General features: G+C 38.7%; 5 protein-coding genes, 1 long non-coding RNA gene and 1 pseudogene across 11 annotated transcripts in view; 5 read left to right on the top strand and 2 right to left on the bottom strand.

The window, feature by feature from the left end:
• LOC118800555 overlaps nucleotides 1-17332 on the top strand; it is a 24140-nt pseudogene extending 6808 nt beyond the window's left edge.
• Nucleotides 17333-23039: 5707 nt separating this feature from the next.
• Nucleotides 23040-24047, top strand: LOC118800562 (stonustoxin subunit alpha-like). Its single transcript, XM_036560827.1, has 2 exons — nucleotides 23040-23213; nucleotides 23413-24047. Exons 1-2 carry the CDS (start codon nucleotides 23138-23140, stop codon nucleotides 23946-23948), a joined length of 612 nt encoding a protein of 203 aa, XP_036416720.1. The 5' UTR covers nucleotides 23040-23137; the 3' UTR covers nucleotides 23949-24047.
• Nucleotides 24048-25935: 1888 nt separating this feature from the next.
• On the bottom strand, nucleotides 25936-28258 carry LOC118800563. 3 transcript variants are annotated; one of them, XR_005006251.1, is made up of 5 exons: nucleotides 28189-28258; nucleotides 27558-27595; nucleotides 26661-26836; nucleotides 26166-26347; nucleotides 25936-25965 (listed from the first exon to the last, which is right to left on the bottom strand). It is a non-coding gene; the product is annotated as an uncharacterized LOC118800563 (long non-coding RNA). The 3 variants fall into 3 exon arrangements; XR_005006250.1 differs by having other exon boundaries at nucleotides 25939-26347; XR_005006249.1 differs by lacking the exons at nucleotides 25936-25965; nucleotides 26166-26347 and having other exon boundaries at nucleotides 26408-26836.
• An 11104-nt stretch (nucleotides 28259-39362) lies between these two features.
• Nucleotides 39363-75175, top strand: LOC118800553 (NLR family CARD domain-containing protein 3-like). Of its 3 annotated transcripts, none has more exons than XM_036560817.1 (12): nucleotides 39363-39475; nucleotides 50705-50784; nucleotides 50885-51001; nucleotides 51209-51286; nucleotides 51643-51694; nucleotides 52195-52399; nucleotides 52627-54394; nucleotides 61364-61537; nucleotides 63308-63481; nucleotides 68939-69112; nucleotides 74372-74418; nucleotides 74601-75175. In XM_036560817.1, the coding sequence occupies exons 2-12, from the start codon at nucleotides 50732-50734 to the stop codon at nucleotides 75137-75139; spliced, it is 3381 nt and encodes a 1126-aa protein (XP_036416710.1). In that variant the 5' UTR covers nucleotides 39363-39475; nucleotides 50705-50731; the 3' UTR covers nucleotides 75140-75175. The 3 variants fall into 3 exon arrangements, with proteins under 3 accessions (XP_036416710.1, XP_036416712.1, XP_036416711.1); XM_036560818.1 differs by lacking the exon at nucleotides 39363-39475 and adding an exon at nucleotides 50348-50527; XM_036560819.1 differs by lacking the exon at nucleotides 63308-63481.
• A 16520-nt stretch (nucleotides 75176-91695) lies between these two features.
• Nucleotides 91696-117015, top strand: LOC118800558 (NADPH oxidase 4). 2 transcript variants are annotated; one of them, XM_036560821.1, is made up of 18 exons: nucleotides 91696-91966; nucleotides 93005-93100; nucleotides 100219-100329; nucleotides 100568-100652; nucleotides 102102-102199; nucleotides 102518-102545; nucleotides 102932-103004; nucleotides 105818-105898; nucleotides 106096-106282; nucleotides 106649-106813; nucleotides 107880-107942; nucleotides 108629-108689; nucleotides 111424-111502; nucleotides 113524-113643; nucleotides 115465-115573; nucleotides 116058-116126; nucleotides 116338-116438; nucleotides 116812-117015. In XM_036560821.1, the coding sequence occupies exons 1-18, from the start codon at nucleotides 91910-91912 to the stop codon at nucleotides 116930-116932; spliced, it is 1704 nt and encodes a 567-aa protein (XP_036416714.1). In that variant the 5' UTR covers nucleotides 91696-91909; the 3' UTR covers nucleotides 116933-117015. The 2 variants fall into 2 exon arrangements, with proteins under 2 accessions (XP_036416714.1, XP_036416715.1); XM_036560822.1 differs by having other exon boundaries at nucleotides 91790-91966; nucleotides 100223-100329.
• A 2463-nt stretch (nucleotides 117016-119478) lies between these two features.
• Nucleotides 119479-128853, bottom strand: tyr (tyrosinase). The gene is given in 6 exon segments (XM_036560823.1): nucleotides 119479-120192; nucleotides 120353-120534; nucleotides 122236-122348; nucleotides 122350-122384; nucleotides 123067-123283; nucleotides 127939-128853. Coding segments are annotated over 6 exon segments (1620 nt in total). The 5' UTR covers nucleotides 128773-128853; the 3' UTR covers nucleotides 119479-119953.
• Nucleotides 128854-143901: 15048 nt separating this feature from the next.
• The window catches only part of grm5b (glutamate receptor, metabotropic 5b), a 103591-nt gene continuing 103313 nt past the window's right edge, over nucleotides 143902-144179 (top strand). Inside the window, exon 1 of the mRNA XM_036560816.1 lies at nucleotides 143902-144002. The gene's annotated coding sequence lies outside the window, so the exon portion shown is untranslated. The remainder of the gene's footprint in view (nucleotides 144003-144179) is intronic.

The following is a 144179-nucleotide window of genomic DNA, read 5'->3' as shown; positions in this document are numbered from 1 at the left end:
AAAGCACAGTAACCAAGCTAGTGAGCACAAAGCTGCCAGAAGATGCTCAGAGTGATGCTTTACATCCCCAGAACATGATGTGGAGCAAACAAGTCATGACATAGAAAACACAGGATGCTGGAGAGGATGGCTGGTCATGGACTAGAACACTGAGCAAACTCTGAGTGGAGGAGGAAGACATGGACAGAGTGAACTGTACTGTTAATGCAGTGCCTGAATAAAAAAGAGACACACACACACACACAGACACACACACTCACACACACACACACACCTGCTTATACTGTGGGGCGTAACAAGTTATAAAGATATTATAGTACATATTACATTTAAATATATGTATGAAAAGTAATTACAGTGCTTTAGTTGTTAGTCGGTTAGAAAATAGTTAATAAATGAATCGTAGCTTTCATTAATGCACACGTAAAGCTGATATGATTATTACCTTTAATTAACTATTGATTATGTTGCTAATGATTAAATGGCTACTTATAGGGGCCTGTTATTATAAAGTGTTACCAAAATGCATCTTGTCTCCTGCCGCCTCAGTACGGAATCAAAATCAGAGCTAAATCAGGTATTTTTAATGGATTAGCTATTTACTATATTAAAGAAATAGATTTGAAAAAAAAAAAAAATTATGTCTTCAATGTAGTTTATCATCCAAGGTATGTCTGTTTAGTTTGTTATATCTTAGTGTATTTGATAAATTATATTGACTCCATATATACCAGATTTTTGTTTTTCAAAAACACTAGACATTGAGTACATCATACAAAGTTATAGATGTGATGTGTGCAAAGTGTGAGTTAGAACACAGGAGCTAAACTCGTCAGCAACATGATGAATAAAATTAATTTTTAATGACTTGTAAGGACACTTTTAGCATCAAACGAAATCATGTTACCAACATCCAGTGTATTATCAACATCCAGTGTGTCCAGTATTTCTAAATGTAAAGATGAAGTAACTTATGGAGAGTAACATCACTCCATTCAAATTCTCCTGATTTAAACTGTACAATATGCTGTATTTACTCTGTCTTTACAGACTAGCTGGCTGTAATCTCACGAAAGCATCTTGTGAAAAACTATCATCAGCTCTACGATCAGTAAACTCCTCCCTGAAAGAGCTGGACCTCAGTAACAATGACCTGCAGGATTCAGGAGTAGAGCTGCTGTCTGCTGCACAGAAGAGTTCACACTGTAAACTGGTGACACTCAGGTGAGCTTTCTGTAAATTAGATCTTTAATGAAACATTTTGTACATTCATTGTTGACTTTTGGCGAAATGTGCCTTTTTGAGTAATAAATGTGTGTTTCACTTGAATCATGTGCATTTGGAGATTTTCGAATTTGGGTGAGTACTCCTGCTGCCATCAGTGAGAATTCCATAATGCTTTATAGATCATTAATGTAGGCAATGAAATGGTATTATAGTAACAAGTTGTACTGACATAAAATGCATGCAATAAATTATTACTCACTAAGAAAAAGTGAATAAATAAAATTTGGCATTCATTAATTCACATGTAAAAGTAATGTAATTATTAACTTTAATTAACATAATGATTAATTTTCTATTTATTTGGGTCTGAAATTACAAAATGTCACCAACATGCATCTTGTCACCATGAATGTCACCATCCCTGCTACCTCACTAAGGAATCAAGATCACAGTGAAGTTTTATATATATATATACATATATATATATATATATATATATATATATGTATGTATATATATATATATATATACACACATATATATATATATATATAATGAGTTTGAAAAAAATCTAATTTACACATCATTTTACATATCTCAATGTAGTTGATCATCCAAGTTATGGATGGAGTTACATTTATTTACATTTTACACAGCATTTTTGCAATTGGGGTTGTAGTTGCTGAATTATTAACAGATAATTTAGTCACTTTAAAAATAATCATTCACGCTCATAACTGATTTATTACAAATTACATTAGTAAGAACATTAAGCATTGACTTAGTTACAAAAATGTCAATGGTCTATGCCCTGTTTTAATTTCCTGTTGCACAACCTTCTCATTAATGCTAGCTAGTCATTATTGCATGCATAATTTATACTCTTTGAACATTAAAGAAAATCTTTGGACCACTATTATAAAGTACTTCAAAATGTAGTTATAAATATTTTATAGCACATACCGCATTAAAATATATTCATGAAAATAAGTCAAAGTGCTTTAGTTATTACTCACTAGGTAAAAAGTGAATAATTAAATTGTGAGATTTATTGATGTACAAGAAAAAGAAATATAATTATTAATGTCAATTAATATTTTTTATATAATAATTAATTTGCTATTTATATGGGTCTGTTAATATAAAGTGTTACCAAAATGAATCTCAGCCCCTGCTGTCTCACTTCAGACTAAGATCACTGCCAATCCAGGTATTTTAATAAATTTTGTATCTGCTATATTAAGTCATTTTTTTTTTATTTAACTCAAAGTAATTTATCATCCAAAATTTGTTTCATTGTTTGTTTTCTTTATCATTTCACATCATAATCAATATCCAACATTGACTGCATATATACATAATTTTTGTTCTACAAAAATGCTGCAAACAAAGCACATTTTAGGTTAAACCAACAAAAAATTGTTTGCAGTACAAATCACTTTCATATTATTCAAAGTTATTGATGTGATGTTTGCAAGTTGTGAGACAGAACACAAGGACTGAACTCATCAACATCATGATGAATACATTTATATTTTAGTGATTTGTAATTGTAAAGTCACCTTTAGTGTTAGGAAAAGATCAGGCAACAAACATCTAGTGTACTAATTTGTAAATGTATAGATAAAGTAACACATTGAGAACAACATCAGTCCTTTTGAATTCTCCTGATTTAAACTGTACCATGTGCTGTATTACTGATTTTACAGGCTAGCTGGCTGTAATCTCAGGACAGCATCTTGTGAAAAACTATCATCAGCTCTACAATCAGTAAACTCCTCTCTGAAAGAGCTGGACCTCAGTAACAATGACCTGCAGGATTCAGGAGTGGAGCTGCTGTCTGCTGCACTGAAGAGTTCACACGGTAGACTGGTGACACTCAGGTGAGCTTTCTGTAAATTAGATCTTTAATGAAAAATTTTGTACATTCATTGTTGACTTTTGGTGAAATGTGCCTTTTTGAGTTATAAATGTGTGTTTCACTTGAATCATGTAAATTTGGAGATTTTCTCATTTGGGTGAGTACTCCTGCTGCCATCAGTGAGAATTCCATAATGCTTTATAGATCATTGATGTAGGCAATGAAATGGTATTATGGTAACAAGTTGTATTGACATAAAATGCATGCAGTAAATTATTACTCACTAAGAAAAAGTCAACAAATAAAATTTGGTATTTATTAATTCACAAGTAAAAGTAATATAATTATTAATTTTAATTAACATAATGATTAATTTTCTATTTATTTGGGTCTGAAATTATAAAATGTCACCAACATGCAGCTTGGCCCCTGCTACCTCACTAAGGAATCAAGATCACAATGAAGTTTTATATATATATATATATATATATGTATATATATATATATATATATATAATATATATATATATATATATAATGAGTTTGAAAAAAATCTAATTTACACATCATTTTACATATCTCAATGTAGTTTATCATCCAAGTTATGGTTGGATGTTCTTTTTTATAATGACACATCATAATCAGTAAATAACATTGACTACATAAATACACAATTTTTGTTCTTCAGACTGCTGCACACAAAGCATATCTTTAGGTTAAGCTGACAAAACATCATTTGCAGTACAAATCAATTTCATATTATTAATGTGAGGTGTGAAAAGCATGAGTAAGAACTCACGGGCTGAACTCATCAGCCATGTAATGAATGAAATAAATTTTCAATGTGATGCATAAATTTTTCAGTGTGTTTACAACACAGTATCTGTTTAATCAAGATAATGTATCAATTCTTTTACATCTTTATGGGTTTATAATATTAGGGTTATTATTCCAAAATAATAAGAGGTTCAGCTTAAATTGCAAAGTATCAGTGTTGTAAAATACAGTTCACTGGTTTCTACTTTGTGGTCAGATGCAGTGTGCTGTACAGACATAGTTGGGACGCTGAGTAAAGGGTAAACAAATGTAAATAAAAACAGAATGCAATGATTTGCAAATCTCATAGACAAATATTTTATTCACAACAGAACACGAACACATATTAGATGTTGACAGTGAGACATCTTACCATTTCATGAAAAATATTAATTCATTTAGAACTTAGCAGCAACGCATCTCCCAGAAGTTGGGACAGGGGCAACAAAAGGCTGGAAAAGTAAGTGGTACTAATAAAAAAACAGCTGCAGGAGCAATTTGCAACTACCTCACATGATTAGGTATAAAAAGAATATTTTAGAGTAGCAGAGTCTCTCAGAAGCAAAGAAAAATCTGCGAAAAACTGTGTCTAAATATTGCAGAACAATTTCAGAAAAATGTTTTTCAACATAAAATTGTGAAGGCTTTCGATATCCCACCATCTACAGTACATAATACCATCAAAAGATTCAGAGAATCTGGAGAAATCCCTGTACTTAAGGGACAAGGCTGACGGTCAATATTGGATGCTCGTGATCTTTGGGCCCTCAGGCAGCACTGCATTGAAAACAGACAGGATTCTGTACTGGAAATCACTGCATGGGCTCAGGAACACTTTCAGATATCATTGTCTATGAACACAGTTTGCCATGCAATCTGCAAATGCAAGTTAAAGCTGTATCATGAAAAGAAGAAACCATATATAAACAGGATCCAGAAATGCTGCCAACTTCTCTGGGCCAAGCTCATTTAAGACGGACTGAGGAATGGAAGAAATAATGGACACTGCGTCCTCCAGGCTAAATACCTCCCGGCCAGTTGTTAGCACACAGTTTAAAAGCCAGCATCCATGATGGTATGAGGGAGCATAAGTGCACATGGCATGGGTGTCTTGCATATCTGTGATGGCACCAATGCTGAATGAAATAAACAGGTTTTGGCAACATATGCTGCCGTCCAGACAGCATCGTTTTTTAGGCAAAGCCTTTTTTGCGTATTTTTTACATATTGCATATTTCAGCAAAACAATGCTAAACCATATACTGCATCCATCACAACAGCATGGCGTCACAGAAAAAGAGTCCAGGTGCTGAACTGGACTGCAGTCCAGACCTTTCACCAGTAGAACATTTGACGCATCATGAAACAAAAAATCTGGCAAAGAAGACCCAGGACTGTTGAACAGCTAGAATCCTACATCAGACAAGAATGGGACAACATTTCTCTCTGAAAATTCCAGCAATTGGTCTCCTCACTTCCCAGACATTTAAAGACTGTTGTTAAAGAAGAGGAGATGCTACACAATGGTAGAAATGGCGCTGTCCCAACTTTCTTGAGATGCATTGCTAACATCAAGTTGTAAATTAGTTAATATTTTTCATAATAAAATGTCTCACTTTCAACCTCTGATATGTGTTCTGTTGTGAATAAAATATGGGTATATGAGATTTGCAAATCATTGCATTCTGATTTTATTTACATTTATTTACATTTTACACAGCATTTTTGCAATTGGGATTGTAGTTGCTGAATTATTAACAGATAATTTAGTCACTTTAAAAATAATCATTCACGCTCATAACTGATTTATTACAAATTACATTAGTAAGAACATTAAGCATTGACTTAGTTACAAAAATGTCAATGGTCTATGCCCTGTTTTAATTTCCTGTTGCACAACCTTCTCATTAATGCTAGCTAGTCATTATTGCATGCATAATTTATACTCTTTGAACATTAAAGAAAATCTTTGGACCACTATTATAAAGTACTTCAAAATGTAGTTATAAATATTTTATAGCACATACCGCATTAAAATATATTCATGAAAATAAGTCAAAGTGCTTTAGTTATTACTCACTAGGTAAAAAGTGAATAATTAAATTGTGAGATTTATTGATGTACAAGAAAAAGAAATATAATTATTAATGTCAATTAATATTTTTTATATAATAATTAATTTGCTATTTATATGGGTCTGTTAATATAAAGTGTTACCAAAATGAATCTCAGCCCCTGCTGTCTCACTTCAGACTAAGATCACTGCCAATCCAGGTATTTTAATGAATTTTGTATCTGCTATATTAAGTCATTTTTTTTTTATTTAACTCAAAGTAATTTATCATCCAAAATTTGTTTCATTGTTTGTTTTCTTTATCATTTCACATCATAATCAATATCCAACATTGACTGCAAATATACATAATTTTTGTTCTACAAAAATGCTGCAAACAAAGTACATTTTAGGTTAAACCAACAAAAAATTGTTTGCAGTACAAATCACTTTCATATTATTCAAAGTTATTGATGTGATGTTTGCAAGTTGTGAGACAGAACACAAGGACTGAACTCATCAACATCATGATGAATACATTTATATTTTAGTGATTTGTAATTGTAAAGTCACCTTTAGTGTTAGGAAAAGATCAGGCAACAAACATCTAGTGTACTAATTTGTAAATGTATAGATAAAGTAACACATTGAGAACAACATCAGTCCTTTTGAATTCTCCTGATTTAAACTGTACCATGTGCTGTATTACTGATTTTACAGGCTAGCTGGCTGTAATCTCAGGACAGCATCTTGTGAAAAACTATCATCAGCTCTACAATCAGTAAACTCCTCTCTGAAAGAGCTGGACCTCAGTAACAATGACCTGCAGGATTCAGGAGTGGAGCTGCTGTCTGCTGCACTGAAGAGTTCACACGGTAGACTGGTGACACTCAGGTGAGCTTTCTGTAAATTAGATCTTTAATGAAAAATTTTGTACATTCATTGTTGACTTTTGGTGAAATGTGCCTTTTTGAGTTATAAATGTGTGTTTCACTTGAATCATGTAAATTTGGAGATTTTCTCATTTGGGTGAATACTCCTGCTGCCATCAGTGAGAATTCCATAATGCTTTATAGATCATTGATGTAGGCAATGAAATGGTATTATGGTAACAAGTTGTATTGACATAAAATGCATGCAGTAAATTATTACTCACTAAGAAAAAGTCAACAAATAAAATTTGGTATTTATTAATTCACAAGTAAAAGTAATATAATTATTAATTTTAATTAACATAATGATTAATTTTCTATTTATTTGGGTCTGAAATTATAAAATGTCACCAACATGCAGCTTGGCCCCTGCTACCTCACTAAGGAATCAAGATCACAATGAAGTTTTATATATATATATATATATATATATATATATATATATATATATATATATATATATATAATGAGTTTGAAAAAAATCTAATTTACACATCATTTTACATATCTCAATGTAGTTTATCATCCAAGTTATGGTTGGATGTTCTTTTTTATAATGACACATCATAATCAGTAAATAACATTGACTACATAAATACACAATTTTTGTTCTTCAGACTGCTGCACACAAAGCATATCTTTAGGTTAAGCTGACAAAACATCATTTGCAGTACAAATCAATTTCATATTATTAATGTGAGGTGTGAAAAGCATGAGTAAGAACTCACGGGCTGAACTCATCAGCCATGTAATGAATGAAATAAATTTTCAATGTGATGCATAAATTTTTCAGTGTGTTTACAACACAGTATCTGTTTAATCAAGATAATGTATCAATTCTTTTACATCTTTATGGGTTTATAATATTAGGGTTATTATTCCAAAATAATAAGAGGTTCAGCTTAAATTGCAAAGTATCAGTGTTGTAAAATACAGTTCACTGGTTTCTACTTTGTGGTCAGATGCAGTGTGCTGTACAGACATAGTTGGGACACTGAGTAAAGGGTAAACAAATGTAAATAAAAACAGAATGCAATGATTTGCAAATCTCATAGACAAATATTTTATTCACAACAGAACACGAACACATATTAGATGTTGACAGTGAGACATCTTACCATTTCATGAAAAATATTAATTCATTTAGAACTTAGCAGCAACGCATCTCCCAGAAGTTGGGACAGGGGCAACAAAAGGCTGGAAAAGTAAGTGGTACTAATAAAAAACAGCTGCAGGAGCAATTTGCAACTACCTCACATGATTAGGTATAAAAAGAATATTTTAGAGTAGCAGAGTCTCTCAGAAGCAAAGAAAAATCTGCGAAAAACTGTGTCTAAATATTGCAGAACAATTTCAGAAAAATGTTTTTCAACATAAAATTGTGAAGGCTTTCGATATCCCACCATCTACAGTACATAATACCATCAAAAGATTCAGAGAATCTGGAGAAATCCCTGTACTTAAGAGACAAGGCTGACGGTCAATATTGGATGCTCGTGATCTTTGGGCCCTCAGGCAGCACTGCATTGAAAACAGACAGGACTCTGTACTGGAAATCACTGCATGGGCTCAGGAACACTTTCAGATATCATTGTCTATGAACACAGTTTGCCATGCAATCTGCAAATGCAAGTTAAAGCTGTATCATGAAAAGAAGAAACCATATATAAACAGGATCCAGAAATGCTGCCAACTTCTCTGGGCCAAGCTCATTTAAGACGGACTGAGGAATGGAAGAAATAATGGACACTGCGTCCTCCAGGCTAAATACCTCCCGGCCAGTTGTTAGCACACAGTTTAAAAGCCAGCATCCATGATGGTATGAGGGAGCATAAGTGCACATGGCATGGGTGTCTTGCATATCTGTGATGGCACCAATGCTGAATGAAATAAACAGGTTTTGGCAACATATGCTGCCGTCCAGACAGCATCGTTTTTTAGGCAAAGCCTTTTTTGCGTATTTTTTACATATTGCATATTTCAGCAAAACAATGCTAAACCATATACTGCGTCCATCACAACAGCATGGCGTCACAGAAAAAGAGTCCAGGTGCTGAACTGGACTGCAGTCCAGACCTTTCACCAGTAGAACATTTGACGCATCATGAAACAAAAAATCTGGCAAAGAAGACCCAGGACTGTTGAACAGCTAGAATCCTACATCAGACAAGAATGGGACAACATTTCTCTCTGAAAATTCCAGCAATTGGTCTCCTCACTTCCCAGACATTTAAAGACTGTTGTTAAAGAAGAGGAGATGCTACACAATGGTAGAAATGGCGCTGTCCCAACTTTCTTGAGATGCATTGCTAACATCAAGTTGTAAATTAGTTAATATTTTTCATAATAAAATGTCTCACTTTCAACCTCTGATATGTGTTCTGTTGTGAATAAAATATGGGTATATGAGATTTGCAAATCATTGCATTCTGATTTTATTTACATTTATTTACATTTTACACAGCATTTTTGCAATTGGGGTTGTAGTTGCTGAATTATTAACAGATAATTTAGTCACTTTAAAAATAATCATTCACGCTCATAACTGATTTATTACAAATTACATTAGTAAGAACATTAAGCATTGACTTAGTTACAAAAATGTCAATGGTCTATGCCCTGTTTTAATTTTCTGTTGCACAACCTTCTCATTAATGCTAGCTAGTCATTATTGCATGCATAATTTATACTCTTTGAACATTAAAGAAAATCTTTGGACCACTATTATAAAGTACTTCAAAATGTAGTTATAAATATTTTATAGCACATACCGCATTAAAATATATTCATGAAAATAAGTCAAAGTGCTTTAGTTATTACTCACTAGGTAAAAAGTGAATAATTAAATTGTGAGATTTATTGATGTACAAGAAAAAGAAATATAATTATTAATGTCAATTAATATTTTTTATATAATAATTAATTTGCTATTTATATGGGTCTGTTAATATAAAGTGTTACCAAAATGAATCTCAGCCCCTGCTGTCTCACTTCAGACTAAGATCACTGCCAATCCAGGTATTTTGATAAATTTTGTATCTGCTATATTAAGTCATTTTTTTTATTTAACTCAAAGTAATTTATCATCCAAAATTTGTTTCATTGTTTGTTTTCTTTATCATTTCACATCATAATCAATATCCAACATTGACTGCATATATACATAATTTTTGTTCTACAAAAATGCTGCAAACAAAGTACATTTTAGGTTAAACCAACAAAAATTGTTTGCAGTACAAATCACTTTCATATTATTCAAAGCTATTGATGTGATGTTTGCAAGTTGTGAGACAGAACACAAGGACTAAACTCATCAACATCATGATGATTACATTTATATTTTAGTGATTTGTAATTGTAAAGTCACCTTTAGTGTTAGGAAAAAATCAGGCAACAAACATCTAGTGTACTAATTTGTAAATGTATAGATAAAGTAACACATTGAGAACAACATCAGTCCTTTTGAATTCTCCTGATTTAAACTGTACCATGTGCTGTATTACTGATTTTACAGGCTAGCTGGCTGTAATCTCAGGACAGCATCTTGTGAAAAACTATCATCAGCTCTACAATCAGTAAACTCCTCCCTGAAAGAGCTGGACCTCAGTAACAATGACCTGCAGGATTCAGGAGTGGAGCTGCTGTCTGCTGGACTGAAGAGTTCACACTGTAAACTGGAAACACTCAGGTGAGTTTTCTGTAAATTAGATGTTTAATCAAAATGTAACCTCTTATGTTTTATACATTTCTGATATCCTGGAATGGGCACTCATACATTCAATGCTGTCTTTTGGTGAAATATGGCTTTATGAATATTGTGGTTTTTACTTGACTTATGCAGATTTGGAGATTTAGGAGGTGGTCCTGCTCCCAGCAGAGAGAATTCAGTAACACTTTACAGATCTGTAGTAAGTGGGCAATGATATGATAGTATTATGGTAACAAGTTGTGCTAACCTAAAAAAATGCATGCTAATTTACTAGTGTTTAATACTGTAATGGCTCAGCCTGGGCTGGCAGCTGCCAGCAGGGGGTGACTGTGGAGAGCCACCCCCAGCCAGGGACGATGCCAATTCCCAGAAGCCAATGGGCTGATTAGCACCAATCAGGCACACCTGTGGGGCCTGCATTTAAGCTCATGGCAAATGGCAGTTCAGCCTTACACATTTGTAGGGTGTGACATCTTTGAGGGGTGACTGGTTTGGTTTCCAGAGTGTATTTTTCTAAATGAAAAGGACAGAGCAAAAGAGGACTATGAAAAGCCTCAAGAATATAAAAACATAAAAAGAGAGCCGGAACTAAAAATGGCTCTCCAAAACAAAAGAAAAGAGGAAAAAGAGCCAAAAAATACATAAATGAGAACAGGGGCTGAAACAGTAAACAGTTCCAAACCAAAAGAAAGGAGAAAAAGAGAGAGACAAAAAAATCTGCTCTGATCTACATAAACTGTCTTATGATATGTTTCCTGGTGGTGCAGTGGTAACGTATCGGGTCACCATTCATCATCAGAATCAGAATCAAGCTTTATTGGCCAGGTTTGCTGACATATACAAGGAATTTGGTTTTGGTTACAGTGCACAAGTGTATGACAAACATTTACATGTAGTAAATAAAATAACATAACATAAAATAAAATAAAACATGCATTCCTACCATCTCTCACTCACACATACACACAGTCATACCTGTAAACCTTACAATGTGCAAAGTATGTGTCTTATATTAAAGTGCTGAGTGCAGCAACAGTTAAAGGGTGTATAGTGGCAAAGAAAGGGATCAGTGAGATAACAGTCAGATAAGTGTTATAATAAATACCAATATATACGTATTTAGAAGTGCATTTTAGAAGCTGGAATATTTGTATGTGTAATATAATATAACTGTTCAAGAGAGTGATGGCTTGTGGGCAGAAGCTCCTCTGTAGCCTGGATGTCCTGATCCTCATCTTGCTGAAGCGCCGGCCTGATGGTAGGACCTGGAACAGGTGGTGTCCTGGGTGGGTTGAGTCAGCGGAGATTTTCTCTGCACGCCTTCTGGTTCTGGAGGCATGCAGTTCCAGCAATGTGGGTAACTTAGGCCCAATTGTCCTCTCTGCAGATCTGATGATGCACTGCAGTCTGTGGAGGTCATGCTTGGTGGCTGAGCTGCCCCACACTGTGATGGACGTGGTAATGACAGACTCTATGATGGCTGTGTAGAACCGCACCATCAGCTCTTGGGGCAAGTTGAACTTCCTCAGCTGACGCAGGAAGTACATCCTCTGCTGGGCTCTCTTGATGATGGCGCTGATGTGGCTGTCCCACTTCAGGTCTCTGGTGATTGTTGTGCCCAGGAACTTGCAGGACTCCACTGCCATCACAGTTCTGTCCAGGATGGTGGGTGCTGGCAGGGTTGGAGGGCTCCCCCTGAAATCTATGGTCATCTCCACTGTTTTCGCTATATTCAGCACCAGGTTGTTGTGGCTGCTCCACAGCCATCACGGATGACTCTAGTGTAGTCTGCATACTTCAATATTTTGACTGAGGGGTCTGTGGAGGTACAGTCATTCGTGTACAGTGAGAAGAGCAATGGTGAGCATACACAACCCTGTGGAGCTCCTGTTCTGATGATCTGGGTGTTTTGAGGTGAACTTTCCCAACCTCACCTGCTCCAGTGATATGTTAAAGAGCGCTGTAAAGACTGATGTGAGCTGATTGTACAGAGCCTGACCTTCACTCCTAAATGCTGATTCTTTAGACCGGCGCAAAAGTTTCAGTTTGGCATTAAAACAGGGCTTGTCGTTGTTATATTTAATGCGAGCCCTGGAGGGAACACAGGTGTCTTAATAAATGCTGATGTAGGATGTCAGAGTATCTGTATATTCATCCAGACTGCTTGTAGCATCCTCAAACACACTCCTATCTGTTAATTCCATGCAGCCCTGAAGCCTCTCTTTAGCCTCGGTGGTCCACTTCTTCACAGAGCTACAGGTTTGGCACACTTGAGCTTCTGCCTATAGGTTGGAAGGAGGTGGATTAGTGAGTGATCGGACAGGCCCAGAGCAGCATGCGGAACAGAGCAATAGGCCCCCTTTAACACAGTGTAGCAGTGATCTAAAATATTACTCTCCCTGGTGGGGCAGGTAACATGCTGTCTGTATTTAGGCAGTTCGCTGGTGAGTTGCGCTCTGTTGAAGTCCCCTAAAATGATAAAAACAGAGTCTGTGTGTTTGAGCTCCATGCTGGTGATCTGATCTGCGAGAGCGCGCAGCACCTGGTGCATGCATGCCTGGGGTGGAATATAGACTCCTGTGAGTACAATAGATGAAAACTCCCTCGGACAATAAAATGGTTTGCAGTTTATAAAAAGTGTTTCCAGGTTAGGGCTGCATGTTTTCGTTAACACTTTGACATCTGTACACCAGTCTTGGTTGATGTAAAGGCAGATTCCGCCGTCTTTCTTCTTGCCCGAGAGCTCCGTGGAGCGGTCTACTCTGTAGAGGTTAAAGCCGTGGAGCTGGTGCACGGAGATGCATGTCCGCCTGCGTCAATCATGTACAAGTCCATCCACCCTGTCTATGTCATTTATATTCTCAGTCAATGTATAATAACTATAATTATAATACACAACAAATCATTCATTCCTAGTTCCCCTAACCCCTTACAACTCGGCTATGTACTGTCAGAAATGTATAGTAAGTCATTAATTGTAGCAGTTATTAATTGGTAATTAAATGAAAAAAAAAACATACTCTAACAGTCCCTCGTCACAAGAAACAGAAATGCATAAACGCCGGGTAAAACAGGTTCCCCTGTTGCCTTATGGTCAGTTATTAACCTCAGAAATATAGGTGTTTGTATCACTTCAGCCACCACAGAAAGGTGTGTCACATTATCTCACATATTTGCCAAGACTGGATTTCAATGATTTGTCCAGAACACACAACAGTGTGGGAGTCCAAACTAAATAAAAGATATAATAAAGAATATAAATGCATGTAAAAATTCGTTCACAGCTATTAGAGTACAATAACATCAGCTCACATCCTCAGCGTAATAAATCAGGATAGGTGAAAATAACTGTAGCTAAAATGCTAGATAAGCTATGTTAGCTGGAGATGTTGAAACTGTTAGTTAACAATAAACCAGTTGGCACAAAGGTAAACATGCACACATGCCGTCAGGAAGGCCCGCCGGGTCGTCATGGCCCGTAACACCACTTCAGACATTTTCCTCAACCACCAGCTCCAGAGAACGAACATCTGCTCCCTGCTGATGACTGGCTCTGTAGATACTGTCAGCTTTTAAGGGAGAAACTGTTTCTTTGAAAGCGCCTGTTGCAGCTCTGTTGCAGGCTCTACTCATCTTTGTTGTTATTGTCATTGCTTTAACACAAGCCGGGCCTATTAAGGGCCTATTAACATTAATAAAATGTTATTTTCCAGTTGTACAAAATAATTATTAAAAATTACAGCTAAGCAAGTACATCATAATAATAACAACAACAACAACAACAACAACAATAATAATAATAATAATAATAATAACAAAACAACAAAATTTAATAATAAGTTCAACTTTTATAGTGCCTTTCTCAGACCTAAGGTACATAGGCAAAAACATAAGAAGTAGGTTTTAAGCTGATCTTTAAAGAAGTAAAGTAAGGGACAGTCACGGAGAGATTATGGGAATGTCTTCCATAGTTTGGCAGCCATGATGCTAAAAGATCTGCCCCAAACGTGGCCAGTCTAAATTTTGGGACAACTAGACGACCCGAGTCAGAGGAACTAAGTGTTCAGGGAGGGCAGTGAGGGTGCAGGAGCTCAGCTAAGTAAGCTGTTACTAGACTATGTAGAGATTTGTAAGTTAGCAGGAGGACTTTAAACTGGATACTAAGCGGGACGGGTAACCAGTATAACTCATACAGAATTGGGGTGATGGGAGCTGATTTTTTAGAGTGAGAGAGAATTCTTGCAGCTGAGTTTTGTAAATACTGAAGAGGGCAGATAGTTTTGTAAGGAACACCAATGAGAAGGGAGCTACAGTTGTCTAGGAGGGATGATTTGAAAGCATGGACCAGAGATCCAGTGTCTTTTATGGAGAGCAGGGGGCGAAGGCGAGTGATATTGCAGAGATGGAAACAATCTTTTGTAAATCTTCTTGTTTTTTACATTTATAGTGATAAAGTGTCCAGATCTCACATCATATTATCTGCTTCATCAGGATATCAGCCCAATATTACATCACTTTTTTACAACATTTTTTGTTACTTGTCAAGAAAATACTGTGACTCTTATGAACCACAGATCTAGAAAAGGGCTCAGATATTAGTTCAGTGATAGAAAAAACTCACACCAAACAACATGTTTATTTTTATTTATCTTTTTGTATCTTATTATTAATTACTAAAAAACAACATTTTTAGGTTTGTATAATTTGTTAGCATTATTTTATCATTAAAGACTTCTTACACTTGCAATTATTATTTTTTTGTTTATTAACAGCTGATCATATAATTGTTATAATGTAATTAGTGTAATGCTTAAAATAATGTAATAAATGTTATCTAATTTGTAGGTACATACAACTTACAATGGTGTTACCATATAATTTCACACTTTTACCAATCTACTACAGTCACAGTAATTCTGGATATTAAGATGGGAATAATCTCATAATCCCCTCAAACAGAAGCAGTTCATATCATTTTACTCAGCCAAACCACAGACAGTATTTTACTTTTATGTCTCTAGTAGTATAAAGATTTGCAATGATTTTGACAGACAGACTTTAATTTTAATTGTTATTTGCTAAGTGTAGTGTTCTTTGCTATTCTATAAATTGTTTTGTTAATTGGTGTTTGTCATTTCCTCCATTTCACCTTTATCTATAACTTCACTCTGTAATGCTTCCAAGAGAAAAATGGTTTCTGCTTTGGAGTCTTAGTTCTTAGTTCTAAATTTCTTCCTAATCGTCTCTCCTGAAGATCAAAATCTTACTGGTTGTGTTGGGTTGGTGAACTGGTTGTGTTGGGTTGGTGATGTAGTTCCTGATTTTTGAGATTGCTTTGTGGGAATGTTGCTGTTTTCCCTCATCTAATTTTTCTAATCTTTAGCTGTTTTTACATTTTTAATAAGTTGCTGCATATCACTCAAAAGATATTATTATCTCTGGCTTTCAGAGGCTATTTTTTTTTCTCACTGGGTCCTAAAGACATATTTGTCATCAGTAGTGACAGTAGCATTACCAGTTTTGTTTGTGAAAATGTAAATTAGTTTCTTGAGTGACAGAAAAGATTCTACAGTTAGAGGTGTGCATCTGAAAACTAGAATAGAGTAGAGAGACAGAGTTAGCCCTCCCTCATCTCCAGCAGCGGAGCCCTCAAAGTGGGGTGAATGGGTCTCATTTTGGCAGCATATTCACAAAGCCAAAGCTAATACTAAAGTTTCCCTACTCGATCACCACTCCTCTGACATTCACTTGTCCAACAGGTTTACCCCACTCAGTGAAACCCTCTGAGACACCTGTTGAAAGAGCATCTTTGAAATGCCACCTAGGTTCCCTTCAATTGAAACTGTGTCTGTTCCCTGAATCAAACAAATTCCACAAAGCCTTAAAAAGTCTATTCATTTAACAATTATTGGATTTGTTAAAAAATTACAATGACAGCACCTTTAGTCTAAAATCCGGACTGAATAATAATAGATTCCTTAAATCTAAGACCATTTTTCAAAATTAAATAATTATTGATTATGTTTTGATGCTCTACATAAATTTGGATTATCTACATAGTTCCTACTAGATTTCTTTTTTTCTTTTCCTTGATATTTAATGTTGTATATTAAGTATAAAATCTTATCCTTTGTTCATGTTGCTCCTTTTGTATTATTGTTTTCTTACCTGTGGTGGACATAAGAAGGATGGGTTTATCGATTGAATCTTGGTTCCTCTCAAGATTTCTTCCTTTTGCTCTTAGCGTGTTTCTTTTTGCCCCTGTCACCTTCAGTGATGCTCACTGGGGTTTGGACCCATGTTAACTCTCTTTGTAGTTTGTATTGTAAAAATCACTTTGTAAATTTTGACCACAGTTGACTTCAAATGTGAAGAAAAATGTGAAATGTAAAATATGACACTCTCAGTTTGCAGAGTTGTCATTGTATCCTGTTCATTATCAGAGTGTTGATGTATATTTTACAGAATTTGGAGCTTGCTGTGTTTGTTCTGTACTGCAGCTGGTTTATAGCTGTATGTAAATACCATCTGTCCCTCTTTTTTCTTCTTTCTGCAGGTTGTCTTTTTGTATGGTTACAGATAAAGGCTGTTCTTCTCTGGCTTCAGCTCTGACATCAAACCCCTCCCAACTAAGAGAACTGGATCTGACCTATAATCACCCAGGGGAGTCTGGAGTGAAGCTGCTCTCTGATCTACTGGAGGATCCACACTGCGCACTGGAGAAACTACAGTGAGTTACTGACTTACTGTGTCTATACACAGACTGATTTCTATTGTGTTTGTATGCATATATATATATATATATATATATATATATATAATATATATATATATATATATTACTGACTGGAATGTTTTCCTGTAGATGTGTTTGTCTTTATGTTGAGGTGGTGAATTTTTGTTACCCTGAGCATGACTATAACTAGCATTAGGACATTATTGGAAGATACCTCCCATAATGGTTTTAGCTGCAGTAGCTGCTCAATTTATGCTAAAAGCCTAATTAGCTATATTAGTGATCAAAATAAGATTAGTTAAAGTTGTTGTGTTTCCTGCTCATAACACATAAAATTAGCAAGAGGAAGTTCACTGTTAACTAAAACACTGATGGTAAAGTTACATGTAATATAATTAATAAATCAGCAGAAACATCAGGCTGTATTATGTATGTTTAACTGTATGAGTAGCTGACCTTCCTTTTAGCTGGAGTTTAGTACTGACAGACCTTTATAAGGTATTTTTAACATTCAACAACTTTTTCAGTTACCAGTGAGGACTGAGAACCAAGAGAGTCAAAGAGACAAGCGCAGATATATATATATATATAGTGATTGTGCAGCTGAAGCTTGTTTCTAGGCGGTTGCTAAGGTGTTTCTAGCCAGCTGCTGTGGTATGAGGGGTGTGTACTGAGGGTTGCCATATGGTCGGCTGTTGTTGTAAAACATGAATGGGAGTCTATGGGAGGAATGAGGGATGAAAAATCGACACACAGAGGAGTGCAGGTCAGTACAGCTGTGGATTAGAGCTTGGGGACCTGCCTTGAGTGAGCAAACATTCTGGTGGCTGTCAGGCAAAGGAAGGTATACGACTTATTTGTGGGCAAAACTGAATGGACGTAAAAGGAAGAAACAAGAGATGAGAAAAAAATAACAAATAGAGTCAGAACAACATTGAATTTGTGCTCAGGGGGCAGCCCTGAGATAGTGTATGTGAACGGTGTCTTTCAGTCGAGCAGAAGGACAGTAGCTGGACGTGCAGTTGTTCACCCCATTCATTCCTATGACGTAATTTAATGAAGATTGTAAGAAAACCAGTCAAAAAGTTGTACATAAGCACACCATTCCTGATCAGACTGAACATTGCAGAGTTAGACCGGTTGTGATGCCCTTAAGGCATTTAGTTAATCTTTTCATTTTTCCTTTTTCTTTCTTGTATTTAAAGATTTGTTGTTGCTTATTTTTGTCTTAAGTAAGAAAAAAGGGACCTTCATAATTAATCTTTAGTTTAATAAGCTTATTTGTAAAATTAATTTCTGGGAGCATTATGCGATGACATCACTTCCGGTTTTTACTTCCGGGGTTTTCCGGGGGTTCTGCAGCAAAACAAAATGAGGCAGACATGAGTTCATGTTCTGAAAGTCTCTTTGCATCAGTGTGAAGCATCAAAGAGGCAAAGTATAAGTTCATCTAGCGTTAAACACATTACAGTTCATATATTAGCAATGGTGATGTTAAAAACCATGTTTGTTAAGTTGGTTAAGAAAACAGAGAAACTGTTTGTTTACAGTTGTGTATAAGCTAACAGATATATTAGCAGCCATGGTAACTTCTACCTACAGTTCAGAACAGGAATGTATATGTCAATGTTTACAGCTATGCACAGTGTATAATTAAGAACTTAGACGCTGAACAAGTTTTGTATTGTTTATTTACAGTTTTCACCTGCATGCTAATGAGAAAGAGTGACAGTAAATGGTCAACCTTACTCTAACTCTGTCTTCATTGGATATGGTTTAGCTTGGTGTTTAGTCAGAGTTTCGACACACTGCACGAGAACACTACACCGGTTTCCATATTCTGAAAACTGCAGGACAAGTTAGATGAAAAATATCTGGTAGAGAAATAAGAAAAAAAAAGAATAATAATAAGTAGAAAAATATAAATGGAATAACAATAGTGTTGCGCATTATTATATCACTACTACTACTACTAATAATAAGAATAATAACACATTTTATAAATAATAATAAAAAATAATAAATTTCATAAATAATACTAAATATATTAATCAAATAAATGAATGCTAATATTTGTCTGAAATCTATAAAATGAAATAGTAAAATGCTAAATTTCTTTAAAATATTTCCATTTTTAATGAAAACCAAATTATTTTTGTCAAATGTCATTAATTTAAATGTCATTAACAGTAACTTTTTAAAATTATATTTCATTGCAGCATATTTATTTTAAAGTAGTAAATGTAAATAACTGTGTTCTCCAGCCTGTAGATCTGTTGATGGTGCTGAACATTCTCTACATCTGTAAGATCACAGAGATACTACAGCTTTACAGTTTGATCATTTCAGGGTAAAAACCTCCAGCCTGACAGACACATCTTACAGAGTTTACCTTCTTACAGAACGACTGAACTGAGCTGAATATTAACTGGCTTCACTGTTAAAAGTGGAACACAGCAGAAGTTGATCTGAACTGTTTTCCAGCTTTGAATTATACATATTAATTTTGGTCATTTGAAGTTTTATTTACTTTGAAATGTTTTGTTCATTGTATTTATTTGAGTTACATATTTAGCATATTTAAACTAATTTCATGTTAATAAATTGTGAAAAAATTTTATATATTCTTCTTTCATTGAATATGAACTTTGCGTCATGTTTCCAAATGACTTTTATAAAATCTAGGTTTTGTGTAGATTTTCTATCAAATCTATGCGTTATTTATAATGTTTATAGCGTTTTAAATCCATCATTTTATCAAAATGGACTAATTCATTACCTTCAAACTTTTACTTGAATAAAAGCAGCTTTGATTCATATGAAACCTGATAGATTAATATGGCTATGATTCTGAAAAAGATGTTTTTAATTATACACACACAATAAAAATAAACAATAAAACAGTAAAGAGTGAAAATATTACAGATTAATCTTTACGAAACTCCAGAAAGTCTCCATCCTTTATAAGGAGTAACATGTTCTGTTTCCTGTAGTTATGAATATACTGTGTTCAGATCTTCTTATAGTGAGTTCAGTATATTAACAGTAGAGGAAGGTGAGTGAAGTGCAGCGAAACTCCAGAGAAACTCAATTAAATGCTACTTTTATATCTTTAGTTGAAGATGTTTAACTTATTTAGGTTATATCCATTCTAATAATTTTGTGGAGTTAATTTTGCGCCAGAAATGTGAAATATAGTAATGAAATGTTAAATATTAATAGGGTTACAAAAGTTACAAAAACAACACAAAAAAAAGACTAAAACAAACTTCAGTTTTGAAAAGTGTTACTAATTATTTTCACTCATTTTCTTGTACATGTATTTTGCATTTTGCTAGTTTTGCTTCTACTTTTTCTGTTTTGCTGATGTACTTTTGCTTCTGAAATCCCTCTTTTGAATCTGAAATCTTTCTTTTATTTGTGAATTTTGGCACATTTTCATGGGGGATGGGTTTCAGAAAAGTGTTTACTAGACAAATGAGTTGGAGTGACAGGTCTTCTGAAACATAGCCACACCCACTATATGTCTTGTGTACCGCTCCAACATGGCATTGTATTGATTGCAACGTTGAACTGGAGTATTACTTTAAAATGAATAATGAAACACATAGTTAGGGTTTTGTTTATCTTTGTGTAAAAAGATATTATTGTTATTCTATTATGTTGTTGAATGAAGCTGTAGTTTTACTAATAAGCCTAGCAGTGTCATCTATAGATAACTAGCCTATCACTATGATCTGGGGTTACTGGACTACCAGTGTGATCTAGAGCTAACTAGCCTTGCAAAGTGATCGAGGGCTAATTAGGCAAGCGGTGTGATATAGAGTTAAATAGCGAAACAAAACTATCTATAGAGAAGTAAGCTGAAGTATGATGCAGCACTAATTAGCACAAAAAGTGATCAAGTGCTAACTGGGCTACTAACGCTAGTTAGTATAGATATAAATATCTAACGTCAGTTCACTGTATTAATGTGAAGACGGTGATTTGGAGCTGCAGTGTTCTGTAAACTGGTAATGGAGCTAAAGCTCTTAAATATCTAACGTTAGTTCAGTGTATTAATGTGAAGACGGTGATTTGGAGCTGCAGTGTTCTGTAAACTGGTAATGGAGCTAAAGCGCTTAAATATCTAAGATTAGTTCAATGTATTAATGTGAAGACGGTGATTTGGAGCTGCAGTGATCTGTAAACTGGTAATGGAGCTAAAGCTCTTAAATATCTAACGTTAGTTCAGTATATTAATGTGAAGATGGTGATTTGGAGCTGCAGTGTTCTGTAAACTGGTAATGGAGCTAAAGCGCTTAAATATCTAACATTAGTTCACTGTATTAATGTGAAGACGGTGATTTGGAGCTGCAGTGATCTGTAAACTGGTAATGGAGCTAAAGCTCTTAAATATCTAACGTTAGTAGAGCTAAAGCTCTTAAATATCTTAGTTATTAGTGGAGCTAAAGCTCTTAAATATCTAACGTTAGTTCAGTGTATTAATGTGAAGATGGTGATTTGGAGCTGCAGTGTTCTGTAAACAGGTAATGGAGCTAAAGCGCTTAAATATCTAACATTAGTTCACTGTATTAATGTGAAGACGGTGATTTGGAGCTGCAGTGATCTGTAAACTGGTAATGGAGCTAAAGCTCTTAAATATCTAACGTTATTTCACTGTATTATTGTGAAGAAGGTGATTTGGAGCTGCAGTGTTCTGTAAACTGGTAATGGAGCTAAAGCACTTAAATATCTAACGTTAGTTCACTGTATTAATGTAAAGACAGTGACCCGTGTTCTGTAAACTGGTAATGGAGCTAAAGCGCTTAAATATCTAACGATAGTTCACTGTGTTAATGTGAAGACGGTGATTTGGAGCAGTGCTATTCTGTAAACTCGTAATGGAGCTAAAGTGCTTAAATATCTAACGTTAGTTCACTGTAGTAATGTGAAGACAGTGACCCATGTTCTGTAAACTGGTAATGGAGTTAAAGCTCTTAAATATCTAACGTTAGTTCACTGTGTTAATGTGAAGATGGTGATTTGGAGCAGTGCTATTCTGTAAACTGGTAATGGAGCTAAAGCTCTTAAATTTCTAACATTAGTTCAGTGTATTAATGTGAAGACGGTGATTTGGAGCTGCAGTGTTCTGTAAACTGGTAACGGAGCTAAAGCGCTTAAACATCTAATGTTAGTTCACTGTATTAATGTGAAGACGGTGATTTGGAGCTGCAGTGATCTGTAAACTGGTAACGGAGCTAAAGCGCTTAAACATCTAATGTTAGTTCACTGTATTAATGTGAAGACGGTGATTTGGAGCTGCAGTGTTCTGTAAACTGGTAATGAAGCTAAAGCTCCATACTATCTAACGTTAGTTCACTGGATTAATGTGAAGACGGTGATTTGGAGCTGCAGTGCTCTGTAAACTGGTAATGGAGCTAAAGCTCCATACTATCTAACGTTAGTTCACTGGATTAATGTGAAGACGGTCATTTGGAGCAGCAGTGTTCTGTAAACCGGTAACGGACCAACCATGACATTCAACTTTATTCCCTTTTCTAGTGATTAAACATGACTGCCTATCAGCATCTCACGGCAGCAGCAGCTCCGAACTGCAGCTCTCAGTACAAACAGTCTGTATTACCAGCCTTAATAATAATAATAATAATAATAATAACAATAATAATAATAATAATAATAATAATTGATCTTATGACTTTAGTTTTATCTGGACTGTAAGGTCTGAAGGGTGTTTTATACTGTAATGATCTGTTTTAGTCTTTATTTTAGTTTAGTTTTGATTTGATATGAAGTTTAATGAATGTATAAATGTGTGTGTTTGTTCTTCAGGGTGGATCATGGAGGGAAGATCAGGATCAAACCAGGACCACAGAAATGTAACACAAACACACACTATACACACACACACACACACACACACACACACACACACACACTATACACACACACAGTATATAAACACACAAACTGTTTTTTGTGCTCCTCTGATCTCTGCGTGTGTGTATCTGTGTGTGCATGTATCTGTGTGTGTGTGTGCGTGTGTTTGTGTGTGTGTGTGTGTGTGTGTGTGTACAGATGCTGTTGATCTCACTCTGGATCCAAACACAGTGAACAGTCGTCTCTCTCTGTCTGAGAGGAACAGAAAGGTGAAGTGGGTGAGAGATCAGTCATATCCAGATCATCCAGACAGATTTGATCATTGTTCTCAGATTCTGAGTGTGGAGAGTCTGACTGGACGCTGTTACTGGGAGGTTCAGTGGAGCGGATGGGTTGATATATCAGTATCATACAGAGGAATCAGGAGGAAAGGAGACAGTAATCACTGTGGGTTTGGACTCAATAAACACTCCTGGAGTCTGAACTGCTCTAATAACAGATACTGTATCAGACACAATAATCAGAGAACTGTCCTACCTGCCCCCCCCTCCCCCTCTAACAGAGTAGGAGTGTTTCTGGACTGGGGGTCCGGCACTCTGTCCTTCTACACCATCTCACCTAACACACACACACTGACCCACCTACATACATTCACCACCACATTCATTGAACCACTCTACACTGGATTTAGAGTTTACTATCCCTCCTCAGTGAGTCTGTGTGAGATAGAATAACATCTACAGAGAGAGAGAGAGACAGAGAGAGAGAGACAGACAGAGGGAAAGACAGAGAAACAGTGAGAGAGAGACACAGAGAGATATAGAGAGATATAGAGAGAGAGACAGACAGACAGAGAGAGAGAGGCAGAGAGCGAGATAGAGCAAGAGAGAAAGATAAAGAGAGTGAAACAGTGAGAGAAAGAGAGAGAGACAGACAGAGAGTGAGAGAGACAGACAGAAAAGAGAGATAGAGGTAGGGAGACAGACAGAGAGAGAGAGACAGACAGAGACAGACCGAGGTAGAGAGAGACACAGACAGACAGAAAAAGAGAGAAATAGAGAGAGATAGACAGAGAGATAGTGAGCAGGTTGGTGAAAAATGTCTTTGATGTTTATCTTTTTGATCTCACTTTGTAAATATGAGAGAAATCAAATCTTTCAGTGTTTAAATTATTTAGATTAAATAAAAAGAGTACAAAATAACCTGGTTGTGGGAACGTTTTATTGGAATGTTCCCTCAACGTTATTTTGTCCAGTTTTCTTAGTGTTCTCAAAATGTTCTTTATAAGTTATGAGAACGTTCCCAGAACATCACCTCAACCTTGTTTGCAACAACAGTTTAACATTTAAGGTTGTCTTAGAACGTTCTGACAACGTTCAGAATGTTCTCTGAACTTTCCCCTAATGTTCCATTTTGGTTGTATGAACGTTTTCATACCCAGCCATCACCATGTCTTGAGATGTCTTAAGACATGTCTAAAGACACATTATGAAGACGTCTTAGGACATCTTGAGGCATGTCTTAAGACATGAAGACATGTCTTTAAGACATGTCTATAGACACGGATCTTAAGATGTCTTGGCAATAATAACATCTCAAGACGTCTCAAGATGTAGGATGTATAATACGTATTTTTAAATTTTACCTACATTTTTTTAAATAAATCTTTTACTTTTAAATATTTTAAGGGAATTTTAAAATGTAACATTATTTATAGTTAAAATTATAGTAATTATTTTTTTTGTTCATTTTTTTGTTCTATGTAGGATGCATAATGGTATCATTTATTTTAATATATTGCATATCATTTTATAAACAAACATTACATACATTAGTACATACTACATTTATACATTTCAGAACAAATTTAACAACAAAAGTAATAATACTAATAATAGGCACATGGTTCCCAGTCTGTAGCTTTCTCTACAATAAGCCATTTTATATGAAACCACTAAATGATTTTGTTTACATCGCAATGACAGAATTATGCCAAGTTTAGAAAAATGTGGAATTCTCCTTTAAATGTTTCTGTTGCATTAGAAAAGTTTATGGAATCAGTGATATGATAAAAGTTTATTTGTGAGTTCATACCATGCCTTAAACATGGTGGTAGTATGAGGGAAAACTCTTATGCAACTATTTTGTAATACAGTGTTGCAGCAAAATTTAAAAATTTAATTCAGTGCTTTTAAATACCTTTTTATAGTAATTAACCCTTAATGTTTTAAAAATGTGGTAAAATGTGTTAAATACATTTTTTACAGACTATTTTACAGTTGCTTCATTTTTTTAATGAAGGTATCATTTTATCAACTTTTAAAATAATAATAATAAGGAGAACAAGAACAATAATAAGTATGCATAAATTACAGTAAAGTAATTTAAAGGGGTATGGAAAATCACTATTTTACATTTTTGTATTTCCTTGTTAATCTGTTAAAAATTCAGAATACTTCTACATTCAAATTATCTACTCTGCAATCCAAAGCATAGCCCATGAAAAAGCACCCACATAGCTTTCAAAAAATATAATTACAGTTATTGTTTATTGTTTTTACAACTGTGTATATGCACAGTACAATAGCGTCATCACACTTGATATGTTCTACAGAAAGAGAAAAACATGTTAACTGACTTTGTGTAGAAATTTGAAATATACTGCAATAAATACACAGTTCTGACCAATGAATCTGATGTGTAACATTAGCAGTGTTGGTCTTCTTTGTCAGAGATATGAGGAAAATGCATCTGTTAAAAAATCAATTTTAAGACAATAAATTTGAAATTACTTTTGGATCTGCGTACACAAGCAGGCTGAATTTAAAGGGGACCTGTTATGCTAATTTCCAATGTTCATAAATTTATTTTTGGGGTCGACTATAATACATTTACATGCTTCAGTGTTCCAGAAACACATTATTTTTCTCATACTGTAATTGTCTACTCACCCTCTGTCTGAAACGCTCTGTTAGAGCTCCAGTGTCTTTAAGCCCCTCCTTCCTGATGAGCCCAGTATGCTCAGATTAGTTAGCTCGCTCACTTGGCTCTGACTGATCAAGCACCAGAGCGGTTCCGCCAATACACGGGCTCCGGTAGATGCGTTGCGTTGTGTGAGGGCATGCCAAGCTCGCTGGTAGGTGGGCAATAAGGATTGTGTTATGGGATTACATCATCTTGTAACAAAGGAAAAGGGCTGGGGAACTCCAGCCCTCAGGCAGCTGAGAAAAGTGGTTCCTGTGGGAGAGAGTTTCTCCCTCTGGCATATACTTTCAGCTTTGTATCTTACACGCACAAAAAGATACATAACACAGTAAATAAAAGGGAAAGCATTATATATTCCCTTTATAAGTAGAATATAATGTACAGTATACATAATTTTACTCATCTAAAATCAACTCAGGCATTTAGTACACAAAGAAATGTGACAAGGCTTTAAATAATACCTATGCATGAACTCCAGCGTGGCACCCAGCTCACACGCATAGCTGATGTTCAGACAATGATGTTCAGTGTAATGAAAGAAGCATCAGGATGAGGCCACTTGGGTAAGAGCACAGTTGAGTGTTGAAAATGATATGGACTGCCACCATACTGGATGAGGCCCAAAGAGAGGATGTTCCTTGGGAAGGATTGAAAACAACAAAGTTGATTAGATAATTCACAATTCTATTGTTTTCATCCTCTAACATGCCAAAGTCAACACGTGACAGAAATGATCATTTGCTATTGAGGCAGGTGTGAGCTTAGTACTGATATCTGTATCTGTTAAAAGCTGTGTTAAAGGAGAATTACATGATTTTTAAGCACAATTTCATCATTAAGATGCAAAAAAATAGTTTGATACAAAATGTTCCATTGTGGAAAAACTTACAGAGTCAGAGTTGTTCACAGTGGCAGTGACAAGAACCAGACGTTTCAAGAGTTCAATGCCTCTAATCTCTCACAGAGAATTATTACATGAAATGATTATTAATAAGAGTTGAACTCTATTAGATCGTGTTTACCACATGCTGTATGCTATAAATTGTAGGGCTCTGAGACTTGCAGAATTACACATTAAAGCACAGTGAAGAAGTAAATTCATAAATATTGATACAGTGTTGGTGATATTGCCATATTGATATTTTGAACACAGCTGTAATGGCAAATAACATATTAATAAATTGAATGAATAAAGTGCAGATATTTAAATACTGTAACCCAGCTTTACCTAAACATTCTGCTCTTCTGTATTACCATAAATACTTCATGAATTATATTTGTTTGAAACACCCACCAAATCTAAACATCTGTCTGACATTCTTATAGTTTCATTTAAAAAATTAAAACTTGAGTCTCACCAGTTGCTCAGCTTCAGATGATTTCTGATGAGAAACATCTAAAACAAAACAGACACATGAGGTAAATGCAGCAAAATAATAACAGCAAAGCATAGCGATGAAAAACACAAAACAAACTGGTCATTATATATTACTAATAAATGTAGCCGAGTAAAACATCTAAAGCACAGATAATACATTTTAAAAATACTCTAGAAAGTACAAATCCACCAAGACGTTACTAGAGTAAATGTAACTGAGCAAATTAAAATTATTACTACCCTCTCTGAACCACACAGACTGACGGACTATGTTCAGTTTCATTGTTGTATTGTTCAGTGTGCTGACCCTGCTGCGCTGTGATTAGTGTGCTGACCCTGCTGCGCTGTGATCAGTGTGCTGACCCTGCTGCACTGTGTTCAGTCTTAGGTTTATTTCTGAGGCAGTCTTTCATTTGGAGCGCGTGCTAAGCGAGATCTGACGCAGCCGCGAGGCGTAAACAGACACGCCGCTTAGCCGCTAGCTAGCTAACTACATACGCTACCCTACCGCTGGTGTCTTCACTCGGCAGATCAACCCAGAAATACAGAAACAAAAGTTTACTCCAGCTGACTGTCAGTGAGGCTGCTCATCTCATTCGGTCACTACTCACCTTTTAAAAGCAGACTCTGACCGCTGCAGTCGGGACTCCAGTCGTAAAACCAGTCTCCACTCCACTCGGTCCAGTTATCGTTAGTCATCTACGCAGCTGAAAATCCTCGTTTGTGGAGCTGAAAGCGTCACCCGGCAGGCGGCGCTGTCTTAGTAAGGAGTGTAAGAGAGTCTTATCAGGTTTAACACTCGCTAAACAAACTCGATAAACTGCCCGCGGTAGCGCCCTGAGAGACCCGCTCACTGTAAACGGCTGTAACGGTCGCGTTTGGCTTTAAACGGAGGAACGGCGGAGAGCGCTCGCGCTTCAAAACCGAACGTCCAAGCGGCGGAGTCCCGCGCTCTGATTGGTCTAAACTCCCGCCAGTCTTTTGTTTGTCCTCCCATAGATCTTTTTTTTCTGGTTCGCACGGCTCTGCTGTACTGAATGAACTGAGCTGTTCTGTTTTTGTTTGTTTGTTGTTTTAATCTAGACACAGAATAGAAAACTGCAAACCCTTGAAACACATAAGACAGCAGTACAGCATTATCATACAGCATCACTGGAGGCCATGTCTTAAAATATTAAAGTCGAAGTATGAAGTTTGACATTTAAACAAAAATCTGTTTATTATGTAATTTTACGTGGTGAAACAATACAGGTCTTTATATTACTACTCAAATACATTTGTTTATTATTGTTCGTGTTTTCCAAATACTGGAGATAATAATTTTGAAAGTTATACAAATTAAAAGTCTAACTTTGGGCAGCCCTGATCTGCTTAAGAGAATAAACAGAAGTGTAGATGTTGAAGAGAGTGAACCAAGTGCTTTTTTGCATTAAGTTTTGGTTGTATGTGATCTCTAAAGTACTCAGGTTAGCTGTTAAGTACATTTACTTCCTATTAGCTCAAAGTTGTTTTATCTTGGTTCCTAGCTTGTTGTCTCTGGTTACAATTGTACATTTGAAAATAGATCAATGTTGTTTTAATCATAGCATGTTTTCTGCAAATGAGCAAAAGGCTGTGACTGACTGTGATTGTAACATTTACCAATGGAGATAAATTAAAAGTTATTCTACCATGAACTTCAATGATATAAGGAAGAGAGTTTAAACATTTTAAGGTAAGGTAAATGGTTTAAGAATTGATTTTTTCTTTTGCTATTTTGCCACTGTAAACACATTTCTGCAATAATCAAAAAACAAAACATACAAAAAAAAAAAAGATTCACAAAAGTACAGCAAGTAAAACCTCAGTGAATGTTCTTTTAGTAATATCACACAAAAACCATAAGATTACAGCAGGCTGTTTCTTGAGGACATACTTATATTCTCTCTTATATTGTTATATTCTCATTATATTGTACATTAGGCAGTGCTGTGGTAATCCTCAGTAGTAATTTTCAGTTTGGCAGTATCACAGGAATACCACACTCATACCACAGGACCTTTTGTAATGGACCACTCTTTGGTCTCAACTGAACTGTCTTAAGACACAACATCTCTATGTCTTAAGACAAAGTGATGTCTTAAGTCATGCCTCGTCTTCAAGACACACAAAATAATTACTTCTTTGTCTTAAGACGTTAACTTTCATGTCTCAAGACAAAGACAGTGTCTTCACTCATACGTCTTAAGATGTTCTTGAGACGTCTTGGCATAAAAGAATGTCTCAAGACATCTTATAAATACTGTCAAGACATCTTAAGACATCTTAAGACACAGTGCCAGCTGAGTATGTTATTGGAATGTTCCCCCATGAATCTTTCCAGTTTTCCCAAAACATTCAAGTTACTAGATTGTTCCCTAAACATCAACCCAACCCCATCAGCAACATTCTAGGAATGTGGTCTTGCAATGTTCTGAGAACGTGACAACATCCCTATAATGTTCTATTAGGGTTGTGAGATTGTTGCTAAATTTAAAAAGGCCATTTTTATGTTTCCATAACATCTTTCTTAAAACCACTGCCCCAGATTATTACCTCAGCTTTATATACACTGACCACTGAACATTCCTGGAATGTTATCTTTAAACGTTCTTCAAACGTTTACAGTTCCAGTTTTCTTAACTTTTCTAGGACGTTCAGTGCAAGTTAGTAGAACATGCCCTAAAACATTTTCCCAATATTTCTGTGCAGCCAGCAGTGCTCAGCGTCAAAAGTTCAGATTTTTCAATGTTACTTTAACATTTCATTGACATTTCCTCAGTCTAGTTAATGTTAATCCCTCCCAGTCTTGACTTCCTTCCCTCCATCCACATTCCCACTCACTGCTGATAGTCTCATTCAAACAATCCCCACCGCTATGATAATACTGACATAAACTGAGGCAAAATCAATGAAAGCATAATGGATTTAATAAATGTTTATTATTATTACTAATATTATTAATCAATTCAAGTGACTGAACAAAAAATGAAAAAAGTGGTGAAGTCCATTAGGGCGTCTCTGTATTCTCCACCTGCAAAGTAAACAAATCGGTTTATTTTTTCACAATTATCAGTTCATGTAAAGCATTGTTACACTCTGTTCAAGCCATTCTGGGCAGCTAAACACAAAGCTTTCTTAAAGGTACGTTGCAGTCTTTGATTTATAAGTCAAATGTGCAGGAGGTGCCTGTGGCTCTTTTTTCATGGCTGACTTCCTCACATGTGATTGGAGGCACTGCACAGCAGATATTTAAATAATGTTGATCAGTACTGAGGGCCTTCTTAGCTTCAAGGTCTTTGATTGGCATGTATAGTGGCCTTAAAGTTGAGTATGAAATATGAGGATTGTGGAACAGTACGGAGCCCCTTAGGGGGAATGTTTAAAAATAAATAAATAAAAAACAGTACTGACATTTCGTTCCCCTGCAAATGTTTTGCGTTATTTTGTAAAAAAATTCCGAGCCTGGTCGCTCTCTACACTTGGATTTCATGTGCAGGACTCCAGCAGAACTGTACTGCAGTGACGTGGAAGTGTCTTCCTCCTTCTTTCAGTACGCGACTCTCTTTCAACACAGATTTTGAAGATTATTAGTCTTAAGTGTAATTAAACACTGCTTCAAACACAGCTACAATCCGCCTGTTGACAGTGTTCAGAGTTTGGTTTTCATGTTTTTTCCACAGTGAAAATCATGAAATATCACTGTTTCATGAGGTGAATGGCAGCATTTAATATGCCATAAAAATTAAACAGCCAACTCAAACACAACTCCAACAAAGGAAGGAAATTAACCTGTTATCAGAAACCTCCACTGCAGTGTTTAAAAACACTTTCTGACACACACGGGTTATAAACTACATTTTATTTTGCTATTTAAATTTTGAACAAGACGTCTGCAGTGCCTGGGAAAGTAAAATACATATATGCCCATGTTAAAAATTCTATAAACGGAAGGAATCAAACTGTTAGCAAAAGACTACCCTGCATTGTTGAAGACCTCGGGTACAAAGAGACTGAGATTCATGTAATCTCACAGTCTGAATGTGGTCCTGCAGTGGAGTTCCCTGTTAAAAGCTTGATTTGAATATTTAATGAAAACCTAAATACACTATGTAATAAAACCTGATTTATTCTGCCATTTGGGAAAATGTTATTCGAAACTGAAACAGTAAAACTAAACAAACTTATTCCATGTGTATCTGGAGAGGTGTTTTTCAACACTGCAGTGGAGTCCCTGATAACATCTTGATTTCAATGTTTTATAGAATTTTAAAAGCTGCCTTATTTTTAATGAAACTAGACTTTTTAAGAATTTTAAGCAAAGATTATTCAAAATGACCTAAATTCTTTGTAACACCCAGGGGTTTAATGTAACTACAGTCTGTAGTAGGGCTTCATCGATACCAATTACTTGTACTCTTACTCGTACAAATTTACAGATACCAGCTGATACCCTGTGACATAAGTATATGCTGCCATGCTAATGAAGAAATGACTCAGGCTGGCAGTGCAGAGAGTCTGATTACACAGTGAAATGTTATAGGCTACGTTCACTCAGCAGATTAAAGTAGCCCACATCCGTTCTTTTCCATCGTATATGACACAGATGTGTTATCTGTGTGGCAGTGTAAATGGTAAAAAAACAAAAAACATATTGAATCTGACACTGAAATCCGATGTGTATCCGAACTGTGCTAATGCGACTCCATCTGAACAACCAGATCAGAATTCATGCGATGCAAACATCAATCCAACTCCACTCTGAATGAGCTGTAGTGTTCTGTGATAGTCATAGTATGAGCTGTAAAACTGTGAGTCTTGTTTATCTTTCAGAGCTGGTTAAAAGCAGAAACCAGACTGATACGTTCCACTTTCACTGTCTTTCTAAAATAGCAACCTCTCAGATTTAAACCAGTTATAAAAGAAGAAAGCAGCACGATGAACTGGAGAAAGAGGTTAAGTGAGTGGCTGTTGCAGTTGACTCTGGATGAGCGTCATGTAAAGCGAGGCATTTTTTTTTTAAGGCATGCGCATCAGTTTAGGAGCTGAACTGTTCAGAGGAATGTCAGATATAGATCACATTAAAAAGATGATGTGCACAACCTAAAAAAAAAAAAATCGGATGTGAAAATCGGATTTGGGCCACTTTTACCTGCTGTGTGAACACGGCCTTAGTGTGTGTCACGCTAGCAAAAGTGGATCAGACACAACAGAGCTGCTGCAGCTTTTACACCTCAGAGTCACTGCTGGACTGAGAATAGTCCACCAACCAAAAACATCCAGCCAACAGCATCCTGTGGGCAGCGTCCTGTGACCACTGATGAAGGACTAGAGGATGACCAACACAAACTGTGCAGCAGCAGATGAGCTATCGTCTCTGACTTTACATCTACAAGGTGGACTGACAAGGTAGGAGTGTCTAATAGAGTGGACAGTGAGTGGACACAGTGTTTAAAATTCCAGCAGCACTGCTGTGTCTGATCCACTCGTACCAGCACAACACACACTAACCCACCACCACCACATCAGTGTTACTGCAGTGCTGAGAATGATCCACCACCCAAATAATACCTGCTCTGTGGTGGTCCTGAACATTGATGAACAAGGTAAAGGTGGGATAAATTATACAGAGATACAGATGGACAGTCTGTAACTGTAGAACATAAGGAGACCAGGACCAGAGTGCTTTACAGATTTAGGGACACCCTAGAGTGTAACATGTTTCTAGAGAAAAGGAAACAGCAAAGGTGACTTACCCTTGATCCCCTGTGTGGAGCACATTTTAAGGTGTCCCCAATACATTCTTTGAACACCTTGGACGCCACCTTGGGGTGCACAACCGGCAAGCCTCTAAAAAACAAACAGCAGACTGTACACAGATGTGCTTTTTCATAGAAAGTTCTTTTTTATTCCTTTTTTCTCTCAATATATTTGCTGACAATTCCGGTCATAATCCAGCTATCATTAATGGTACAGTACTTCAGTGAGGTGAAACAAGTATTCAGACTCCTTTGTTTTCGTTACTTAATATACTTATAGTGCATATATCTACTTTAAATTGATACACAATGCCTTTTGACACTGTACTTATAAATATGGACAGAAATCCTGTATTCATAGGCATTTAGACAAATCATAACTCATTTGGAACAGAAATAGAACTCAATAATTCAGCTGATGTTTGGAAAGAGAAGGGTTGAGCGTACGATCTCAAGAACACCCACAGTGAATTAGGAATGAGAGAGCATCAGGATATCGGGCTACTTCTCTGAGAACAATTCTGGAGCTTTAAACACCTTTGAAGAAAACACTGGGACATATTAGGAAAGAATTTACTGTAATCAGCCAATGAACTGAATCTGGGGGTAAAATGGATGTTTCAACAAAACGATTCCATTCATGAGTTAAATTACATTTTAATGATCGATTTGACACCATCAGTGAATTATCACATAAAGCATCAATATGCAGTTCTGGAAAAGCATTTTCACAAAATTTACAAAAGTCACAGCTTATCTTAAATCTATTATTGAATTAAATATTATATTAAATAAAAAAGTCCACAAATGATACTTTGGACCAACTTCTAAAAATTACTCTAATTTGTTACACCTAAATTTATTAGTTTTTCTCAAATTCTATTTATGATTCAGTTGAAGTCTTACATTTGATTTAGTATCAATCAAAATATTTCTTTCCACAACAACAAAAAAATACTTTCAAACAAAGTAAAAAGATTATTTGTTATAAAGAACATATACTGTTTTTTCACTTTGTTACAACTTTTTTTTTTTATTTTGGAAAAACCTAATATTTACTATTACAGCCAAGTATAGTTTTTACTTTAGAATAAAGTAATTAAAATACTCTAATTTTGTTACAGGTAATTTTATTAATTTTTTTTCAAGATAATTTTCTGATTTAGTATAAACTAAAATTTCTAATTATACAATAAATCAATATATTTTATTAAGTCACAAGCCTAAAATGTAAAGACAGGCCAATAATATAATTTTTTTTTCTTTCTTGCAACAGATTTTTCCACAAACAAAAGCTACATTTGCCTTGATTTGAAAGTAGAATTTTCACTTTAGATAAAACTAAAACAAGTTTGTTAGTCAATGTTTGATTTTCAACACATAGAGACTATAATATTCTCTTCAAAAGACTGTAATGTTTATTTTGATGTCTTTTGAAACAAGCCTTTTCTGTACGTACTAAAAAATAAAAACACCAAAAAAAAAACTAATAAATAAATAAAATATTAATACCATAATAAAAAATGAATATTTAAGCCAGTGTGTGTCTCATCAACACATAAAACAAAACACACTAAATATCAACAAACATCAACAAAACACACTAAATATAAGATGAAGTAAATTATGGCCATTTCAAGATGTTTTTTCTTTTAAACTTTTGCACCTTTCTGTAACCTTAACCATTTACACCAACTGGCCACGTCATTAACACCACCTCCTTGTTTCTACGCTCATTGTCCATTTTATCAGCTCCACTTACTACACTCAAAAAATGACTCTTTGAATTTACTTAATTTTTTTCCGTCAAAGTGTTACACGAAATTATCTACATTCAGATATATAATTTTAGTAACATTTACTCATTACCTATAAGCAATGTCAACTTAACTATATTTTGCAGGATTTACTTCAATAACTTCAGTAACTTTAACTAAAATGAATCATGTTCTTTCTACTTAAGCAAATTATGTAGATTGTAGATAACTTTTTTAGTTAAAACAACTCAAATTTGATGCCTTTCTGATGACATTTACTCACTGCTTTAAGTTTTGTCAGCGTAATTATATTTTGTAAAATTTCCTTAGTGTAATTTTAACTAAATTTAATCATGTTCATGCTATTTCATTAAATTATGTAGATTGTTAAATTACTTTTTAGTAAAACTACTACATTTTGATGTATTTCCAAATAGTTACTCATTGTTTATTATGTACAACAGCTTAATTATATCACAGAGCATTTATTAATGTACAATTTTAAATGTTAATTTTCACAAATTAAACTTCAACTACACTTATTAATATTCCATCTATTTAAACACCTGGTCAAGACAATGACCATCATGACAATAAAAAAATTTGTGACTTTATTAAGGTACATCAAATGCACATGCATATTAGGATCAACTAAAATATACATTTGCTTTACCACTATAGAAAAACACTGAATATTAAGTAATAAAACAAGACTGTAGACAAAATAAAGCAGAATAGTAAAAAAATAGACTAAATACTTCTCTGAAAGTGCACCGCTATCAATACATTATTGCTTGTCTTGTAGGCAACACAAGCTAAAATGCAACTTTACATACAACAATAAGCTTCAAACAGAACATTGCAATTATAAACACATTCACCTAAATGCGTGTGCCTTTCATCACAATTAATTAAGTCTTAAGTAATGGCCCAGAATTTGTGAAACAATGAAGTATCATTCAGTAATTATGTAATGATAACACTAACCTTAAGTGTAACTTTACAACAGCAGATATTTAAAATAGAACAGCACAATAACACAGTATTAATGTTATATGACTTTATACAATACCCAATTGTCATCAGTGATCAAAATAAAGCCCCAGAAATAGGTGCATACAGAGTACAGCCTTCTTGTCAAAGTACTGCCTCTAGTTAGCACAACCTTATTTTGCTTGTTAGACTATGCAAATTTGGGGTGAAAATTTATAGAGCTCAAATTGTTCAAAAGGCTACTTGACATGTTGTATAGAAAATCATTGAAATGTCACTGAATTTTAAAAGAGATGTTGACAAATACAGCTATTCTTGTTTCATTTGACTTAAGTGTTGTTCAAAAGCCCATTGCTTTTCAATCAAAGCAGAAGCTAGTGTGAAAAGTCCCATATATTTCCAGAATGGACAGCCTACTTTGACTGTCCCAAGATTTTGTTTTCCAAACCAAGAATATTAGGGGAGAGATTTGCACCATCCTTTGGCATGAGGAATGTACAAATTCATAGCAGCACTTCCGCCCATTGTGATGAGCCATATTCAGTGCATAGATTACTCCAAGCTTTACTGCAGTCTGGTGCAACTGATTTGATGTTTCCTACAATAACATTTCCATCAGCGTCAATGTCTTCAGAACCCAAATTCCTACTTACGCTGGGGTGAATGTAGAAAAACTACATTTCCCGAAATGCCTGGGTGGCTGTCTCCATGGTAACCGGCTGACTCCACCTTTATTCTGCGGAGGCTGTAAAGGTAGTGATTATACAGTGCGGTAGATTCAGTTTTAGTGATTATTAATGTGTTTATTCTGTGTTATTCAGTTTTTAGGGGAAATATTGCTCCTCAGTCGAAATGTTCTCTGCAGATCTGTTTGTCCTGTGAAACACATTCTGAGAGACACTCAGTAATGGACACTGTACATGTGGATGAAATATAGAGTCATAATAATCTATGATGCTCCAGCAGGTACTTTAGAACTGAGCAGATCAGAGTTAAATTATGGGCATTTAGAGAAGGTGAAAAGGTAAAAAGCTGTTCTCAGTCTGTTCCTTTGGCCCAAATACAGATACAAGCTCTAATATTTAAGAATAATTCACAGAATAATAATCCAGGTTTATCATTGTTTAAAATGACTGCATATTTTATCCAAAAAAATAATGTTCAGAACCGTTGGCTTCTAGAATTATTCTAGAATATTAATCCTCCATATTGGAGCTTCTCTTAGCTGTAATTAGGAGGGGAACAGATTTGGAAAAGACACTTTAACTGGTTATAAATGCTCCCCTTAATTAAACACTTAATAATAATAATAATAATTATAGTGTAGCTTTATTAAACCAGGTATGTAATGAACATGAATGACATTCATAATGGAGCTTCTCTCAGCAGAGCTGGACACATTATTCTGTCTATAATTGTTCTCTTTAATGGAGAACTGTCAGCTTAGTTTCAGAACACGTCTCTGAGCTGTTCATAGGAAGAGGAGCAGATTTGGGCCTTTTACCTGTCTGTATATGTTCCCCATCATTAAACACTGATCTGCTTAGTTCCAGATTGATCATTATAATGATTGATTATTAATAATTATAAAAATGTAAAACTGTTACACTTCTAACTAGTTATTTATCCACATTACTATGTCTATTATGGAGCTTATCTTTGCTGTTTCTGGAAGCACATAGAGAAACATCTCTGAAATACATACAGGATCAATCAGAAACAGTGTTGGATTTGGTCTTTCAGGCGTAGAGCGTCTGTCTGTCCAGCTGCCATGTTTTTGTTTTTGTTTTTGTTTATGATGAGATCAAAAAGAAAACATTCCAGCAAATGATTGAACAATACAGAGACAGAGTTGTGTAGTTTCCACATAAAACTGAGTGTGGTGATGTTCCTGCTTCTACAGAGCTAGAAAATCTGGAAGAAATGACCAGTGTACTGGACGTTTGGAATGAGGAGAATCCCCTTAATCCTGCCTTCTTCCTCACTGTCCACCAGGGTCCGGCACCCTTAATGTACCAGAGAACTCAGTGTAAAACAATAACAATGTTTAAAATCAGAGCTTCATTAAATACCCAGCTAAATCTGATAGATAGATCGATAGACAGATAGATAGATAGATATATAGATAGATAGATATATAGATAGAGAAAACTTTATTGATCCCAAAGGGTTACATATGCTATGCAGAAAATAAAACATAGAAATAAAAATATACATAAAGTTAAAGTATAAGAGGAATTAAATAAACAATTTACATGGTATATGAGACAGATTTGTTGTGTTTACATGACAGCAGGCACTGAGTGGTGTGAGGTAAACTAAAAGCACAATGAATATAGACATAACTAGGAGTTGCATCAATATTACAGTGTAAAGTGCAGTGTAAAGTGAGAGTCCTTACAGTAGCAGTAATGATATATTGCACAGTGTGTATTAATCAGAGAGGAGATACAGTGACGTGATTTCCCAGAACACAATAGCATAGAGTAAAGCTCTCGCTACAACAGACTGGTAGAATGTCCACAGGAGCTTAGTGCCACACCAAAAGACCTCAGTACAGACCTTTGTCCTCTCTTGTACACTGTTAGAGTGTTACAGCTCCAGTCCAGCATGTTGTTCCTCCCCGTCTCCTGCCATAAATGCTCTTTTCTTCTGGTTCAGCAGAGACTTAAAGTCACTGGTGATGCAGGGTTTGTTGTTGGGAAAGCATCGGACAGTCCTGGAGGGACTACAACACACAGTCCACACAGAAGTTGATGTAGTCAGTGATGCATGATGTTACTGCAGCAATGTCCTCACCATGTGGTTCACACAGGACATCCCATTGCGTAGCCTCCAGACAGCCCTCTGTGATTCTACAGCCTCAGGTGACCATTTCCTCTGAACCAGGTGTTTATACCACGAGTTGAGGTGAACCAGGGTATGGTCTGAACTACCCAGTGGGAGGAGAGCTGTGGATTTATATGCTTCTTTAACATTGGCACACAGCAGGTCCAAAGTCTTTTTCTCTCTCGTCTTGCAGTCCACAAACACGTAGCTACACACACAGTTCAATGTCCAGTTTAAAGATTACTTCTTTAACTGTGATGTGACCAGGATTACACACAGTGGTGAAACCATTCAGATGAACATGAGAGTCAGGTACGCACGGGCTCAGCCACGACTCCATGAAGCACAAAATGCTGCATTCCCAGAATTCCCATTGTGCCCGTGTTAGAGCAGACAGTTCATCCATTTTATTAGCCATGTGACCCATAATTATTGCAGGAAGATTTGGTTTGTATCTCCGCTTCTGTTCCCACTGTTTCTCTCCCACTCTGCGGCCCCGGTAAGGACGTCTCAGCTCCGCTGGAGTCACCAGCCACTGCGAGGTAAATAAAGCCGCCGGCTTTCTCAGCACGATCAGCTGATTCCTCATGTAGACAAAGCGAGGGCGCGCAGCGCAGTCGTAGTCTGAAAGTTCCGTTGATCCATTAAAAAGTCAATAAAAGTTTTAAAAAGTTGTATAACAATTTCAGACAAGACCTGCGCGTTTAGTGTACAATATTTTTCAGCTTTCATCATTTTCACACATATGTGTATCAAACTGTCAAGAACATTAACCATGATTTTGCCATAATCACTCAAAATAGAGAAAATAGAGAAAATGAAACATAATTTCAACATATTCAATATTATGAAATTGTTTTGATAAAAAGTCAGACTTTCAACATACTGCTGCCAGAAACTGTCCTCCTGATTGTCCTCTTGATTGTCCTCCTGATTGTCCTTTTGATTGTGATCAAACAGTCACACTTTTGTCGACAAGTCGTCACTGTGAGTTTACAAGCAGCCCCTGGATAAAGTGTAATTTAACTAACATTACCAGTTCATGGAGCTGCAGTAGCTCAGTGCTTGGACTGTTAAGAACACTGGGCCTCAATTTCCAATGTCTTCCTAAGTGTCTTATTAAATGTGTTTCTGAGAAAGGTTCTAAGTAAAATTCTACATCAGATTCATGACGTGTTCTTAAAGCACAGAACTGTTCTCACCTTTGTGCTCTTGAGTGTGTGTAGATTCTGTTCTTACGTAAGAACAAACCCCACATAAGAGAACATTGGTGAGTCAGAATCTTTGAGAAAACTGAGTTTTAAGAAGAAGTTTCTTAAGAACGGTTGGTGAATGAGGCTTAATGTTGGGTAATTTACCACAGCAGGACTGAAGAAAAGATTAAGGAAGGTATGAAAACATCAATTCATAGTTTTTATGATGCGATTTACACTAAAAACTGAAAAGGGAGAACCTCACATTGAATTTCAAATACAAAAAATCTTTTTTTTAGATTTTTTTTTTTAGATTTTTTTAGATTTTTTTTAGATTACTGGACCATAAAAAGAAAACATACTTAGAAAAAATATATAGGCAAAATATATAAAAACAACAGGTTATAATGATCACACAAACAAACTTAACCTCACACACTGAGGCCTGACTTAAAAAACAGGCTTAAAGCAAATTAGCAACTAAAACTCTGAGGAGAGAAACAGAGAGGTTCAGGGTAACTGTACTGCATGAACTCCAGTTATCTTAATGACCGAGTCATAAAGTCATAGAGTAAATAAAGAGATTGTGGTTTTAGTGTTCAAAGGTCGTACTTTAAAGACGGGGCAGAGAACGTCTTACTGACATCACACTTTATCACACTGTAAAAAAATATTTGTTCACTCAACTTAACTTAGTCAAGTAATCTTTTTGCTTTGACTCAGTTAAGTTGTAAAGATATAACATGTTAAGTTTATACAACTTAACTAAGCTTTGTTTACACAACAATCTGTTAATTTACTCAACTGTTTATTTAAAGTATTGTCAGCTTAAAGAATTTAGTTCAGACAACTCTAAACATAATTGGTAGAACTTATTTTTTTTCAGTTTTGACAACCATGCAGTAAGTTCATTTAACATGATATGGCTCATTTTCTCAATTTAAGTAAAATTAAAATTTTAAGTTGTATAGGTTTAATTAAGTTCATAAAATATTTTTCAAGTCATGATCTAAATCAACTAAACATAGTTCAAATCAGCCTACTAAAAGTTTATCTGAAATGACAAATGAGGAATACATTTTGTTTGGTATGCCTTTTTTTTTTATTAATAATTCACACTATTTCCATTCAGACCAATAATGTGGAAAGCTCAGAAGTCTACCGTAGAACACACCAGTGCCACTGACAGTAATCCACACTTACACAGTACAAGTACAGTTCCTGTTGATTGACAGTGTGGGTTCAAGAATGTCATCACATCACAACACACCACACCATATACCTTTTGAGCTCACATTAACTGGCTGAAACAGATAAAAGTGTGAAAACACAGAATGGTGGTACGATCCCCAACTACAACACAGAAAAAAAGAAAATTACTTTCTGAACAAAATTTTGAAAGTAAGGATCTTTGGCCATTGCATCCATGCACCCAACCCTGCAAGGTAATAGCAATGTGCTAGTGTGAACTGAAGAGCAAGTGCCAGAAAATAGGTAACATGCCTTTGTCACTAGTGATAAATCTGACGATTTAACCTTAAATGTTGACACAAATACAGTTTGGTGTGGCTACTAAATTGAAGATACAGACTGTGGTCTGGTTTGGAACACAAATATACAACAGCAATTCAGTTTCAGAACAGTTCAAGCTTGCCAGGTTGAAACAAAACACTCCTCTTAAACATTTTTAAATTTCCTCTCACTGACGTTTCTTAATGGCTCAAAAAAGTGCTGTTATTAAATTAAGCAACCATTGCCAGACTCAAATAACCATCACAAAGCTAATGATAACCAAGTATTTTATTAACGTGTGCAAAAGTATGCACAGGAAAATCACATTTCACATTATGAAGAATTTAGTATTTAGGAAACAATACTGGATGGGGAATTACTGTAGAATTTACAGGACAACATTACTTAAGGACAGAAGATCGATCTGTTACTGATAGATGATAAAGCATAGTTACTGTCGGACATCTCTCCCACATCCAACAGTAACAATGCGCTCCCGCGTCCGACAGCAACAGTGCACTGTCGGACGCGGGAGCGCATTGTTACTGTTGGATGTGGGAGAGCATTGCACATGCACAGACCATGTTAAACCAATTTCAATGATCAACAATGTAGTATTTGGGGAACTTGTTTTTTTTTAGACAAAAGCACTAAGAATAAATACACCATATTCTGCAAAAATAGTTGGAGGACAAGAAGACTGATTTTGCAGTCTTGGAAAACAATTTTTTACATAATGGACCAAGAAAAATCAATAAAATAATTTAAAACATAGAGCATTAAAGGTTAAGGCTGTAGAGAACTACACATTACACCCACAAAAAATTCTCTCTTTACCTCAGTAATTTATTCTTCAGTGTGTGGACTCTTGCAGTGCAGGAATCTACTCCAATGCCCATGAACAGACGCTGAATCACCTCAAAGGTGTATTTGAGTTCTTTGGGGTAGTTCATGTTCAATACATAGAGCAGCCCCATCAAGTTCATAAAAGCATTTGGTACATCACCAAGATTACGAAGGACAACTTGCTCTTCGATCACCAGGGCCACATCACTGTAGATCACTGTGAGTGGCTCCTTCACATCCTCTACAATGGCAAGGATTCCAATAGTCATTCTTTTGATGACATCCTCCTCACAATTAGTGGGCTTTATAAAAACAAAAACATAAACTGCGGACTTAGGTTTTAGAAGGTGCTTGCACACACAATACTCCAAAAGACAGCTTCATAAATAGTACCTCATTTTTAGTATAAATTTGTTTGAACTGTTCCTGTAGTTTTAGCATACCTCACATATCTTCATGAATTTAGCAGGATTCTCTCTCATGTACCAAGGCAGAGCCTGCAGCACCGCTGCCCTCTTCCTTTGGTTTGATGCCTACCAAAGCAAAAACCGCATAAAAACGATCTCTCTATCTATCTATCTATCTATCTGTATATATATATATATATATATATATATATATATACATATATATATATATATATATATATATATATATATATATGTGTATAATAGCTTAGATCAACTGTCAAGTTATTGGATCCTGCACCATATTGTTTGTAAATCACAGCTTCTGCAGGACATACAATAAAACTGACATTTGTTCTATTAAAAAGCTGTTTGAAAATATACATTAACTTACATCCTTGTCAAGGCTCTCCAGTATGGCAGTCATTTCTGTCATCCCTTCAAAACGTTTTGACCGGTACAACTGAAGAAGCTTCAGGAGATGGGAGTCAAGACCCCCATAAAAGGACTTGCTAAGGTCCATCGACACAAGCCTGGTGAATTCCATGCTGATCTACATGAAATATGAGATCACATTACATGCTTACTATAGCGTAGAGCTGGGCAATATGACAATATTTACAGTTATCCTGAAAATTCCCTCACAATATGCCTTTCGGAATGTGCCGTGGATGTTATCAGTACTTAAAATACACTTCCAGACAGCATATTTAATTGTAGAGAGAGCATAATCAGTTCTACTTAACTGGATTAACATAACGCAGTGTATAAAATGTTGAATAGTTCTGGATAGTATTTTTAAAAAAATGTGACACTACTGTTGAGAGTTTTCAGATGGGAGGAAAAAATATTGTCAACTACTGTAAATCGTAAAAAGTTCTGTAAGTATTATATTACATTTTTGCCATATCACCCACTTATACTACAGTATTTCTTTACAATCCAAGCATTTATATTTAAAGTAATAATAAACAAAAAAAGGAACCTGTCTCTCAGTGAAAAGTGCCAGCCATCTGACTTTCACTTCCGACACTGGAGGCTCATCTTCAACAATTTCCTGTCTTCTCAAAGAATATGTGCTGCTCATTCTTGCATCTACAAAAGCAAAGTCAGGGTTCCTTTTCTTCATTTCTTGAACGATTTGCTCTCGTTCCTCTTCCAGACTTTTCCGGTCTTTTCCCTGTGGGAGATCTGGAAGAAAGTTTGTTTCAGACCGTCTAGGCTTCTTCACTTGGTTTCGCTTTCCTCTGGCCTCGCCAGGACCTCTCTTCTCTGAATTCACTTTCAGTTCTTGACAACCTGCATCCCTTAACTTTTGTCTATAGTTCCCCATCTTAAATTTTAGACTTAGTTTCCACCCATACCACCCAGATGCGGAGCCTGGCTCTTTTAGACAAGGGTGTTTTTCAACAAGAGCAATCGCTACACTTTCAAATTCCTCATTCCCAGGATAGGCTTTGTATGAATATATTGCCTCAGCAAGTTTTTCTAGAATTTCAGACTTAATGTCTCTAGAAATGGTCAACAACGCACCATCTTTTCTATGAGCCTCATTGCCCTGTCTCAGCCTCAGCTCAACATCATACGAGAAGGTGGGAATAGTAAAGCAAGCTGGCCACAGCTGTGAACGACCTGAAGATGACTGTGAATGTTTGCTTGCTGAAGATGATGTAGACGGAGAGGAGACAGATAAGCTTGCAGTGTCTAAACTTGAGTCTGAAAAAGTATCTGCAGATGGATTGAAAAGGACCCTCAATGTCACTTTCTCCTCAGGCAGATCAGCTATATGTGTAAGGTTGCAAAAGTCATGGAAGTCTTCATCTTCATACTGAAGATCAAAGGACTCTTTTAGCTGCAGTTTGCTTTTTAGCACTAGTTTGAGGCCATCTACTGACTCAGGAACAGAATCAAGCTTAATTTTATGAATGTCCTGTTGCGAGATGATCACACGAAAAAGCATCTTGTTTGTAGACTGGAGCTTCCAGGGCTGTTAATAAAAGTTCAGAGAGGACCAAAAACAATTTAAAAATGTAGAAAACAACACAACTGAATGTATAATACATTGTAGATGAGCAGTTCACTACAAATGAAAAAATAATAGGCAAAATAAACAGCCCTTTTTAAAAACAAAAACAACAAAAAAAAGGTTCCTTTGAATAGTGTGAAAACAAAACTGGATTTTTGAACATATTGTAATGCAAGTAAATATTATAAATAATTATGTTTTTAAGCCCTACAATTATACCTTAATGAAGCAGGAAGGTTTTTGGTGTCACCATTACTTTGCCTGCTCGAATGTATGGGTACAGCGGATGATATCCATTTAGCTCATGTGGTTCCACAATCTTTAGCTCAGATGCGTGGTTTTTCATCAGTTCATAACTCCGCAAATGCTCTATGTACCATGCCGTGAAGGGTTCAATGATGAACGAAACACTGTTTGACACAATGATTATTTTCACTAACTTGCCAAAGTCAGGCAGGCCACTGGTGTGTCCCACAGACAAAAACATTCCTTCTGAATACTTGGTGCCATGGAGACATGCATGAGTTGCAAGAGATATAGTGGTAATGCTAGCATATTTGAGCTCTATAGCCTTCTTTATGGAGTGCTCTAGTGTCTCAGGTGAAACAACAGCAACATGCCCTACCTCCAGGTCAGGTCTGAAAAGACGTGGCAGGTCTAAATAGTAAGCTAATGAAAGTTGGTGTTTTGTAGCAAGAGTTAGCAAGATATTTTTGAAATTCTTAACATCATGCACTACTCTTTTAAAAAAGCTGTGTTTCGCTTCGAAACGAATAGTCCAGAAATCAATCAGTGGTCCAAATCTACGAATAACTTCGGGGTAGTGTTCTAAGAAGTGATGCTTGGGCAGCAAGTGGAAATCTGGAAAAACTTCTTTTAACAAAGATCTATGGTCTGAGATTTTGGACTCTAGGTAGCACAAGGTCTCATTTGAAAACTGCGAAGTAGCCAGAAGTTCAACAATGTCTTTCAAGTCTAATAAAATTTGCCATATTTTCTCTTTCTCAGGTATTTTGTCACCAATCATTAGTGGCAGTAATCGCAACAAAGTCCAGTTCTCATGGCAGTTACCACCAATGGAACCTTTCAATGCAAATGATTTTGGAATTTGTTGTGGTCTGTTTGTTTTATCAAGTAACTTGTAAGGAAAGGAATGGATGATTGCATTGAGATGATCTAATGTAAAATAATTCTTGGAAATCAAAGACTTCAGACATAAGCTCAACTCATTTGGTATTACGCCTTCCAGAAGGTCATGCATAAAATCTGGAGGAAATCCACGTATTGAGTGGAAATGAGAAAGTCTATTAAGAACACAGTCTCTTTTTACACCATCCAGTGGAAGCAAATGTGTACTCTTTTTCAATTCCAACAGGATGTGGTCATGAGCTTCAACTGTTCGGAGTGGGAAATGTCCCTCTCTTACTTCATGAACGTTTATGTCCGTGCGGCTAGCTAAACAAAATCTACAGAATTTATCAACATTAAAGCTTTCTTGAAAACCAGCAAGTGAGTGGGCTCCCAAATTGTCCGCGGACACATAAAGTACAGTACCTTTAATATTTGCTCCCAATTTCTGAATGTACAAACCTTGCTGCTCAAGTACTTCTACGTCTTTCACCAACGGCTGAAGAATGGAATCATAGCCATACTTTTTCACATCACTGCTGTAACAGAGACAAGCCAAATAGATGGACTGCACAGAGGACCTATACTGTATTGGTAAATTTGAAATCACCCAATAAACTGCACAGACCTTGTGCTTCTTTCTTGAATTTCCTAATGGGTTACAAATTTCAAAGTCATCTATGTATAATCCCAGAGCTATGCTTAAACTATCTGAAGACAGCAACTGATTCTCTTTGCAATATAATCCATCTCTGTATGTCTTAAAATGAGTCAAATGTCCAAAAGCTTCTGTATCTTCTGTCTGCAAGATTTTATCTAGAACATCATTACGATTTAACAGTTCTGACAAAATTTTCAAAATCGGAACATAAACATATTTTCTTTTGGAAGATGCATCTAAAACATATTCAACAGGCTCAATCACTTTAAAATTTGCCTTGTAAAAGGTGGTTCTTCTGTATTCTGAACCAAAAGGACCGTTCTTTGACAGTGATAACAGGGGATTTGCTTTTCTGACTATCTCTGTTATGGCAGTGGTGATGGAATTATTTACTGTACAGTTGTGCTTAATCAATATGCTTTCAATTAATTTTGGTGTGAACTCTTCAGCAATTGAACAGATATTCCAGAGTTCATTTACAATTTCTTGAGTTGTTGCCTTAGACACATGAAGAACTGTTTGCATCCGAAGAAACAAGGAAGCTAATTTGTGTTGAAGCAATTCATGCAGGTCTTCATCATATTGTAAATCACAATCCGATGCAGAAAAGTCCACATGATCCAAATGTGCCTCAAAAGTCGAACTTTCAGAATTTGAGACACCAGGAGTGCAAAGCTGGTAGATGTCCCCACGAAAATTCTCTATGGTACACAGACAATGGCTTTTACTCTTATGGGCATGGAAAGTACTATAAACACTGGACTGAAAGCTGCAATTTTTAAAGGGACATTTTACAGTCTCCTTATTTCTGATATGAGTGTTTAGGTGTGCAAAATACTGTGTAATACTGCAGGTCTCAGAATAATTGCACAGATCACAGTTCAGCTTTGAGGTTGCAGTGCAGACCTGACCAGACTGTCTATGGTCTGTAGTCAAATGTTTCTTCAGCGCAAGTTCAGTTCTAAATGAGCACACACAGTCTTCATAGATGCAGGGTAGGGGACAATTACTTGCGTGATAGCAGTGTTTTAGTTTGTAGTGAATTATGAGAGTGCGCTGGTTGGGTGACGAGAAAGAGCAGACTTTGCAACACCACCTCATTGGCTGGGGGCAAGGGCCCCACACTGCTCAAACTTCAAGGAGACTGGAGAAATATGCACCAATGTAATCCTTTTAAAGAAAGAAAAAAATAAATAAATAAATTTCATACACTTTTATGAAATCAGAGAGCATCCAGAGACGGTTTAATTCTTTTTTTCTCATCTCATATAATGAAACATACAAAATATTTTAATGTATTCTATCAAAGTTAAAATGTACACTCATTAAAATGTAAACTTCTGTGGAATAAACAATGGAATTAAAAAACTAATATTATTGTCAAAGACAGCCTGTGGTGTGTGATTAATGTGCATTGTTATTCAAGTAGACCTAATAATTAAATTAATAATTATACTTCACTTAAAATGATCTTATACTGGAAGCTTTGGATTAGGAATGACATCATTCAAACTCAAACACCTACAAACATTTAAAATCAAATATTCATTTAAGTGGTCAGTTTGAAGCTTGTACTGGCTTACCTTTCAGTCCCACACCACCCCGACTGCACATGGTATTGCAGCAATTAACACCAGCAGGGATAGGCCCAACAAGACGTGAATCAGTTCACTGCCTGTAGCTTGATGGCTTGAAAGACAAAAGTTGATCACAAATATGTCAGGTAAACAACTCAAGCAAGCCAAACAACAGTCAAACAACAGTCTAATAACTACATTTAGATGCAGTTCATTCACCAGGGCAAATTTTCAGCAGTGACATTTGGGTCACTTAGCGTTACCACTTGTTTAATACTTAGACATTAGCAACGAACAGCACCGTATATTTAAGTTTTGCTCACTTAGTGTATTTGTGGCTAGCCTACGGTTAACCTCATGTACGCTGTGCGTCACTAAACATCTAGTTTAGTTCTTCGACGGTTACTATTTACAAGTGACAAAAAGGTGCATTTTGTACGTCTAGCGGCATGCAGCTCGCGAAAACAGTCGTACGGAAAGCAGAACTGCAATACGATGCAGAAAGCATAACCGCAGTTCATTCGCCTTTGACTGGTAAAAGAATGCCACACTGCTAACACAGAGGCTTTTTCCAAGCGCAAACAGTGCGGTTCTCATTTATGATTCGACATGCCCTTCATTTAGGTCAGCTCTCATGAAAGACACAAAATACGTTAGGAACTCATGCGGCTTCCTCGCGACCCGCGCCTCCACACTGCAACTCACAGCTAATCACTAGCTAGCTAGCTAACTTAACCTAGCTACCCTATCTAGTTACCTTTGACGTTAGGTTATCAGCACACAACAGAAAACATTTAGTAAAAAAATAAATGAATATGAAATTCCATAAAGCTATATGTAAACTCAGCTTGGACTATATTCAACTTATATAAGCTTCCTTTTTAGCCATCAACTGATATCCAAGTTAGCTAACTAGCAACTAACTAGGTTAGCTGTTAGCTAACTTAGTTAACATTAGCTTGCTGAGCTCTGTGCACAATAGCAACAAATACCGCCAATTTGAGGCATACTCAACAAGATACCTTAACAGACTCTAGAGTTTAGTGTGCCGGTCACCATTGCATTTTAACCTAATACTTAGCTACACACTTTAACTCTAAAAGCAAGTAGCTGAGGTGACAAAATGTGATAACTTTCAGCTGATAACCTATAAATAAATGTCATTAGCCTAGCTAGGTTAACTAACTTCAGCTCACGATGGCCATCTGGCACATATGACCACGTAGTCAACATTTAATTTCCATAGCTTTCAGCTAAGCGCTAGCGTTAGCCTGCTAGCTAGCGAAAAAAGTAAGTTAGATAAAGCCAATGTTAAGTTACTTACTTCAGCACTGTAGGTAAGCTTCGATGTAGTGTAGTGGATGACCTTCATAAAATTAAACAATTTGAAGCTGTATTTGTAGTTTGTAGAACTTGACTGCCGGGCATCCCTGTTTTCCGAAATGGCCGTCCTTCGTCTTCGATTCAAAGTTGAACCAGTGCTGACGTCAGAGCTTCGGCGCATGCGTCGTATACAAAAGTTGATTGGAAACCCTTTTTTTCATTGTTCAAACAAGCGATTTTAAGTTTTAATGTTCATATTCAAGTTGAAGTTCTTAAAACTCATTTTGTTAAGTTGTAATGGCCGGTCAGTTCACTCAACATGACCATACTAGTTCAACTGACTAAAACACAGAATCGCTTTTTACAGTGCATGTGGTTCAAGATTCAGCAACAATAAAGAGAGATTTTCCAGGTTTAGTGTGAAAATATTCTGTAATTGTATCAGAGTGTGTAACTGAGTGCTGTAGGAGATCAGGCAGTCTGGGTCAGTTTATTATAGATACAGTGGAGGAGAGTCATGGGTAATGAAACACTGTAAACAGTGTACATTATAAACAGTATACAGAGGAAACTCACTTCTGGAAGAATCTGCACTCTTGAACTGTGTGAAACAGAAGAACAGTGAGTCGTCATTACTCACCAGTGGACTTTCACAAGCTGAGTTTACAGTTTTCACTCAGAACAGACTTTGGATTTGATCGTCTCCTAATCACACTTGTTCAGACAGGTAGCTCAGGAGAGAGCTGTAATTGGTCCAGTACAACATCACTCCACCCTCTTCACCCTGTAAAACACCTTCCAGCACTTTCTCCTGTGGTGGTGAACTAATCCAGTCCAAAACGATTTACAGTAAGAGTGAAACCTCCAGCAGCTTCTGTTCAGTGAAGAGAAGATCATAAATAGAGAGAGAAAAGCTCAGAGGTAATTACTGAAGATCAACACACAGAATTTACTTTCTGACTTGATGATTAAAGACATTTCAGACACAGAGAGAGCAGAACATCACTGTGGAACTCAGAGACAGAACTATATTTCAGAGAACAGCTTTCGGATGGAGTTAACATGTAGACTTCACTACTTCTGTGTGTGTTTTTACAGGATTAGGTCTACTCTGAAGGAGGAGCCATGACCTCCAAAATGAGCTTCTCTGAGGAGCAGCACTCACAGAAAGCTGAGAGGTGAGAGAATCATGGGATTTGGGGTAAAGACTGTATGTTCTCATCTCCACCAACATGCAGGAACGTTTGTAGATCATGACTGATATTGGTTGTGTTTTAGACTGGCTCAGGGTCAGAGATCTGACTCACCTGAACCCAGCTGTGTGTCCATGAAGAGTGACCGCTCAATGGGCAAAGATAGAAAATTCAGAGAGGATAACAGTTCATCTGAGATCAGGTAAGAATGATGTGACACTGAAGAATGAGATGAAAAACAGAACAAAACAAATAAGGAATACACAGTCTTTTCTTCTTTATTGTACATTTTTATATTCTAAATAAAAATATAAAATTAAATGGATTGCTTAATTTCCAACTTGTACCTTAATAAATTATGTTGACTTTATAATATTTTCCCTATTTGGTGTGTTTTCCCTGATTCCAGCTACGTGTCCATGAAGCGTGATCAGTCAATGCATAAACCACTAGTATTCAGAGGGGAGGACAGATCTACTGATCTGGGGTAAAGACAGTTTTCAGTATGGTGCAGTAAAATGTTCCTCCTTTCCAGTCCCACCTGATTAATCTCAGCAGGTGAGAGGTGAGTTAGAGCAGGAGAACACTAAACTGTGCAGTGCTGTGACTCTACAGAACCTGGAGTGAAGAACACTGGATTAGGGGATTAAATTAAAGATCTAATACTGAGTGTTCATTTATAAAGTTTCAGCTGCTGCTAACATTCATTATATATATCTAATATATCTACACAGTGAATGTAACTGAATTTTAAATGAATATGTTGTAACATATGAAAGTGTGTTTATTGAGCTGTTCAGGTTGTTCACAATACACAACTGACAATCTTATGATTTCTAACAGAGTCCAGAAGAACTCAGATATTACCAGAAGAAACATGGAGACCATATTCAAGGTGCGTGTGTGTGTGTGTGTGTGTGAGTGTGTGTGTGTGTGTGTGTGTGTGTGTGTGTGTGTGGTTGTGTTACATTAATTGCATGTATATCATTTGTAGTAAGACCATTTGTAAATGGAGTTTTCAGTCTGATTGATGTTTCAGTTTAGAGCAGGTTTGTTATTTCAGATAAAAAACAATCATTTACTTTTCTTTTGTATCAGTGATATCTTGCTTAACTGGTGGTGATGAGCAGAGATTCGGGGTTTCTCATATAATTTGAGACAATATGAATCATAATTTAACTTCTCAGCATAAATGGAGCTCTAAAAGTGTTTCATGCCAAGAATAAATTGCATATGATATTTTTTTTTTCTGTCATCCTGTTTACTCAATAAAAACAGCAACAAAACAACAACAAAAACAACAACAGCAATAATAATAATAACGATAATAATAATAATAATATTGTAGATTGCCTCACTCTGGTAACAGGATCCTGTTTCTGTCTCCTTAATTAGGAGCTGGAGCAGAAAGTCATCTCTCTGGTGAAGAATCATCTGAAGAGGTTTGTGAAGCTGCTGAGTCTGGATTACCCAGCATGCTCTGAGAGAGAGGTAGAGGATGAGGAGGATCAGAGAAGTGTCAGAGAGGGGGCGCTGGAGATCACACTGACCGTCCTGAGGAACATGAACCAGACTGACCTCGCTAACACCCTACTGACCAGTAAGACCTCAGGGTCATGTGATTATTCATCATATTAATATCACGAGTTTAAATTATCAGGATAATGTAATATTAATAATAATCATCACAGAACTATTACATTTCACTTACTGATCAGCTTTGTGTGATGTCACTATAATGTGTCATAGTGTGTTTGTATCAATGCTGAAACTAAATGTTAATATTCTAATTGTGTTGTTTTTGTTATTGTTTCCTATTTTTATCAGAAGTGGCTCCTTCTTGTCATAAAAAACTGAAATCAACACTGAAGGAAAAATTTAAAAAAATTAATGAAGGAATCTCAAGTTCTGGAACCTCAACCCTTCTGAATGAGATCTACACAGAGCTCTACGTCACAGAGGGAGGGAGTGGAGAGGTCAACACTGAACATGAGGTCAGACAGATTGAAACAGCGTCCAGAAGACCAGCAACACAGGAAAAACCCATCAAATGTAATGACCTCTTTAAAGATAAGTCCATCAGAACTGTGCTGACTAAAGGAGTTGCTGGAATTGGAAAAACAGTCTCTGTGCAGAAGTTCATTCTGGACTGGGCTGAAGGAAAAGCAAATCAGGACGTCCTCTTCATATTTCCACTTCCTTTTAGAGAGCTGAACTTGATGAAGGAGAAAAAACTCAGTCTGGTGGATCTTCTTCATGTTTTTTTTTCACACACAAAAGAACTAAAACCAAGAGACTATCATCACTACAAAGTCCTGTTCATCTTTGATGGTCTGGATGAATGTCGACTTCCTCTAGATTTCCAGAACAATGAGAGCTTATTTGATGTAACACAGTCAGCCTCAGTGGATGAGCTGCTGACAAACCTCATCAAGGGGAATCTGCTTCCCTCTGCTCTCCTCTGGATAACTACTCGACCAGCAGCAGCCAATCAAATCCCTCCTGAGTGTGTTGACCAGGTAACAGAGGTACGAGGGTTCAGTGACCCTCAGAAAGAGGAGTACTTCAGGAAGAGAATCAGTGACCAGAGCCTGGCCAGTAAAATCATCTCCCACATGAAGTCCTCAAGAAGCCTCTACATCATGTGCCACGTCCCAGTCTTTTGTTGGATTGCAGCCACTGTTCTAGAGAGAGTGTTGGGTGGAGCAGAGAGTGGAGAGATCCCCAAGACTCTGACTCAAATGTTCACCCACTTCCTGATCTTTCACATCAAACACAAGGACCAAAAGTACCATGGGAAATGTGACACTGATCTTAAAAAGTCTAGAAAGAGTATTCTGGCACTGGGAAAACTGGCTTTCCAACAGCTGGAAAAAGGCAATTTGATCTTCTATGAGGAAGACCTGAGACAGTGTGGCATTGATGTCAGAGAAGTGTCAGTGTACTCAGGAGTTTGTACCCAGATCTTCAGGGAGGAGTTTGGGCTGCACCTGGGGAAGGTGTTCAGCTTTGTGCACCTGAGTGTTCAGGAGTTTCTGGCTGCTTTATATGCATGTATTTCCTTCATTTCCTCCAACAGAAATGTTCTGTCAACAGGATTTTTTGGTTTAAAGAGAAAATCAACAATGTCAGACTTCCTCAGGTCTGCAGTGGACAAGGCCTTACAGAGTGAGAATGGACACCTGGACCTTTTCCTCCGCTTCCTTCTGGGCCTCTCACTGGAGTCCAGTCAGACTCTCTTACAAGGCCTACTGACCCAGACAGGAAGCAGCTCTCACAGCACAGAGGAAACAGTCCTGTACGTCAAGGAGAAGATCAGGGAGAATCCCTCTCCAGAGAAAACGATCAGTCTGTTCCACTGTCTGAATGAACTGAATGATCATTCTCTGGAGCTGGAAGTCCAATCATACCTAAACAGAGGAGGTTCCAGTGGACTCAGTGGAGCTGAGCTCTCTCCTGCTCAGTGGTCAGCTGTGGCGTTTGTGTTGCTGAATTCAGAAGAGGAGCTGGATGAGTTTGACCTGAGGAAATATGATCGATCAGAGAAATGTCTTCTGAGGCTGCTGCCAGTGATCAAAGCTTCCAGAAAAGCTGTGTGAGTATTTTCATTCATAAATATTATACTGTACTGTATTTAATGTAAATCAGGAGTAGTGCAGTCTACTTTTAGATATTGGGATCTTTCCTGCCTATTACATGACGTCTTTCTGTCACAGTGATTTAAGAAATGTACATTTTCTGTTATTGTGATTTAATGAATGTACATTGCAATCAAGCTATTCATTTCTTTTGTTAAGTAATAAAATGCTCATAATCTAACAGCCAACATTAAAAGGATAAATTTAGTTCAATATGACTGCTTGGCACAGCTTGTTAATTCGTGAACATTGTCAGTGAAACTTCATTTGGTATCAGATTGTTTTAAATATGCGAATCTAGAGCCATATAATGAAAAGTGAGTAACATTTGTGCATGTGAAAATATAGCACATTTTTCTGGTTGTTGTATCCGTTACTGTGTGTTTAAAATCACTACTTTTTTCATTCTGTTTCATCCAGTTTCACTGACAGTTGTTTTCGGACTGTTCTATATTTAATTTTTACAGCTTTTCTCGAGCTTTGCACTAGTATTTGTGCAGCAGTGCCCCAGTGCTTCTGCACTGTTGACAATGAATCTCTTTCTATCATGTTTTAATGATAGTAAATCATTACCTGTCTGTGTTTCCTTAACAAGCTCTTGCATTTTCCCTGTAGTGTTTTGTCTGTTTCCTGCTGATTGTTCATCATTTCAATATCTTCTTTATTTATAGCTTTGTCAAACTTCACATCTTATCAGTGATACATTCAAATACATTGATGTTGTCCCCTTCAGCTCTTTAATATCTGCCGCCTGAGTATCCAGGATGTGTTGGTGCACTGAATCCACACTGACTCACTGATTTAAACTGGAGTTTTCTGTTTCATCAAAAGTCATGGCAGCATGTTAGCATATAGTCAATGAAAGAAGAGAGAATAAAAGCCATATTTACACTTTATACCAGCTCCACAGGACAAAATTATATCCAATCAGAAAGCTGTAAAATCTCAAAATTAATATAAATCCTACATGTAAAGTTATGCAGTTCCTTTCCAATTGTGGAGTCGTGTTTTGAGACACAGGAAAGAGGGAATTCTAGCTCCTAACTTACCCGAATGTAAATGAAAAGAAAAAAAAAAAACATACATAATAAAATGAACAGAAATGAAAAAATGATGATTATACTTGATTTCTTCATACATGATATTTCATGCCCTAAGTTACAGAGTGGACTCAAAATCTCATACTGCAACAGTAGATGTCAGCAGTGTTTATGTCCATGTTGGTCATTAAAATGGATCAGCAAGTGGAACTGAAGTTTTCTGTGTGTTACTGTGTTTCCATGAATGTATAAATGAATCTCAATGCTGGCTTTATTAGTGGATGAACTGAGATTTGTTTTGAGTGAGTGTGCTCACACATTAAGAGTTAAAGTTACTTCACTGTGGAAACACTTATTTATGAGGTAATATTATGAGAGGAATTAGGAAAAGAAAACCCTTTAAATTTGCTTAAACTGAAAATTGCACATTTAAAAAAATCTTGTTAGTTCATGTCCCTGGTCATATTAAGTGTGACTGATCATATATATGATGGATATATTACTTTTGCCACATTACCCACCCTCATATCTAAGGGTGGGTAAAGTGGCAAAAGTAGTATAGTATGATACTTCAAGACATTTTCATGATACATGATGTGCATCACATATTTAGTGTTTCTGAGATTTACTAAGTTGGAATAGGATAGAAAATAGAACCTATAGTGCCTCATGTAAAAATGATATAATACCTACAACAACATTGATTTATTGCATATTGAATACTCAATAAACTGCACCAGAAAATCCATTTAAACAGGACTAAATATGTTTTCTTCATAATGAAACATGCAGTTAGATTCTTGTAAGTGCTCATGATGTTTACGATATGCTCAGAAAAGTGTACTGTCACATTTTTATTGTGATAACAATAAAGTATCTTCATACTACTCATATTTATTAGTTTGGAAATGATATCTATTGGTTTATTAATGATTCTATAATTGTTTCAAAGCATTAATTATTGTATTATTGATAACAGAAAAATTAAGCACTAATTTAGTCACATAAGAATAATCAGTCTTTGATACCTAGAACTCATAAATTACATAACTTTAAATTGTAAACATTTATTTTTTGCATAAAAATAATGATTGAATCAATTGTCTATTTCCTGTTTTAAATGACTTTTACTTTATGATTCACAACTGCTTCCTCAATGCTTAGCTAGTCCATATGAAATAGATCATGTATAATTTTTAAACATTATTCAAAATTATTTGTTTTGATTAATGTAATTATAATGATTAAGTTGATGATGAAGTATGATGATAAAGTTCTGCTATGTCGTTTATTATGACCCAGTCTAGAGATGAGCCAAGTCAAGTCAAGTTAAGTCATCTTTATTTATAAAGCACATTTAAAAGACAGCGAGTGCTGGCCAAAGTGCTGTACAATAAAATCATATAACATAAACATATTTTAAAATAATACAAAAAACTATACATAAAAGAAACTAAAAACAGAAAAGCAATAAAACAATCATATAAAAGAACCTGATGACAAGACGAGTCAACCAAGATAAAACAGACAACTAATAGCATAATCCGCTCAGGACTCAAATGCCTGAGAGAAAAGATAGGTTTTTAAGTTGGACATGAAAAGTGTCCACTGTGGCTGATTCCCTTATAAAAAGTGGAAGATTATTCCAAAGTTTTGGAGCAGCAACAGAAAAGGCCCGATCACCTTTGAATTTCAGCCGAGAGCGAGGAACATCTAAACACAACTGGTTAAAGGAGCGTAAAACACGAGGGGTCGAGCGAAGGTGAAGGAGGTCAGAAATGTAACTTGGAGCCAGGTTATGAAGAGCTTTAAAAACAAACAATAAGACTTTAAATTCCACCCGGTATTTTACTGGAAGCCAATGCAGTGAAGCCAGTACAGGGGTTATACTTTTCCTTTTCTTGGTACCAGTCAGGAGCCGTGCAGCTGCATTTTGGACCAGCTGCAGACGTGACAGGCTCGACTGACAGATACCCAAGTACAGTGAGTTGCAGTAGTCAACACGAGAGGAAATAAAGGCATGGATAACTGTTTCCAGGTCCTTAAAAGACAGGATGCTTTTGAGCTTAGCAATGTTTCTAAGGTGATAAAAACTTCCTCTAACAACTGTGCTGATTTGTTTCTCAAAGTTTAAGTTGGTGTCGAAGATGAAACCAAGGTTCTTTACGTGGTCATGCACATTAGTAATCAAAGGTCCCAGATCATTGGCTATAACACTAACCGAGGCAGGATTTCCAAAGATAATAATGTCAGTTTTGTCTTGGTTTAACTTGAGGAAATTCTTAGACATCCAGCACTCGACATCCCTCAAACAGTCAAACAAGAGATGTAAGGAACAGTTTTTGCTTGGGTTAAGCGGAAGGTATATCTGTGTGTCATCCGCATAGCAATGGTATGAGATATTGTATTTCTGGAAGATAGACCCAAGAGGGAGCATATATAGAGAAAAAAGAATAGGTCCCAGAATGGATCCCTGAGGAACACCACAAGTGATAGGTGCTGGAGAGGAAGAGAAAGATTGACCCAACCTAACAGATAAGGTTCGATTTTCTAAATATGAGGCAAACCACTTTAATGCTACCCCCTGGATGCCAACACCATACTTCAGGCGATCTAGCAAGATGGTATGGTCGATAGTGTCAAAGGCTGCACTTAGGTCTAAAAGAATAAGAATAGCACAACTGTCAGAATCCACAGCTAGAAGTAGGTCATTTAAAACCTTAAGAAGAGCAGACTCTGTACTATGAAGGACTCTGAAACCTGACTGAAACTTGTCCTGGATGTTAAATTGGTTTAGAAAAGAACACAGTTGCTGAAAGACAACTTTTTCTAAGACTTTTGCCAAGAAAGGAAGCTTAGAGATTGGTCTAAAATTCCCTAAAAGTGTAGGATCTAGGCCAGGTTTTTTCAAAAGAGGCTGAACAACTGCATGTTTAAAGGAAGAAGGGACGACACCACTGGTTAGACTGCTATTTATTATAGACTGAATGCTTGGGCCAATAGAAGGCAGAACATCTTTAAGAAACGGCATGGGAAATGCATCCAGGCAGCAAGTAGTTGGCTTCATATTAACGATTAGCTCAGTCAGGTCCCACAATGACACAGCCTCAAACTGACTTAAATAGGCTGGAGGTTTAAGTGAAACGGAGGGGTCAAGGACTGAAGAAACTGATTGAAACTGCAAACTGTCAATTTTGGAAATAAAAAACCTCATAAAATTATCACATATTTCAGTAGTGGCTTCAAGAGTTGGAGAGATAGTGGGATGCAGCACTGTATTTATTGTATTGAAAAGAACTTTGGGACTGTGAGAATGCCTAGCAATGATGTCGGAGAAATAATTCGCTCTGGCTGCTTTGACACCCTGTTGGTAATTCTTTAGACATTCTTTAAGAATTTGATAGGAAATTTGGAGATGATCTCGCTTCCATTTCCGTTCTGCCTTCCTACACTGCTGTCTGAGTACATGAGTATCCCTGTTTAGCCATGGCTGTGACTTCACTTTAACACTTATAGATTTTAATGGAGCAATTTGATTGATGATGCCAGTACATGCCAAATTAAAGAGATCAGTCAGCTCGTCTGTGCTCATACCTGAAGGTGGATTCTCAATGGCACAAACCATGGGAAAGGTAATATAGGCAACTGAAAACTGACTGGCTGTAGAGGGTGTAATGGAGCGTGTGCAGTATACAGGCAGACTGCTCTTAAGAGGAGAGCATGGAAAAGAAAGGTCGAACAAAATGGGTTTGTGATCAGACAAACAGACATCCGAAACTATCTCTATGCTGGACAATGAGAAACCAAATGACAACACCAGATCCAGAGTATGACCGTGTTCATGTGTGGGGCCAGTAACAGACTGAGTTAAACTAAAAGAGTCAATGAGTTGTAAAAAATCTCTAGCCAGGGGTTTAGAAGGACAACATACATGGATATTAAAATCACCCAGAATCAGGACTTTATCTGAGCTAGACAGAATGACTGACAGAAAATTAGAAAATTCCTGAATGAAGTCATTGTTAGGTTTAGGAGATCTATACACTAAAGCACAGGTTACAGGACACGACAGCTCCAGCTTGAGCAGCTGCACCTCAAAACTTGAATAGCCTCCAGCAGATAGTAAACAGCATTTAAAGTGATCTCTAAAAAGAGTATCGAGACCTCCACCTCGACCAGTAGGTCTAGGAGTATTAAAAAAGGCACACTTGGGGGACAGTTCAACAAGGGGGCTTAAATCGCCAGTAGTTAGCCACGTTTCAACTACAAAGAGAAAGTCCAGGCCACGGGAGATAAAGAAATCGTTCAATAGAAAGGTCTTACTTAGCAGCGACCTAGCGTTGATCAGCGCTATTTTAACGAGTGCCGATTCACGGGCTGGTTATGTAACAGTGAGACAGTTCACAGGTGTATAATCCAGGTGACAAAGATTGCTGATACCGCAGCTGTTTCTTCGACCCCTTGATCTAGCTGGGTTTCGGCGAGATGCTGAAAGGATGGCAGGAATATGCTCACTGGTGGTCGTACTGGCAGAGATGCGCAGAGTGCGGCGGAAGCCCCGGTGGTTGTAACGAGGACGGCGAGCTATACCCAACGCAACGCAGCGCGCATAAGTCTCGGGATGCAAGCTGAAAGAAAAAACACAACCCGCTTACTGAACTCCATAACTAACTGCAACACAGATAAACAAGCCCCCATTCCCAACATAAAGAGTGATCAACCCTACAGCTGGTGGATCTGTATCCAAAGACACACACAGAAGGTGAACTAAGATATATACAGTAACAGCAGCCCTACAGGGTCAAACAAATCTCAGAGTCAGAATCACAAGCAAAGGTAGAAACACAGAACAATAACAGAACAATACTGCCAAAAGCACAGTAACCAAGCTAGTGAGCACAAAGCTGCCAGAAGATGCGTTTACGTCCACAGAACATCAGTGGAGCAAATATGTCATAACATAGAAAACACAGAATGCTGGAGAGGATGGCTGATCATGGACTAGAAAACAGAGTAGACTCTGAGTGGAGGAGGAAGACATGGTCTAGAGTAAACTGTACTGGTGCTGAAGTGTCTGAATAAAAGATAAAGAGACAAACACACACACACACACACACACACACACACAACACTCACTGCTTATAGTGTGGGGCGTAACAAGTTATAAACATGTAGTACATATTACATTAAAATAACGTATAAAAAGTTATTACGTATATTACGTATAAAAAGTAATTACAGTGCTTTATCATTCATGAAGACAATAGTTAATAAATGAATTGTAGCATTCAATAATGCACATGTAAAGCTGATATGATTATTAACTTTAATTAACTATTGATTATGTTGCTAATGATAATCAGTTATGGCTACTTATTGTCTCCTGCTGCCTGACTACAGAAGAGCTAAATCAGATATTTTTAATAGATTAGCTGTTTACTCTATTAAAGGAATAGATTTAAAAAAAAATCACGTTTTTTTTACTTCCTTCAGTGTAGTTTATCATCCAAGGTATGTCTATTTAGTTTGTTATATCTTACTGTATTTGATAAGTTATATTGACTCCATATATAGATATTTGTTTTTTCAAAACACAAGACATTGAGTACATCATGCAAAGTTATTGATGTGATGTGTGTTTAGGTGTGAGTTAGAACACATGAGCTAAACTCATCAGCAACATGATCAATAAAATTTAATTTTAATGACTTGTAAAGACACTTTTAGTGTCAAAAGAAATCATGTTACCAACATCCAGTGTATTACCAACATCCAGTGTATCCAGTATTTCGAAATGTAAAGATACCTTATGGAGAGTAACATCACTCTATTCAAATTCTTCTGATTGAAACTGTACCATATGCTGTATTTACTCTGTCTTTACAGACTAGCTGGCTGTAATCTCATGAAAGCATCTTGTGAAAAACTATTATCAGCTCTACAATCAGGAAACTCCTCCCTGAAGGAGATGGACCTCAGTAACAATGACCTGCAAGATTCAGGAGTGGAGCTGCTGTCTGCTGGACTGAAGAGTTCACACTGTAAACTGGAGACACTCAGGTGAGCTTTCTGTAAATTAGATCTTTAATCAAAATTTCATACATTCAGTGTTGACTTTTGGTGAAATCAGCCTTTTGAGTAATAAATGTGTGTTCAACTTGAATCATGTAAATGTGGAGATTTTCTGATTTGGGTGGGTAGTCCTGCTGCAATCAGTGATTCCATAATGCTTCATAGATCATTAATATGTGGTCAATGATATGATGGTATTATGGTAACAAGTTGTATTGACAAAAAATACATATTGCATTAAATTATTACTTACTAAGAAAAAGTGAATAAATAACATTTGACAATTATTAATTTACAAGTAAAAATAATATAATTATTAAATTTAATTAACAAATTAACAAATATTAATTTGCTATTTATTTGGGTTTGAAATCATAAGGAGTCACAGAGGAATCAAGATGACAGTGAATCCAAGTATTTTAATCTCAATGTAGTTTATCATACAACTTTTGCTTGGATGTTCTTTTTTATGATGTCAGATCATAATCATATACAATAACATTGACTGCATAAATACATAAATTTTGTTCTTCAACCTGCTGCACACAAAGCCTATCTTTAGGTTAAGCTGACACAACATTGTTTGCAGTACAAATCAATTTCATATTATCGATGTGAGGTGTGAAAGGCATTAGTAAGAACTCGGAAGCTGAACTCATCAGCAATGTAAGGAATGAAATAAATTTTCATTGTGCTACATTCTATCCATTTTTTCTTAATGTAATGATGAAGTAACTTATGAAGAGTAACGTCACTCCATTCATGTGCTTTTCTCTTGAACCATGTAAATTTGGAGATTTTTTTATTTGGGTGGGTAGTCCTGTGATTAGTGAGAATTCAGTAACACTTTATTGATCATTAATCAGTGAGCAACTATATGGTAGTAATTTGGTAACAAGTTGTACTACCTCACATGCAAATTTTCTTTTTTATAATATATAGTATTTGAGTCATTTTAGTTTTTATTTTTGTTACATTTTTCAGTTATCCAAAATAATTAATTAGTAACTTTGTGAGTAAAGTCAGTAAATCTTTTTACATTTAAAAATTTACAGTGTCTAGTTCTTACAACACAGTATCTGTTTAATTCAGATAATGCATTAATTCTTTTATATCTTTATGGGTTTTATAAAATCAGGGTTATTATTTCAAAATAATAAGAGGTTCAGCTTAAATTGCAAAGTATCAGTGCTGTAAAATACAGTTCACTGGTTTCTACTTTGTTTCTTACCCAATATGTCTTTAAATGGTCAGATGCAGTGGGATGTACAGACGTAGTTGGAAAATCTGCTACATTAAGTCATTTTTTTACTTAACTCAAAGTAATTTATCATCCAACATATGTTTTATTGTTTGTTTTGTTTATCATTTTACATCATAATCAATATCCAACATTGACTGCATTTATGCATAATTTTTGCTCTACAAAAAATGCTGCAAAGAAAGTACATTTAAGGTTAAACCAACAAAAATTGTTTGCAGTACAAATCACTTTCATATTATTTGAAGTTATTGATGTAATGTTTGCAAGATGTGAGACAGAACACAAGGACCGAACTCATCAACATCATAATGAATACATTTATATTTTAGTGAGTTGTAATTGTAAAGTCACTTTTAGTGTTAGGACGAAATCAGGCAACATCTAGTGTACTAATTTGTAAATGTATAGATAAACTAACACATTGAGAATAACATCAGTCCTTTTGAATTCTCCTGATTTAAACTTTACCATGTGCTGTATTACTGATTTTACAGACTAGCTGGCTGTAATCTCAGGACAGCATCTTGCGAAAAACTATCATCAGCTCTACAATCAGTAAACTCCTCCTTGAAAGAGCTGGACCTCAGTAACAATGACCTGCAGGATTCAGGAGTGGAGCTGCTGACTACTGGACTGAAGAGTTCGCACTGTAAACTGGAGACACTCAGGTGAGTTTTCTGTAAATTAGATATTTAATCAAAATGTAACCTCTTATGTTTTATACACATCTGATATCCTGGAATGGGCACTCATACATTCAGTGCTGTCTTTGGTGAAATGTGGCTTTATGTAAATTGTGGTTTTCACTTAACTAGATTTGGAGATTTAGGAGGTGGTCCTGCTCCCAGCAGAGAGAATTCAGTAACACTTTACAGATCTGTAGTAAGTGATCAATGACATGATAGTATTATGGTAGCAAGTTGTGCCAACCTAAAAAATGCATGCTAATTTTCTAGTGTTTAATATTGTAATGGCTCAGCCTGGGCTGCCAGCGCAGGGAGTGACCCCCAGCCCAGGCGATGTCAATTCCCAGAAGCCAATAGGCTGATTAGCATCAATCAGGCACACCTGTGGGACCTGTTTTTAGCTCATGGCAAATGGCAGTTCAGCCTCACACCTTAGTAGGGTGTGACATCTTTGAGGGGTGACAGGTTTGGTTCACAGAGTGTCCTTTTCTAAGTGAAAAGGAAAGATTAAAAGAGGATTACAAAGAGCCTCAAGAATACAAAAACATATAAAAAGAACCTAAACTAAAAACGGCTCTCCAAAACAAAAGAAAAGAGGCAAAAGAGTAAAAAAAAAATCATAAATGAGAACAGGGGCTGAAACAGTAAACTTTTCCAAACCAAAAGAAAGGAGAAAAAAAGAAACACAAAAATATCTGCTCTGATCTACATAAAATTTCTTATGATATGTTTCGTGGTGTTGCAGTGGTAATGTATTGGGTCATGCTTACACATACAAGGAATTTGGTTTTGGTTACAGGAGCTCACAGTGCACAAGTGTCTGACAAGCATTTACATTTAGTAAATAGAATTAAACTTAAAATTAGACTTGTCACCATCTCGGATAAGACCAATGACTGTAGTGTCATCTGCATACATCAAGATTTTGACTGAGGGGGGCGTGGAAGTACAGTCATTCATGTACAGTGAAAAGAGCAGTGGTGAGAGTACACAACGCTGTGGAGCGCCCATACTGATGATCTGGGTGTTTGAGGTGAACTTTCCCAACCTCACCTGCTGCTCTCTGCCAGTGAGGAAGTTGGTCATCCACTGGCAGGTGGGGGTTGGCACACTGAGTTGGAGCAGTTTGTTGTGTAGCTGTCCTGGGATAATTGTATTAAAGGCTGAGCTGAAGTCCAAGAACAGAATTCTTGCATAAGTTCCTGGGTGTTCAAGCTGTTGGAGAAAAAGATGGAGTCCCATGTTCACTGCATCGTCCAATACAAACTGCAGGGGGGTCTAGCAGAGGATCTGTGATGTTCTTCAGATGGGTGAGCACCAGTCTCTCAAAGGATTTCATAACTACAGAGGTCAAAGCAACGGGTCTGTAGTCATTCAATCCTGTGATTTTTTGGGAACTGGTATAATGGTGGAGTGTTTGAAACAGGCAGCTTCAGTGATTTGTTAAAGAGCGCTGTAAAGACTGGTGTGAGGTGGTTGGCGCAGGCCCTCAGACAGGAGGATGATACACCATCTGGTCCTGGTGCTTTCCTCACTTTTTGTTTCCTGAAGAGTCGATGCATGTCCTTCTCGCAAATTTTCAGGGCACGCTGAATAGGTGGCTGAGTGACAGGAGGGTGTGAGTCTGTGCTGAATGGGTATGTGGAGCTGGGCTTTTCAAATCTGCAGTAAAAGGTGTTAAGCTCATCAGCCAGTTGACTATCACCTATTGTCTGGGGGGTGTCCATTTGTAGCTGTTGATGTTCTGCAGGCACTTCCAGATGGTTGATGGCTCATTTGTGGACATCATACTACTTAGCTTGTTTGAGTAGCTCTTCTTTGTAGTTCTGATTTCTTTGTTGAGTGTGTTCCTTGCCTGATTGTACAGAGCACCATCTCCACTCCTAAATGCTGATTCTTCAGACCGGCGCAACTGTTTCAGTTTGACATTAAACTAGATCATGTCATTGTTATATTTAATGCCAGTCCTGTTGGGAACACAGGTATCTTCACAAAAGCTGATGTAGGATGTGACAGTATTCATATATTCATCCAGACTGCTTGTAGCGTCCTCAAACACACTCCTATCTGTTAATTCCATGCAGTCCTGAAGGCTTTCTTTAGCCTCTGTGGTCCACTTCTTCACAGAGCTGACTACAGGTTGAGCTTCTGCCTATAGGTTGGAAGAAGGTGGATTACCGAGTGATTGGAGAGGCCCAGAGCAGCATGAGGAACAGAGTGATAGGCCCCCTTTAACACAGTGTAACAGTGATCTAAAATATTACTCTCCCTGGTGGGGCAGGTAACATGCTGTCTGTATTTAGGCAGTTTGCTGGTGAGTTGTGCTCTGTTGAAGTCCTCTAAAATGATAAAAAACAGAGTCTGTGTGTTTAAACTCTCCACTGATGATCTGATATGTGAGAGAATGCGCAGCGCCTCGTGCACGCACGCCTGGGTGGAATATAGACTTCTGCGAGGACAACATACGAAAAGTATCCTTGGACAGTAAAATGACTTGCAGCTTATATAAAGTGTTTCCAGGTTAGGGCTGCATGTTTTCTTTGACACTGTGACATCTGTACACCAGTCTTGGTTGATGTAAAAGCAGATTCCGCCGCTTTTCTTCTTGCCCGAGAGCTTTGTGGTGTGGTTCGCTCTGTAGAGGTTAAAGCTGTGGAGTTGGAGCGCGCTGTCTGGGGTCGACTCAGTGAGCCAAGACTCAGTGAAGCACAGCACAGCAGAGAGAGAAAAGTCCTTGTTAGTTCTGTTTAGAAGGGAAAGCTCGTCCAATTTATTCCCTAATGAACGAAGATTCACCATGTGAATGCTGGGGAGCGGTGTGCGAAGTCCGTGCTGTCGGAGTTTAACCAGCATTTCAGTGCGCTGCCTGCATCTGCATGTGCCGCCTGCATCTGTGCCTGCTGTAGAGAGCAGCCGCTCTGCTCATTAAAATGTCCAAAAAACAGTGAGAAAATGAAAAGTCAGGAGCAATGCCTTTGTGGCATGGATTTATATTCCATTTATGTTCTCAAAGTCTATGTATAATAACTATTATTATAATAGTAACAATAATTCCAACTTATATAGCGCCATTCTCAGACCTAAGGTACAAAAACATAAGAAGTAGGTTTTAAGATGATCTTTAAAGGAGTAAAGTAAGGGACAGTCACCGAGAGATTATGGGAATGTCTTCCATAGTTTGGCAGCCATGATGCTAAAAGATGTGCCCCAACCATGGCCAGCCTAAATTTTGGGACAACAAGACGACCTGAGTCAGAGGACCTAAATGTTTGGGCAGGGCAGTGAGGGTGCAGGAACTCGACTAAGTAAACTGGTACTAGACTATGTAGAGATTTGTAAGCAGGAAGACTTTAAACTGGATACGAAGCAGGATGGGTAACAAGTGTAACTGATACAGAATTGGGGTGATGTGAGCTGATTTTTTAGAGTGAGAGAGGATTCTAGCTGCTGAGTTTTGTAAATACTGAAGGGGGCAGATAGTTTTGTAAAGAACACCAATGAGAAGGGAGCTGCAGTTGATTAGGTGGGATGATTTGAAAGCATGAACCAGAGATTCAGTATCTTTCATGGATAGCAGGGGGTGAAGACGAGCAATAATCACAAGTTCCTTTTTTGTTATTGTCAGTAAAATACTGTGACTACAGATCTAGTGTGACCACAGATCTAGAAAAGATCTAATTTGTAGGTACATACAACTTACAATGGTGTTACCATACAATTTCACACTTATTACCAATCTACTACAGTCACAGTAATTCTGGATATTAAAGATGGGAATAATCCCATAATCCCCTCACACAGAAGCAGTTCATATCACTTTACTCAGCCAAACCACAGACAGTATTTTACTTTTATGTCTCTTTTAGTATAAAGATTTGCAATGATTTCATCAAGATATATTTGTTTAAACACAAAAAAATCTTATGTTTGACAGACTTTAATTTATTTGTTATTTGCTAAGTGTAGTGTTCTTTGCTATTCTATAAATTGTTTTACTTAATTGGTGCTTTTGTAATTTCCTCTATTTTGCCTTTATCTATAACTGCACTCTGTAATGCTTCCAGGAGGAAAATGGGTTCTGCTTTGTCTTACTTCTGAGTTCTAAATTTCTTTCTAATTGTATCTACTGGAGATCAGAATATTACTGGTTGTGTTGGGTTGGTGATGTAGTTCCTGTGACGTATTTCCTGTTTTTTGAGATTGCTTTGTGGGAGTTTTGCTGTTTTCTCTGCTCTATTGTTGCTAATCCCTAGCTGTTTTACAATTTTAATAAGTTGCTGCATATCAATCAAAAGTTATTATAACCTCTGGCTTTCAGAGGGATTTTTTTTCTCACTGGGTCCAAAAGACATATTCGTCATCAGTAGTGATAATAGCGTTACCAATTTTGTTTGTGAAAATCTAAGTTAGTTTGTTGAGTGACAGAAATGATTCTACAGTTAGAGTTGTGCATCTGAATACTAGTAAGGAGTTGAGCTGGTAAGAAGGGCTCAGACTCACTGTTAGAAGCTCCAGGTGCCTCAGACAGAGTTAGCAAGTCCTGGACTCCAGAAGCAGAGCCCTCGACGCAGGGTGAATGTGTCTCATATTGGCAGCATACTTACAAAGCCAAAGCTAATACTAAAGTTTCCCTACTCGATCACCATTCCTCTCACATTCACATGTCCAACAGGTTTACCCCACTCAGTGAGACCCTCTGAGACGCCTGTTGAAAGAGCTTCCTTGAATTGCCACCTAGGTTACCTTCAATTGAGACTGTGTCTGTTCCCTGAATCAAACAAATTCCACAAAGCCTTATAAAGTCTGTTCATCTAACGATTATTGAATTTGTTAAAAAATTACAATGACAGCACCTTTAGTCTAAAACCAGGACTGAATAATAATAGATCCCTTAAATCTAAGATCGTTTTTCAAAATTAAATAATTACTGATCATGGTTTTGATGCTCTACGCCTCACAGAAATGTGGATTATCTAAACAGTTCCTACTGGATTCTTTTTTTCCTTTTCCTTGATATTCAGTGTTGTATATTAACTGTAAAATCGTATCCTTTATTCATATTGCTCTTTTTATATTATTGTTTTCTTACCTGCGGTGGATGTAAGAAGGATGGGTTTACCTATTGAATCTTGGTTCCTCTCAAGATTTCTTCCTTTTGCTCTTAGGGTGTTTATTCTTGCCCCTGTCACCTTTGGTGATGCTCACTGGGGTTTGGACCCATGTTAAGCCTCTTTGTAGTAGTTCCTATTGTAAAAATCACTTTGTAAATTTTGACTTCAATTGACTGAAGAAAAATATGAAATGTAAAATGTGAAGCAGTCAGTTTATCAAGTTGTAATTTTATCATGTTCATTATCAGAGTGTTGATGTACTGTACTGCAGTTGGTTTATAGCTGTATGTAAATACCATCTGTCCCTCTTTTTTCTTCCTTTCTGCAGGTTGTCTTTTTGTATGGTTACAGTTAAAGGCTGTTCTTCTCTGGCTTCTGCTCTGAAATCAAACCCCTCCCATCTGAGAGAACTGGATCTGACCTATAATCACCCAGGAGAGTCTGGAGTGAAGCTGCTCTCTGATCTACTGGAGGATCCACACTGTAAACTGGAGAAACTACAGTGAGTTACTGACTTACTGTCTTTAGACACAGACTGACTTCTATTGTGTTTATATATATATATATATATATATATATATAGAGAGAGAGAGAGAGAGAGAGACAGTGGAGGAAATAAGTATTTGATCCCCCACTGATTTTGAAAGTTTCGTACTCTGAAAAATAATTAAACAGTCTATGATTTTTATGGTAGCTTCATTTTAACAGTGAGAGATGGAATATCAAAAAGAAAATCTAGAAAATTAAATGATTAAAAAATAATAATTTGCATTTAATTGAGGGAAATAAGTATTTGATCCCCTAAAAACCATGACTAATGTTGGCTCCCACAGACCACTGACACACCTCAGTGAAGTCGTTGCCTGCATTAGAGACACCTGTCCCAAATTGTCACCTGTATAAAAGGCCATCTGCCAACAGACTCAGTGACACTCCAACATCTCCACCATGGGCAAGACTAAAGAGCTGTCTAAAGATGTCAGGGACAAAATTGTTGACCTATACAAGGCTGGAATGGGCTACAAAGCCATAAGTAAGAAGCTGGATGAGAAGGTGACAACTGTTGGTGCAATTATTTGGAAGTGGAAGAAGTACAACATTACTGTCAATCGACCTAGGCCCAGAGCTCCATGCAAGATATCACCTCGTGGAGTCTCATTGATCATGAGAAAGGCTAAAAATCAGCCAAGAACTACACGGGAAGAGCTGGTTAATGATCTCAAGGCAGCTGGGACCACAGTCTCCAAAAAAAACACTGGTAATACACTGAGACGTAATGGTTTAAAATCCTGCAGTGCACGCCAGGTTCCTCTGCTCAAGAAGGCTCACATCCAGGCCCGCCTCAAGTTTGCCAATGAACATATTAATGACTCCGAGAGAGACTGGGAGAAGGTGCTGTGGTCAGATGATACCAAAATTGAGCTCTTTGGCCTCAACTCAACGTGTTTGGAGGAAGAAAAATACAGAATATGACCCTAAGAACACCATCCCCACCGTCAAGCATGGTGGTGGAAGCATTATGTTTTGGGGGTGTTTTTCTTCTATGGGCACAGGCCAACTTCACTGCATCGACGGGAAGATGAACGGGGCCATGTATCGCGAAATCCTGGGTGACAACCTCCTTGCCTCCGCCAGGGCGCTGAAAATGGGTCGTGGATGGGTCTTCCAGCATGACAACGACCCAAAACATACAGCCAAGGAAACAAAGGAGTGGCTCCATAAGAAGCATATCAAGGTCATGGAATGGCCTAGCCAGTCTCCTGACCTCAATCCCATAGAAAATCTATGGAGAGAGCTGAAGCTTCGCGTTTCCAAATGCATGCCTAAAAACCTTAAGTATTTGGAGATGATCTGCAGAGAGGAGTGGGCAAAAATTACTCCTGAAATGTGTGCAAACCTTATAAAAAACTACAAGAAATGTCTGACTGCTGTGCTTGCCAACAAGGGTTTTGCCACCAAGTATTAAATGATGTTTTACTAGGGGGTCAAATACTTATTTCCTTCAATGAAATTCAAATTAATTTTTATTTCTCATTTCATGTAATTTTCTTAGTTTTTTCTTTTGATATTCTATGTGTCACTGTTAAAATGAAGCTGGCATAAAATTATGAGACGTTTCATTTATTTTTTTTGCATTAAAACTTTTAAAGTCAGTGGGGGATCAAATACTTATTTCCTCCACTGTGTATATAAATATATATATATACACACACATTACTGACTGGAATGTTTTCCTGTAGATGGTGAATTGTTGTACCCTGAACATGACTATAACTAGCATTAGGACACTGAGCTCCATTGCTTGGTAATTTTGGAAGAGACCTCCCATATTGGTTTTAATTGCAGTAGCTGCTCAATTTATGCTGCAAGCATAATTAGCTATACTAGTGATCAAATTAATGTTAACATTAGTTAAAGTTGTTGTTTTTCCTGCTCATAACATAAAACCAGCAAGAGAAAGTTCACTGTTAACTAACACACTGATGGTAAAGTAACATCCAATATAATTAATAAATCAGCAGAAACATCAGGCTTGTCACGCTTCGGGGTTCTCCTCCCTTGCCTAGCACGCTCCAGGACTCCTTTTCCCATAACTCCAGTCCCGATGACGTCATCTATTCCTCCAATCACACGCAACTGCCTTGTTCTCAGTCACCTGAATTCTAATTCGATTCACCTGTGTTTGTGTTTGTCTCAGGCTTTAAATAGCCCTTGGTTTGCTCTCCTCATTGCGAGGTATTGCCATTTCACTGGACTACTGAGCGTTATTTCTCTACTTGTGCCTTGAACCTTTTGACCGTTTTTGGATTTTGTCCTTTTGGATTTCCCCTTCTGCTCTGTTTGCCTGTATGGTTTGTCTATTCCAGTTTTTGACTCTTGCTTGGTTTTTGATATTGGTTTTGCCCTGAGATTGTGTTTTACACGTTCCACAGTTCTACAGAGTTCCATTCTGACACCTCTCTCATTAAACAGACTTTCATTTTTAAGATCTGCAAGTGTCTTCTTGTGTTTGTGCAGTGTTACAAGGCTGTATTATGTGTGTTTAACTGTATGAGAAGCGGACCTTCCTGTTAGCTAAAGTTTACTACTGACAGACCTTTATAAGGTATTTTTAACAGCTTTTTCAGTTAGCAGTGAGGACTGAGAACCAAGAGAGTCAAAGAGACAAGCACAGAGAGAGAGAGAGAGAGAGAGAGAGAGAGAGAGAGAGAGAGAGAGAGAGAGAGCGATGGGCGTAAACATGCATTTTCAGCTGAAAATAAATTATTTAATAATTAATTAATAAAACTAAGCAGTGTGAATCGAGTCAGTTCATTGAATCTGTTCATATAACAGACAGCAGTTTATGAATGAATGGAGGGATGGGAAATGAACAAATAAACAGCAAATGTACCTCACATTTATGGATGTTTAAAAGTTTATTTATTTTATTTAATGTATATTTGAATACAATAATAATAATAATAATAATATTAATAATAATCACTAGAACATTGCATTTCCTGAAGAAAATACAGAGTGATTGTGCAGCTGAAGCTTGTTTCTAGGTGGTTGCTAAGGTGTTTCTAGCCAGCTGCTGTGGTATGAGGGGTGTGTACTGAGTGGTTTGTTAGAGGGTTGCCACATAGTTGGTTGTTGTTATAAAAAATGAATGGGAGTCTATGGGAGTCTGTGGGAGGAACGAGGGATGAATACACACAGAGGAGTGCAGGTCAGTACAGCTGAGGATTAGAGCTTGGAGACCTGCCCTGAGTGAGGACACAGTCTGGTGGCTGTCAGTCAAAGGAAGGTATAGGGCTTATTTGTGGGTAAAAGTGAATGGATGTAAAAGGGAGGAACGAGGGATGAGAAAAAAATAACAAACAGAGTGAGAACAACATTGAATTTGTGCTCAGGGGACGGCCCTGAGATAGTATATGTGAACAGTGTCTTCGGTCGAGCAGAAGGACAGTAGCTGGACTTGCGGGTGATTACCCCATTCATTCGTATGGAAAAAAAAACGTAATTTAACGAAGATTGTACGAAAACCATACGATCAAAAAGCTGTATAAGCAAACCATTCCTGATCAGACTGAATATTACAGAGTTAGACCGGTTTTGATATTTTAAAAAACTGCGGGATGAGTTAGACGACAAATATCTGGTAGAGAAATAAGAAAAAAAAAGAATAATAAGTAGAAGAATATAAATGGGATAACAAGAGTGTTGCACATTATTATATCACTACTACTACTATGACGAATAATAATAATAATGATAATACATTTTATAAATAATATTAAATTTATTAATCAAATTAATGCTAAGATTTGTCTGAAAACACTAAAATCTTAAAATGCTAAATTTCTTTCAAAATATTTCTATTTTTAGTAAAAAACAAATTATTTTTGTTTAGTGTCATTAACTTAAACATCATTAACAGTAACTTTTAAAAATTATATATCATAACAGCATATTTAATTTAAAATGGTAAATGTAAATAACTGTGTTCTCCAGCCTGTATATCTGTTGATGGTGTTGAACATTCTCTACATCTGTAAGATCACAGAGATCTTACAGTTTTTCAGGGTTAAAACCTCCAGCCTGACAGACACAACTTAAATACTGAGTTTAACTTCTTACAGAACAACAGAACTGAGCTGAATATTAACTGGCTTCACTGTTAAAAGTGGAACACAGCAGAAGTTGATCTGAACTGTTTTTCAGCTTGGAATTACAAATATTGATTTTGATCATTTGAAGTTTTATTTACTTTGAATTGCTTTGTTCATTGTGTTTATTTGAGTTATAAATTTAGCTTGTTTAACCAAATTTCATGTGAATAAATTATGACAAAATATTAATATATTCTTCTTTCATTGAATATGAACTTTGCGTCATGTTTGTAAATGATTTTTGTAAAATGTAGGTTTTGTGTAGATTTTCAATGAAATCTTTGAGTTATTAATAATGTTTAAAGAATTTTTAATCCATTATTTTATCAAAATACACTACCTACAACTACACTAATTTCATTACCTTCAAACTTTTACTTGAATAAAAGCAGCTTTGATTCATATAAAACATGATAGATTAATATGACTATGATTCTGAAAAAGATGTATTTAATTATACACACACAATAAAAATATACAATAAAACAGTAAACACTGAAAACATTACAGATTAATCTTTATAAAATTCCAGAACGTCTCTGTCCTTTAAAAGAAGTAAAATATTCCATTTCCTGTTATGAATATACTGTTCAGAACTTCTTACAGTGAGTTCAGTATATGTAATGTGCAGCGTAACTCCAGAGAAACTCGATTAAATGTTACTTTTATATCTTTTTGTTAAGCTTTGTTTAAATATCTAACGATAGTTCACTGTATTAATGTGAAGACCGTGATGTGGAGCAGCAGTGTTCTGTAAACTGGTAATGGAGCTAAAGTGCTTAAATATCTAACGACCAACCATGACGTTCAACTTTATTCCCTTGTGTAATGATTAAACATGACTGTCTATCAGCATCTCACAGCAGCAGCAGCTCAGAAGTGCAGCTTTCCGTACAGATAGTCTGTATTACCAGCTTTAATAATAATAATAATAACAATAATAATAATAATAATAATAATAATAATTGGTCTAATGACTTTAGTGTTATCTGAACTGTAAGGTCTGAAGGGTGTTTTATGCTGCAATGATCTGTTTTAGTCTTTAGTTTAGTTTTGATTTGATATGAAGTTTAATGAATGTATAAATGTGTGTGTTTGTTCTTCAGGGTGGATCATGGAGGGAAGATCAGGATCAAACCAGGACCACAGAAATGTAACACAAACACACACTATACACACACACACACACACACAATGTACAAACACACACAAATAAACTGTTTTTTTTTTGTGCTGCTCTAATCTGTGTGTGTATGTGTGTCGGTGTGTATCTTTGTGTATGTATCTGTATCTGTATCTGTGTGTGTGTGTGTGTCTGTGTGTGTATGTGTACAGATGCTGTTGATCTCACTCTGGATCCAAACACAGTGAACAGTCGTCTCTCTCTGTCTGAGAGGAACAGAAAGGTGGAGAATGTGGGAGAAGATCAGTCGTATCCAGATCATCCAGACAGATTTGATCACAGGTCTCAGGTTCTGAATGTGGAGAGTCTGACTGGACGCTGTTACTGGGAGGTTCAGTGGAGCGGATCGGTTTATATATCAGTATCATACAGAGGAATCAGGAGGAAAGGAGACGGTTGTGACTGTAGGTTTGGATTCAGTAAACACTCCTGGAGTCTGATCTGTTCTAATAACAGATGCTCTCTCTTTCACAATAATCAGGAAACTGTCCTACCTGCCCCCCCCTCCCCCTCTAAGAGAGTAGGAGTGTATCTGGACTGGGGGTCCAGCACTCTGTCCTTCTACACCATCTCGCCTAACACACACACACTGACCCACCTACACACACTCACCACCACATTCACTGAACCGCTCTACGCTGGATTCTATATTCATAATGAATCCTCAGTGAGTTTGTGTGAGATAGAATAATCTCTACAGAGAGAGAGAGAGAGAGAGAGAGAGAGAGAGAGACAAAGAGAGAGACAGTGAGAGAGAGAGACAAAGCGAGAGAGAGAGACAGACAGTCAGAGAGAAAGACAGAGAGAGAGAGACAGACAGAGAGAGAGAGAGAGAGACAGAGAGAGAAACATAGTGAGAGAGAGAGAGAGAGACAGAGAGAGAAACATAGTGAGAGAGAGAGAGAGAGACAAAGCGAGAGAGAGAAACAGATACAGTGAGAGTGAGAAAGACAGAGAGAGGCAGACAGAGAGAGAGACAGGGAGACAAAGTGAGACAGAGAGACAGACAGAGAGAGACAGAGACAGTGAGAGAGAGAGAGAGACTGTAAAATGTTGAAAAATGTCTTTGATGTTTATCTTTTTGATCTCACTCTGTAAATATGAGAGAAATCAAATCTTTCTGTGTTTAAATCATTCTGATTAAATAAAGAGTATAAAATAACCTGTGTTCTCTGTTTTATCTAGAACGTGAGTCCAGATAAAGATTCCCTAAACAGAACTCTGATTCCGTTAGTCTGATTTCTGATGATGCTACTGTTTTTCTCAGACCAGTTCATTTATCCCTTTCAGACACACACAGAGAATTTCTTTCACTGTACTAAATTTGTTGATCAGAACAAGTTACAGACCATTAAACTCAAACAGAGTCTGGGGGAATATTTTAGGTTCAGGGTCAAAGGTCATTTCTGAGGTGATGCACTAAGTGGTGCTAACTATATCATTTACATTGTTCATTTAACGCTGAGCTCGTTCTGTGATTTCATTCTCATTTTTAGTGATGGAGATCAAATTGGTTCTTTGTCTGGTTCTCAGCCCAGCTTTGCTCTCTGTGCTCATCCATTCTGTGCAATGCAGACGCCTCTTAGTGCTGCACTCAGCACAGCGTCTTGATGAGCTTCACACTGGGAGATGAGCAGCTTCAGATCTGTGTTTCTCCTTGATGTGGATGGTTTGTGGTCAGAGGTGTAAGTAACGAATTACATTTTCTCTCGTTACTGTAATTGAGTACAGTTTTCCCTGTAACGGTACTTTTTGGAGTAGAATTAAATCAGAGTACTTTTACTCCACTTGAGTTCATTTTTACTGAAATACTTTTACTTCACTACTTTAATCTTCATAACGTTACAGAGTAAAAATAAATGATGAGCACAGCTCAGAAAACAGTAAGAAGGACGTGCGGTTAAATTTAAAAGATCCACCAATCGAAAAAACAGCAGCTCCGGCAGGAAAAACACTACAGAGATGACCAGTTTAGTGGAGAAGGACAGAGGAGAACTGAACCAGCAAACAGGAGGAACTGACCATCCAAACGGTCATCTGTGTTCATTTAACATGAACTAAAGAAAACGGCGTTATTATCAGCGGCCGAACACGAAACCTGCTGAGATCCGCTCTCACAGCTCCACTCCAGCCTGAGGCAGCGTTAGCCGAGCGAGCTGATCCGAGCTGAACAGGTACTGTGTTCACGGGTTTCTTCTGTCTTTATAAAGATTCTGTTTATTAAACTTTAAATCTGCTGCGTTTATTTTATCACAAGTGCCTCTCAGACACTTTAGTGAACAGGTGTCGCCCACAGCCTGCAGTTCATCCGTTTATACAGCCTAGTTTAGCTGCTGTTTGGAGATCAATCCCAGATAGCAGACAGTTCTGGGCCGATTCTGGCTCACATCCGCGAGTGTTGGTTGAGTTCCGGATAGATATTAGGCATGTGGGCCACAACTGGGCCAGATGCTGGACAGCTGTGTAAGGTTTTGACTCATATTTACGTTTAAGGGCCAATTCTGGTATGAGTGTTGTGGCCCAACAATGTGGTTGATGGAAAAGGGCCACAGCACAATTAAGTTGCGGCAGATTCGTGCTCGGTTGATTTACACCTCATTTACTTTTGGCCCAAGTCTGGCATGTCATAAGTGGTCCACTGCAATAGTAGACCTTTCTGGGCCGATTCTGGCTTACATACGCAAGTGTTGGTTGACTTCAGGGTGGATATTAGGCATGTGGGCTTAGATTATTTATTATGTTACTATAGGTTATGTAATTAACAAAAAACATACATTGCTTGTTTTATCTTGTGTATTCAGTAGCCTTTGTGTGTTTGCTTTTGTGCATCAGTATTTTTTCTACTTTGAAAATGTTTATAATTGTGATACACAATAAACAGTCTGAATATATTCTAAATGTTTTTGCTTTTTGTTTTGTTTAAGGGATTCTGCACTGGTAAAAATTAATGTATACCCACGTAAGCTCATGATGGAGCCAATTTCTAAACCCACCTCTTACTGAACTGGGATCCAATGCAAATCCCAGAAAGGGTCCATGTTTAACATAATATAGAATAAAATCATGCATTTAAAATCATTAGTGATACAGCAGATTCTCCAGTTTTGTATTTGTGTGCTAAAAAAAACTTTAGTAATTACTGCATACAGAATCAGAAAAAGTAGCTGTTGATCAAGCTAAATTGCAAAACAGCGTCACATACACAGTTGGCTTGATCTCAGGAATGTATGTATTTTATAAAGACATACTGAATGGGTTGACACCTATGTTTTAGGGACATACGTAACTGTTTTCATTCCACAGACTGCTTATAATATTATAATTATAAAGTATAATTTTTCAGACATTTTTGTCATCGTTGATGTAAAATAAAATGTCTGAGAAATTACATTCTAAACCCACTGAAACAGAGCTCCAAGGAAGATGTAAAATGTAGCCTCTATTTAAGTGGCCTCTCCACTTGGCTCAAGAATTTTTCATCCGCCACTGTTTAGAATGAATGCAGAAATATTGTGAGAAATGTATTTATGAATGTGGAAAATATTATATTTTTTGACAAAAGGCAGATGGTCTGCGGAACGACCAGCAGTATATGTCCTTGAAGATGTACACACAAAGACTGCAGATAATGACCTGTCACAAAGGTGAAGCTTTCTGTTTTTACTTATTTAACCAAAATCAACATGGAGTTTTCATTCTGAAATGGCTTTTGTCAACACTTACCGATTATTAGGAAGAAATATTACTAATATTTTGCATGTTCTGCAATAAATGAGTGTGGCATCCTGCAAGGCCACTTCCAGGCTGGGGACAAAGGTGGGTGGTCAGCTGTAACTGTGTGCCATATATGAGCCAGAACTGGCCCACACCTTTTAAATATGGTCACTTTACAGTGTGTGGGCCAGATCTGGACCACAGCCATTAAACTTGCACACATTACAGTACATGGGCCAGAGCTGGGCCAGATCCCTTGGTTGTACTCACTTTACAGTACGTGGGCCAGATCTGGGCCACATCTGTTAGTTCTACTCACTTTACAGTATATGGGCCAGAGCTGGGCCACATCCATTAGTTATACTAATTTTATAGTGTGTGGGCCTCATCTAGGCCGCATCCATTAGTTCTTCTCGTTTTACAGTATATGGGCCAGATCTGGGCTGGGGACCCAGCCAGAATTGGGCCAGAACTCAACCAAGGATGTGGGCCAGATAAATTTTGCTAACTGAGATGGTTGTTTACGGCTGAGAGACAAGAAATCTAGTCTAATACGCTTTTTCATCAACTCTGGACAGAAATTCTGTCACGCTGTCGATCCTTAAGCTGACTGGCCTGATATGATCCCTCCTCAACTCCCCGACCCCCCCCCTTTCTCTCTCTCTCTCTCTCTCTCTCTCTCTCTCTGTTTCTCTGTTTCTCTCTCTCTCTCTCTCTCTCTCTCTCTCTCTCTTTCTCTCTCTCTCTCTCTCTGTCTCGCGCTCTCTCTCTCTCTCTCTCTCTGCGCATGCGCGGGTGTGAGCGGTGGAGTGAGCGGAGCGTGGTGAGTATGAGTGCGAGTAGTTGGCGTTGTGCCAAAACTTTTTTTCTGTTAGTTCATGAGTTTCATTGTGTTTCTGAGGTTGTTTGTGTGAGTGTGTGTGTGTGTGTGTGTGTGTGTGTGAGTAATTGAGTGTACAAGTGCGTGTGTGAGCTGTAGCTGCGTGTGGAGGGTCTGCTGCCGGTGTTTTCACCGGGAGTGGCGTCTCTGAGCAGCGTGTATGAGAGCCTGACTCGCAGGCACGGGGTGAAAGTGGTGTGCAGGGTGAGTGTGGAGGAGTGCAGGGTGAGTGTGGAGGAGTGCTGCCTGGCTGCAGGGACCGCAGTGGGCCACTCCAACATCGTCTCTGCCTCCCGTATGAACAGCGCTGTTGTGCTGTTTATGAAAACGGTGGAACTCGCTAATGATCTGGTTCAGAGTGGTGTCATTATTAACAGTCAGCTGACTCCGGTCTTGCCCCTTAGCACCCCCTCTAAAAAGATTATTCTGTCTAACCTGCCCCCCTTCATTAAGGACAAGCTTATTGCTCGTGAACTGTCCCAGTATGGAAAACTTGTTACTTGTGTAAACATGTGTGTTTTGTCCCTGTTTCGGACTGGCCCTCGCCATCACAGTTTTATGCCCTCTTATAAATTTAATGAGTGACATTAAGATTACTACTCTAAATATAAATGGGGCGAGAGACGGTGGGAAGAGGGCAATGTTCTATGAGCTGGCGAAACAGAAGCGTGCTGATGTGTTCTTTCTCCAGGAAACACACAGTGATGGTGATAACGCTGTAGATTGGGCTAAAGAGTGGGAATGTGTGTGAACTCTTAGAGGCTCATGACCTGTGTGACATATGGAGAACTTTACATGGTAACCAAAGACTGTACACGTGGACACACTGTAGGGATAATGCCCTCTCATTGGCCAGACTTGATCGGTTTTACAGTTTTAGACATCATTTGTCTGTTTTTATGAAGTGTTTTATTTCTCCTGTTGGTTTCTCTGATCATTGTATGGTTCAGTGTACTGTTAAAAATTGGAACGTTAAGCTTGTGCATACTGGCATTTTAATACTGCACTTTTAGAGGACGTTAATTTTAATCTTTTAATTCATTACAACAGTGGTGGGATGTAGCAAAGGTACAAATTAAAGTGTTCTGCCAACAGTACACTTTCAATGTCACTAGGGACATAATCAGATCTTTAAAAGCACTGGATATTGAAATAGTGGCACTCCAGTGTTTGGGGGAGGCCACAGGAGATCAAGAGCATATTAAAGCTCTTAAAAGAAAAAAAGCTGCGTCAGCTGACCTGCTGGGCATTACAGCACAGGGGGCGCTGGTCCGTTCACGTTTCCGGAATGTGACGGAACTGGATGCTCCTTCAAAGTTCTTCTTCAGTCTAGAGCGCAAAAACGGACAGAAAAGGTTTATGCATGCTGGGCGGTCTGAATCAGGGGATCTCGTTTCTGAGCCTTCTGAAATTCTCCAGCAGACAGTCAGCTTTTTCTCTAAGCCGTTTGAGAGCGAGCAGGCCTGTTCCCAGGAGGTGGAGGAGAGGTTCTTCCCGCTGCAGGCCAGAATCACGCAGCAGTCTGCCACCCTGCTTGATGCTGAGCTCTCCTCTCAGGGTATGGAAAACGGCCAGGCACCAGGGATTGATGGTCTCCCTGTGGAATTTACAAGGCATTTTGGTCTATATTGGGTCAGGATGTGCTTGAAGTGCTCCAGGTCAGTGTACAGGAAGGAAAACTTCCTCTGAGCTGCAGGAGAGCTGTCCTGACCTTGCTGCCGAAAAAAGGAGACCTAACGGTGCTGAAGAACTGGTGCCCTGTGGCATTGCTGTGCACAGACTGCAAGTTGCTCTCTAAAGCGTTAGCCTCTAGACTGGGGAAGGTGATGGAGCAGGTGGTACATCTTGACCAGATGTACTGTGTGCCTGGTAGGTCTATTTTTGATAATATTTATTTAATTCTGGATGTTTTGGACGTCTTCAGGCTATTGGGCTTGAGGACTGGTCTTATTTTCTTAGACCAGGAAAAGGCTTTTGACTGGGTTGAACATGCATATTTGTGGAAAGTTCTGAAGAACTTTGGGTTCAACCCAGGTTTTATAGCTTTGAGCTAAGGTTTTGTACAGTGACATTGAGAGTGTACTCAAGGTTAACAGTGGTTTATGTGCTCCTTCTAAAGTTCACAGAGGCATCAGACAGGGCTGTGCTCTCTCTGGAATGTTGTACTCGTTATCAATTGAGCCTCTGTTCTGCCAGCTGAGACAGAAGCTCTCTGGCCTTAGGGTACCAGCCTGCAGCACACCTGTCTGTGTTTCGGCCTATGCGGACGACCTAGTGGTTTTAATCAGCTCACAGAGAGATGTGGACATTTTAGTGGATGTTTTAAATGATTTTAGGATTTTATCATTAGTTAAAGTGAACTGGAGTAAAAGTGAAGCTGTTTTAGTGGGGGAATGGAATAGTGGGGAACCTACACTGCCTGGATTGTCATGGAGGACAGGTGGGTTTAAATATCTTGGAGTGTATTTGGGGGACAGTGAGTGTGCGAAGCAAAACTGGGAGAGCACCACTGAGACAGTGAAGGGACGTCTGAGCAGATGGACTTGGCTAGTGCCTCAGCTGTCTTATCGGGGATGGGTTCTCATTGTCAATAACCTTGCTGCTTCCTTTTTATGGCACAAATTGGCTTGTGTAGATCCCCCACCAAATCTTCTTGCTGACCTGCAGGCACTGCTAGTGGACTTTTTTTGGGACAGATTGCACTGGTTACTGCAGACCGTCCTCTATCTACCCAAAGAAGAAGGAGGACAAGGGCTGGTTCACTTAGCCAGCAGGACTGCTGCCTTTCGCCTCCAGTTCATTCAGAGACTCCTGAGTGGCCCTAAAGACTTGTTATGGAGAGGTGGCATGCAGGATTTTACATACTGTTGGGAGTATGGGTCTGGACAGAGCTCTATTTTTTATGAGCTCTAAGGCACTGGACATTGCTGGCCTGCCTGTTTTATCATGGACTTTTTAGAATTTGGAGTTTTTTTAGCATGTCTGGACTAAGCAGCACCTCTTTACACTGGCTTCTGGAGGAACCTGTTGTTTATGGGTCTCGGCTGGACATATCAAGCAAAACGTCCTCCGCACTGGTCAGCGTTCTGGTTTTCTCCAACATGTTTACCCTCCGTCAGCTGGAGGAAGTTGCAGGACCTGGTCTGGACTGTGTGGAGGACCTGGCGGTGCGCTTGGGAGTAAGGTGTTGCGTGTTGTGGCCAAACTCCTGCAGTGCTGGAGGTCAGTGCTGTCCTCTGAGGAACGTGCACTGATAAAGAACTATGGTGCAGGAGTGCTCAGCCCAGATGAGGATGACCCCTTCCCCAAGGTTACCATCGATCCTGACCTGCAGGACTGTCAGGGCGCCATCGTGGACCATAAAAAGGAGCTGAGCATGGACCTGAGTTCAGTCTCTGGCAAGCTGCTTTACACAGCCTGTGTGAAAGTTTTTAACAGAAAGACTGGAGAACAGAGCTGATACGCCGTGGTGAGATGCTCTGGGCCTCGCTGACAGGGTAAAGCCACAATGGAGAGCACTGTATAAACCACCGTTAACCAAAAGAGTGGCAGATTTACAGTGGAGGATTTTACATGGCATTGTTTCTGTTAACTCTTTTATTTCTGTTTTAAATCCAGAGGTCACTCCGGAATGTCCTTTTTGTTTTAAGAGGGAAACGGTGTTTCATGCTTTTATGGACTGTTTTAGGCTACGTCCCCTTTTGACATTTTAAAGACTGTGTTTATGTCTTTTAATGTGATTTTTACAGCTCATACTTTTATCCTTGGTTTTAAACATGTCCAGAGAGAGAGGTTCAAGTGCCAGTTGCTTAATTTTATTCTTGGGCAGGCCAAACTGGCAGTGTACATAAGTCGGAAAAATCGTGTGGCACAGGCAGCTGACTCTGACGTAGTGAGAACCTTCTCTAGACTGGTCAAATCAAGGGTTCTAATTGATTTTAACTATTATAAGTGCATGTCTGACCTGGAGACTTTTAAAGTGGTGTGGTGCTGTGGGGAGGCGGTGTGCTCGGTTTTAGACAACGAACTTTGCTTTGCAACTGATTTTAATTACTGAAAACTGAAGTTTGCTTTTATGTATTTATTTCTCTATTTATGGATTTATTTATTAAGCAAGCTGTTTGTTTTTATGCGCTGGTTTGAGGGTGGAAATTGCCTGATGTGACTTTTACACACCGTAGCGAGACGTGGTTACAATAAAGTGTTGTTAAAGGTCAAAAGTCAAAAGTCTCTCTCTGTCTCTCTTTCTTCTCTCTCTCTCTCTGTCTCTCTCTCTCTGTCTCTCTCTCTCTCTCTGTCTCTCTCTCTCTGTCTGTCTCTGTCTGTCTCTCTCTCTCTCTCTCTCTGTCTGTCTATCTGTCTCTCTCTCTCTGTCTCTCTCTCTCTCTCTCTCTGTCTTGGTGTTTGTCTGTAACTGTGAGAGTCTGTGTAGCTGTTTAACTGTGAAATGCAGTAATAATGTCTGGTTCTGTATGAAGTGATCAGCATGATTTCCAGTGAAATATATTACAGTAAAATCAAAGCTGGGTAATTTGCTGATGTTGCTGCTGATTTTAATGGTGTAAATGTTCTGAATAGATATCAGTGAAAATATACAGTGTGAACGCTGTGAATGTGTTTACTGTCTGTAGAGGTTCACACCTATTAACGTAAGCTAGAGTCCAGGGAGCTGATGGGCAGCAGGACTCTAAAATCACTAAAACTACATTATTAATTAGCACACTAGGTGTGATCTACTCATAATTTTGACTGTTTATTTCTTTTAAATGAACTTCATTAAACAGTAACAACCTCCAGACCGTCTTTCAGTGATTCTAAAATACTTTATTGGAAACAGATAAACTAAGTTTTATATAATCATCTAACCATGAAATGCATGCAGTGTAATGTAAACCTTGTTCCTTACTCAACTCACAGAAAGGTGTGTAGATGTGCTCTAGCAGAGCGAACTGTGATCAGTCTCAGCTCTCAGAATGTGTACTTGTACTTGAGTAGGGATTTTCAGTACTCTTTACACCTCTGTTTGTGGTGAGGGAGCTCAGCCTGTCTTGCTCTCCTCTCAGCTACAGTCTTCAGTCTTCATTAGAATTCGTCTGGGCTTCACTAAACCTGTTACCACAGAGCAGCGGAAGTCCTTCAAGGTGGAAACTGCTTGCTTTACAGAATGTGTGCATTTACAGCTGGACCACTGTCCTGGACACTTTCACTACCTCTGTCACTTTTATTTCCCTGGATTCCATAACTGCCCTGATCTCCCCCATAATCCTTTTCACTGCTCTCACTCTCACTGCATGAAGAATCTGATGGAATGGCTTCTACAACAGTCTTACTACCTCCTCAGCACTCATTTAGGTTTTCCCATGATGCCCTGTAAGATACAGTATAAATCAGATTAGCTCTGTAGTTTTGAATAAAGAAACAAATAACACAATGTTGTCCTACAGGCACAATGTCTTTCACCATTTTATCATGTGATGATGTGTCTGCCCTAAATGCACTGTGGTCACTCTGGGTAACCACCAGTTTTTAGCCATGCAACCATCTCCTTCATATATACACCGATTAGGCATAACATTATGACCACCTTCTTGTTTCTACACTCATTGTCCATTTTATTATATTTATATATTATTTACTTTAGTTGTTATTTTGTAAATTCTCTCTCTACAGCATGTTATCTACAATTAAAAACTACAACCATACATACAAAACCAACCTGGATCACCTGGTTAGCAGTTTTTCAGGCTCCTCCAACAACCATGCAAACCCAGCATTGTAGAAAAACTACAGTTCTTACATCACTTCCTATGCACTATTTTTAACTGTCCCCAGAACAACATTAAACACTTTCAGAAAATATAAAGGTTCCCTCTTTGAACACAAATTGAGAAATGAGAAAAACCAAGGTGGTTTCTCACACTGACCACTGTGTCTTATCAGAAGGCCATTAGATATCGGATCAATAGTTCTTTATTATCCAGTCCATTGATTACTTCTCAGCTGAAAACCAAACTGAAAGAGATTCTCAAACTGAGTTTGGAAAGCAGTTAAAATCCACAGACTACATGGGAAGATACAGAATGTTTTATTAGAGTTTATTTTGTTTCATTTTCATCATATAATAACACTTTACATTACACAAGACTTTCTGAACTAGAAGATGAAATCAAGACTTTAGAATGTAAACAAATGTCCAGTTTGTCTGAAGACAGGGCTCGTCTGATTACTACACTAAGAAGAGAGAACAACACACGACCATGACATAAAGCAGAGTTTATTTTACAGCGTATCACGCAGCTCTACTGTGCTGATGGGGAAAGACTCTTACACTGAAACATAATGAACCCAAAGCTAATATCACTGCAGTTAAGAGTAAAGATGGGCAAGCAGTTACAAACCCACAACTAGTGATGCAGAGAATTCTTACACAGCCTGGACTGACCCTGATTGTCTTTATAACACAGTCCATTTTTAGGTGATTAGTAGTTTCCACTGTGATCAAAATACATCCCTCATTTATTGTTAAAAAGGGGAAGAACCCAATAGAGTGATGGAGATATAGGACGATAAGTTTAATCTGTGCAGACTTAAAAATATACACTAAAATTGTACCTCACGACAAGAGCGGGTTGTAGATAGAGTGATTCATTATGACTGAGCCAGATTCATCAAGGACACCTAGCATCAGATAATCTTCAAAGACTCTCACACATAACAACCAACGCCAAACGCCTTCACTGTGTAGCTGAACACTGCAGACACTTTAGACAAACACAGTACTGAACTGAATTCAACTGAACTGAAGAAGCTAAAACTGGACTGAAATCATGTTATTAATTGATTGTTATGTTTGATTATACCTGAGATCAGTGGAACAATGCACACTTGATTTAACTCTCATTGCCCCGGATTTATTGATTATATCATTATTATTAATTATTCCTAAGGTCAGTGGAGCACTGTACGCTCGATTTGACCCTGAATGACCCTGTCCTATCCTACAGAGAACAGAGGGTAAAGGAGGACAGTCAGTGTGGTCAGTAAAGACTTACAGCTGATAGTGAGAAGTTTATCTAGACTCTCTGACAGAGAGAAACTGTTCACCCCCTGCTGGACATGACGGAACATCTTCACCATCTGCAGCTTCCATTTGTGCCAGAGGGGCGCCAGAGCCACAAGACTGCGCTAAATATCACATTTGCTTTTTCACTGGAGAGAAATCTACTTTGAGTCAAAGACCTGATGACTGGACTAGAACTCAGAATGAAAAATACTGTGTTGTAGGTTAAAGATATGTCATTAGATGTGGAAAAAGCCCTCAACAGGCTAGAATGGCAGTATTTGTGGTCAGTCTTGGAGCAGTTTGGATTTGGGGAAAGTTGTATTTCTTTAGTTAAAATTTTTTATGCAGCACCAAACGCCTGTGTAATGACCGGTACTGTCCAATCCTCTCCATTTCCATTATGCTGTTCTACTAGACAAGGATGCCCGTTATCATCCTTACCTGCTTTAGCAATGGAGCTGCTCAGGCAGTGAGAATTTCTAGGTTAATTTCCCCCATTACTATTGATAAACACAGACATTGTGGTTCCCTCAACACCAACAATGTTTTATTATAGTGATCTGATGCAGATGTTTCCCTTCAACACACACTGAGCCTCTTCAAAACATTTAATGACATCTCTGAGTATAAAATTAATTGGCAAAATCTACACTTATGCCTCTTAAATTTAAACTAGAAACATCCACTACCCATCTGAAGTGACAATGAGTGACAATTTCACTTACTTTGGCATGAAAATTCACCCATTGATGTCTAAAATTATAAAGAATAATTCTAAAAGCATCATATCTAATATTAAACTTGAACTGGAAAGATCTCTCTGTAGGGTCGAATATCTACTGTGGAGATTAATATATTACATCTATTTATTTTTTTTATGCTCCCTGTTTCCTCCACCTTCCTAGCAGATCATTTTGATAGGGTTCATTCTTTACTATGGGGCAGGCAAAGAAAACAGGAATTCATCTAAAACACTACAGAGAGTCAGGCAGTCAGCAGTTTTGTTTTGTTATTTCTGACCTTAAATTGTCCTACTGGGCCTTTCAATTACAGGCAATTCGTACCTGGACCAATCAGGATGTTAAACCTTCATGGTGCTCTATTGAGGCCTTTCTAGTTAGACCTCATACACTTCAAGATCTTCTGTTTATGGGAACAAACCACAAAGGTTCTGCCTGAACATTTGGAGATATAATATTTAACTCAGTAAAAGTGTGGAGAACGTTGGAAAGTTATAGGGGCATCTTGCATAAAATCCACAAGGCAGAACCTTGTAGAATCTGGAACAATTATAATTTGACAGACCATCCCGAACCAAAAACGAAATCTCAAAGAACAGTGTCTAAAATTTATTATGATTTTATAAACATATTCCAAAGACCTCTGCATGTTCTTTATATATGAGGTAAAAAGTGTGAACCTTCTGGTCTCAGCCCAAACTGGACGAGTATCTGGTGTGACTGAACCCACTTCTAAAACATCAGCTCATTAGTTAATCCAATATAAAGCAATTCACATATTATTATACACCTTACAGACATTACAAATCGGGCCTGATTCCCAATTACAGCTGTCAGTTCTGTTCTGGACTCACTTCTGCACTGGCACTTTTCTACACCTGTTCTGGGAATGTGAGCCTATTTCAGACTTTTGGAAACTTGTTAACTCTTCTTTAATGAAAATGTTAAATCTAATTTATTAGTTATTCTCTGGTTTCACTGCAGCTAAAAAAGTCAATTATTCAATTTTGGTTGACTCCTAATTTAATTTACAGAGATTTTGGATTCTTACACTTGACAGAATTGTAACCCTTGAAGGTGAGACTGTGAGGCTGAATAAGACACAATCAAAGACTGTATAAGATTAGACTGAAATGGCGTCTGCTATTGGAAACTTTATATCAGCATTCTCTCGGGTACTTGGACCCCTGGGAGGTCTTTAGTAAACAGAAGGCCTATCTCCTCCCTGTCCATCGACCATACAATTGTGCCATTGACCTCCTCCCAGGTAGTAGTCAGAATTGGGGCAGAATATTATCATGTGGAGTGGAAGGCTATTGAGCACTACATCCAGGAGCTTTAGCCTTGGGCTTCGTATGGCCCTCTACCTTTCCAGCAAGTGCAAGTTTGTGGGGAAGAAGGATGGGGGTCTTTGTCCCTGCATTGACTACCGGGGTCTCAACAAGATTCCCTGCCTCTCAGGACCTTAGTCTTTGAGGCAATGCAGCAGGCCTCAGTTTTTACGAAGCTGGACCTGCTAAGCGCCTACAACCTCATCCGAGTCAGACACGGTGATGAATGGAAGAATGAGTACTTGGTCATGCCTTTTGGACTGATGAATGCCCCGGCCATCTTCCAACGTTACATTAATGAGGTCTTGAGAGAAGCCCTAGGCTCGTGTTCATCTATCTTGATGACATCCTCATCTGTAGCCATTCCTTGGACCAACACATAGCTCACATCAGAAGGGTCCTCCAGCTGCTCCTAGAGAATCATCTCTAGATGAAGCTAGAGAAGTCCCTTTTCCATGGTCCTTCGGTCACCTTCCTTGGGTTTGTGGTCTCCAAGGGCCAACTGAGCATGGATCCAGCCAAGGTTAGGGCGGTTGTGGACTGGCCATGGCCTAAATCTCTCCCCTTGGTGCAGCGCTTTCTGGGTTTTGCTAACTTTGTGGCATTTTATCAACAACTTTAGCACCTTGCCTGCCCCATTAACCACTGTCAGTAAGACATCCACAGGGTGGTTCCTATGGAAGGCTCAAGCCCAGAAAGTTTTTAAGGGAAGCACCACTTGTCCACAGATTTTTGTCCTATAGCTTCCTGACCCTGAACTCCCATTCTTAGTGTTGGTGTAGGGGCATAGGGGCTGTTCTGACCCAGTGCTCTGACCCTGATAGAAGACTGCACACTTGCACCTTCTTCTCACATTACCACTGCAGAGCAAAATTATGATGTTAGGGACCAAGAGCTCTTGGTGGTGAAGCTGACCTTGGAGGAATGGAGGCATGAGCTGGAGGGGGCCAACCACCAATTTCTGGTCAGGACTGACCACAAGAACTTGGCATGCATCCAACAGGCCAAGCATCTTAAACCCTGCCAGGCCAGGTGGGCACTTTCACAGGTTCAAAGAACACCAAACCTGATGCGCTGGCAGTGGGATCCTCAGTCTTCAGAACACAGAATTGACAATTCCTGGGGCACAGATCATGGCTTCTTTACATTGGAGACTGTGATACAAGATGCACTCCAAAGAGAGCCTGACCCGTGTGGGTGGCAATCACATGCTCTGGGCAGAGTTTGCCCACAACACTTTATGGTACAGGTTGCAAGGAACGTCTCTTTTCAGGTACCAGTTTGGGCATGCTCCCTCCATGTTCCCAGAGCAGGAGGCCAGAAAAAAAAAAGATATATTACACAGGTATATTTTATACATTACACATACATCTACTGAGAGAAACTACACAGATCTTCCTCTCAATCAGTCACTTTCCACGGCAGGGATAATTTGTCTCGGCATCCTTGCTTCTTCTTTTCTTACCTTTTCCCACCCTTTCCTTTGTGTTGGGAAATTCATTCTAGTGACAGTTCAATTGGCAGTTCAAATCCTGCTCAGGACTGTACCCTGGGCCTTTTCTTTATTAAGTTTTTTCTTTTCCCTGAGCTGCCGTACTCCCTGGTCCTCAGCAAGCTTGTTCATTTGTATCTTTATTTTGACTCTGTCCAGCACAGCTCTGCACTTCAGTCCCTTGTCATCAATTTGTAGCCTACCTAGTTTATGCTGGTGACCCTCATATAGTGGGAGAGCAGTTTTTTTAAGTACCTGATGCTAAAATATATAAACTATCAAATATTATTCAGCATTAATCTATTGTATACATGTGTGTCAGAATTCTGGTCTGGCAAAACCGCAAGTCTCAGTCTACTTCCAGGTGAGTGCTGGTTCATTTTACTGCTGGTGGGAATGCATTCAGTTATTTTACATATTATTACATTTCTGTATTTTTCTTTTTCTCCCCGATTAAACAAAAATGGATGATGTGATGTTTTTCAGGCCCCTTTCTCAGGAGAGAGATAAGGAATAAATAGAGATTGTGTATATATATATATATATATATATATATATACAACCTCAATTCCAAAAAAGTTGGGACGCGGTGTATGATGTAAATAAATGTAAATAAAAACAGAATGTAAGGATTTGCAAACCTCATAGACCCATATTTTATTCACAAAAGAACACAGAACACATATCAGATGTTGAAAGCGAGACATTTCATGAAAAACATTAACTGATTTAGAACTTGATGGCAGCAACGCATCTCAAAAAGTTGGGACAGGGACAAGTCTACCGTTGTGTAGCATCCCCTCTTCTTTTAACGACAGTCTGTAAACGTCTGGGAAGTGAGAAGACCAGTTGCTGGAGTTTCATGATGCACCAAATGTTCTCTATTGGTGAAAGGTCTGGACTGCAGGCGGCCAGTTCAGCACCCGGACTCTTCTTCTGCGAAGCCATGCTGCTGTGATGGATGCAGTATGTGGTTTAGTATTATCTTGCTGAGATATGCAAGGGCTTCCCTGAAAGAGACGTTATCTAGATGAGAGCATATGATGTTCTGAAACCTGTTCAGAACTGTTCAGCACTGACAGAGCTGCCCACACCATAGGCACTAATGCAGCCCCAGACCATCAGAGATGCAGGCTTTTGAACTGTGCGCTGATAACAAGCTGGATGGTCCCTCTCCTCTTGAGTCCGCAGAACACGACTTCTGTGGTTTCTAAAACAAATTTCAAATTTTGATTCATCTGAGCACAGAACAGTTTTCCATTTTGCCTCAGTCTATTTTAAATGAGCTTTGGCCCAGAGAAGACAGCGGCGTTTCCACCTGAAGGCCCGAAGACCACAAGCATCCAATACTGACCGTCGGCTTCGTCCCTTGCGTACAGGGATTTCTCCAGATTCTCTGAATCTTTTGATGATATTATGTACTGTAGATGGTGGGATACCCAAAGTCTTTGCAATTTTATGTTGAGGAGCATTTTTCAAAACATTTTCCACAATTTTTAGATGCAGTTTTTCTCAGTTTGGTAAACCTCTGCTTCTGAGAGGCTCTGCCTCAATAAAATGCTCTTTTTATACCCAGTCATGTGGGATAGATTATCTATCTATCTATCTATCTATATCTATCTATCTATCTATCTATCTATATATATATATATATATATATATATATATATATATATATAGACTGAGAGACAGATTAGCTAGATTGATAAAACAAACAGAGTATATATGCAGAGAGACAGATAAAAGAACGATAGAGAAGGAAAGAAAAGAGGGAAGAAAACAGAGAGATGAAATAAATATGAAAAGTAAGAGGTAAGAGAGAAAGAGAGATATGGGGGCTGTACTGTAGTGTATTTGTCACTAGATGGTGCTAATTCGTTATTTCTGTTATGAGAGTGTAAAACTTACAGGTTGGGCTGCTGGAGTTCTGTTTCCACCAGCTGCTCTACTCCACCTCCCCCCCACCTCACCCCACATTCCCCCTCCCAAACCCCCCCCAACACCCTCCCTCCCCCTTCACACACACACACACACACACACACACTCCTCCTCCACACTGCGGCATGAAACAGAAACGCACACTCTGGCGCTGCTTTCTGGCAAGTTTGTAAGAAACTTGTGCTAAGCAGCTCGTTCACCCGGACAGAGATCGGAGTGTAGACTCTCTCTCTCTCTGTGTGTCTCTGTTTCTCTCTCTCTCACTGTCTCTCTCTCTCTCTCTCTCTCTCTCTGGAAGTGGTCATGGGGCTGGTGCTGAGGAGCTGGGTGGCGAACGAGGCAGCCAAACACTGCGTTCTGGTACGACTTTATTAACACTTTATTAACATAGAGCACTGTGTGTGTGTGTGGTTGTGTGTGTGTGTGTGTGTGTGTGTGTGTCTGTTTGTGTGTGTGTGTGTGTGTGATGTAATCACACTGTCCTTGGTAACCAATTAAAACTATGAATCAGAGTTGATTATGTTTTTGTAGTTCACAGTTTATTAATCACAGTTAATAAAATTAATTTGTGCTCTTAACCTATTAATCTAGATTAATCATTAATGTGTGGTTAATCAATATATCAATTACAGTCAGTGAGTGGATTTATCATATATATCATATAAATCAATTACAGTAAGTGAGTGTGTATATATATATATATCATACATCAGATATACAGTCAATGAGTGTTTGTCATATATATCATATATACAGTCAGTGTGTGTATGTATGAATGAATGGATGATGCATTGTGAAAGTGGGACGAAAATTTGAAAAAAAAGCCCCCTGGTATTGGCTGCGAGTTTTCAGATTTATAGATCTGCTGCAGCTCATTGTAAAGTTTTTCAGAGAAATCCTGGCAGAGTTACAGTTTCTAGGCTATGAAGGACCAACTGGGTGAACCAGTCTGCTACAGCGCCACCCTGAGGCAGAGCAGTGCTGCAGCTCTAGTTAGTTAAGAACACCAAAGCTGTAGCTCAATGACTAGGCTATTGGTCCGGATTAGGTGACACCACAGGGACTGTATGATTTGTGTGGTGCATGCTGGGTATTGTAGTGAGAGAACACTGATGAATGAAAACACAAACAATGTTAAATCATTAATTCTGCTAAACTGACAAAGCTGAGCTACAGAAAAAGCTGCACAACATCACAAATAACTTATTAAATGCTAAATTCAGGCCAGAATAACCATTTAAAATACTCATGATATCCATGGTAAACTAAGAAAAGTATACTGGGGCGTAATTTATCCCAAAAACAAACAGATCCCGTCACACTGCCCTCCTCCAGCTGAGATGTCTCGGTGTGAAGATGTTGATTGTAAATGTTGTGTCTGTGTGGTCTGGTGTGCAGGTGTTGTGGTTGGCCATCAGCGTTTGGCTCTTCTGGAGAACGTTCTCGCTGTACTCCAGTGGGCCGCAGTACTACTACCTCCACCAGATGCTGGGGGTAAGAACTCATTAACCTTCTAGACTCGTCTGTACGTCAGAACGTTCCTCGGCTCCTCTGCTTTCTCACTTCAGGCTCTGAAGGTCTTAGTAATGACCTTATTTGCTGTCCGACCCACTGTTAAAGTGATAGTTTGGTGAAAAACAGAGGAATATGATGTTTTGCTCAACTATCACATTAAGAGTGGAGAAAGTGTTTGTTGCAGCGAGTGTTGTAGTACGGTATGGTACGGTCAGTCTGGAGACAGTTCACCCACACAAACGCAATAATTATTGTCACGAGTTTGAATCTAATGTTATACACACTCACAGTGGTGGTCATAGGAACCAGGGGTCGCCATGACTACAACACATTTCACACCAAACCACTCTGAACCACCCTGTTTACATCTTAACCGTTTGGTTATTCAGAACGTGAAGCAGTTTTATTCCTCTTTAAGTTAAAAAATGTCAAGCATATCAGAGAAAATCTTGCACCATTTTTTGTCATTATCTGTTTTTGTTTCTCTCCATTTGAAAGCAGCGGTGGCTGTTTACACTGTGTTTCATGATGAACAGACCAATAAAACAGCTTCAAAATTACTCTGAAAAAACAAACAGATATGTTTGGATCAAACAGAATCTTCATAGTGTGCTGTAATGTGGAGAGAGATGACACCATAACTGATACATCGAACGCTCACCTTCTCTAAAACCTAAGTTTACGCAAATGAGCTGAGCAGCGACCAATCAGATTGTTGATGTGTGGTAAAATAAAGATAATCTATGAATTTGGTTTGTGCCACATAAAGATACAAACTCCTCCCTAAAACAGACACACACAGGCCACTGTGCTCTAATTATTTTAGTGTTTGGGTTCTATTATTATTATTTAATAACTGTTTAGTTAAAACACTCTGGGGTCGCTAAACACTTCCATTCACCTGTAAACATCCCAGAACTCGATGTTAATATGGACATTAGAAACTTCCCCCATCAGATAAACAGCACTTAAAGCTTTCATCTCTGAGAGAGAGAGGAGAAAATCAAGCTGCTTCAGATCTGAAAACATCCACAGGTGTTTCTGTCCATCCTTCCACTGTGAGAAGACGACTCAGCGCTATGGGTCTGAAAGGATGTGCAGCTGATCAAGAAGAAACTTACTGAGAAAAGGAGACGGACACATCAAACAAAGAAGCTGAACGATGGACTGACCACCCCAGAGTCCAGACCTCAACACCACTGAATGTGTTTGATTACTTCAGAAAATCATCAACCAGCTGAACCAAGACTGAACTTTGGAGGTGTGCCTGCAGATTCTTTGAGGAACTGAAAGTCCGCTGAGCTGCTGAGTTCCTGCAGCTTCAGGCGTGTGACGACACGTCGGCTATTTCTAAAGGAACGCAGAGATCAGACAGTGTGTGTGTGTGTCTCTCTCTCTCTCTCTCTCTCTCTCTCTCTCTCTCTCTCACACACACACACACAACACACAGATATGCTGGTTTTATTCTGAATAATTTAGTTCTTATTTTCAATCTCTGTCCAGCAAACTATAGTACTCAGCCCTAAACCTGAACCTAATAATGAACTTAGTCTTATTCCCTGAACCTAATAACAAACTTAATCTTATTCCCTGAATCTAATAACAAACTTAGTCTTATTCCCTGAACCTAATAACAAACTTGGTCTTATTCCCTGAACCTAATAATGAACTTAGTCTTATTCCCTGAACCTAATAACAAACTTGGTCTTATTCCCTGAACCTAATAATGAACTTAGTCTTATTCCCTGAACCTAATAACAAACTTAGTCTTATTCCCTGATCGTAATAATGAACTTAGTCTTATTCCCTGAACCTAATAACAAACTTAATCTTATTCCCTGAATCTAATAACAAACTTAGTTTTATTCCCTAAACTTAATAACACTTAATCCTTAACCCTCATAATAAACTTCATCTCAATCCTTGAACCAAACACCAATCTTAATCCCTGAATTTAATAACACACTTAATCCCTGAACCTAATAAAAAACTTAATATTAATTCCTGAACCTAATAATACTCTTAATCTTAGTCCTGTACTGAACCCAGCCTCAGTATTAAAGATGAGCTGAGCTGAGGTGCTAAATCTGATCAGATGTTCTGTTAAACTCTAGTATTATAGCTGCTGTATGATAATTGATAATAATTGATAATTATTATATCTGGCGGCTCTTTAGCAAATCAGCTTTGTTCCTCTTTTAACGACCATCTCACGACCCTTAAAATGATCCACCCAAAATTTTAAAAAGTGGAGGGGACACCCCCCACACACACACACACGCACACACCCACCCCTTACATTTGCACCAGTGTGATTTTATCTTTCGTCGCTGTGAAAAGTTTTGCTCACTGTGCTCAAATAACAGAGGCTCCTGTGAGCTAACGAGATAATGCTAACACTAACACTAAAGCTAACCAGTGCAGCAGTAGATGCTGAGACTCGTGGACTTTTACAGGAGCTTCTTCTCCTCAGAGGATGAAGAGAAAATGTTCCTTTGTTGAGGTGACAGAAGCTGCGTTTCCATCCAAAGAAATTTTTCTCCTAAAAGTTTGCTGATGAAGACTTTGGAAGCAGAAATTGTCAGTAATGTTTTATGAATGTTGACAAACTTTTTCTGTTCAACTTTAGAGGGTAAAGTGTTTACTGATATCGGAAATGACAGATTTCGGCTTTTAACGAACCCAGACAGCGAGGTGGAGAGACAGAGCTGCACTGAGGACACAAGAGCGTCTCTAAAAGCTCTTACAGAGTGAAAACACCACACTTTCTAAATGACTCTACAGGGCAAAGAAATGAAGAAAAATAATTATAAAATAAATAATAATTATATAGTCATCAGCAGGTTTTGGGAAAGTTGAGGAAGCCAAATATACAGAAGCTTCAACATACACAAAATTCCAGACGGAACAACTGACAACAGCTTTATCAGGAAATGATGTTTTTGTCGGAAGCATTTTTATCACTAAAATTCTGATTAAAATGAGCTGCTGGGTGGCAAAAATCTATTTTATCAGTATTTTATACATTTTAATTTTATTGTTTGCAATTTGTGCAGACAGTCAATGGAAGCATAACAGAGAACAAATAAGGATCTTTTTGGTTCTAGCTAACATCAGCTAGAGCAGTTAGCCTACATTCTTAAAAAGATGAACCATGAACTTTGTAAGAACCATTTGCATGCTTGAATGGTTCTTTGCATGGTGAAATGGTTTCTCAGATTAATAGAGAGTGTGTTATATATGGTTCTATAGAGAACCTTTTGAAAATGTTTCATATGGCACCAGAAGGGTTCTGCGATTGTTACGATGTCAAGCTTGTACAAAATAGAAGAACCCTTTTTGGTAATACATAGAACCATAAACACATATTCCATCAATCTGAAAAATGCAGAGAACCTGTTAAGCATGCAAATGGTTCCACTGTCTTTACTAAAGAACCCTTAAAGAGCCATCTTTTTAAGAGTGCAGCTACAGTTGCTTTAATTTCTCAGTCAGGTCCCCATCCAGGTCTCCTTACCCTCCACTGTTCTGAGGGAATTAATTAATTGCCCAGTTAAATTAGCCTAATTAGATGGACAGTCAGAGTCAGCAGACTGAACACAGCTGGTCAGTCCTGCTTCCAGGACAAACATTCAGCAGGCTGATTACGCCGTGGACAAAGGATTTCCTGAAGAAACCACTGTTCAAATCTGGAGAGGATACAAAGCCGTATTTGTTCTGGGACAAGAACCTCAGAGTGTCCAATTCGAGAACAATAGTGAACATTCTGAGGAATTTCTCTGAGTCACACCACCTCAAGAGTCAGATGGAACACCCAGAAAACTTCAAGCTTTTTGGCATGTGGTTCTTTGGGTGTTCTGATGATTTTACTCAAAGATCTTAGAAAAGTCTTTGGACGGCTGAACAGATGTGTATCTGATCTGGAAAGATGCAGATGATGCCAGGAGAGCGTGCGACGGAGGGCAGATGAGTCAGAAGTGAACCTTTAGTTTCGTTATGTCTGGTGTGAAGCAAACAGCATTCCAGAGTAAGAACATCACTGTAGCACTCAAACATGGAGGTGTGGTGACCTTGTGATGCTTTACCGTCTCAATCAAAGCCCCGGTTTTATGGAAATGCTCCTGATTGACCATCTCAGACTTGTGTAATCTTATCTCACAGGGACAGTAAAGATGAAGTAACACAGTAGTGTCCAGTACAGAGTGAACGCAATCTAACAATAGCCTTTTATCCTCATCAATTTCTTGGCCTCAATGTTTACCTTAAAATTAAGAATTTTAGCTCTCTATGTCTTACTAATGTACATCAGATCTATGAAAGGTTTAATATTTATTCATATGTCATTACACTTTGGTAATAGCAATAATAGTTTCTCATTTAGAATCTATTCAAATGAAAATTGGTATCTTATCTAAGTTTACATGCATATTTCTCTTGTCTGAGAAGTGCTTAACACAATATTTCTAACACTAAAGGCCAGTTTATGCTTCTTTGTCGAATCTACACTATAGCCCAATGCACACCCCCAGGAATGTAACTACACGACGCGCCGACGCAGATCACAGCAGTTGTGACTGGTCCACTTGGTATCATCACATTTCCTCCTACGCATTTTCAAGTTTCCGTTCTTCACCGCCATTTTAAATTCAGTTGAGATTTGGACGAAGTACAAGCAGTACAGACTTGGTTCCAGCTGCTGTTTAGATCTGTTTAGAGGATGAAGACTCGTATCTGATTGTAAAAATTTCACAAAGATGTATTCAGAAAGAACATTTGGTGTAAACACAAACACACCAACACACAAGTGTAAACACTCACAGTGGCCTGGGCGACGGCATAGATTCTGCTTTGATTCAACACAGCAGCATAAATGAAACTTTAGAAGAGCACAGTTCATTTAACAAATGCACCAAACATGAAGCTGATGGGTTAAACAGTATTTACTGTCAAATTCATCTTACTCTACCTTATGAAAATGTAAAATACAGACACTCTAAATGCTGTACAGTCACAAAAAATCCAATCTGGTGAATATGCAAAAATAAAGAGAATTAAAAAGGATGAAAAATCACTATAAAAAATAAAAATCATGTAAGCTTTTTGTTTTTACTCAAGATTTCTCCTTTTGAGAAGAGGAAAACTTTTAATACTGCTTTTCAGTTTATGTTGAGCTCACTTAAAAAAAACAACATGAAAGTGTAATCTGAAATCGCTAACATTGTTTCATGGATTTTTACTCAGTTCCTCCCCAGTTTACTCATTAATAACCAACAGACTAGGACCCCCCAGTCAGACCTCTGACCCCCCAAGGCTGGGAGGGGGGGCACTGTTTGATAGGGCTCATAGTCTGGCAGGGGGGCGGGGGTGGGGGGGGATTTGAGTAATGAGTAAACTCATGATAATTGAATTTACAACCGCATTTCCAAAAATTTGGGACGCTGTGCAAAATAAAATAAAAAACATAAAAACAAATCAAATAAAAACAAAATTCCATGATGTGCAAATCATTTAAACCCTATATTCAATGGAAATACTACAAAGACAACAAATCAAATGTTGACATTGAGAAATTTTATTGTTCTTTGAAAAATATATGCTCATTTTGAAATTGATGCCGACAACACATTCCAAAAAAGTTGGGACGGGGGCCTGTTTACCACTGTGTTTCATCACCTCTTCTTTAACAACACACTGTAAGCATTTGGGAACTGAGGAGACACTGCTGTAGATTTGAAAGAGAAATGTTTTCTGTTCTTGTTTGATACAGGATTTCAGCTGATCAACAGTTCAGGGTCTCCTTTGTCATATTTTTCGTTTCATAATGTGCCAAATGATATCACTAGGGACAGATCTGGACTGCAGACAGATCAGTTCAGCACCCAGACTCTTAATACGGAGCAATGCTGCCGTAATACATGGAGAATGTGGTTTGACATTGTCTTGCTGAAATAATCAAGGCCTTCCCTGAAAAAGACGTTGTCTGGATGGCAGCATATGTTGCCAAAACATGTATATATCGTTCAGCATTAATGGTGCCTTCACAGATGTGCACGTCACCCATGTCACGTGCACTAATGCCCCCCATACCATCATGAACACTGGCTTTTGAACTGTGCACTGATAACAAACTGAGTGGTCTTCAGCCGGAGGACACAGTGTCCATGATTTCCAAAAAGAATTTCAAATGTTGATTCGTCGGACCAGAGGACACTTTTCCACTTCCCCTCAGTCCATTTTAAATGAGCTCAGGCCCAGAGAAGGTGGCTGCGTTTCTGGATCCTGATCTAGAAACTATTTGATGGTGCAGTCTTTCACAGAGTGGTGAACCCCTCCTCATCTTTACTTCTGAAAGCCTCTCTGAGATGTTCTTTTATACCCTTTCATGTTACTGACCTGTTGCCAATTAAACACCAGGTGTTTGTTTAGCATTACACAACTTTACCAGCCTTTTGTTGCCCCCGTCTGAACTTTTTTGGAACGTGTTGCTGGCATCAAATTCAAAATGCAAATATTTTTCAAAAAACAACAAAATTTTCAATTAAATATAGGGTTTAAATGTTTTGCACATCATTGCATTTTGTTTTTATTTACATTTTTCACAGCGTCCCAACTTTTTTGGAAATGGGGTTGTACTACAAAAAAATTACAAAAGTACTTGGAAAAATCTTTTTATATTAAATTCCATTACAAGTATCAGGATGTTTCTCCTGAACAGTGACATCCTGCTCCGACAGTGATGAGGTACTGAATGTGATGGTGATGTTCTGCTTTGAGTATTTCAGTGTTTGAGCATTTTGTACCAGGTGTCCTCCAGGCCTGTAGGGGGTGATAATAATAATAATGTATTAAAGTAAAATCATATAAGACGATAACACAAGATAAAGACCAAAGAGCCATAGAGTTTTACTGAAGCGCTGAGTTAAAGAGCTGCGTTTTCAGATGTTTATTAAAAGTGAGCTCTGAGCTCGATTGTCTAATAAAAGCTGAACTGAGCTCCACAGTTTAGAAGCAGAATAACTGAAAGAGTCTCTCCATGTTTTCTGTGTTTTACTGAAGATCAATATCTGCAGATCTAACCCCTCTGTGTGTTTGTCCAGCTAGGACTGTGCATCAGCCGAGCGTCAGCGTCCGTTCTGAACCTGAACTGCAGCCTGGTGCTGCTGCCCATGTGCAGATCTGTACTGACCGCACTGAGAGGAACACAGCGGGTAAGAGTGAATGTTAAAATAACACCAAATGTAAAAATAAGGCTGTGAATTTGAGAATTCTGTTTATTATATTCATATCAAACACAATCACAGTGACAAATGAATAACCCGAAATGTAAAAGAACATGTCATGAATCTGACATACACTTTTTTAGGACCTTTCTCAAGAACACGTTTAAGAACAAACTCAGGAGGATATTGGAGAAAAAAGGACATTAATGAGATGCTGTTGTTTCAGGTGAACAGTAGAAAAGCTCGGCGGTTGTTGGATAAGAGTAAAACCTTCCACATGGCCTGCGGAGTGGCCATCTGCATCCTCTCAGGTCAGTAACTCATGGTTCATAACTGGATCAATATCATAATATTAACCATATTGACCAAAAACTAACCACAGCTGATTACCTCTGTCTCCAACAGTCAATAAATATTATTGATATGAGCGATAACCAGCCAGGAAATATCAAACTACCAGAGCTAAATCAAACTACAGTGCATCTACAACAAACTACACATGAAACCACAGAATACTTACTACAAACTACACATCTAACTGCAGTGTATCTACAATAAACTACACATCAAAGTACAGCATACCTACAATAAAATATACATTGCCCTACAGCATACTTACTACAATCTGCGCATGAAACTACAGCGCACCTACTACAAACTACACACTACTTCATAGTAGATACTGAATAATTCATGGTAGATACTGAATATTAAGAGTTTAACACTGTAATTAAGTAATGAGGGTTAATTCAGGCTAAAAGTACAGCTGCATTTTTCCAGCTGACAGGTGTGAGTGTGTGTGTGTGTGTGTGTGTGTGTAGAGGGAGACCCCAGCGTTAAGTGATACAGGGTTGCCCCCCCCCCTCCCGTCCCGTCATTACTTCCTGTCTCAGGACATTGAGGTCTTGTTCTAATTACAGAGCGCTTAGTTCAGAGACATCCTGTTACCACAGCAACAACATAGCACACAGCCAATAAACAACACCATAAACACAATACAGCCCCCAGAGAGAGAGAGAGAGAGAGAGAGAACAGAGAGAGACACAGAGAGAGAGAGAGAGAGAGAGAGAGAGAGAGTGACCCAGAGAGGCGAGTCTGAAAGAGAGAAAGAGAGAGAGAGAGAGAGAGAGAGAGTGACCCAGAGAGGCGGGGGGGGGTCTGAAAGAGAGAAAGAGAGAGAGAGAGAGAGGGAGAGAGAAAGAGAAACAGAGAGAGAGCGAGAAAGAGACCTTATCAGCTGTTGGATCAGACAGCTCTGCTCTGTAAGTCTACATTCTTACAGCATACAGTCAGCATACAGTCACACTGCTCTGGGGTTGGGAGGAGGAAGGGGGAAGCGGGAGGGGGGGTGAGGAGGAGGAGGCAGAGGAGGGGGGAGGAAACACCAAAGTAATGCTGCAGAAAGTGAGCTGGGTCTCAGAGCTCAGCCTTCAGCTTCATGTCAGCATTGACGCTGTTAGTCTGGGGTCTGAATACTTTCTCACATCGCAGTTTCCCTTTAAATTGATCAGTTTATGATTATTAATACATAATCAATACTTACACTCATACACAGTCCTCACGGCTCTGTGTGTGAAGTGCATCTGTGCACTGTGAATTATTAATAATTAATGTGTGTGTGTGTGTGTGTGTGTGTCTCTGTGTGTGTGTGTGTGTCTCTCTCTCTCTGTGTGTGTGTGTGTGTCTCTGTGTGTGTGTGTGTGTCTCTCTCTCTCTGTGTGTGTGTGTGTCTCTGTGTGTGTGTGTGTGTGTGTGTGCAGTTGTTCATGTCAGTGCTCACCTGGTCAATGCTGTCAGATTTTCAGTCAGGTACTCAGACGATTTCCCCGCCCTGAACTTAGCACAACACCAGGGACAGGTATACACACACACACACACACGCACTAACACACTAAAACACACGCACACACACACAAAAACACACACGCACTAACACACTAAAACACACACACACACACAAAAACACACACACACACACGCTAACACAGTAAAACACACACACACACTAAAACACACACACACACACAAAAACACATACACACAAAGTAACACACACAGTAACACACAGCTCTCACATACGCAGTGTTCAGCTTTACTCTGAAACAGTCTGATTTTCAGTTAGTTCCGTTTCATCCTGAACTGGACAGACATTAAAGACTCACTGTGTGTTTTTCAGGATCCCCGTGTTCTCATCCTGACCACAGGTGAGTCCAGCAGCTGTTTCCTGATCTGAGATTAAGTATCTGATTTTAATCCAGTGTGAATCTGCAGTGTGCAGTGAAAGTTCCTCTGTGATTGGCTGGAGCTGGAGCTCCCTCAGTGACCCAGTCTGGTTCTGATCCTCCTCAACTGACCCTGCTGACGGACCGGGCCGAGCGGCGAGCTGTTTCTGTTACCTTCATACTGAGAGTCTTCAGTCAGACATGTCTGCGGGAATCTGGGGAATTACATCGATAATCAATCAATCAATCAGATTCCACACAGTGCATTAACAGCCATGCAGAAACACTCGCGGTGCTGAGGGAGCTCCGGCTGATTGATCTGCTTAATGATTAATGATTAATTGATGTTTGTGTCCCCACACTGTCAGTTCCTGGGATCACTGGAGTTTTATTGGTCCTCATTTTGTTCCTGATGTTTACAGCTTCTTCTTACAGTATACGGTGACGTTCTCCTCTCATTTACCTCCCTGCTTTCTCCTGTCTTCTCCTTCTCATCCTTTTCTTCTCCTCACATTTTATCACTTCACCTATGATCTTTCAGTTCTTGCATCCTGTTTTAAAATTTCTCCAAAAACAACAGTTTCTTTAGCCATGTGCTGTGGACAGTTGTCCTCATTTTTATTTATTTTGATTGAATTTTGATTGAAATGAGGGTCAGCAAGTTATTAAACACAAATATTCAGTGTGAAACATTAAAACAGAAACTGAAAGAAAAAAAAATTCACTGATTTTTTTTTTTTTTATGCAGGAAAGTTTCACACACAGTAACACAATATATTCACCAAAATGTCTCACACAATAACAACCATTATAACACAAATAAATGCTCAGTGTGGTGTCTGAGGCCTGATTTGAAAGATACTGACATGTATAGATCTTTTCTGTACATTATAAAAAGTTGAAATGTTTGGCTAAAGCCTCTGTTGTTGCTAATGTCTCTAGAAAATCTTTGAAGATTGTTTTTAACTCCTCTTTTGTCTCCAGAAAAGCTTTTCCTTCTAGTAATCAGTTGCTAACACCTCAAGAAAAGCTTTAAAAATCACTGCTAACATTTAAAGGTTTTTGCTAATGCCTCTGTTTTTGCTAGAAAATTTTTAAAGACTGATACTAACACAACTAGAAAAGCTTGAAAGATCATAGTTAACAATCCTTTCTTGCCAGTCTCTCTAGAATATCTTTAAAAGCTGTTGCTAACGCCTCTGTCATTGCTAATGTCTCTGAAACATTTTAAGATTGTTTTGAATGACTCTAGAAAAACCTGAAAGGTTGTTGCTAACGCCGTTGTTGCTAGCAGTACAGCTGCAGTCTCGGCTGATTTTTCAGGCCACCAGTAAATAGCCGTCTGACCCAAAGCTGACCCCAGGCCCTCTCCCTCCACTCCACTATAATTACAGCATGATTGACTCTGAGAGTCTTTCCTGATGGGCTAGGATGGTCTTTCTCTTTGAGTGAGCTGGACTGTGATTGAAGTGTTGTCTTTATTGGCCTGAGGCTTTTCACTGGTTCAAAGGCAGAGTGAGTGGACTCTGAATGGACAGGACATTCGGCTCTCAGCCAGTCTCCGCCTTTTAGAGGGCTTTAAAACACCACATACTCTCAGAGCCTGGAGAGGCGAGGTGGCCCTGATTAACCCTCTGAGCCCTTCCTCACTCTGATATACGTTACTGTTTCCTGTAGTTACGTACTTAGAAAATAACGTAGTTAACAACACTTTTAAAAAAGACGGTTCTTCAAGGGTTCTTTAGTAAAGACACTGGTTCTATATAGAGCCATAAACACTCAAGGAACCATTTGCATGCTTAAATACTTCTTTGACTGGTGACATGGTTCTTCAGATTGATGGAGAACATGTTGTATATGGTTCTATATGGAACCTTTTTGAAAATAGTTGTATATAGCAACAGTTTTTCTGTTGTGTACAATGTCAAGCTTGTAACAGTAGAATGCTTTTTGGTGCCTGTATAGAACCACATACCACACATTCTCCATTAATCTGAAGAACGATTCTGCCATGCAGAGAACCATTTAATCATGCAAATGGTTCTTTGAGAGTTAATTGTTCTACATAGAACCACTGTCTTTACTAAAGAACTCTTTAAAAACCTTTTTTAAAGTGTAAGTACATTTACATTACATGCCCATTCAGTATACAGGTTGGAATCTGTTGAGACTTCTCTGTAAGTTTTAATGTAAAAACAAAAACAGCAAAAACGTAAACAATGAAATTAATTCAACATAATTTTACAATTAAATCAGATGCGATTTCCAACCTAAATACATAAACAGTAGCTCAGAGTCAAACACTGGAAAGTGTATTCTAGAACACAAAGTAGAACAGCGAATATCAGAGTGATAAAACTGAAATATATTTTGTTCACATGACATCGATTTCTGATGAATCTGTGAAAAGAAAGTTAAAACAATCTTTTTATGAATGTATATGAGGGGATATGGACTGATTGTGTACTATTGGGGGTCTTAGCTGTAACAGTGTGTTAAACTAGACGACCCCCTAGTTTAGGCTCTACTTTAGCCTGGCTGGCTGAGCTGTTTATCTGTAACGCTGCTATATTACACACATAAGAGGAGGTTAAAATAACGTAGCGTTCAGCGCTTTTAAAGAACCACAGTTTACTGCACACGTCTCTGTGCTTTATTAAAGGCTGTACTCGGCCCCAGCCACGCTGAACAAACAAGGTTTTGGTCTAACATTTCGCTCTAGGCTCAGCTACGTCTCGCCTCCTCGGCCGTCAGCGATAGTCTGACTCAGGCCTTCCTGAGCTAAGCTGAACACAGTGAATGATGGCTAGATTCACCTTCACTATAAATACTGATTTATATTGTCGCTCAACAAAAAACTGAGGTCGGCAGCTCTGTGGGCTTTTATAGTCCTGCGTCAGCGGCGAAACTTCGGAATAGAACATCATCTGTAGTTTCTATGAAAACTTGTATGACGATGCAGCTCCTGAAACAGTGAAACAACATAGAACAGAAAACAGCTGCTACAGTCAAACTGCACTAACAGCAGGATTTTAAGCTGCAGCATCGCTACGGCAACCAGAAACACTGCTCGTTTTCCACACGCATGTGTTTCACTTACAAGTTCTTTTCCTGACATGCAGCGTTGCCAGATTTGCAGTTTCAGTCTTTCTCCTCTGCTTTTGTCCTGATGAGCTGCTTACTGAGTTGTGAGTTCAGTTTAATATGGACTCCATACTAAACGTTGGGCTCTGTGTTGGTTTCTGTCTCTGCAGGGTTTGTAACTATGAGATTTTCTGGTACACTCACAACCTTTTCATCCTCTTCTACGTTATACTGATGGTGCACGTGGTCGGGTACGTTCACCGAAACACACACTCTCTCTCTCCTTCACACACACGTATATAAACCTCGTATCTCCAGAACTTTACAGAGAAGGAAAAACATTCTTAACTGACAGTGGAATATATATATATATATATATATATATATATATATATATATATATATATATTAATATTACGTGCACATGTAATATTTCCCTGCTTTACAGAGGGGCTGTAAAGTACCAGTCAAATGTGGAAGCCCACCCACCTGGCTGCATATGGGTCAATCAAACAAAAGCAAGCTCAGACATGTGGTCCAATCAGGAGCCAGAGGGAGAAACAGAGGAGGGGTCAAAGGAAACTTCAATAATTGTGTGCAGGGAAGACGCTCACTTTCAGCCTCACTTTCCTCAGGTTTGTTTAATAATGTGTTTTATATGTTATGTGGCCCACTTTATCAGAAACCCCCACCTCATAGCTCCATCATGCTGGAGTACAGTCAGAGACTGTTAGCGCACAGTTTGTCTTAGCGGTTCTCTCGCTCTTCATGAATGGTCAGTTTCTGACCACAGAGCTGCTCTCATATGGGGTCATTTGGTCTCTCTACATTACTTTCATATCATTTCTTAAGTATTTCAGCTAATCGGATGTCAGGTCCTCACTTTGTAGGTCTGAAACCTGTAAAATGTCCTCTTTATGCTGTAGAGTCAGTTTAAATGTGTGTAAGTGGTGAGTGAGGTTTGCTGGACATTTGTGTTTGTTTTTTATGTGTGTGTGTAGACGTGGCTGTGGGTGTCGGCCCCGCTCTGCCTGTACTGTGTGGAAAGGCTGTATCGCTGTATCAGGGGCAGCGCTCCGGTCACTGTAGTTTCCGTCGTTAGGCACCCCTGTGATGTCATCGAGGTGCGCATGCTGAAGAGTGGGTTTAAGGCTCGGCCTGGACAGGTGAGCTTCACCAACTTACCACGTAGAACTAACTACCGTTTATTTGCTGCAGCGCTCTCGGCTGAGTCGAGTTAACAGTTCAGCAAAGCAGAAAACTCTGCCTTCCAGGTGGTTGCTATTGTTTTTAGACATTCTAATGTACTTTACTCCATCTTTATAGATAACAGTGAGTCATACAGTGTCAGAAACCACATTATCAAGTCTATTAGAAATACTGAACACCTCTGCATGCTATGAGGCTGAAGATGGCTTCGGGTTTCCCAGATCCTTATTTGAAGTTTTCGTTCCACTGTTAATGGGCCAGTGGCTATTTTCTGGAAAATGAGTAAAGAAAATAAGAAGCTGGAGAATAGGAAACCAGTTTCACCAACATGTTTGAGAAAAGTGTGTGACCATTTAGGTGTGTAGTTAGCATCATGCTAATTGGTGGAGTATAAACTTCCATTACTTGTTAGCTACATTAGCCTCATAGTGCTACACTCTTAAAAAAGATGAATCTTCCAAGGCTCTTTAGTAAAGGGAATGGTTCCACTTAGAACTATGAGTTCTATGTAGAGCCTTTTCATGCTTAAATGGTTGTTTGCATAGTGGAATTGTTCTTCACATGATGAAAAATGTGTTGTAAATGGTTTGATCTGGAGCCTTTTTGAAAATAGTTCTTTATAGCACCAAAAAGGGTTCTGCTATTGTTATGATGTCAAGCTTGAACACTTTTTGGTGCTATAGAAACCCAAATACTGTACAGCATATTCTCTATTAATCTGAAGAACCATTCCACCACCATTTGCAAATGTTTCTATATAACACACATGGTTCCAAATAGAAATAGAAGCATTGCGTTTAATAAAGAACCCTTGAAGAACCATTTTTTAGAGTTTTTTACACCAAACATGTTGACTGTATTTGTTGAAAGGGAGGAAACTGGGAGAATCAGGTGTTTTGCTGAACTATTGAACTTCAATGATCTGATTTGGGTAAAATTCTAACTGTATACATGTGTGTGTTTGTGTGTTGTGTGTGTGTTCGTGTGTTGTGTGTGTTTGTGTGTGTGTGTTTGTGTTCTCAGTACATCTTACTGAACTGCCCGAGTGTGTCATCCTTTGAGAACCATGCGTTCACTCTAACTGCGGTGAGTCTATGTGACTTTCAAATCACCTCTAAGAGAATTTGGACATTTGTGCTGTGTTTGTAACTGTATTACGTTCATTGTTTTGGGGAAGAAAATGTTAAAATAAATGTTTTTCAACAATATTTTCAACAGATAGACACTGTAATTGTCTAGGGATGCATGATATGTTGCTGATAAATGCAAACATGCGATTATTATTTTCAGCCTGGTATGGAAATCATGGTTAATTACAGTTGAGAACTTAGTGTCCTTTTTTAAGCTTGTCAGTGCTGGGAATCCCCAGAGTGCCCTCTGCTGGCTGCTCGGAATTTACTTGTAACAGCTACCATTTACTGATGTGGATACTGACAATAACATATAACAATAACACAGTAATAACACTGACCTCCACCCAAAACTCTATTTTACTTGATTTTAATCAAAATATTGCACTTTTTGATGTATAAAAAAGAGTGTTAAACCAATGTTTGTACACTTTTACTACATTTTCCAAAAGAGGCTGAGACACACACTGTGATTGTGTTTGTAGATGATGTAATCGTGCTTCAGACACACACACACACACACACACACTCTGATCTCCTGTTGGCAGACAGTGTTACCTCCCACCCCACCCCAGGGGTCTGTCTGTTCTCTCTCACTCTGTAACTGTACTCTGTGTGACTCACTCTGTTTTCGGTTTTCAGTGTCCAACACAGAACAAAGAGACATTTGGAATTCATATTCGAGTTGTTGGAGACTGGACCGGTGAGAACACACACACAAGCACTTCACATTCACCATAACAAACACACACATCTAAACACACAAACACACATCTTAACACACACACACACACACACACACACACCAGCACTTCACCTTTAACATAACAAACACACGCATCTGATTAAATATGTTAATTTAGTCAAAAATAAACAAAGACATGAAGATCAGTAATAACTACAGCACAGTACCTCCACATAAACACACAAACACACACACATCTAAAACACACACACTTTCCTGTGTTTCCTGTTTTTAATTGAATTTCCAGTTTCATTCTGTTTTTCATATTTCACTGTCTTTTCACTCTTCTGTGTGCTTGTCTAAGATCCTGAAAGAGTTCACGTTGTTGGACATGGGGAGAGTAAAGAATCCTGTAGCCAGACAGTAAACATGGTTTGAGGTCTGTGACTGCAGAATTAGTGCTGCTCGGCTAGAACGAATACATGTATCTACACATTTTAGCGGTAGAATCACTGAGGTTTCCACTTGGTTTCTGTCATGATGAGCTTGTCATGTTTTTCTAGAATACCTTCATATTAGCATTTTAATGTGAAGATGTTGCATGATGACGATTTGTGAGGTTTATGTGTTTTTGGGACGGGTGGAAGAATGAAAATGGTACTTTTAAAAATTTGAGACAGTGGTGGGAAACTGTCAAAGCACAGATAAGAATGTTTTGTCAACAGTACACTGCTAATTCAAGTAGAAGAGCAATGCAGACTGTCCAGGCTCTTGAGAGGGAGATACGCTCTCTGGAGCTTGGACTGACTGCTACTCATTACCCTGTTATGTTGGGGAAGTTGCAGCAGAGGAGGAAGGAGCTCAGTGCCTACTTGAGTGAGAGGGTGAAGGGGGCCCTGGTGAGATCCCGTTCTACTACACTTGCAGACATGGATGCTCCGAGTGCCTTCTTTGTTTCATTTGGAATGTTCAGTAGCACAACACAAGCAGAGGGTCTGTCTTCGCCTTCCGGATGGACGAGTATCTACTGACATCACAGACATGCGTAAACATGCAGTGGATTTTTATTCTGCTCTTTACACTGCAGAACTCTGTGACTCTGACTGTGTTGCACAGCTTCTTCAAGGACTCCCACAACTGGACTCTGAAACCAGAGCTTAGCTAGACTCTCATCTGACTCTGTAAGAACTCACTGCTGCAGTTGGACAGCTCAACACTGGATGGTCTCCAGGCATTGACGGCCTGCCCTCTGACTTTTATAAGCGTTTCTGGGACTGTATTGGGGTGATTTTTATGAAGTGATCTTTGAAAGTGTCAGTGAAGAGGTTTCACCTGGTTCATGTCACCATGCTATGTTATCTTTATTGCATAGAATAAGAATTGCAGACCAGTTGTTCTTTTAACTACGGATTATAAGACTATAAATTCTTAACTAATAAGCTTCAGAATTACCTCTCTTTAATAGTGCACAGGGACCAGACTTACTGCATTCCTCATAGATCAATAATGGACAACCTGTTCCTTGTGCGAGATGTATTGGATTGCTGTAAGGGTTATGATGAAAGTGTTGGGCTGGTTTCTCTTGATCAAGAGAAGGCCTTTGATCGTGTTGATCATCAGAACCTTTTAAATGTGCTTTAGGCTTTTGGCATTTAGTGCTGCATGTATGGTCAAAGTGGGGGGTAGGTTGAGCAGACCAACCCCAGTTACAAGGGGTATTAGGCAAGGCTGTCCTCAATCAGGTCAACTATATAGTTTAGCTGTGAAATCGCTACTTGGTTGACTTTGGAAGAGACTAGCTGGCTTTCTTGCTACACGAGGACTCAAGGGTCCAGGAGCTGTGCTTTCTGCCTATATCAACGATGTAACAATTTTTAGCAAAAACAGTCGAGATGTCCAGGTTCCTCAATTTGTATGAGAAGGCTTCTTCTGCCAAAGTTCACTGGGATAAGAGTGAGGCTCGATGTGTAGGTCAGGGACCGGTGGGGATGATGGGGTACCCGCTTTCTAGAAGGAGTTATATCTACCAGGTGGTCTGAGATCTTTGGCACCAACTTCTCCCCCAAAGGCTGCTGGTGGGTCCTGTATAAGTGCCCAGTTGTTAAATGGAGGGCAGACCTCTGATGGAGGATTGTGCCTGGGGCAATAGACATCGGGTGCACCTCGATCCAGGTGTTGGGGAGGGTTATTTCTTTTGTTCTGAGACTGAATCCCTTTGTTACCTGTTTGTGTGCTTGGCTGGGTGATCTGTTCTCCTCGTTAACTGAGTGGTTTTAGTCGTCGGGGGAGGTTTTCTCCTTTCAGCTGTTTATTTTTGGGCCTAAATAAACAGCAGTGTGGAAAACTGTCTCAGTGTTGCTGATGTTTTTATTTGGTACAGCAAATCTAACCATCTGGAAGATGGGAAAGAACCATATGTTGGTCAGGGAGTGGTGAGTGTGCTAGCTGTGTTCTTGGGTTTGATGGCTGAGAATGGAGGTACATAAACTGGCAGAATTCATGAGCATTTGGGGAATAAATGAAGTCCTCTGTACAGCTGATGAAGGAGGCAATTTATGGTTGACAGCCTGATTGTCTGCACTGTTTTTTCCTCTTTCTTATTTTTTATCTTTTCTCTAATATGCAGATCCTAAGTGAGATTCTGAGTGATCTTTTTTGTTAGGGTTGTAGTTTTTTGATTGTCTCAATAAAAGTGTTTTCAAACTCTCTCTCTCTCTCTCTCTCTCTCTCTCTCTCTCTCTCTCTCTGTTAGAGTGTTTTTCCCAGCTGCTGTTTCCTGAGATGGAACATTCAGAGATTCTTCCCATGATGCATCAGCGCAGATACCCCAAGTATGTCCCTGTGTGTGTGTGTGTGTGTGTGTGTGCGTGTGTGTGCGGTTGACATTATTGTCTGTGACAGTGTGGAATTACAGAGAGGTGACAGGTCATGACTTGCTGACCTCTACTGCCCCCTGAGATCAAAATATGAGAACTGTGTGTGTGCGTGTGTATCAGTGTGTGTGTGTTTGTGTGTGTGTATCAGTGTGTGTGTGTGTGTGTGAGTGTGTGTATGTGTTTGTGTGGGTGTGAGTATGCATGTGTGTGTGTTTATGTGTGTGTGTTTGTGTGTGTGTGTGTATCAGTGTGTGTGTATGTGTGTGTGTATGTGTATCAGCGTCTGTGTTTGTGTGTGTGTGTGTTTTCTTCCTTTGGCTTCTATTATTGTTTTTTTAAGATTTTTTGTTACAGTATCCTGTGAGAGGGGATTAAGATGATGTCACACCCTGTGAGAGGACATTGTTAAGATGATGTCACTGTGGTGTCCTGTGGTGTCTGTCCCTCTGCTGGTTGACTGTAGTGTGATTTGTTTGCTGAGTGCTGATAGACTGTAAAGTTATATAACACATTAATAATGTGATGTAATGTAATAATACACACTGATTGACAGTGGGGTGGGGGGGTAAATCAGCTGGTAAACCCACCCAGCAGCCGCAGGGTAAAGTGAAACAGGCAAATTCAGAGCTACAGAGGTGAAATTCCTGATGCGCTGCTTTGGGAATTCTCCGGCTTTGTCTAGGTGTTAAGTAATTAGGCAGTTACTGTGTATTGCTAGTTGTGAGGCTGTTGGCAGGTGGTTGCTAGGGTCAAGTCAAGTCAAATTTATTTGTATAGTGCTTTTTACAACTGATGTTGTCACAAAGCAGCTTCACAGAAATCCGTTTAGAACAAAGTTTTAACATGAAATGTAAATCCTCCAGGTGAGCAAGCCAGGGGCGACAGTGGCAAGGAAAAACTCCCTCAGAGCTGAGGAAGAAACCTTGGGAGGAACCAAGGCTCACAAGCGGGGACCCATCCTCCTCTGGTCAAACTACCTACAAAATTATTATACTACTAATATTAATAGTAGTAGTAGTAGTAGTAGTAGTAATAGTTAGGAGTCCACTTCAGTGTAGGGTGGGCAGCTAGTCCAAGGCAGGTGGCGGTAGCTGGGCAAGTGGCGGTGACTGGGGCGTGGGCAACTGGTCTGGAGCGGGTAGCAGGAGAGCTTGACAGACAATCGTCCATCAGTGTCCGGCCGGACAGGTGGGCAGTCGTTTACTCGGAAAAAGGTAGGGAGATGGAGTTAGTTTAGTTCTGTATGGGTGTATGTATAATAATAAGTAAATCATTTCCAGAGTGTGGCTAACGACTCCAGGAGATCTGACTATAACAGCTTAACTAAAAGGAGAGAACCAAAAGGGCACACAGATACGGGAGCACCCTGAAACAATTTGGCATCCCTCCGCTCCACTGTGGTCTGAATCCAGATTGGAATTTTTGATATATGTGGTTCTTATGTGGATATGAACTAAGCTGATTGGGTTACAGCTTTTTCTAAGATTACTCAGGTTACTCTGGTGTTGTTTAGTGTTGCTATGGTAACTCTGATAGTATTCCAGCTGGTTGCTATGTGGTTGCTACAGTATTGGAGGTGGTTACTTTGGAGTTGTTAGGTGGTTGTGATGGTATATTTGGTGGTTTATAGGATATTGCTGTTTAATTGCTATGGTGGTATTGTGCATGATCGCAAGGGTGTTGGTTGGTTATTATGGCTGTATGGTTGATAGGACGCTGCTAGGTGGTTGCTATGGTGTCCCAGGTGGTTGATAGGCTAGGGTATTTTTTGATGATAGTATTTGCTAAACTGTTGTTATGGTGAAGTTTGTAATATAATAGGGTAGAATAAGAGGTTTATAAAAATGATTAAGTTTCATGATGGTGAGCATTCTGCCATTCGTTACTATGGAAAAAAAAATATTCAACATTGGTTGACTGATTGGCTGTTATATGCTGTGTGCTGATTGGTCCTGTCTCATGTTGTCCCGCCCCAGGCTGTATGTGGACGGTCCATTCGGCACTCCATCAGAGGAAGTGTTTAATTATGAAGTGAGTGTGTGTGTGGCCGGAGGAATCGGAGTTACACCTTTCGCCAGCATCCTGCACGCTCTGCTGTGAGTATTACAATACACCTGGTTATTTAACTGTACATGTAAGGTGCAGAATACAGGGGGTCCTGGGGGTCTAGGACCCCCTAATAAAGCTCTTGAATTCCTCTTGGAAGTTCTCAAAATCAAAATTCTGGAGGGTCCCTGAGGAGATGAGTAAGATCTCAGTTAGTGTGAGGAAAGCGCCTTACCAAACTAGAACAGAGCGTTTACAGAAGAACAACTGATAAAACAAACATTTTACTGCCATTGAAGCATCAGCGCCAGTATGGTGAGTGAGTTAGCAGCCAGACAGCACGGGACCCCAAATACCAGGGGGGATTTCATACACTGTATACACGTATATGTGTACCTATTTCTTTACCTGGGTTAGTTTGATTTTGTTTCTTTTTTTATACCTGTTAGTTTATGTCTGTTTATTTGTTGGGGTTTCTTTACTTCTGTGTTAGTTTACCTTTGGGCATTTACCTGTGTTTATTTACATGTGTTACTTTACATCTGTGCATTTCTTGTATTTCTTTACCTGCATCAGTTTACCTCTGTGTGTTTGCTTGTGTTTTTTATCTGTTAGTTTACCTCTGTGCATGTAACTGTGTTTCTTTACCTGTGCTAGTTTACTTCTGTGAATTTACCTGTGTTAGATTCTCTCTGTTTCTTTATCTGTGTGTGTTTACCTGTAATAGATTCCTTCTGTTTTTTTTACCTGTGTGTTTTCCTGTGTTAGATTACCTCTTTTTCATTACCTGCATGGATTTACCTGTGATAGATTCATTCTGTTTCTTTACCTGTGTGTTTGCCTGTGTTAGATTATCTCTTTTTCTTTACCTGTGTGTGCTTTCCTGTTTTATATTACCTGTTTCTTTACCTGTGTGTTTGCCTGTGTTAGATTATCTCTTTTTCTTTACCTGTGTGTGTGTTTTCCTGTTTTATATTACCTGTTTCTTTACCTGTGTGTTTGCCTGTGTTAGATTATCTCTTTTTCTTTACCTGTGTGTGTTTTCCTGTGTTATATTACCTGTTTCTTTACCTGTGTGTGTTTTCCTGTGTTATATTACCTGTTTCTTTACCTGTGTGTTTGCCTGTGTTAGATTATCTCTTTTTCTTTACCTGTGTGTGTTTTCCTGTTTTATATTACCTGTTTCTTTACCTGTGTGTTTGCATGTGTTAGATTATCTCTATTTCTTTACCTGTGTGTTTACCTGTTTTAGATTATTTCTGTGTCTTTACCTGTGTTTGCCTGTGTGAGATTCCCTGTTTTTTTACCTGTGTGTTTGCCTGTGTTAGATTACCCATTTCTTTACCTGTGTCTGTTTTCCTGTTTTAGATTACCTGTTTCTTTACCTGTGTGTTTGCATGTGTTAGATTATCTCTATTTCTTTACCTGTGTGTTTACCTGTGTTAGAATATCTCTGTTTCTTTACCTGTGTGTTTGCCTGTGTTAGATTATCTCTGTTTCTTTACCTGTGTGTTTGCCTGTGTTAGATTATCTCTGTTTATTTACCTGTGTGTTTGCCTGTGTTAGATTATCTCTGTTTCTTTACCTGTGTGTTTGCCTGTGTTAGATTATCTCTGTTTCTTTACCTGTGTGTTTGCCTGTGTTAGATTATCTCTGTTTCTTTACCTGTGTGTTTGCCTGTGTTAGATTATCTCTGTTTCTTTACTTGTGTGTTTGTCTGTGTTAGATTATCTCTGTTTCTTTACCTGTGTGTTTGCCTGTGTGAGATTCCCTGTTTTTTTTTTACCTGTGTGTATTTGCCTGTGTTAGATTACCCATTTCTTTACCTGTGTGTGTTGCCTGTGTTAGTTCTCTGTGTGTGTCTCCTGTAGTGATGGCTGGCATCAGTATAAGCTGCAGAGGCTGTATTTTGTGTGGGTGTGCAGAGACCTACAGTGTTTGTACTGGTTTGCTGAACTGCTGTGTGGCCTCCATCACAAGGTAACACACACACACACACACACACACACACACAGATATACAACACTTATGTTTAAATATGCTCCTATTTTACATTCTTCGTACAAACTTAATTTCTTTTTGAAGTTTTAATAATCTGAGTGAAAAGCAGAATATTTGAAACTGTATCATGAATATTTTAGTTTTACTCCTCACTGTGTACGTTGTGAATGTAGAGCAGAGAGATGAGTGCACTTTCTGAACACTAGCAAAACTGAGTGTGAACGGTGGTAACTGAGTGTGTCTGTGTTGGCCTACAGCACCCTCTGCTGATTGGTTTAATAATGCAGCTGTACATATAAGCACACAGTGGACTCTCTCTGCTATATCTCTCTGTCTCTCTCTCTCTCTCTCTCTCTCTCTCTCGTCTCTCTCTCTCTCTCTCTTGCTCTCTCTCTCTTTCTCACTCTCTCTCTCTCTCACACACTCCCTCCCTCTCTCTCTCTCTCTCTCTCTCTCTCTGTAGCTGTGGGAGGAAAATCGTCCCGATTATCTAAATATTCGTCTCTTCCTCACCAACACACACGAACTACAGGTAAACACAGACACAGACACACACACACACACACACTGCTTTCTGCTGGGTGTGTAAAAAACTTTCTTCTTTAAATTCTGTCTGAACTGTCAGTGAAGTGAACACACAGCTGAGTTTGATTAAATTGATCAGTTTAATTAAATTGATCAGTTTGATTAAAGAACATTTGATGTCACTGATCTTCCCATAAAGGAACTCTTTTTCTCTGCAGAACCTGACAGAGGAAAAGTATCAACCCCTCAACTCCCGCCTCGTGATTGGTCGACCCAGGTGGAAGCTCCTTTTTCAGGAGATAGGACGATTCAATCAGCAGTGAGTGCTTGGAATGATTTACCAACTGTTGCCAGATTGGGCCGGATCCCACAGATGAGGGTTTTATGCTATTTCCTGTTGTTCAGATTGATGGAGAATCATTATAAATGGATTATATTGAACCTATTTGAAAATGGTTCTATAATAACTCCAAAAAGGATCGGCAGTTGTTACAATGTCAAACCTGAACTCTACCATATGAACCATATTGAAAAATGTTTTGTATAGAACCCTGCAAAGAGCCATTTAAGCATGCGCATGGATCTATGAGGGTTCATGGTTCTATATAGAATCACTGTCTTTACTAAAGAACCCTTAAAGAACTGTCTGTGAAGTGTGAAGCTGATGGTGTTTGTTTGTGTTTGTTTTGCAGTAAGAAGGTGGGCGTGTTCTGCTGCGGTCCTAAAGGTGTCTCCAGAGAGTTACACAAACTCTGCAACTCGTTCTCCACATCAGGAACCGTGTTTGAGTACAACAAAGAGTCGTTTAGCTGAGACGAACAAACTGACAGAATGGCAGCAAATAAAACCAGCTTCACCTCCATCAGCAGGAAGAGAACAGAGGGAGAAAGAAAGAAGAACAAACACAGAAAGAAAGAAAACAAACTTTTACCGAATGTGACTGATCCAAAGAAGAAACACAGAAAGAAAGAAAGAAAGAAGTGAGTTTATTTATGCTGATATAGTTGCAAGTGACATGTTTCCTCTGAAGGTGATCTAGTGGATTACAATGGATCACCAGACGCTTATTTAAGGATATGATTTATTTAAGAACTTCATCATTTTTCCTTTTTATTCTTTTTTTCTTTTGTCATCTCATCAGTACAATGGGATACGAGATGCTCTGCTGTTTACATATTAAACAGTTTTGTCCAACATCATCTCTCGAACAGTTAAAACCAAAGAGGATGCTCTGAACTTCAGGTGGAAATCCTGCTTTAATACACACTAACACTGAATCTGGATATGGACATTTTTTAATCTGAAATACTGCAGAGAACTGACTGGGAGATTTCTACTGGACTGATTTCACATTTATCTCATAGAGGCTGAAGATTTGAGCCTTATTTATCAGAACAATCCAATAAAAAGTTGGAGTTATGATTTGATTGCTGTGTGTCTGTGCATGAGAACAGGATATGACAGTGTTCTAGCTAAAGTTACACATTCTGGCTTGGACAGAATTTACAGTACACACATCAGAGATGTGCAAAACACAAAATCTCCTCTCTGCCATATTTACGATGTGTGAAAAACAGATGGGCATGGAGTGTCTGAACCCCCCTAAATGTCTCAAAATCAAAATCCACACACTGCATACATCCCAGACATACCAAACACCAGGAGAACCCAACTAGCAGCAAATGAAAGCTGAACTTCTTCATTAAAAATCTTTTAATTTCAGAAAATATTTCCTACATTTTGTGTAGCCATGACTAAATTAATGTGGTTCTTCTACATGGGGTTGGCTGGCTCATGTCAGAGTTCTTCATAAAATGGATAAATATTGGTGGAGGGGAACCGTCATGTTATATTTCTGTATTGAGTTTATGTACTGACCCAGAAATTATGTTATTATAAATGAAATGTATGAATGTAATATTTAAGTAACCTGCAGGTATCAGGGTGGTTTCTTCACTCAGTGCATACATAACAGGAAATCAATCAGTGTATATATATATACATACCCTGTTGTTGGTATACATGAAAAGTCTGAGTTTAGTCTTTTGCTTTTTTATATAAACACTACAGTAAAAAATAACACTCAGGTTCCCTCTAACCAATAAAAATATAGGGAGAGTAAAATACTCTCCCTACAGTTCTCTTTTTTAGAGTTTTGACACATTCTGTTGTCATGTGCTGTACACATAGCTACAGTCACATTCATGCCAGTTTCACACTTTCTGTTAAATTCCCACTATTTCTGTTTTGCAACCCCTTTGCTGTGCAGAATGTTAATAAAAATTGAATGCAATGATCTGCAAATCAAGTAAACCATATTTTAAAAGAAAATACTACCAAGAAAACATATCAAATGTTGAAACTGAGAAATTTTATTGTTTTTGAAAAATATCACATTTTGAATTTGATGCCATCAACACATTCCAACAAAGTTGGGACGGGGCATTTTTACCACTGTGTTTCATCAACTTTTCTTTTAACAACATTTCCACTTCACCTCAGCCCATTTTAAATGAGCTCAGGCCCAGAGAAGGCGGCAGCATTTCTAGATCCTGTTTATGTACAGTTTCTTCTTTGCATTGTAGAGCTTTAACTTGCATTTGTGGATGCAGCGACAAACTTGTTGCCAATTACCACTTGTTGCCCCCGCCCCAACTTTTTTTTTTAAACATGTTGTTGCCATCAAATTCAACATGGGCATATATTTTTGAAAAAACAATACAATTTCTCAGTTTCAACATTTGATGTGTTGTCTTTGTACTATGTTCAATCAAATACAGGTTTTAAATAATTTGCACATCACTACTTTTTGTTTTTATTTATATTCTGCACAGCATCTCAACTTTTTTATAAATGGTGTTGTATTTATATTTCTCATTGTCTGTACATTTAGCAAAGTGAGCACAGCAGTGGTAAATTTTATTATACGGTGGATGGTTAACCTCTGGGGTCCACAAACTCACCCATGCATCAAATTTTCTGTTTGTGTATCTTTGTGATGATCCAGCACAGAAATCCAGTTCAAACACTTCCTGAATCTGTAGAGTCGCCCTTTCCATTCCATCTTATCACGAGATCATACGAGACTCACATCCGGAGTTATGAGCCTATGAAGAGGGGCTGAGATACACGTCATCTGCCTCTCACCGTGTAGAGCTGGTGGATTGGTGTGTCCATCTACATTCTGTGTGAAGCTGTCCGATGGACACTCAGGAAATCACTAAGGACTGACCATCACGCCGGAAACCCTTCATTCTTCATTCAGCCCACATCGGAGACTCATGTGAAATGGCGTGCAGAGAGTTTACAGCTGCTAAAGTTGCTGCAGCGGTTTTGGAAAGTAGTGATGAAGATTACGGAGCATTTTGATATGAAACATATGAGGATCATGTTATATGAAGAGCCTTTAAAGGAGAGTTTAAGAAGATATGAACAGATCTAGAGAGAATGAGCTCAGTGGGTTCAACAACTACGTTTTTTTAAATGTGTTTCTGTTCTGTTTAAATAATTGCACAGTTAAAGACTAACATATACACACATATACATGTAATCAAGATATATTAATATGGTTTAATTCATCTTATAAACATCCATTTAACTCCAGAACAGAATAAATGAGATTGATGCACAGTACAGAGATCAATACAATGAAAGCACCAGTCTTTTGTTCTCGTTGGCTGCATGGAGTTTGGGGGCTTCATGTGAATGGGCTCTCTGCTGTTATTGGCCTGCAGGAGGTGATGTGACCTCTCCTGGACAGGCTGATGGAGAGCAGCTCGACGTCCTGCAGCTGTGACTGACCTCCCTGACACACACCTGTGTGTGTGTGTGTGTTTACAGTGTAGTCTGGTATGACGCCGTAGCCTCCTCGTCGCTGCTGTGCAGTAGCGGCTGTCTCTCTCCATAGGGTGATCGTTTCTGGTTCTTCGCTCCTCTGTAGCAGGTGAAGATGATGAGGGTGGTGATGATGGCAGCGAGGACAGCCCCCAGCACGCCGGCCCCCACCAACCATGGCCAGATCTGCTGCACATGCTGCAGGTATGGAGTCAGAAACTCCTGCATGAACCGCTGACCTGCAGAGGAGAACGTGAGAGATTGTAGACTCCACAAAAACTTCAGGATGACTGCACAGCAGATACAGCAGACCGAGAAGCACTTTATTAGGCAACATAAGGCAACCAATTATTAATTATTCTACTTAAGCTAAAGTGTATATGTGTGTATGTTACTCACTGGGGTCCAGCAGGTAGGCGTATTCGTATCCCAGAGCTTTTGTTCCCAGGAAGTAGTCTCCATTCCTGTAGAGGGGAATGAAGGGCACCATGTAGTATCCGTCGTTGTGTCCAATGGGAGCGTTGCTTACTGGGTAGTGAGAGCGGGGGGGCTGATGCTTCCTCAGCCAGCGCTCAAATATACTACACACACATACACACATACACAGTGTTAGTATATTAGTGTGCTGTAGTGGAGAATCTTATTCCGACTGTTTTGGAAGTGTTTGATGGTTTCTCATTAAAATTCACAGTTTGTGTTGTGTCTTATATGCTGCGTTCTCTGATAATAACAATAATTAAAAAAAAAGTTTCACTGCTGGCCCAGTTTTTCAAAAGTTCACTGAGAACAAGTCAAGACACTTTACCCCACAGTAGTAGAGTTTGACCAGGCTGCAAACCAAGACACTTTACACTGCAGTAGTACAGTTTGACTGGGCTGCAAACCAGGACAATTTACACTGCAGTAGTAGAGTTTTACTGGACTGCAAACTGAGACATGTTACACTGCAGTAGTAGAGCTTGACTGAACTGCAAACAGGGACACTTTGCACTGCAGTAGTAGAGTTTGACTGGGCTGCAAATTGAGACACATTACAGTGCAGTAGTAGAGCTTGACTGGACTGCAAACCGGGACACTTTACACTGCAGTTGTAGAGCTTGATCAGACTGCAAACTGGGACACTTTATACTGCAGCAGTAGAGTTTGACTGGGCTTCAAACCAGGACACTTTACACTGCAGTGGTAGGGCTTGACTGGACTGCAAACTGGGATAATTTACACTGCAGTAGTAGAGTTTCACTGAGCTGCAAACTGGACACTTTACACTGCAGTAGTAGAGTTTGACCAGGGTGCAACCCGGGACAATTTACACTCCAGTAGTACAGTTTGACTGGGCTGCAAACCAGGACACTTTACACTGCAGTAGTAGAGCTTGACTGGACTGCAAACTGAGACACTTTACACTGCAGTAGCAGAGCTTTACTGGGCTGCAAACTGGGACACTACACAGCAGTAGTGGAGCTTGACTGGGCTTCAAACCAGGACACTTTACACTACAGTAGTAGAGTTTGGCCAGGCTGCAAACTGAGACATGTTACACTGAAGTAGTAGAGCTTGACTGGACTGCAAAGTGGGACACTTTACACTGCAGTAGTAGAGTTTTACTGGGCTGCAAACTGAGACATGTTACAGTGCAGCAGTAGAGTTTGACTGGGCTGCAAACCAGGACATTTTACACTGCGGTAGTAGAGCTTGACTGGACTGCACATTGGATACTTTACACTGCAGTAGTAGAGTTTCACTGAGCTGCAAACTGGGACACTTTACACTGCAGTAGTAGAGTTTGACTGGGCTGCAAACAGGGACACTTTATACTGCAGTAGTAGAGTTTGACCGGGCTGCAAACCAGGACACTTTACACTGCAGTAGTAGTTTTACTGGGTTGCAAACTGAGAAACGTTACACTGTAGAAGTAGAGCTTGACTGGACTGCAAACTGGAACACTTTACACTGCAGTAGTAGAGCTTGACTGGACTGCAAAGTGGGACACTTTACACTGCAGTAGTAGAGTTTCACTGAGCTGCGGGACTCTTCCCCATGAAATCTGAATTTGGCTGGGCCACAAACTGGAACACTTGTTATCATGATAGCGGAGTTTGCCTGGGCTGGAAGCAGAGTGACTGTAGATGGCAGTCAGGTCAGTGTCTTTGGGGATCTGAGTGTTTGTATATGATTTGTTTGCTGCTAATTTGTAGAGTCATTTTAATCATAAAGTGCCTTTAGGTTTGGAAGAGTGTCCAAAAAAAGCACACTTTTATTATTAATCTTTTTATTATTATTACCTGTCTATGAAAGCATGGTGCAAGAGGAATATGGGGTCGTTAGCTGATCCCTGTACTGAAGACATGGAGCCGTTCATAAACACATGCAGGGCGTTGTGCATTGTGCTCTGACCTGGCACTGACATTCCCTGTCTCTGGACTCGCAAAACCTACAACAACACACACACACACACACAAACACACACACCCACACTTATTAGCACTAGTGAACATTTTTATATACAGTAATATACATAAGTAACTTACACAACTCTAAAAACTGATAGATGTTTGATTTAAAACAATGAATGAATAAATAATATACTGCAATTATTTATATCATAGGACTTCTTGTCAAGTCATGTGCCTCTAGATTGTCATGATTAAAATATACATCATTTTAATTTGATTTAAACATTAAGAATATGAATTATAACTTTATGCAGTCACTTTAAAATGACACTCGAATGACTCTGTTCACGATTTTGGACACATTTAAAACTTCTTATTTGCAACAGCTTCCTAAGTATTATTTGTAATTATCTAAACTTGTGAAGTTGTGCATGACTAGCATGTCAGAATTATTTTATACATTTTTCTGCCATCACACTGATTTTATATTATTTAAAACATTGACACTGAAACATTCGGTGGCATTTCCACTACATTTTTGCCAAACCATGAATTTAAATGACTAGTTCAGTTAAAAAAAAGCCATCATGGCTAAAAATAATCCTTATTAGCATACTTGGTTAGGCTATTCTTTCTGTTGTTTTTATTCTTAAGTAGTTGATTTATGAAACTCTACAATATTGTTTTAAATGATTGTTTAAAGTTGTTGCTGTTTTTTACCCTCCAATGTGTTCCTGAAGCTCATGTTAGCACGCCGGTCCAGTGACCCGGTCTCATAATCGGTCAGACCCAGAACAAACTCCACGTCGGCAGAGGTGGGCAGGCGACGAACCCGGTTTGGGTCATGGTTGCCTGGATTACGGAGCAGTGGACCCTCACCTGCTCCATCACACACAGTCTCCCGAGCGTTGTAGATCTCAGGCAGAGTACAGATCACCTGTTGAGGGGGCAACATGTTAATACGTATGTGTGCCCTCACAGAGGAAGAGTGAACAGTAAGATCTGAGTGTGGATCTGTTCACTACTGAGGGACAACTCCCCAACAAATACTGAGTTCAGGCTGATTATTTTGTAAAAACAAATCCAGTCCCCACTTTTTCCCTTAAACTGCACAGACTGCTGACCTACAGGCACAAAGAGATGGACAGTCCAACTGTGGCAGAACCAGTTAAACCAGTTAAATCCACGACAGTGGGGGGAACTGCACAATGTCATGCTCAGTGAAATTACAGCGAATGCATGAACTAATATTTATGCTTCTTGATCACAGTTTGTTTCATCACTGTGTGAAATTGACTAAACATTTCTTGCTTGCTAAACTGAGATTTCTTATTCTTCACAGATGTTAGCAAAGTGAGTCCAGAACACCGAGTCTTTTTGAAAAGCTGTGCTGAGACATGGAGACGTGTTATTACAGTGTATGTTTTTTTAATCAGTTAGTTAGCACAGTTGTATTTCTGTCAGTCTGAGAAAGAGAAGAGCAGCTGCCATGCTAGTCACTTTGAAAGTTTTATAATTTGTTTATTTTTTTTGTAGAACTAACACATTTTGACCCCCCCCCCCAAACACACACACACACACTTTTTGAGCTGTGGCTCCACCCTGGACTGAGTGTGTGAATGTTAATCAGTCATGCGTTATCCGGAATATTAAAAGCTTACACTCTGATAAAACAGTCTCACGCTGAGCGACTGAGCGTAACAGTTCCTTCAGAACTCCAGAACTGCTCCCACTCACACTCCTGAAAATGTGAGCTAATAAACTAAAAACCAATTATTGCCAAATACGATTAAACTCAGCTGTACCTCAAACTCACTGAGAGAATTAATCAGTCAGAGTAAAACAGAGGGAAACATTCCTAATACAAACATTCTATAAATAATAACAAAAAGTGATAGCAAGAAAGGAACAGAATTAACAAATAAAATAGCGATTAGTAATAAAAAAAATAAAAAGTAAAATACACAAATTAGAGAAAAAGAAAAAGTGTCTGTATGATCAGGATTAATGTAAAATATTGCTTTCATTTTGCATTTTTTCATTAACAGTATTTATCTAAATTTAAAAAAAGTAACCTGGTTGCCTTAAAATTTAGAGTTAACTGAACTTGACTTTATAAGTTAATAGGATGTAAAACAAAGATTATTGTTCTGTTAACTTAATATGAATAGTTCAATGAACTCAAATATTTAAGGTGACTAGCTTACTTACTTTTTAAGTTACAACAATGTTTTTACAGAAGTGAAAATAATTGGTACTACATGATGAACAACAATAAACGTCCATTAAATTCCACTTCTCCCTAAACCCAATCAAATAGCACTGAACACTAAATATCTAATAAATTAAACTTTATCGTAATTTTAACCATAACTCTAAATTCAACTTAATGTTTCAATAAAATCTATTTTTTTTTACATGAAAACTATATCAAAGGCAACTTAACTTTTAAACTAAAAAAGTTGTTTAAACTTGAAATTTGAGAGCAACTTCCTTTATAGTTTTGAGTTATCTTCAGAATGTGGGTGAACTCCTGGTTTCTTGAGTTAGCTGAAAAAAAATTGTAAAGTTCCCTTCAAGCCCCTGTAAGTGGACCCAGTAAAACTCAATAAAACTTTCCCCTCAGCACCATAAACTAGGGGTGTAATGATTCTCCAAATACATGGTTCTCATACCTTATTCACTTATTTACTTATTTATTTTTTTATTCATTCATTCATTCATTTATCTATTTATTTATTTGTTTTTTTTTAGGGGGATGGGGTGGAAAGGAACAAATAGGGAAAAAAATTCTACGTTTTATGAAATTACCAACAGTTTAGACACTAAAAAGAAGAACAATAATTAGCACGGTGTACAGCTCACACTAACGTTAAATAATTTTGTGATTTACACGTTGTACCGAGCTGTCACTGAGCAGTGAATTCTGGTTGGGTTGGGTTGGGGGTGGTGGTTCTGGACATTTGTACTGTGGTTTCAGTCTTGTTTCAGAATCTTTACTACAGTACACACGTTTTAAATTCAGCTGATCTTTTTCTGTTAAATATCTATTAAACCAGCATGAAACCGGTTCCTCAAAACCTCCCACTGTGAGAATCATTTGGGTTCACTAAAGTACAAACAATGTAAATTTACTCTCAAAGGAACAACATGGTCTTTAAGGTCCCACTGTTTACCTAAAATGGGTTTTAAAACTACACCACACTGACTGTTTCATCATTTTAAAATAAAAAGTCTGGAGTCAGGACGAGGTGCATGGAGCAAAACTTAAACAATATAATTTCAGTGGAACTGGAGACACTGGAGATGTTCTCTTCAGGGTTCCACCCCAGTGAATCAGGGTTCCACCTCAGTGAATCAGGGTTCCACTCCAGTGAGGGTTCAGAACTGTTTTTCAGAGACTGGAACTGTAAATATTTACTGAATTCAATTCAAACTTTCCTCCAACCTCTTTGCCAGATATTTCGTTAACAGTGTGAACTATTGTAGATAGGAGGAACCACCAGAAGAGACCAGACCCTCTTTGTTCCTCTGGTTCTTTCTTCGTACAGAGTCACATTTCTGACCGGGTGCCTGTAAGATGAGAGCGAAGCCGAAATGTGTTTCGAGTTCACAGTTAAGCTTCTTTAGCTAATTCTCCAAGGCTCCTCATGCGTGCATGCACATGTACGTGACCAGCGATCTGTAGGCCACTGGGCCGCGTGATGAACCTGAACAGTGACCTCAGTCACATGCGAGTATGTGAGATCTGGCCTGAGGCTCCTCCTCACAATCTGCACTCTGTAACTGCTTGGATCTGGTAACCCAAGGGTTGCGTCACAAGGGGAGCTTCTGCCTGGGAGTTTACGATGTGGAGATATTGGAGGAATGTGTGACATCAGAGCAGCTGAGGGGAAGGAGGGGTGGGACAGTGGCTCCTGTGGGGGTCCAGTGTTGGGGTTAGTAAGTTGCCAGTCCCTCATTTTGTTATATATTGGTTAAAGGTATATGTAGTCGATAAGCCAACACATGTTTGGTGTCTGAAGTTTGCTTCTTTTGCTTTAGCACTGGAGCTACAATGCTAATGTGGCTAATACGTAATGGAAGCTTGTACCCCACCAATTAGCATGGTGCTAACTGCATGTCTAAATCATAATGCATTTGCCTCAAATGTGTTAATGAAGTTGGCTTTGTATTCACCAAAGTAACTACTGCACCATTTAAGGTGGGATGGAAAATTGAAATAAGAAGCCAGTGAATATAAAGCCAGCTTCACCTTCATGTCTCAAACTGTGTAGAGTTAAGCAATTTTTAATAGACTTGATTATGAGATTTATATTTATAAACATGAAGCAAAATTCAGACCTCAGTTAAAAATAAATAAATAAATCAGCAATTAAGATCTGGTCCCATCCTAGAAAGATGATGCTTTGGAGCATTTTAGTACATGGTGTCACCACCTGTAGAGCAGTCAGGATTATTTGATTAAAGCTGAATACTCTAAAAAAATCACCTTCTTGGTAAATTAGTAGTGACTTGTCAGTTTCCATGATAATATCGCATATATTATATTTCTCTGCTGCTCTCTCCTACAGTAGGAAACTTGATGTAGATTATGTAGATGTTTTGTAGATCGTCACCTTGTACTTAATTTCTACTGCAAATTGTAAAGAAATGCAACAATGGGTTAAAATCAACGTAACGTTTCCCTTCCCCCAAACCTAATGCTCAGTCTAAAACTAACAGCATTACTTAGTAACAGCACTAATTGTTTATATGGGATAATCCAAATAAAACATGATCTTAATGTGTTGATTAAAAATCCAGACAGAACCAATTAATTATACTAATTCATAATTAGATCCACGCAGGGAGATTTTGATGGCAACTACAGTTGGCAAACTTTGTGAACAGAATCTCCTGTAGTGGTGATATTTTAAGCTGCAATCAAAAGCCATTTCATTTTGCTCCCGTAAAAGTGAAAAAAAACTTTACTTTTTTCTAGCTGTGGACACAAAAGTTGAAAAAGGCTGCCCTGGTAAAGGCCTGTGCTGTAGGCTTTACTAACATATCAACACTGTCTGTGATACTACTAAACGAACGTTCCCAGCCCTGGTCCTCATGTTTGGTTTGGTCTCTCAGTGCACCAGAATCAACTAATCAGCTCATCAACAAGTTCCTCCAGAGTTGAGGGTCTGTTAGAGCAGGAAACCTCTAAAACAGGGGTCACCAACCCTCTTCTTGGGGATCTACTTGCCTCTAGAGTTTAATTCATACCTACATCTAACATGCTCACCTAACCCTGATGCATGAACCTCTGAAGAAGTTAATGAGTTGGAGCAGGTGTGGTAGATTATGGTTGGAACCAAATTCTGCAGGAAAGTAGATCTACAGCGCCAGGGCTGGAGACCTCCACTCTACAAGGTTTGGACACGGAGGATTCCAGAATCTCTGCAATAAATACTTTTTAATTTTTAAATGAGTTCATTAGAAATTCAGTTTTGTTAATTTTGAACCCCTTTCCTGCACCTTCTTTGGACAGTACGGCCCCCTCTGGTAGCCACTGTGTAATTTTAAGTTTTTTAGGTCTATTGTGGTTTTATTGACCTTTACCTTCCATGAAGAGAAGACGGAGGCTGGGCTGATGAGGTTTGGGTCCAGCGGGCTTTGTGCTCCCATCAGCTCATCTGTACACACCTGGCAGTCCGTGGCATCACGCCAGTCCCAGTAGGGGATGGTGAAGTTGAAATCTCCAGTCAGCTTGCGTATCTCGTTCTCCCAAAAGAGGAGGAAGACTCTGTGCCAGGGCAGGAAGGCAGCTGCTTCATGCGCAAAATCGACGTCCTGCCAAATGTTTCCCGGCCCACCTAGCAGCGTGTCCCGGGACACGTAGTAGTGCATCCACACAAAGAGGTCGTACACACTGACATTTGAGAACATGGGAGTAACGGTGCCATTGGCGCTGTCCATTTGGGCTCTTGTTGCTATGGCGATTACGTAATCTGAGCTGATAGTGTTCTTCGCCAAATTCAGGTAAGAAATGAACCTCTGCCTTTCCGTAACTGACAAGCTGAAGATGTTCCTGCGCACCGATTCCCGCCTTTCAGCACAGGTCGGACCGAAGTAGCCGAACTTACACTCGCCGCAGTCAGAGCCCATGAAGTTCCCGGCACACTGGCAGGTTCGGTTGTAAAACGCCAGCGGCCAGCGCTCCCGGTCGTCCATTCCGGAGTGAGGGTACTGAGGACCATCTGGAAGGTCAGAAACCATGACGTCCTGGCAGAAACCGCGGCCGGAGCGGGCGCCGCAGGCAGAGCCATCGCCCGGCCACTGTGGGCAGCAGAGCCGAGAGGTCAGAGCCTCTGGAGTGGTGCAGGGACGCGGGAACTGCTGGACAGAGAGATGGACGGAGAGGAGGAGAAGGAGGGAGAGAGGGAGAGAGAGCATGGCTTTAGATGAGTGGGACGCTATGAGGGAATGAGGTAGCGGTAGAGGTTCCTCAGCCCGGCTCTTTACACAGCACAGTCCCCCCCCCCAGTGCACCCTGCCTCCCTCGCCCCTCCTCTCATACTCCACCTCTACACACACACACGCACACACGCACACACACACACACACACACACACACACACACACTCATATTACTGCTCAAACGTCTGGAATCACATCTCAGATTAACAATTATTGTTTCATTCAATGATAACTGATACAGTCACTGAAAGAAGACCTCAGTTTTAATTGATGTTTTAACTTTGTAGGGAACAGTGAGCAGTTATTACATGATAAATAACATACTGTAACGATATATTTATAACATCAATATAATATCAAAGTGTCAAATGATCTGCAACCAGTTTAGAGCACGATTTTCTACTCCTTCTGGATGATTAGTTAATTAGAACATCTTTCTTGATATGTTCTGCAGCTCCATCCATCACTGTGGACACACCTAACACTTCCTCATTTTTATTTACAGCTTCATACTCATTATGTGAAGTGTACTGAGTTTTGGTATTTTGTTTAATTAAACATTCATTCACTCTCCAGTAATGACTCTAAACTGTTATTCAGCAGTGCTCACACTCCTCACACTCCTCACACACACACACACACACTCAGTATCACATGTTTTGGGATAAAGCCCTGAACTCAAGTCTCCGCCTGCGTAACCCCCTCTTGCCCCTCCCCTCCCCTGTGCCCAGTCTGTGGAATGTGTGTGTGTGTGTGTCCAGGGATTTGACCAATTCAGCCACATCACTTCATCTCACACACACACACACACACACACACACACACACACACACACACAGATACCACATACGCAGTCTGGCTGAAGAAGAATGAGGAGGGTTCTAGATCAGAATGAAGGAGGTTCTGGATAGGACTGTAGCAGGAGAAGGCTCTTGGTCAGAGATGAGGTGGTTCTGGATCAGACTGAGGAGGTTCTGGATCAGTATGAGGGATGAGGGAGGTTCTGGATCAGTAGGAGGCATGAGAGATGTTCTGGAACAGTATGAGGGGCGAGGATGTTCTTGATCAATATGAGGGATGAGGATGTTCTGGATCAGTATGAAGGATGAGAATGTTCTGGATCAGTATGAGGCATGAGGGAGGATCTGAATGAGTATGAGGGATGAGGGATGCTCTGGATCAGTATGAGGGATGAGGATGTTCTTGATCAATCTGATGGATGAGGATGTTCTGGATTTGTATGAGGGATGAGGATGTCCTGGATCAGTATATGGGATGAGGATGTTCTGGATCGGTATGAGGAATGAGGATGTTCTGGATCAGTATGAGGAATGAGGATATTCTTGATCAGTATGAGGAATGAGGATGTTCTTGATCAGTATGAGGGATGAGGATGTTCTTGATCAATATGAGGGATGAGGATGTTCTGGATCAGTATGAGGGATGAGAATGTTCTGGATCAGTATGAGGCATGAGGGAGGTTCTGAATGAGTATGAGGGATGACAATGTTGCAGATCAGTATGAGGAATAAGGATGTTCTTGATCTGTATGAGGGATGAGGGATGCTCTGGATCAGTATGAGGGATGAGGATGTCCTGGATCAGTATTAGGGATGAGAATGTTCTTGATCAGTATGAGGAATGAGGATATTCTTGATCAGTATGAGGGATGAGAATGTTCTTGATCAGTATGAGGGATGAGGATGTTCTGGATCAATATATGGGATGAGGATGTTCTGGATCAGTATGAGGGATGAGGATGTTCTGGATCAATATATGGGATGAGGATGTTCTGGATCAGTATGAGGGATGAGGATGTTCTGGATCAATATATGGGATGAGGATGTTCTGGATCAGTATGAGGGATGACTGAGGTTCTGGATGAGCATGAGGGATGACGATGGTGCAGAACAGTATGGATCAGTATGAGGGATGAGGATGTTCTGGATCAGTAAAAGGGATGAGGATGTTCTTGATCAGTATGAGGAATGAGGATGTTCTGGATCAGTAAAAGGGATGAGGATGTTCTTGATCAGTATGAGGAATGAGGATGTTCTGGATCAGTATGAGGGATGAGGATGTTCTGGATCCGTATGAGGGATGAGGATGTTCTTAATCAATATGAGGGATGAGGATGTTCTGGATCCATATGAGAGATTGTCAATGGTGCAGATCAGTATGAGGGATGAGGATGTTCTGGATCAGTATGAGGAATGAGGATGTTCTGGATCAGTATGAGGGATGAGGATGTTCTGGATTAGTATGAGGAATGAGGATGTTCTGGATCAGTATGAGGGATTAGGATGTTCTGGATCAGTATGAGGAATGAAGATGTTCCAGATCAGTATGAGGGATGAGGATGTTCTTGATCGATATGAGGGAAGAGGATGTTCTGGATCAGTATGAGGGATTGACAATGGTGCAGATCACTATGAGGGATGAGGATGTTCTTGATCGATATTAGGGAAGAGGATGTTCTGGATCAGTATGAGGGATGAGGATGTTCTGGATCAGTATGAGGGATGATGATGGTGCAGAACAGTATGGATCAGTATGAGGGATGAGGATGTTCTGGATCAATAAAAGCGATGAGGATGTTCTGGATCAATATGAGGGATGAGGATGTTCTGAATCAGTATGAGGGATGAGGATGTTCTTCATCAATATGAGGGATGAGGATGTTCTGGATCCGTATGAGGGATTGACAATGGTGCAGATCAGTATGAGGAATGCGGATGTTCTGGATCAGTATGAGGGATGAGGATGTTCTTCATCAATATGAGGGATGAGGATGTTCTGGATCCATATGAGGGATTGACAATGGTGCAGATCAGTATGAGGGATGAGGATGTTCTGGATCAGTATGAGGGATGAGGATGTTCTGGATCAGTATGAGGGATGAGGATGTTCTGGATTAGTATGAGGAATGAGGATGTTCTGAATCTGTATGAGGGATGAGGATGTTCTGGATCAGTATGAGGGATGAGGATGTTCTTGATCGATATGAGGGATGAGGATGTTCTGGATCAGTATGAGGTATGAGGGATGCTCTGGATCAGTAAGAGGGATGAGGATGTTCTGGACCCGTATGAGGGATGAGGATGTTCTGGATCAGTATGAGGGATGAGGATGTTCTGGATAGTATGAGGGATGAGGGATGTTCTGGATCAGTATGAGGGATTGACAATGTTCCAGGTCAGTATGAGGAATGAGGATGTTCTTGATCAGTATGAGGGATGAGGATGTTCTGGATCAGTAAGAGGGATGAGGATGTTCTTGATCAGTATGAGGAATCAGGGAGGTTCTGGATCAGTGGCTTCAGTTTAATATTCATATTTGACTATATTATTATTGTATGTGGATACTGTATGTGTAACATATAATATTATAAATGGAACACATTATTGAGATATGTAGGTTCTTATATATATATATATATATATATATATATATATATATATAGAACATATGACTCCATATTTTGACATTGCATAAAAGTCTGTGTGTGTGTGTGTGAGTGTGTGTGTGTGTGTGTGTGTGTGTGTGTGTATCATGCGCTCTCTCTCTCTCTCCATCATGAGTGTGTCACATGTTTCCTGCAGCAGCACGAGCTCCAGCTTATCCTTCGATCCAGAGAGGAGAACCGCGAACACAGAGAGCTCAGAGAACCCACATCACAGGATTACCATAACACACACACACTCTCTTACTCTTCCCCTCTCCCCCCTCTCTCTCTTACTCTCCCCCTCTCCCCCTTCCCCCTCTCCCCCTTTCCCTCGCCTTATTCTTTCGCTCTCCCCCACTCTATTCTTACTCTCTCTCTCTTTATTCTCTCTCTCTGTCTCCCTCCCCTTATTCTTTTGCTCTCCCCCATTCTATTCTTACTCTCTCTCAAGTTCAAGTTTGCTTTATTGACATGAAAAATGTACATTTGTTTTGTCAAAACAGAACAAAAATGATCTATATATTAAAAGTTAATAAAAATAAAAAATAAAAAAAATAAAAATAATAAACAAAATACAAACCAAGATTAATATATGATAATATAATAATTAAAAGGAGAAAATTATCAATGAATAATATAAAAGTATATGTAACAATAAAACAAAACCTATTGAGTATGTGTGTGTGTAGTTTATAACAGAAAAAAGAAAGAAAAAGTTAATTATCAAATATATTTATGTGATTAAGAAGGGAAAAAATAGAATAAAAAAGGACATCTATATTACATATGTATATATGTAACTGTGAGTAAAGGCTGTGGTTTGGTTGTCACTCACTGTCCCGGAGTGTATGGCACTCATACACATATCTGGCTGCAGTGGATGCTGATGGACCCTCTCCTAATATAATTACTCATTTATCTTCATCTCACAACGTCCTGAAGTTATTTATCTGTCTCTACCTCACCTGTCCTGCAGTGACCACACAATCTGTCCTCTCTCACTAGCCAGGACTTTTTAAACCTGCCTCTCTTGATGGCCAGGCTGTGGTCACTGAGCCTGTATTTAGTAAGGATCCATCTCTGCTTCATATCTTGGACAGTAATAAGATATTCAGCCAATCTGTTTTCCTGTTTTAGGGCCAGGAAGCAGTTCAGTCTGTTTTGTGAGTGAATTTGGTGTTTCCAATGTTCCAGGTAGGTATTTTTGCTTTCTTTAATAATTTGGTTTACTCTGATTGGTGTCTGGGAAGCAGTGCTGGTCAGAGATTTTGGGGGGTTAGTGAGGTGGTCAGTCTCTGTACCAGCTGACACAGGGGACTCTTTTCAGGGTTCAGCTCCTGGGATCGGAGTGCCTGAAACTGTAGTGTTGTTTTGGGACTTGATTTAAGGTGCATCCAAAATTTCAGTGTTCTTTTTTCAATGTTCATGATTAGAGGGAATCGGCCTAATTCAGCCCTGCATGCATTCGTTGGTGTTTTTCTTTGGACATTTAAAATCATTCTGCAAATTTCTGCATGCAGGACTTCAGTGGTATGCTTGTCCCATCTAGTGTAGTCACGATGACTGAGTGGACCCCAGACTTCACTACCATACAGCACAATGGGCAGGACTATGCTGTTGAAGATCTTTGTCCAGATTCTGATTGGGATGTTAATCTTGTAGAATTGTTTCTTGATTGAGTCAAGGCTCTGCAGGCCTTTTCTTTCAGTGCATTCACTGCCAGACCGAAGCCTCCTGAGGCACTAATCTTTAGTCCCAGGTAGTTGTAGGAAAGCGTTTGATCCAGGGCGGTGTCTCCTAGATTGAACACATATCTGCTTTCCTGAGATCTGGCTTTCTTTTGGAAGATCATGACTTTAGGTTTGTTTGGGTTTACTGTCAGGGCCCAGTTCTGACAGTACTGCTCTAGCAGATGCAAGTGCTGCTGTAGCCCCTTTTCAGTGGGCGACAGCTGCACAAGGTCATCTGCGTAGAGGAGAAATTTAACGTCCGTTTGGTTTAGTGTCAGGCCAGGTGTTGCAGATCGCTCCAGTAACACCGCTAAATCATTAATGTACATGTTAAATAGAGTAGGGGACAAGCTGCAACCCTGCCTGACACCACAGCCTTGAGTGAAGAGATCTGTCATTTTATTGCCAATTTTTATTCCACATTTATTATTAACGACATTGATTTAATGATGTCATAGACTTTACCCCCTACACCGTTTTGGAGAATCTTGCAACATAAACCTTCTTGCCAAATAGAATCAAATGTTTTTTTTAAATCTATAAAACATGCAAAAACTTTTCTCTTGTTTTGTTGGTGAATGTGTTGGTTGATTAGAGTGTGTAGGGTCTAAATGTGGTCGGTACTCTCTCTCTCTTTCTCTCTTTCTTTCTCTCGCTCTTTATTCTCTCTCTCTTTCTCTCCCTCACCTTATTCTTTCGCTCTCCCCCACACTATTCTTACTCTCTCTCTCTCTTTATTCTTTCTCTTTCTCTCTCTCCCTCGCCTTATTCTTTCGCTCTCCCCACTCTATTCTTACTCTCTCTCTTTATTCTCTCTTTCTCTCTCCCTCGCCTTATTCTTTCACTCTCCCCACTCTATTCTTACTCTCTCTCTTTATTCTGTCTCTCTCCCTCGCCTTATTCTTTTGCTCTTCCCCCACTCTATTCTTACACTCTCTCTTTATTCTCTCTCTCTCTCTCTCTCTCTCCCTTGCCTTATTCTTTCACTCTCCCCCACTCTATTCTTACTCTCTCACTCCTTCACCTTATTCTTTCGCTCTCCCCACTCTATTCTCACTCTCTCCCTCTCTCTCTCTTTCTCTTGCTGTCTCACTGTAATAATAATAATAATAATAATAATAATAATAATGGATTTGTACAGTCATAATTTGCTTCAGTTTCAGTTACAAAGAGAATATTAAGAAATAACAAAAGACAAAATGTAACATTCTCATTAGAGTGTATGAATGTGGCAGTGAGGACTGCAAAGACTCTATTGCAGTGGTCTCCAGCCTGGTTCTGGAGGTCTACCTTCCTGCAGAGTGTAGTTCCAGCCACACTGCTGCACCTGCTCCAGATCATTAACTTCCTCTGAAGCTCATGATAGGCTGATATACCAGTGTGAGGTCAGTAGGTTAGATGCAGATTGTGTCTAAACTAACTAATTGAGTAGATCTCCAGGAGGAGGACGGTCGCATTAATCACTGCACGTGCATGATGACAACAGAGCTGATTGTGATGTTTGCATAGACGACAGTTTGGATAACACCGTTTATAACATTAAAGAACAGTTAAAAAGAGAAGATTCAACCTGTTAAGTCTGGAATGCTTGATCACTGGAACTGGGACATTGGAACATTGTATAACTGTATCACTGGAACCATGGAACTGGAACACTAGAACACTGACACTGGAACACTGGATCACTGGGAAACTGAAACTGGAACACTGGAACCATGGAACTGGAACACTAGAACACTGACACTGGAACACTGGATTACTGGGAAACTGAAACTGGAACCATGGAACTGGGGCACTGGAACACTGGGGCACTGGAACACTGTGACACTGGAACACTGGATCACTGGAAAACTAAAACTGGAACACTGAAACCATGGAACTGGAACATTGGAACACTACAACAATGAAACACTAGGATTGGAACACTGGAATGCTAGAGCACATGGACACTGGAGCACAGGAACACTGGATCACTGAGAAACTGAAACATTGCATCACCGGAACTCGAAGAAGAGTAAAATAAAGCCTGTTTCAGTGGAAACTCTGTGTCAACATTACTGCTGCAGGAAACTTCTACATCAGTTATACTGAGTTTGAGGATTGCATAACCATTTTATTATTATTATTGTTATTATTATTATTATTATTATTATTATTGTGGTGGGTATATGTTTAAGAGCAGGTTCCAGTAGAAGGAATGATATAACTATGAGCTGCCACTAGAGGGCAGTGTGGACAGAACTGTTTGTGACTATTTATTTATTTATTTACTGTAAAGTCATACTAAACTGTACTCAGATGAAAAATGTTCACATTATCACTGAAATCTGATGTGGTTTCTGTGTGAGAAATGAAAGTGGTTATAAAACGCATTAAACTCCACCTTCCGTGTGTTTCCTGATACGTGGTGTTCAGACTGAACTTCAAACACTGTCTAATTAAAAATGTAAATAATGTAATTAGAACCACCTTTAATAGAGAAATTAACTGTTAACTGTTTAACAGAGTGTGTCAAACAGAGGCTGGTATTGTTTGTAAATAAACATACAAATGAACATACAGCACTTTGGAACGAAACTCTTTACTGAACACCTCTCAGTGTCACTTTGTGAGGCTCTGAAACAGATTTTTATTTCATCGCTCGGGAAATAAAAACAAGTATCTCCAAAACATTAACTTTACAGGAGAGAGCAAAATCCTCCTTACTTTCAATATAATTACTATACATAATTAATTAATAATAATGGAATTATTAATATAAAGAGATTTTATTAGTAGAAATTACAGACTGTTTCTGTTGGTTCAGAAGAGGTTCTGGATCAGTATGAGGGATGAGGATGTTCTGGATCAGTATGGATCAGTATGTTTCTGTTGGTCCACTAATTGTGAAATTTTCACACAATGTAAAGCTGCAGAAATCTTTATACTGTGTGACTATTTCATGCTGATTGGTCCAAAAGACTTAACCCAGCTGAACAGATTTTGGAGTAGTGTGTTAGACCCCAAACTCCACCACCGCAACACCAACTGAGGAACCATCTTTTGAAAGGTTGGAACGTTCTATCCCTCCAGAGCAGTTCCACAGACTTCTGGAATCTATGGCCTCAGTTCCACTGTAGAGCCGAATGGTTCTCAGGGCTGTACTGAGCCGTACTGAACTCTCAGATTCTTCATCCTCTAAACATGGTATTTATATATATATATATATATGTATATATATATATATATATATATATATATATATATATATATATATATATCACTTTCGATGAGCATGTGTCTAAATCTCATAGCAGTAAAAAAACAGAGAGAGAGACAGAGACAGAGAGAGAGAGAGAGAGAGAGAGAGAGAGTCTTCATGTCAAAAGTCTCTGGTGTCCTATTTGTCCTCCTTGAGCAGGAGCTGCGTATCACACACAGACAAATATACAGCTCCACTGTTTCCATGGCAACGTGTTAGGCAGCGTTATTCTGAAATGCCAATTGAATAATTGATTTACTGTAGAGGCTGTGTGGGTGGGTGTAATCTGTCTCTCTTTCTATGAAATGCTTTATTTAACTGAGTTTGAGTGGCTTTGATCTGTTTCCCCACACCTACTGTCCAATCAGAGCAGAGAGAGAGAGAGGAGAGAGAGAAGATCACATGTAAATAAAAACATTCTAATGAATTCTGCAAAATACTGTAAATAACGAGTACATAACTGGCTCTAAATGTAGGTATTGTGATATAAACTGAGTCTGTTCTACAGTTTCTCATTAGGGCGAATGAATAACTGACTCTAAATGTAGGTATTGTGATATAAACTGAGTCTGTTCTACAGTTTCTCGTTAGGTTGAATGAATAATTGACTCTAAATGTAGGTATTGTGATATAAACTGAGTCTGTTCTACAGTTTCTCGTTAGGCTGAATGAATAACTGCCTCTAAATGTAGGTATTGTGATATAAACTGAGTCTGTTCTACAGTTTCTCGTTAGGCTGAATGAATAACTGCCTCTAAATGTAGGTATTGTGATATAAACTGAGTCTGTTCTACAGTTTCTCATTAGGCTGAATGAATAACTGACTCTAAATGTAGGTATTGTGATATAAACTGAGTCTGTTCTACAGTTTCTCATTAGGGCGAATGAATAACTGACTCTAAATGTAGGTATTGTGATATAAACTGAGTCTGTTCTACAGTTTCTCGTTAGGCTGAATGAATAACTGCCTCTAAATGTAGGTATTGTGATATAAACCGAGTCTGTTCTACAGTTTCTCATTAGGCTGAATGAATAACTGACTCTAAATGTAGGTATTTTGATGTAAACTGAGTCTGTTCTACAGTTTCTCATTAGGTTGAATGAATAACCGACTCTAAATGTAGGTATTTTGATATAAACTGAGTCTGTTCTACAGTTTCTCATTAGGCTGAATGAATAACTGACTCTAAATGTAGGTATTGTGATATAAACTGAGTCTGTTCTACAGTTTCTCATTAGGCTGAATGAATAACCGACTCTAAATGTAGGTATTGTGATATAAACTGAGTCTGTTCTACAGTTTCTCATTAGGCTGAATGAATAACCGACTCTAAATGTAGGTATTTTGATATAAACTGAGTCTGTTCTACAGTTTCTCGTTAGGCTGAATGAATAACTGACTCTAAATGTAGGTATTTTGATGTAAACTGAGTCTGCTTCCGATTGTGATGTAAACCGAGTGTCTGTGATGTTTTGTAATGATCTGTACTTGATTAAAGTGTCTGTACTGCGTTAGTGTCTGTGAGTGTCTGTGATGTTTTGTTATGATCTGCATTTGATTGAAGTTATTATCATATTTATTCTTATTCTGTAAAAATGTTTACTTGTAAGTTTTTGACATCAAAACAAACAGAGCAGATTCAGAATAGCAGACTCGATCCTGTTCAAACAGAATTGAAATGTAACTGATTTGATCGAAATGTATTTCATAACTATCAATTATGTAATTATGTAATTGCATTTACATGATAATATAATGTAAACTGGCTGTATAGTGAAAAACAGTAATAACTGCAACAGGACACGAGTGTGTGTGTGTGTGTGTGTGTGTGTGTGTGTGTGTGTGTGTGTGTGTGTATTTCTGCAGACTGTGACTCACTGGCTTCAGTGTCTGAACCCACGCACACTTCCAGCGCGTGTGTGTGTAGATGTGCAAGTCTTTTTTTGGCTTTGTGTGTCTGGAAGTACATATGTGTGTTTTGTCATGGGTGTCCATATATTTGATTGTGTGTGGATGATATTTATGTGTGTGTGTGTGTGTGTGTGTGTATATTATCATTACATATAGATACAGCTATACGGTTCTGGGTAACGGTCAGAATGCAGAGATCCCCTTCATTTATTTAATGTCCACTCAAAGCAGCCTTTAAGTGCAAGTTATGAATATTATACATTTTTTAGGAGATGTTTATTGTGAGGCTCTGGATGGATCAGACAGTTGCAGAGTAGACTGTTGGTTAAAGGTAGAATCCAAAAACAGGCTAAAGTCAAACACAGGCAAACGGGTATATGGGGGCGAGACATTGACAAGGTCAAAAGGCAGGTAGAGGGTCTGAACACGAACGTTGCAAAGTCCAAAGGGGTCAGGCAAAAAGACATAAACGAGAAACCAAAGCAAAATCACAAACCAGGAAATGGACACAGACAGAAGGCTTGGTAATGAACATCAGGCTGATACAGTACTTCACTAAGCACCCAACTAAAAGCCTGGCCTTTATACTAACTCAAGCACATGACAAGGAATACAGGTGTAAACAATCAATAATCGGGGGAGGCTGAACGTGGATAAGATGGCTGTAAGAAGTCCGGAGTCATATGACCTCCCAGAGGATTCTGGGAGTTGGAGTCTGCAACGGAGTAAGGAGTAGTGGTTTCCGTGGGGCCGGGAGGATAATCCACCTGTACGCTGAAGGAGAAAGTTAAAGCTATGAAAGGTAAAAAAGGCTCAGGAGAGGTGGAATCTGCACTTTAACCCTAGTTACATTGAGGCCTAAGACTTCACTCATTTTGCTTTCCATTGTTTCAGTGCTGCACACGCCCATGACTGGAATTTTTCAGGGGAACATGAATTTGAAGAGGAACTGAATCATATTTTTCGAGATGTGCCCTCAGGCTGTTAGTGCTGGAATGCTACGCTTACAGTAGCCGACAAAGCTCGCATACAACTTTATCCCCAGGTTGCACCGTTTTGCTGCCTGCTCTCTCTGTGCCCGAGAAGGGGTTGTGAACTCTTTGCCATCATCACCACATGGTTGTTGTTGAATTATTTGCTCGTTTCAGCTGCATCTACATTTCATTTTAAACCATGAGTGCTGTTGTGTGACTCCTGTCCATTCAGTGCGGTCAATGCAGCGGCCCAGGCCCACGGCAGAACCTTTTCGTTTGTCGTGAAATGACAAGGGAAGAGGCCACACCTGGCCATGAAACTGCTTATCAGTCCACTGTCCAATTACTTTTGAAAATGAAGGGACTGAGTCTTCACTTCAGTCACATCTGCTTCATTTCAGATCCGTTGTGGTGTAAAGAGGAAAAATTATGAAAATTGAGTCACTGTCCAAATACGTACTTGAACCTGATTGTATGTTTTCCACTAAGGCTAAAAGCTGAATAATTGATCTTTTGCCTATTTTGACAGGAAATGAATTAAATCAAGGGTGGTCTCTAACTTATACACAGTGCTGTAGGTACATATAAATAACACTTCTGGGACATATTATTATTACATACAGATACTAATGCTTGTATATTACACGTGGGACATAACGTACATCCTGATATTGTATCAGAACAAGGCTGTGTGTGACTGTTGGTATTTTACGGCTCAGTTACAGGCTCCACTCTGACAGCTCGTCATTACGTCTCTTAAGCGGATACCGAGAGGGGCTGCCATGGCAACCGACCCTAAAACCCATCGGATGCTCCACGAGGCGCTCAGGTCCTCTCAATCATCTCACAGACACACATATGGTCATAAAAGGCCTTTTAGCCTGATCACCAGAAGAGAGCTCTTAGACACTTAACGCAGCTCGAGTGGAGAAAAAAAAAGAAACAGTGAGTGGGTGGCTTCTCTGACCAGACGCTCAGTCCGAACTCAAAGCGCGAGAGGAAATCCATCAATAAAACATCGATTCGGTCTGGGAGCAGAATAAAGGGTCCGATACTGACCTCAACTAATCAAGACTGTGATGTCACTTCTATCAACATCCTTATTTCTCACTTTTCCAGCACTCCTCAGGTTCTCCTTCAGAAGGCACATCTGTAATCAGTTCATTAGAGGAAAAAGCCCCCAAGAACCCCACTGGGACTTTTATTGTGAAAATTAGAGCGTTTCCACTCAGCGAGCACTTTATCAGGAACGCTACACTAATGCTGGGTAGAGACAAAACAGCCTTAGTTCTTCACGGCATGGATTCTACAAGATGCTAGATTCTTTGAGATTCTGGTCCATGTTGATGTGATCATGTGGTTCCTGCAGATTTTTCAGTGCTGTGACTCTCCTGTTCTACCTCATCCCAAAGGAGTTCTACTGGATTCAGACCTGGTGGCTGGGAAGACCACTGAAGAACACTGAACTCATTGTCATGTTCAAGATTCAAGATACTTCATTGTTAATGCACAGTAAAATTAAATTGGGCACCAATGCTAACAGTGCATTAATAAAAACAAGATTAAAATAGGAATAAAACAAAAATAAGCTAATACAAAATGTAAGATATTACAGGAATGACTAGATAATTTAAAATGATAAAAAGTCAAATAAAAAATAGAATTATAAAATAATTCAAAATAAAAATATAAAAAGTAAAATAGAAAAGGTGGATATAAAAGAATGTAGCAGCTATGGTGTTGCACATGGGGGTAGTGCATGGTAGTGTCTAATTACAAGTAGTGCTGTTTAATAAATAATTATAAAGTGAATGTTAACATCTTTTAATATCCCTTAAATATGTTTTGGGAAGGTTTGGATAGACACTCTGTTCCTGAAACAGCTTGAGCTACTTCTGCTTTGTGTCATGGTGCATCATCATGCTGGAAGTGGCCATTAGAAGATGGTAAAATGTGGTCATGAAGGGATGAACTTGGTCTACACACTGTATATTAGTGTGTAGTCAGTCTGTATCAGTGTGTATGAGTGTGTATGAGTGTGTATCTGTGGGTGTATATTAGTGTGTAGTCTGTGTATCAGTGTGAATCAGTGTGTATGAGTGTGTATGTATTTGAGTATAGTCTGTGTGTGTGTCAGTGTGTATGAGTGTGTATCAGTGTGTATGAGTGTGTATCTGTGTGTATGAGTGTCTATCTGTGTGTGTGAGTGTGCATCTGTAGAGGGTATATTAGTGTGTAGTCTGTGTGTATCAGTGTGAATCAGTGTGTATGAGTGTGTATTAGTGTGTGTGAGTGTGTATCAGTATGTATGTATTTGAGTATAGTCTGTGTGTGTCAGTGTGTATGTGAGTATCTGTGTGTGTCAGTGTGTATGAGTGTCTATCTCTGTGTGTGAGTGTGTATCTGTAGGGGGTATATTAGTGTGTAGTCTGTGTGTGTCAGTGTGTATGAGTGTGTATCTGTAGGGGGTATATTAGTGTGTAGTCTGTGTGTATAAGGTTGTATCAGTGTGTATGTGTGTATGTATTTGAGTATAGTCTGTGTGTATCAGTGTGTATGTATTTAAGTATAGTCTATGTGTACCAGTGTGTATGAGTGTGTATGTATTTGAGTATAGTCTAGTGTGTATGAGTGTGTATGTATTTAGAGTATAGTCTGTGTGTATCAGTGTGTATGAGTGTGTATGTATTTGAGTATAGTCTGTGTGTATCAGTGTGTATGAGTGTGTATGTATTTGAGTATAGTCTGTGTGTATGAGTGTGTATGTATTTGAGTATAGTCTGTGTGTATCAGTGTGTATGAGTGTGTATGTATTTGAGTATAATCTGTGTGTATCAGTGTGTTTGAGTGGGTATGTATTTGAGTATAGTCTGTGTATCAGGGTTTATGAGTGTGTGTCTGTGTATGTATTTGAGTATAGTCTGTGTATCAGTGTTTATGAGTGTGTGTCTGTGTGTATGTATTTGAGTATAGTATGTGTGTGTCACTGTGTATGAGTGTGTATGAGTTTGTATTAGTGTGTAGTCTGTGTGTGTGTGTGTATGCATCAGTGTGTGCGTCTGTGTATTAGTGTGAGTTTGTGTGTGTGTATTAGTGTCAGTTTGTGAGTGTGTGTATCTGTGTGTGTGTATCAGTGTGTGTTTATTAGTGTGAGTTTGTGTTTGTGTGTGTGTATTAGTGTGAGTTTGTGTGTGTGTGTGTATTAGTGTGAGTTTGTGTGTGTGTGTATCTTTGTCTTTGTGTGTGCATGTGTGTGTATCTGTGTGTGTGGGTGTATTTGTGTGTGTGTGCGTGTTTGTGTTTGTGTGTGTGTGTGCGATGCTGAAAGCCTGGCTGCATTTTGTTTTTAATGGTTTTTAATCCAGTGATTGTTAATCCGAACCCTCTGAATCTCTAAACCACTAAAAACTCTCTCTCTATCACACACACACACACACACTCAGGGGTTCTGAGGGGTTTACTCAACGTCAAATCATTGACTCTTACGTGTCATATTTATATCTGTATATGTAATAATTATTTGAATCATATGTTTTACAGAAGCATCTACAGATAATAAGATTTAGTTTTTATTATATATGTATATATTTATAAACACTGAGCTTGAAGACTGGGCATATGACGTCACAACGGAGGGAGCGAACAGAGAGAGAGAGAAAGAGAAAGAGAGAGACAGAGGGAGAGAGAATATGGAGTGAGAGAGAGAGAGAAAGAGACAGAGATACAGTGAGAAAGAAAGAGAGATACAGAGAAAGAGAGAGAGAGAGAGAGAGAGAGAGAAAGGGAGTGAGAATGTGGAGGGAGCGGTACAGCAGGATTCAGGTTCCTGTGGTTGCCATGGTGAAGAGCGGACTGCTGGCCGTGGTGGCGGCGCCTGCGGAGCCTCGTTAGCGGAGCGTGTGAGGTAGGAGCTCCCACTCTCTCAGATTAATGAGGATTATGATGATGGATTTGATGCAGAATCTGGCAGACAGACTTTAACATAAGTGCCTCGGCCTGCGCCGCACCGCCTCACCATGCTGGACCCCTTACTGGTGGACCTGTTTACTGATCAAAGTTCACTGGAGCTCCCGCAGTAACG

Source organism: Colossoma macropomum, unplaced genomic scaffold, assembly GCF_904425465.1.
Source record: "Colossoma macropomum unplaced genomic scaffold, Colossoma_macropomum, whole genome shotgun sequence".
NCBI lineage: Eukaryota > Metazoa > Chordata > Actinopteri > Characiformes > Serrasalmidae > Colossoma > Colossoma macropomum.
The sequence above is the reverse complement of the archived record's forward strand: the minus strand, read 5'-3'. Positions and strand labels throughout refer to the sequence as shown.

Excerpts from the sequence above, each read along its gene's own strand:
- LOC118800562 (XM_036560827.1), top strand. The coding sequence starts at position 23,138 with ATGTATAAATGTGTGTGTTTGTTCTTCAGGGTGGATCATGGAGGGAAG. Across the intron at positions 23,214-23,412 it reads CAAACCAGGACCACAGAAAT|ATGCTGTTGATCTCACTCTG; the intron begins GTAACACAAACA and ends GTGTGTGTACAG.
- LOC118800553 (XM_036560817.1), top strand. The coding sequence starts at position 50,732 with ATGACCTCCAAAATGAGCTTCTCTGAGGAGCAGCACTCACAGAAAGCT. Across the intron at positions 51,695-52,194 it reads ACATGGAGACCATATTCAAG|GAGCTGGAGCAGAAAGTCAT; the intron begins GTGCGTGTGTGT and ends CTCCTTAATTAG. Across the intron at positions 54,395-61,363 it reads AAAGCTTCCAGAAAAGCTGT|ACTAGCTGGCTGTAATCTCA; the intron begins GTGAGTATTTTC and ends CTGTCTTTACAG.
- LOC118800558 (XM_036560821.1), top strand. The coding sequence starts at position 91,910 with ATGGGGCTGGTGCTGAGGAGCTGGGTGGCGAACGAGGCAGCCAAACAC. Across the intron at positions 100,330-100,567 it reads CACTGAGAGGAACACAGCGG|GTGAACAGTAGAAAAGCTCG; the intron begins GTAAGAGTGAAT and ends CTGTTGTTTCAG. Across the intron at positions 116,127-116,337 it reads CCAACACACACGAACTACAG|AACCTGACAGAGGAAAAGTA; the intron begins GTAAACACAGAC and ends TTTTCTCTGCAG.